This window comes from Colletes gigas, unplaced genomic scaffold, assembly GCF_013123115.1.
Source record: "Colletes gigas isolate AHSC1104 unplaced genomic scaffold, ASM1312311v1 Colletes_gigas_Sc00015, whole genome shotgun sequence".
Lineage (NCBI taxonomy): Eukaryota > Metazoa > Arthropoda > Insecta > Hymenoptera > Colletidae > Colletes > Colletes gigas.
Window position 1 is genome coordinate 5,174,185 of NW_025106644.1, and position 121,896 is coordinate 5,296,080.

At 40.5% G+C, this 121,896-nt stretch overlaps 3 protein-coding genes across 8 annotated transcripts; 2 read left to right on the top strand and 1 right to left on the bottom strand.

Moving 5' to 3' along the window:
- Positions 1-9,880: 9,880 nt before the first annotated feature.
- Positions 9,881-11,165, top strand: LOC122399962 (TM2 domain-containing protein almondex). Its single transcript, XM_043401079.1, has 5 exons — positions 9,881-10,237; positions 10,313-10,380; positions 10,443-10,586; positions 10,651-10,916; positions 10,990-11,165. Exons 1-5 carry the CDS (start codon positions 10,135-10,137, stop codon positions 11,123-11,125), a joined length of 717 nt encoding a protein of 238 aa, XP_043257014.1. The 5' UTR covers positions 9,881-10,134; the 3' UTR covers positions 11,126-11,165.
- A 313-nt stretch (positions 11,166-11,478) lies between these two features.
- On the top strand, positions 11,479-13,436 carry LOC122399944 (DNA methyltransferase 1-associated protein 1). Of its 2 annotated transcripts, none has more exons than XM_043401044.1 (5): positions 11,479-12,300; positions 12,367-12,721; positions 12,790-12,922; positions 13,002-13,156; positions 13,211-13,436. In XM_043401044.1, exons 1-5 carry the CDS (start codon positions 11,744-11,746, stop codon positions 13,313-13,315), a joined length of 1,305 nt encoding a protein of 434 aa, XP_043256979.1. In that variant the 5' UTR covers positions 11,479-11,743; the 3' UTR covers positions 13,316-13,436. The 2 variants fall into 2 exon arrangements, with proteins under 2 accessions (XP_043256979.1, XP_043256978.1); XM_043401043.1 differs by having other exon boundaries at positions 12,367-12,697; positions 12,781-12,922.
- A 12,752-nt stretch (positions 13,437-26,188) lies between these two features.
- LOC122399922 (sodium/potassium/calcium exchanger Nckx30C) lies at positions 26,189-121,684 on the bottom strand. Of its 5 annotated transcripts, none has more exons than XM_043401005.1 (7): positions 120,573-121,684; positions 109,121-109,144; positions 78,352-78,628; positions 52,823-53,091; positions 41,545-41,680; positions 37,412-37,664; positions 26,189-27,278 (listed from the first exon to the last, which is right to left on the bottom strand). In XM_043401005.1, the coding sequence occupies exons 1-7, from the start codon at positions 121,470-121,472 to the stop codon at positions 27,038-27,040; spliced, it is 2,100 nt and encodes a 699-aa protein (XP_043256940.1). In that variant the 5' UTR covers positions 121,473-121,684; the 3' UTR covers positions 26,189-27,037. The 5 variants fall into 5 exon arrangements, with proteins under 5 accessions (XP_043256940.1, XP_043256936.1, XP_043256937.1 ...); XM_043401001.1 differs by having other exon boundaries at positions 78,352-78,625; positions 120,573-121,551; XM_043401002.1 differs by having other exon boundaries at positions 78,367-78,628; positions 120,573-121,551.
- Between the last annotated feature and the right edge of the window lie 212 nt (positions 121,685-121,896).

Genomic DNA, 121,896 nt, shown 5'->3' on the forward strand with positions numbered 1-121,896 from the left:
AATTTTTCGTCGAATTTAAAAAATTTCTAATCATTCTAAAAAAAATACCGCGAGTTACAGGAGTCAATTACAATCATTTTTGTTCATTAAACATACTCTCGAAATCCTAGGCATATTCGAGAAAAAAAATTCATGATGATATCTGCTCAATATCATCATTTTCTTGGAGAAAATGAAAAATTAATCTATTTAAACAATTTCCAAGGAATAATAAAACGTTTCCAACGAAAATCCTCAAGGATTAACTTAAAAACTTAACGACCGAAGATCAATGACCGATGATGGTAAAAAATAGTAGTTTCTCGCGTAAAAATCGTCGGTTTTCGAACCCAGAATATCAAACGCGACCTAAATTTTCATCCCACTCGATGCGACGATCGAAACATCGTTTGCTTCACCTTCGTGGTAAAACTAAAACGAGGATAAAGATCGTGGAAAATTCGCGACGCGAAAGAGTAACTCAATATTCCCGATCAGCCTCCGTGGCTAGATAAAGGAAATTCACCGATACTGTTGCTTCCGTCGATCGATCGAAAAAAGTCGCCAAGAATTTAAATTACGCGCGAAAAGCTAGTTTCCGTTTTTCTTGATGGAACCGGGGAGGAGGGGGTGGTTAAAAATGGCGCGTCGTTGGCTACGATCGAAATGAATTTACTGTTTACCCGAGAGTTACACCGCGACGACGCTCCCGGGCTCCTCTTTATACGCGACGGAATATTCAACGGCGATGGCTTTCGCTTTAACAACTGCCGCCATTAAACTGCGCTACGCGCTGAAATGATTTGCGGCACGAGGAAATGGGCGAAGTTTCCAACGATGATACAAAACGACATAATATCATCCTACGGCTAAGTAAGAGTTAGCAAAAGTGAAATCTAGTGAAAAGTTCCATTATATCGAACCGTATAAGTCTCATTCAAGTTGCGTCACAAAGCTGGACAATATTCTTATTGCTGGGATATTCCAGGGAAAATTTTGTGGAAAAAAAACCCTCCACGGAACATTGGCGGAGGGGTGAGGAAAAATTATTATCGATCGCAGGTGGCAATTATAGTCATTTTTGGTCAATAGAGATACCCTCGAATTTCTAACCACTTTCGAGAAAAAAATTCGAAAAGATGTGAAACTTTTCGACGAAATTGAAAAATTTCAAATCGTTCTAGAGAAATTATTTTTGGATGCAGGAGTCAATTACAATCATTTTTGGCGAATAGACATACCCCCGAATTCCTACTCACTTTCGAGAAAAAAAATCCTAAAGTAGACAAAATTTTACGTCGAAATTAAAAAACTTCTAATCATTCTGAAAAAAAATGATTTCAGTTGCAGAGGCCAATTACAATTACTTTTGGTGAATAGACATACCCTCGAAATCTTACTCATTTTCGAGAAAAAAAATCCTTAAGTGGGCAAATTTTTCCTCGAAATTAAACAATTTCTGATCATACCAAAAAAAATATTGCGAGTTACGGGAGTCGATTACAATCATTTTTGGTCAATACACATATCCCCGAAATCCTACGCGCTTTCGAGAAAAAAATTAATTACTGGAAATGTCTGACCATACGTTGATATGTTTCCCTGAAATTTTTCGGCGAAAAACAATCTGTTCAAATCGTTTTGAAAAAATTATTTCCAGCTAGGGGGATCAATTACAAGCATTTTTGGTGAATAGACATACCTTCGAAATCCTACACAGTTTCTAGAAAAAAATTCGAGTAGGAGGAGAAATTTTACGAAATTAAAAATTTTTGAATCGTTTTGAAAAAATTACTTTTGGCTAGGGGGGTCAATTACAAGCATTTTTGGTGAATAGACGTACCTTCGAATTCCTACACAGTTTCTAGAAAAAAATTCGAGTAGGGGGAGAAATTATTCGAAATTAAAAATTTTTGAATCGTTTTGAAAAAATTATTTTTAGCTAGGGGGGTCAATTACGAGCATTTTTGGTGAATAGACGTACCTTCGAAATCCTACACAGTTTCTAGAAAAAAATTCGAGTAGGAGGAGAAATTATTCGAAATTAAAAATTTTTGAATCGTTTTGAAAAAATTATTTTTAGCTAGTGGGGCCAATTACGAGCATTTTTGGTGAATAGACATACTTTCGAAATCCTACACAGTTTCGAGAAAAAAATTCAGCACCGGCGGAGCTTTAAATGTTAATAACTTTTCAACAAAGCCTCCAACAACAAATTGATATTCTCGATTTTCGTCTTATTTCGGGCTCTAGAATCTCCCTTTAAAATTTTTCCGAGAATAGAATAGTATAGAGAATGGTGAAAAATTTAATCGAACCCTTACATTGTAAAAAAATTGTGAAATATCTAGTTTTATCATTTTAAATGAGTCTCGCCCTTAATTTACGAAATATTTAAATTTTCGAGACAGCCTACTATTTGTAATAAAATTAACGAAGGAGGGAATTTATCAGGAAATTACTCCAAGCCTCGAAAAGTCACGCATCTCGAAAGTTTCGGATTATCGAGGTCCGGAATGGACGTCGGGTGATCACGGAATCACGGTTCGATATTACGTGGCCGAGGGTGGTTGCCGTTTGAATAAATCGTAGCTTAAACCCGGTCCTTCGAGCCAGCTATATATGGCCGGTCTCGAAACCCGGAGAAGCCATTGCAATTCTCCGGCGGTAACTCTCGCTCAAAGCGTTTCTTAAAGAATCGTCGATACCAACATTTTCGAGAGCCCAACAATCCGCGGGAATTCAGCGTCCAAGGCACGGAAGCATCGAACGACGTTACTCCGACGAAAGCAAAAGGTTCGCCCACGAGTTTTTCCCCGCCAACGTCACCAACGTACGTCGATCTAAGATAATTTCAACGTCTCACCCACGCGAACGTGTTACGAAACGAAACGAAGCGGTCACGCAAGGGCAAAGATCGACGGAATGTCAGAGTTTAAAGAAAAAAAAAAAAAAACAACGGAGGATCGATAGATCGGGCACAGCGGCCGCTTTGAATTCTCCTTTGCGGTCCGTGGAAGGACCCGCGACCCCTAAATTGCATTTGAATAAAGCAATTTGTGCACGTGGCGTAATCCAATTCGGCCTCCTTGCTGGTTTTCGCTACGCGAAAGCACCGATAAATCAACCAGTTGCGTCGCGTATTGAGCACACACCCCCGCGATATCGCCATACGGGCTTAATTTACGTTCGTGGGATTCCCACCCCGGGGAAAAAGGACCGTGACAAACGCGTCCTTGGCTCGTCGGGAAATATGGAGGCTTGGAAACACTCGAAACTACCTGTTCGCGAAGTCGTTGATAGGATAGTACAAGAAATCACCTTCCCATTACCGAGCAAATAGCTAGAAGCAAACGTTTGTATGCAGAGCTGAAATAGCTTCGACTACACCCACGTAAACGTGCCCAGCGTGTATCGAATGTAATTTTTCTATCGAGAAATAAACGATATCAATTCGGATGAAAGTTGTTTCGTTATTTAGTCCCATTTTAATAGAATTATTTTTAAGTCAGATTTTTACTATTTATCGTGTTGTAATAGATTTTAATGGTTGCCGCGTATAGATTCGAGCGAGGTACGTTCTCAAATAATCCAACAGTATAGAACGAGCTATTCGAAATCGCGCGAAATCAATAAACGATTAACTCTTACGGTCCCTTCCGGTGGTGGACGTTGTACAAATTTCTCCCACGGGGGTTCCCCCTCGCCAAACAATCGAGAAATTCGTCTTCAAAGGGTTAATCGGTATTTTAATATAGCCTCCAGATGGAAATGGAATCATACTTTTATCGTTAAAAGATATGTTTCGCGACAAGTTCTTTAAAATTCAGGAAATGGACTTTTTCGTCGAAATTAACAAAATTTCGAATCGTTCTAAAAAAAATATGACCAATTGCTGGAGTCGATTATAATCATTTTTGGTGAATAGACATACCCTCGAATTTCTATCCATTTTCGAGAAAAAAATTCACTAAATGGACAAATTTTTCGTCGAAATTAAAATATTTCGAATCGTTCTAAAAAAAATATGACCAATTGCAGGAGTCGATTATAATCATTCTTGGTGAATAGACATACCCTCGAATTTCTATCCATTTTCGAGAAAAAAATTCGAAAAGGTGTGAAATTTTTCGACAAAATTAAAAAATTTCAAATCATTTTGGAAAAATTATTTTTGGTTGCTAGGGTTAATTGCAATTATTTTTTGTCAACAGACATACCCCCGAAATCCTATCCATTTTCGAGAAAAAAAATCCTTAAATGGACAAATTTTTCGTCGAAATTAAAATATTTCGTATCGTTCTAAAAAAAATATGACCAATTGCTGGAGTCGATTATAATCATTTTTGGTGAATAGACATACCCTCGAATTTCTATCCATTTTCGAGAAAAAAATTCGAAAAGGTGTGAAATTTTTCGACAAAATTAAAAAATTTCAAATCATTTTGGAAAAATTATTTTTGGTTGCTAGGGTCAATTGCAATTATTTTATGTGAATAGACATACCCCCGAAATCCTATCCATTTTCGAGAAAAAAATTCGGGAATGTGTGAAATTTTTCTACAAAATTAAAATATTTCGAATCGATCTAAAAAAAATATGACCAATTGCAGGAGTCGATTATAATCATTTTTGGTGAATAGACATACCCTCGAATTTCTATCCATTTTCGAGAAAAAAATTCGGGAATGTGTGAAATTTTTCTACAAAATTAAAATATTTCGAATCGTTCTAAAAAAAATATGGCCAATTGCAGGAGTCTATTACAATCATTTTTGGTGAACAGACATTTCTCCGATATCCTCCCCATTTCCGAGAAAAAAAATCCTTAAGTGGACAAATTTTTCGTCGAAATTAAAATATTTCGAATCGTTCTAAAAAAAATATGACCAATTGCAGGAGTCGATTACAATCAATTTTTGTGAATAGTCATACCCCCGAAATCCTATCCACTTCCGAGAAAAAAATTCACTAAATGGACAAATTTTTCGTCGAAATTAAAATATTTCGAATCGTTCTAAAAAAAATATGACCAATTGCAGGAGTCCATTACAATCATTTTTGGTGATTACACATATACCCGAAATCCTACGCACTTCCGAGAAAAAAATTCTTTACCGAAAATATACCGTGTGACCAGAAAGGTTTCTATAACTTTTTAACGAAGCCTCAATCGACAAATTACTATCCTTGATTTTCGTCTTATTTTGTGCCCTAGAATCTCCCATTAAATTTTTCCCCCGGTGGTCGGTCGGACACCCTATATATTAAAATCACCATATGTTTACATTCACGAGGTATTCGTAAAACAAATCGTCGCGGAAATAAATGCATTTGGTATAACGAGAACATGCCGAATGGACGAGTCGATTGTCACCGTTAGCTTGCAACAAATTGTCCCCGAAAACCGGTTGCTTTTGGTGGAGTAAAAAAAGTGGCCGTTTGGGGGGGACGATCGAGTAATTTGAATCTTGGCCTAATTTCGAACGGAGCAACACGTAACAAGACCATCTAAGAAAACAGCGAGGAGAAATCAATAAACCACCCCCCCTCCGGTCGTGCTGACAATCCAAAACCATAACGTCGTCCTTGGCGTGTATCGTCTATCATTGATCGCGAATGGATGCTCGGTTTTCCTTCTGGAGCGTGCGAGACGAGATATATCGCGGCGGTTTCCGTATTATCAGCAGCGGGCCATCGAGTTAGAAGAGACAGTAACGGCGCAATTAATCGGCAATCGCGTTCGATCGATCACGCATCCCCCGAAACCGTGACATCGATTACATCGCGGCCAGGACGAAAACGAAAAAGAGCGAATCGTTTTCCCATAGAGACGCAAAGAGCACGGGAAACGAAAGGACAGATCAAGGCGGGTGAGACAGCTATATATATATGTATATGTATATGCTATGGAGCAGCGCTAAACAAACACCCAACAGCCAAAACGATAAACATTCCAGTTTCGATGCGTCTACACATGTATATCGATTTATCGAGCATCGACCAATCTGAAGAAACGAACGTTTCACGATCTCGATTACCGATATTAAAACATATGTTATTCGATCGAGGGTCGACGCTATTTACTATATGGAAAATGTTTACGTCGTGGAAAATAGTTGTCAAGCGTAAAATTAAATTCAGTGAACATAGAATCCATGCTGGTGTCGGTTAGCCGTGAAATTACGTCGGAACAATTTTAAATAACGGATAATCGAGCTGATCCACGATGCACCGTGTGCAAACGATACGCGCTGTACAAGTAACGACAAGATGTACAAAGTATCCGAGAACATCTATTCGGCGGAACATCTAGAAAACACCAGATAAAGAGAAAGGAAAGAAAAGATAAATATATATGGTAAAGAAACAGTAAGAAGATAGAGAACAGAGAAAAAGAGAGAGAGAGAGAGAGAGAGAAAGAAAGAGAGAGAGAGACAGCCATCTCACCGCCCGCCACAGCTCAAAGCACTCACGAAATCTCACGTAAGGTAACCACGACAAAACGGGCCACCGTTGTCTTTACGTATGACAATATTTTATCTCTGCGCGGGGACAAAGTGTAGCTTTTCCGTGTTTTTATAACCTAAAAAAGCGATCGCACTGCTCCGTATGCGGACCGGTGAACGCCGTGGTGCCACCTGACAGACTCCGGGAAATTTGAGAAAACAGCATTTCCTTCGGCCCATGCGCGTCAACTTTAATCGAATTTTCGCGTTCCAGTGCCGAACACGCGAACCACCTTCGCCTCGTTACCGTGGCGCACGGCCCTGACCGTTTCAAGTTCGAATATTTTCCCTCCCGATCGACTCGCGCGCAATTCCCCGCACCACGATCACATTTTTTCCATCGAAACACGAAAATTCTCTATCGTTCGTTTTCGATGGATTTGGAACGATGCACCGATATTGCGAAAGGGTTCCCCTCGTTTTGAAAAACACACACGATTACGAAGCGTGCGACAAGCGGCGACGCTGCGACGCTGTGACGAAGCGGTGAATACGAAATTTATAACCATTGATGCGCCCGCGAGACACGTACCTCGCTTCTTTATTTCGATTCAAAGAAAAGCTTTGATAGCGTGCGAAAAAAGGTATGCTGAATTACCTCTTTTGTCGCGACGAGGGGATTTTCTTTCCTTTGTGCAAAAACAGGTTGAATAGATTAGCAGGACACCGAGCACTAAACGGTTGGGCGTTTAATGAGCCGTGACTGATTGCGCAACAACCACGACCCGCCATCTGCAGTCGCGTGACCGAACCAAAGCGATGCAATTCTGCACTTACCTACATCGTAGGTACATTATCCAATATGGTGATTGTAACGAATATCTTACGAGTGATCGAAACTAACCTAGCGAAGAAGCTCTATATTTATGATAATCTATACCAAGGGGATCGCAGCCATTTGCTAATATTATTTAATTATTAATTAATAATTGCATTACCCAACTAAGAGCGATACGATTATTAATTAAACGGTAAATAATATTACCCAGGTCTCACCACGTGTAGGTTGCTGCGACTGGAGACCCGAAGGGAGATAGATGGAATCAAAGTTCCATCGATCTCCCTTTTACATTCCTACAAGCTAGATTACTAAACCAGAGAGATAGAAGGTAGCAATGTTCCTTCGATCTTCTAGTTTAGTTGTGCCAAGTAATTGTTTCGTTTGAAAAGGGACGAAGGTAGATCGAGGGAGACGCGACGCGACGCGACACGACGCGATGTCGATCAGCAGTGATCGACGCAAGGGACGAGATACGCGACGCGAACCGAGTACCTGGTCAAAAGTGTCAGCTCCGTTGCCTCTTGGCAAGTCCGATCGAAGGGGAAGCGAATCGACGCACCCGGCACAGAGGTTCCCCATTTCTCCCACGCATCCCGTTGGGAGCCAACTGGACCCAACTCGAGATGTCTGATAGTGAGAGGGAGCGTGTGTCGGGGCTACCGCAGACAGGAACAGTCCCTGATCCCCTCTGCGGCCGAAGTACTCTTTCCTTTGGATCGTCTCGCCAGAGGACGGCAACTGGCCCTTCGGATCAGCTAAACGGCCGATCACTTGCTTTCTACATTAAAGCAGTGGTGATCGGAACGAGAAACGGGAGAACGGGTGCACGAGAGAAGCTAGTCGGTAAAGAATTACTTGGCACACACGCAGACGCATACATGGGAGTCGTCGATGCCTATATCTAGTTTGATTATACCAAGCAATTATTTTGTTTAAAAAGAGGGATGAAGCTAAATTATGGGAGACGCGACGCGACGCGACGCTGAACCGTACAGCGGACCTTTGGATCGAAGAAGCTAAGTTGATAATTGCTTGGTATCGCGGCCTTAAAAATAAATTTATCCCACGATGATGGAGGCCTGTAAGTAAGCTGAAACTAAAAATTTGCGATCAGTTAAACAATTAAATATAATGAATTGATAACACACAAAGCACTGAAATAAAATAAATGAGCCCAGAGAAACCAAGAATAAAATATGGGGACAAACAAGGAGCCAGAAGTAAAATATGTAAGGAATCCAGAGAAATGAAAACAAGGTGAAACCCCATAGATAGATTCAACCCCGGCAGATACTTGAATGTCGAAAAAGTAGTGAGAAATTGGAGATTGAGATATCACTCACCACTGTGTCGATAGTGGTCAGTGAATACAGATTTGTACATGCAATGTAGAATGTGCATCGAACAAACCAAACAAGGAACAAGAAGTAAAAGCAAGATGCAACCCCACATTCAAGCCCAACAGACGCTCGAAGGTCGAAAAAAGAAATTAGAAAGGAGAGATTCGGAACTCGCTACTGGTCACTAATGGTCAGTATTGATCACCAAAGTTGACCAATGCTCGCCCAGTGGTCAGCACTGGTCAGTAGCGGTGAGTAAAGATGGAGCGCGGAACCACGGGGTTCCGTCACGTCCGCCAACGCGGAGGAGAATGAGTGAGAGAGAGCTCGTCACCGGCAGTAGCCTCGGGCAGAAGAGTCGAAGGGGTGGGGAGGACCGTCCTTGGCGAGTTCACCAACCAATTAACGGTTAACCGTCTTCGACCGAAAAATAAACATTCTACGCAAAATGGCATTAAAAACAATTATTTATACAACCCACACTATCGAGCGTTATTTTAACTATTGCCTGATGTTAATTAATAATTGTTGCAAACAATAGGAATGAAAATATGGTAAAATTCGAGGTGACCGAAGGATTCTTCGAGTTTCTAACGAGAACCAAGGTCAGACATGTAAATCACATGTTCGTTCCTTCGACCAAACAATGAATATTCCACGCGAATATACAACACATGCTATAGAACATTATTTTAACTATTACCTGATGTTAATTAATAATTGTTGCAAACAATAGGTATGGAAATATGGAGAAATTCGAGGAGACTGAAAGTTTGTTTGAATTTCTTGTCGAGAACCAAGGTCGTACATCGCGTATTCGTTTCTTCGATCTTCTGTCCTCTATACGATACTTTTTTTTTGTATAAGTTTCCATCTTTCGGTTCTTATCAGTAAATTATACAGGATTCTAACAAAGGTACGTAAACTGTGTCACTAAAATCGCGAAACAATATGTTGCAACAGCCAACAAAACACACATGAATGCACACGAAGAGTAGTTCGTTCCGTACAGCGGTAGATGACGTGCCAAATATAATAGATCGAAAAATTGTTAGTTTCATTGAACTTTTTCATGTAATTGCTATGTAAGAACGTATTCAAACGGTAGAATAAAGATACTTAAATTAACAACATATCCTAAAAGAAAATTTGTCACGATATGTCGTATGCTCCTCACATCGAGGACAAGTTCGTGATATGTTTCTAGAAATTTGGATAACGTCAGAATTGCAAATGTGATTAGTCCAAGATCATTAGCTTCTATGGTCACGTTGTATTGTTTTGATTTAACTCGAATTTAACACTTAGTTGTTTTAGATTTATTTTCCAATTATATATACTTAATAGGTTATGCGAACGTGAAAGTGATTTCTAAATATCAAACATGTAAATTCGTGCGTTTTGTAAATTTTTTATCACGTTTGAAACGAATGAATCGGACCAAGGAAACTATGCCTTTCCATACATGAGTAATCAAACGATTATCGAATTTCCGTGTGCGTCAAGGACCAGTTCGATCGATTAAATGTTTTCCATAATGAACGTTGTGCGAATTAATTCGAGAAATGTAATTTTTATTCTACTGGCAATTTTGTCGACTACCGTGAGACAGGCTTCCATGGGTTACGGTAAATCATAGTTAACGTAAATTTAAGACTAATTGTTCCTTACTACTAAACGTTTGCTGTATAACTTGTTTGCAGATAGTATGATTAATTATGCATTGAAGGAAGCTAATGCAAATTCTACACCGGCATACAGTAGCAAAAAGGTGGCAAAAGAATTAGAATATTCTTTTAATAAGAAAAAATTGAATGATTTTATTGTTCGTAGGAGGAAACGACAAGGTTATGCCCGAGCGGTATCGCTTGTTCCGAGTTAAGCGCAGAATGTTTGAAGTGTAATTTAAATTCAAGTTGTATATATGGAACAGCATACATTGCCAACTGCTCCGTTTTAGAACACATCGATTGTGTCGTAAGTATTAGAATATTACACGATCTCTAAATGCCAGACAATAATCGACACATTGAAATTCAAGGGCGAGCAAACCTTCCAAAAAAAATATGTGTGCCGTTATTGTTATCAAACAGAACATTGGGAGCACGAATGTCACCAAAGGAATTCTTGCAGCTCGGTGGCATCACCTCAACAATATTATAGAACAAATTGTACGGTGAATAACGACATACTATGTCTGGGGAGACGGCAGTTTATGAAAAACTTACTGTGCAATTGGACCGTAGGATATCGTTGGTCCACCGCCTTAATTTTAAGCATTACTCTGGGAGGTTTCGGAGCTGACCGGTATATACATTTAACATAAAAAATCATTAACCGTACGGTGAGAATATTTTACTTTTACTGAAACAAATTGCAGATTCTATCTGGGTCATTGGCAAGAGGGGATCGGAAAACTGTTCAGTTTCGGAGGACTCGGTGTTTGGACACTGATCGACGTAATACTTATTTCTATGAGATATTTAGGTCCGGCGGATGGTTCATTGTACATTTAATTAGCATATAAAAATACGAGCATTTTATTTATTATCTATAAAAGAACTGAACTAATGTGATTTGTATATAAATGTGTTGAATGGTTCTCTATAAGTGTATCATTGTTAGGCTTATGCATTAACCTGAGATGTACAATCTCCTATAAATAAATAGGATTACTAATGCATTGTTGTTTAACCTAACAATTACACCTCACGTCCAATCTGATTTTGTATCGCAATATTATTATTCGCGTTATTTTATATTTCTGTCCTATTTGTAATCGGTAGAGCGTTACAGGTGGGGGGAATTCCCCTTACGTTGGCTGCACTGCCCCTCGATCAGTGCACTCCAATTTCTGACGTCACTGCATGTAAGCATACATGGCTGTTCACGAAGTCCGTAACCTGTCAATCGCATTAAAAGTTATTATTTAACAACTATGTGGTGAATAGAAGGAAAACGAATTTGTACAATATTCAGAACTTAACCTTTCCTTTACGTAACTACCACGTACTTTGTCGCACACACACACATACACGAAAATGCATTGGTCAAGCGTTGTTTTCCCGTGATACATAACCTCAAAGTAAAAACATTGAGACCACAGAGGAGGCAAAAGTTTGTTGCTTGACAGAATGGCAGACGTACGCGATATATTAGATATCGAAGTGCCGACTACCAGCGAGCTCACGAAGGAATCGATTATAGGCAGCGATAAAAAGAATCGAAAAAAATATGAGTACAAAGTACCGAAGAGGCCAGAAGGCATGCACCGTGAAGTGTTTGCATTGTTGTGCAAGGACAACAACGATGTACCACCGTTGTTCCCGACGGATACGGCTAAAGGGTACAAGCAGGTACGAGCCAAGCTTGGTATGAAAAAGGTTAGGCCGTGGAAATGGGCATCGTTCACTAATCCTGCTAGAACGGACGGCGCGTTCTTTCATCATTGGAGACGAGTCGCAGACGCAGGGAAGGAATATCCATTCGCCAAATTCAATAAAAAGGTTCCCATTCCTACGTATACAAACGCCGAATACGTTCAGCATTTGGTTACGAACGGCTGGACCAGAGCAGAGACCGATCATCTCTTCGATCTGTGTAGGAGATTCGATCTGAGGTTTATTATTATCAAGGATAGATGGGATAGAACAAAGTTCCCTGCAAGGACCGTGGAGGATTTAAAAGAAAGGCAAGTATACATTGTTTGTACGTTCGCTAATCCCCGTTACTTATAAAAATAACTACGAATGTTTAGGTATTACCAAGTGTGCGCCGCTTTAACAAAGGCAAAGTCTCACTCTGATAAGGTTTATATATTTGATGCAGAACACGAAAAACGTAGGAAAGAGCAATTAAAGAAGTTGTTCGAAAGAACGCCGGAGCAAGTAGAGGAAGAACAAATGCTACTGACAGAGTTAAGAAAAATTGAACAGAGGAAGAAGGAGAGAGACAGGAAGACGCAAGACTTGCAAAAATTGATAACAGCGGCCGATCATCAAGCAGACCCAAGAAAGAACGAAAGAAAACCGACGAAGAAGAGTGGAGCTGCTGCTAGAAATAGACCGAATAAAACGGATACTTCTCATGTAAGGAATTTCTATATAATAATAGTATAATCTTTGCGTAGTTAATGTTCATATTGATACGACGATACGAATGAAAATTTTAGACAGTGGAGTCAGCCGGAATTAAGTTTCCAGATTTTAAAAATAGCGGCGTTTCTCTACGTTCTCAGAGAATAAAGTTGCCGAGTAGTTTAGGTCAAAAGAAAATGAAGGGTATCGAGCAAATGCTCAATGAACTTCGTCTAGGTACGTGCAACTTCGATGCCCTATATTGCTCTATGTTGTTTCTTTTCAATTCGATATTAACGCGTTTTTATCTCTCTAGAATTGAACCCACCACCCACCGAGCAGATATGCCAGCAATTCAACGAACTAAGAAGCGATATCGTTTTACACTACGAACTGAGAAGCGCACTGTCGACGTGCGACTACGAGTTGCAATCGCTGAGGCATCAATACGAAGCTTTGGCTCCTGGAAAGGTAACTAAAAATCTGTTTGTTTGCGAAATATCGTTACCAATATTGAATTTTCAGACGTTAACGATACCGGCCGCGCTGTTGCCGAAAACCGAACCCGAGGTCAAAGCTGATATAATAGACGTGGTGGGTTCACCGAGCATGCCGACCATAACTCACTGATCAACGGAACAAATATAGTTCCGTACCGGTTGTAAATAATTTCCAGAACGTTGGCACGACGCTTCGCTCGCCTGTACAATTATTTTTTTTTTTTTACCTTGTACGGGACAATAAAAATAATTTAACGGATACAGTATCGTGTCACTATCTTACCAATCCTTTGAAAATGATTCGAACACGGTGGTGATTTACTTATATATCTGTGTATTTTATATTGTCGACAAAAAGTAACAATGTACGGTCAAACCGTATAATTTATCTACAACAATCTACAATAGATTACAATATGTTGTCTTGTTTTTTGTTGAGGGTCAGAGGGAGGCAGGGATATTAGAATAACGGTGGATCGGGTTAAGAGCGTGGAGGGAAAGATGGTCGATGCAGGCCTTTCTTCGTTCGTGCTCCGTTAATCGCGATACAGTTGACTGTTAATTCTATGTTAAATTACTCGGGTAGCCTCTAAGCCGTACTTGGTACGGAAATAATGCGTATATATATCTGCTTCTTAATGATCGATAACCCAACGCCCGACTTTTTCCCCATCTACGCCGTGCCGCGAGGACTCTCTCGATCCAAAGATTTAAGTGTAAGAAAAGAAAGAAAAACTGGGCACATCGTTGACCCGCATAACCGATGCATTTGTTCGCGGATCGTGCATCCTCTCGTCTCTCCGCACGTGCTGACACGACAGCTTTTATTTTCAGGACAATATAATACATTGTCACCCTTTACAATTTGAGAAACACTCCAGGGGGCGGGGGGGTAATAATTTAATGAATTATTATTTTAGGAACGTGACCCAATAACCAGCAACGACGCGTAACGTCTTCACACGCACACATCCGCACCCGGAAATTATTTTCGAGTTTAACATAATCGCGCGGGGGGGAGGGGATAAGGGAAATTTGAGGAGCTTCAAAAGTGACTTTAAAGGGACTTTTCAAAGGACTACGAGGGACGCATATTTTCAGAGCCATTTTCATCGTATAATACGAAAACTTTTTCGAGATCTCGATATAAAAGCTGACACAGTTTTCTCCCCCTCAAGTCGAATAGAATTTGGATCGAAACGACAGGAGGAGGACCTAATACGCGACAACAACGAGGCCAGGGGGTGTTGGGCGGGTAATCGGGGTGGATGATAAACGATCGGTCGCATCAGCACATCGCGATGTTTCCAGCCGAGTATCCTTCGACGACTCGTTGATCTTCGACGAGGGACGCACGATCGACTGGCACAGCAAATTTGGGGTTTGGCGGGGTGGAAAGAGGGAAACAAAAATCGAGCCACGTGTCTATATGTACATATACGCCACGCATGCATACATATACACACACACACACACACACACACACACACACACACCGGTGGTAACAATGATAATAATAATAACGACAATAATTAACACGGACAACGTTCAATGTACAAGAGTAAAGCGCGTAATCCGCCCGGAAGCGACACGACCCGTGGCATCGTTCATCACGCGTCCACGATCATTAATTTTCAAATTGCGTACAATAACAACAAGTCACGTTTTAAAATTCCGTCCTGATAATATTCGAACGCTCTCGGTGCAAATTTAAAATACAAACTTTCTCGATAATAAAAAAAAAAAAAAACATTCGGCGGAACGTTCTATGAGTCGTAGAGACTTTCATCGGGTGTTGAAATCAACCATCGTCCTCCGTTCGTTGTTTTGTTTAAATCATTTCACAGCAACGACGAACATATCGATTCGACGACGTTCGAGCGATCCTGCAACTGACCGGAGAAGAGGAATTTCTCTCGTTATTTTTTTTTTTCATTTTTCTGCGGGGTGAGGGGGAGGAGGGGGTGGAGGATTCGTTTAAAGTTACTTTTGCTGCGTTTTTTCTTCGTATAACATGTAACATGAGAAATCGTATCTTATTCGTTAAAGACATTCCCTACACAACACGGCTACGGTAATGCGTCATGGATATGTGCGCAAGTGCGTGTGAAGAAATGTAGGGAGAGAAGGGGGAGTACGTAGGCAGCTGGAGTGGGGGGGTACGGAGGGAGAAAAGGGGAAATGCACGGTGGAGGAGGAGGAGTGGAGGGTGAATTCGGGGCTGTCGAAGTGTGTCCGCACGTACGCGCGCGTACGCACGTGCGCACATAGGCACACGTTATTTTTTTATCATTTTTTTTTTTGTGGGTTTAAAGTTTATATGTATAGATTTTCTGTATATAATCGGTAATCATTGATCTTTTTCTTTTCTGTTGTTTGTTGGTTTGCTTCAAGTTAACTAGCTTCCTCGATTATTTATATATATACACATAAGTATATGTACAGTACATATATATGTGAATATATATATACTCCGCTATTACGTAATAGTAACATGTACGCTCGACAAGTGCGCTGACTCTCTTTTCTCTCTCTCTCTCTCATGCACACACGCTCAACCGTATATCTCTCTCTCTCTCTCCCTCACACACGCTTCAGCTTTGCCTATAGTTAATGTTCTACCTGTATTGTATATAACTACAACGCTATGGTAGACAACAACAAGTAATATTATCCTAAACTTGTTTCACCTGCTTTTTCTCTACGTCGTATTTCGTATATGCCGTAAAAATGTTGTATATAATGATATTAATATTGTAATATATTTTGTTTTATTGCACGCGGTTGTCCGCCGCGACCGCCGCGGTGAGTCGAACGAACTATCTCGTTTACGAGCAAAATAAAAACAAAAATAGAAGAAAATCTTTCACGATCGGCGGCCATCTTTGTCGGAACCCCCCCCCCCCAGTCGCTCGTTCGACACCGGGGCCCCGTCGCGGCAACGTTTTTCTTTTAACATCAGCTTGTTACGTTTTCAATTTTTTCGTTTTTTTTCCATTTTTGTATTCTTTTTGTCGTCGCGAGACTCCATCCGCTACGCTCGTTCTTTTTTTTCTCTCCCGCCCCTCCCCCCCCCAATTCTCGCGCTCGATCCTGACGATTCGTATTTCTTTTTTTTTTTTTTGTCCACTAGGTATAAGCCCAAAAAATCATCCTGCGTGAAGTGTGAATAACACGTGGTCGTTGGTGCAGCATTTTTTGTTCATTTTCGCCCCCCCCCCACCCCCCACCCACCCCCCCTCCCGGCCGAGGATCGTGGGCTCTAACCGGCGCGCGCCCGTACGAAATTGTATCTCCGTTCTTTTTTTTTTTTTGTCGTCCGCCCTTCGTTTCGTGGGTTTTTACTTTTTTTTTTCTTTTTTTCTTTTTCGTTTCTTTTTTTACTTGTGTCTATTCGTGATATACTTTTTGAGACAAAACGAAAAGCGTGGTCGTCCATCGAGAAGATCGATTTGCCGTTTAAACGTATCCGACGGTGTATCACAAATATCGTCAAATCGAACGCTTGCCGGGACCTCTCGTTGTTTTCCCGAGGAAATTGCACGCGCACGCTGCAATCCGTAGTAAAATTCAATAATATTTATAATTTCTTTATGTATATATGTATATGTACGTGCTATGCGGGATTCCTCGTCTAAATCGCATGTACCCTAAATATCCGCGAGAAACAGAATTCGGTCCTTGCGTGTCCATATTCAACCCTCTCGACATCACCTCTTCACTTCAAAGCAATTATTGCTAGTAAAAATCGTTCCCTTTTTTTTTCTTTTTAACATTGCACGCTTCGATCTCGAGGGGTACAAGCTCCGAAACAATTTTTTTCCCCAACCAAGCTACGAGGTAACGTCTGCGTGTTTTTGAGCTCTTCGCGATCACGTCGAAAAATTCCAAAAACTTTTTTTCTTTTTCTTTTAGAATAAAAACTCGTCTCCAAGCTCCAAGCGCAGAGGGGGGAGGAGGAGGAGGAGTGTGTGTGTGTGTGGGGGGGGGGCGGGGGTTTGTGCGTAACGGTTACTTTGTCGATCGCCAACAGGGGGGAGGGGGGGTAAAAAACAAACGTAAAACGCGTTTTGATGCGTTCGAAAAACACCGCGAGGAGGAGGGGGGGGGGGGGGGGTCGAGAGGGTTGCGTACAACGACAACGACGTGTATTCGATACGCACGAGCGAAAGAAAGCGTTTACCGTAATAAAATCATCCTATCCTTCTCTCACCACCGAACGTATACAACGTTAGAACCTTTACATATTTATATGCGCATTGTATGTATATAAGTATGTATATGTATAATATATGTATAATGGTTGTATTATTTATAAGATTCATCGTTTCTCCGTTCCCGATCAGGGTTCACCGGTAACCACACATTTTTTTTATTTCCTCTGCCTGGTAAGATCCGGATCTAATACGGTCGTATCCGATACTCGGATTCCCAACTACTTGCGGCGATGGACGGGGGTAAAACCCTATGTAACGCGACGAATTCAACAACGACAATCATAAAATATACATATGTGTGTGTGTACAGTGTCCGTATATATACGTGAAAAAAGAAGAACAAACGAGATCGCACGTATATATATGTAATATATATATATATATATGTGTGTGTATAAAGTGTAAGTGTCTTGTGTGTCCGTGTAACTAATCACAAGAGACATGGCGTACGCCGAAGATCGATAATTGCCTGGCCCACTGTGTGTCTTTCACGCGTCCCTATTCGTGCATCGATCTCGCGACCCCCGAAAAACAGTACGTATATATTATATACTCGTTTAATACGATATTTTAATATAATAATCTTTAATCATATAGAAACTCTGTAACGATCTTCTGTATCTCGTCGCAATATTTTCTCTTATTTTTTCAACTTCCCGTTAATCGTCGTCGGCCAAAAACCTAAATACCTTACGACCTTAAGTATCACTAATAATACCGCTAAGTGATCGATTTACTTCTTATTAATCGTCAACGTCTCTTTCTCTTTGATATGTGCGTTCGCGTCTTGTCGTTTGCCAAGAGAATGTACGGTTACTATATTTTTTTTTTTCTTTTCCTATTTATTTTCGTTTAAGCTTTTAAGCGGAATTTCTCCTCTCTCCTCCGTTTTCGTCTGTCCCAACGATTACGCGCGTACACGCACGCGACACGTCGATCGTCGCTGGATCGATCCGCTCTTATCTCACTCCGATCACAATATAAAACCCTACAGTGTTACATCTACGGATCAAATAATTCCAATGTTGCGAATAAAATGAAATCAAAGGGAATTTTCTATTTTACGAACGAACAAAGAGTTCTACGCCATTGCTGTCGACGCTGGTGCGCGTTGACGATCGTTCTCGCCGCGTGCATGCAGGCGCAACGCGAGGTTCGACTTACAAAAAAAACAATCGGCCCTTACGTAACGCGCGTTTATATAAAAATGATTCGCGAGCCGCTTCGAACCGGCCACGGCGACGATAAACCCCAAAACACTAAGTCTCAACGTCGAGAGTTCGATGGTCAGGATCGAAACTCGATGTCCCCATTAACGATGTTTATCCTAAAGTATTATAAAGTACAAATTACGAGCACGATAGCACCTCAGGAGCCTCGAACGTTTCGACCCTCGACTTATCACGCGACTAACCCCTCCCGTGCATGGTATCCCGGGGTTCTAATTTAAGCGGAGCATTTGCAACTCCATTTTGCTCTTGGATCCACCGAGTCTCCCGGTCCGGAGAGAAAATTTCGAGGCTCGAGTGGTCCCGATTCGTGGCTACGCCTGTGTTCTAAGGCAGATCTGCCCCCGCGACGGGGGGCTCGGGAGCAGAGATGGGCAAAATTCGTACAGATATCAACGATCACGATGATCAAATAACTTCCAATTGTGATTCACGCGTGCGTCGAGTAGAGTTTTGCCCAACTCTGGTCGCGGCGCGTTACACCTAAGTCGTCGACGAGCTTTCGTTCACGATAAATAATAATTGTCTAATTCCCCGTGCGCGGCCGTGGCCGGTTCGTCCCGCTGGCTGGTCGTCGCGACGTCGTTCGTCCGCGCCACGGTAACAAATGTGTTTGATTGATAAACGTTTTTAATCGAGGCTACTCTCACGCACGCAGGTACACAAAGACACTCGTCGACTCTCTCTCTCTCTCTATTGCTCGGCCGTGGTGCTGAAAACGCTAGATCGCAAAAAAGGGGGGCGCCCCGCCGCGTTTTCTTTCACCTTTGTTTTTTTCTCGTTAGAACGTTTTTTTTTGTTGATCGGTGATCGATACCTCGGGAAGATCGTATTGTGCATCATTCGCTACTTGCTTCTTCGTTACCGTTTTACAACTATTAAGAAACGCTACGGTCCCTATCGTCTACGACGCCTCGTCTAATGGTGTCTCTTCCACTTCCGGGTTCCTCCGTCTTCTCGCGAGTCGAACATCCGGGGAACGAGGCTCGTTTCCTTCTGAAGACACTTTTAACACAGTCTCTATAGTCACCTCACTCTCGCAGTCACGTAATCATCAACCTAGGTGTTCCAGGCTTCGACGTTCCCACGTGTGCAACACCTTTCCCTTCAAAATACACAATACAACCCTTAATTGGTATTTATCCTTACTAGAAATCCAAGTTGATTTCTAAAAATGTGTCGATCATAACTAGACTGCGGATCTTTATGCATTTAATTTTCAACAAACTACAGAATTCAGTTAATATGCAAGAATATAAGAAATACTTAAAACAAGGTACGAATTATTATATCTAGGGGTCGAGACAACCCTCTATAAAGCTCCAATTTCATTGATTTTGTTAACAAAAATATGAATTTGTATTAAGATCCGCAGTCCAATCATAACTCACGATATTGCTTGTACAAGAAATGCAAGAATATAAAAAATACTTAAAACAAGGTACGAATTATTATATCTAGGGGTCGAGACAACCGTCAACAAAGCTCCAATTTCATTGATTTTGTTAACAAAAATATGAATTTGCATGAAGATCCGCTGTCCAATCATAACTCACGATATTGCTTATACAAGAAATGCAAGAATATAAGAAATACTTAAAACAAGGTACGAATTATTATATCTAGGGGTCGAGACAACCCTCTACAAAGCTACAATTTCATTGATTTTGTTAACAAAAATATGAATTTGTATTAAGATCCGCAGTCCAATCATAACTCACGATATTGCTTGTACAAGAAATGCAAGAATATAAGAAATACTTAAAACAAGGTACGAATTATTATATCTAGGGGTCGAGACAACCGTCAACAAAGCTACAATTTCATTGATTTTGTTAACAAAAATATGAATTTGCATGAAGATCCGCTGTCCAATCATAGCTCACGATATTGCTTGTACAAGAAATGCAAGAATATAAGAAATACTTAAAACAAGGTACGAATTATTATATCTAGGGGTCGAGACAACCCTCTGCAAAGCTCCAATTTCATTGATTTTGTTAACAAAAATATGAATTTGTATTAAGATCCGCAGTCCAATCATAGCTCACGATATTGCTTGTACTTGCAGACATACATTCTTTGGAACGGAACCCAAAATATTAAAGAAAAGCCAGTGAGCCATCTCTGAGTCAACATGCTCACCTACTTCCATCATGGAGGCTCTCTTAACACTAGAAACGAAAGGACCTCGCTGTAAATAAATAAAATAGCAGCGTTTAAAGCAGCCGAAGTGTTAAAATTGTTGCACACGTGGGTACGTGGACTCCAGGTCCCGATTTAACAGCGCTGCCTCGCTTCTTGCGCAGCAAATCTGCGCCAGGGATACTTGCCAAGGCATCGCCTCCGCCACTGTTCAGGTTCCAGCTCGAAGGACCGTCGGACTCGAGTGGCTTGGCAGCTGTGCAATTAACCCTTCGAGCACCGCGTCACAAAACCTCGTTAACCTTCTATTTTCTCGCTCGCGGATCACACATTATAACAATAGAAGATCTATCTACTCTCTCAACAATCTTAAAAATAAATTTTCCAGTTTATCGAGTGAAACAATACGGTAGTAATCGCAGTATTGTTTTTGCAAAAAGCGAGGCAATGCAACGTCTTTGAATCCGAACCGAGAGCAGTTTCTTCTCGTCCCCCCTCTCCTTCTTTCACTCCTATTTGATTTCTCGCGCGTCCAGTGTGAGATTTCATTTTTTTTTTTTCTTTTTTTGGGTTTTCTCGTTTAGTAAAAAGCTAGGCCGCTGTTAGGCGTTCAGGCGGTTTCCGGATCACGCGACACACGTTGCTCGGTTTAATCTTTAGTCCCGTCGAGCAACAGTCGCTTCTCGAAACGTCCTCGCCGGTTTCGTGTGTCCCTTAAATTAATCGATATCACGTTAGAACTATCGTTACAACTACGCGTTTAAAACGTACTTTGAAACATTTTCTTTTATATAATTACAAGAATCCTGTCAACGTGTAATTAAAAATCTCCACCTTTCTCTCGCTAGTCTGTACAACGTATCGCTTTCTCTCCCGCTCTCTCGTACTGTTTCTCTTCGCGTGTACACGTAACAACGATGATAATGATAATAAATAACCGTACGCAATAATAATGACAACCGTAATAATAATTTAACATCGTTCTAGCGGTATCACCATAGCGTGTCATAGCGTGGCATCGAAAACACGAAAGAATCATGGCGAAAAAATAGCTTGGCGTGTGTCGAGACCTTCGACCAACGACTAGCGGTGGTCCTCGGTTCCTATAGCGTGGCTTTTTTTTCTGTTTTTTTTTTTTAATCCTAAGAGGAACGTCGCGCCTCGATTCGACTCTAAACGCGATTTACCATCGCAGGGGCGCGCGGGGGGGGTGCAAGCGTGATCGCTCGATTCGAACGTGGTCGACGTTCCTTCGCCAGGATGCGGTCCGTTAGTTTCTCTAGGAAGGTTCGATTTCTTTCGCATGCCTCTTACGTAGACTAGTATAGTAGAATAGTAGAGTTAATCGAGTGTTAAAAACCGAAACCCGACTGGTTCGACGACCGCAACCAAGATGGCCGGCAAACATCGAATACACGAGCTTCGTCGCGGTTTCTGCGATGCTTCCGTCACTTCGGACGATCGATTATCGAAACGAAACAGCTCTTAGACCCTGTACGGAACGCTTTCTCTTACTTTTCCTCTCTAGATTCTACCTAGGAACGGCAGTGGTAGCTCATTTTACAGTAACCGATTGAATTTTAACGAAAGATCCAATATGGCGGCGAGTGGAGGAACGTAACACGCGTCGTGGTTCTGATTAGGTACGCGAAGTCGATGCTACGAAGCTCAAAACAGCCGAGCCAATATGAAAAGTCGGGAACTGAACTTCTTGAGAGAAGGCACCTTGCACAACGGACAAACAAAGCTACCCCGAACAAAGAGCAGCCTACGTAACGGTGGGAAGGGGGGGAACCAAGTTCGTGTTGATGTTTACATCGTGTACGTAAACAAAGTCCCGGCGAACTTCTAATTACGCGTCTCGAAAGCGAGCCTTCCACCGGCGCCATATTGGTATCGTTTCGACGTCGAAACTAACGTAAATTTCTACCAAAGAACAGATTTTCGACGGAACGTTCGCGCGGAAATTTATTTCGAGGATCAACGGGGGGCGGTCGAAATTTTCAAAGGAACCCACAACCGAGCTCTATACGCATGTAAAATCGCCGAATCTCGCGACCCATTTTCCCCCAAGCCGCCGGAGCGATTTTAATCAAATTTTGACCGAGTACTCTGCTAATGGGGCTGAATAAATTGAATCTTCTTTTACAAACATCGTAGAAAAAGAGTGACATGCTTAATAAATCGTTCGAATATAGATGAACGATTTTTTTTTTTTGTTCCCCCCGGGGGATCCTGAGAAAACAGGTCGACGATTCGTTCGTTGGTCGATCGAAAGCTACTGAAACGAACTAAAAAACTATTTCTCGGTGTTCGTGGGGCTTGTTAAGCAACGGCGTGGACAGAAACATTGGAATCTGTTAAAGAATTTCGTAAGAATTGCATTTGAAACGCTGGAAATCCGGGAATACGAGCGGCCATCTTGTTTACGATCCGTGAAATCGACGAGTCCGTTCCGTTCGAGCTCCGTCGATCGGCCAGTACGCGTTTTCGTTTGCGACACGATGCAATTTCAAGGCAGAAACGGGACGTTTTCGATCGGATCGGAAAACTGCGAACGACATCTACTTCGAACGATTATTTCCAATAATCGACTGCCGGGGGATCGCTAGTTTAATTAAATGGAACGAAGAACACGGTGCTCGACTAAACGATAAAAAGTAATCATTCGCGGATAACGAGAGTTTCTTCGTGTATTAAAGCGTCATTACTGCAAAACGAGACTTATCTCGACAGAAAATTTTACGTAACGTCGATCGTCTCGATAACGCGATCATTTGGTTCTATTGAAAATTCCGGGGAATAGAGACCGGTTACTTGGATTTATTTCATCGAAAATACGATACGTATTCCACTAGGGTCCGTTCTCCTAACAGAGATTTACGTTTATCGACCGTGTGTCGCGTTTATTTATTTGTTAACGGGGTAAAGAATAAATCACGAATCTGCAACGTACATTGACAATTTTATTATAAAAATTGTGTGGTAAAAATGACTAGCAATTTATGGTTTGATATTGAAAAGAATATAAAATTTACACAATTTTATTGGAAAAAATTGTTTGGTAAAAGTAACTAGCAATTTATAGTTATTATTGATATCGAAAAGAATATAAGATTTACACAATTTTATTGGAAAAACTCGTTTGGTAAAAGTAACTAGCAATTTATAGTTATTATTAATATTGAAAAGAATATAAGATTTACACAATTTTATTGGAAAAATTGTTTGGTAAAAGTAACTAGCAATTTATGCTCATGATTGATATTGAAAAGAATGTAAAATTTACACAATTTAATTAAGAAAAGTCGTTTGGTAAAAGTAACTAGCAATTTATGCTTATGATTGATATTGAAAAGAATATAAGATTCACATAATTTAATTAAAAAAAATCGTTTGGTAAAAGTAACTAGCAATTTTCTGGTTTGATATTGAAAAGAATGTAAAATTTACACAATTTAATTAAGAAAAGTCGTTTGGTAAAAGTAACTAGCAATTTATGCTCATGATTGATATTGAAAAGAATGTAAAATTTACACAATTTAATTAAGAAAAGTCGTTTGGTAAAAGTAACTAGCAATTTATGCTCATGATTGATATTAAAAAGAATATAAGATTCACACAATTTAATTAAAAAAAGTCGTTTGGTAAAAGTAACTATCAATTTTCTGGTTTGATATTGAAAAGAATATAAGATTTAGATAGTTTTATTAGAAAAATTGTTTGGTAAAAGTAACTAGTAATTTATGCATATGATTGATATTGAAAAGAATGTAAGATTTACACAATTTCATTAAAAAATCGTTTGATAAAAGTAACTAGTAATTTATAGTTTCTTTTAATATTATAAAGAATGTAAGATTCACACAGTTTTATTAGAAATATTGTTTGGTAAAAACGACTAATAATTTATGCTTATGATTGATATTGAAAAGAATATAAGATTCACACAATTTAATTAAAAAAAGTCGTTTGATAAAAGTAACTAGCAATTTTCTGGTTTGATATTGAAAAGAATATAAGATTTAGATAGTTTTATTAGAAAAATTGTTTGGTAAAAGTAACTAGTAATTTATGCATATGATTGATATTGAAAAGAATGTAAGATTTACACAATTTCATTAAATAATCGTTTGTTAAAAGTAACTAGTAATTTATAGTGTCTTTTAATATTATAAAGAATGTAAGATTCACACAGTTTTATTAGAAATATTGTTTGGTAAAAACGACTAATAATTTATGCTTATGATTGATATTGAAAAGAATGTAAAATTTACACAATTTTATTAGAAAAAGTCATTTGCTAAAAATAACTAGCAATTTATAGATACTATTAATATTGAAAAGAATGTAAGATTTACACAATTTAATTAAAAAAAGTCATTTGCTAAAAGTAACTAGCAATTTATAGATACTATTAATATTGAAAAGAATGTAAGATTTACACAATTTAATTAAAAAAAGTCGTTTGGTAAAAGTAACTAGCAAATTATAGTTACTATTAATATTAAAAGAAAGTATAAAATTCACACAATTTAAATAAAAAAAGTCATTTGCTAAAACTAACCAGCAATTTATAGTTACTATTAATATCCAAAAAAAAATATAAAATTCACCGAATTGAATTGAAAAAAGTCGTTTGCTAAAACTAACTAGCCCCTTACAGTTACTGTTAATATAAAAAAGAACACAAAATTCACCGAATTTAATTAAAAAAAGTGATTTGCTAAAACTGACTAGCCCCTTACAGTTATCGTTAATATAAAAAAAAAACACAAAATTCACCGAATTTGATTAAAAAAAATCGTTCGATAAAGCCACCCAGCAACGTACGCTCGCGATTAATATAAAAAAGATCGTTCGAAGTAGCGTGGGTGGGTATCTATGTGGTGTTTTGGGTAGCGAATGGCCGTTCGACGGGCACGACAGAGTAAAGTCGCTAGTGTCTACGGTTTATAGGCGAAAAGAGTTGTTTTAGAGAGAGAAATCAGCGAGCGGTCGGGCCGGGGCCGTCCATCGTCCAACGAGAGCGTCTAAATTCGTGTTCGTTTCGGATGGGATCGTGCCAAGGTGCGTCGATCGCGATCGGGCGATCGGCTCGCCGAGTAAATCGCGGGGGCGACGAGCCGCGTATAATAATATATTTTACACGTTTATCTTAGCGAGACTCTGTGTTCCCGTCGCGAGACGATTATTTCATATTTTTTTTTTTCTTTTTTTTCTTTTTTTTTTGGCAGTTCGACTGACGCCTGCTCGGCGAGTCGCGGATCGAAGTCGAGAGAATATATGTATATATTATCGAGGAACTCGTTCTGGCCCTCGTTAGATCGGGGGCCCCTCCCCCTCCCTCCCCCCCCACCCCCCTGTATACGTTAACGAGGCGCGGTTCGATGGGGAAAAACGGCTCCTCGAGGTGGGGGTGGGGGTGAAACGCGGGTTTCGTGGTATCGTTTAAACGTTTATCGTGCCTCGAGCGCGCCGTTACGACGATCGATCTTGTCCGGATCCGAGAGACACTGGAGGCTAGGGGGTCATCGTCGATGGGAACGGTAGTAGTAGTTTCGTAGAAGAATAAGAAGAAGGTGAAGTAGAACAACAAGAATAGTAAGAAGAACAGGAGATTAAAACGAGTCGTGGGATCTCTCATTTTTTTTTTTTTCTCTTTCCCCCGAACCCTATATAGTTATACAAAGTGTGGTGTTAGTTCCTAATTTCCGCGCGATCGTTGGCACGATCGGCCGGACGCGCTCGCTGCGTCTAAAGATAAACCGGCGGGCCCGTTCCCCGAACAGGACAAACGTCACCGCGATAAATTTACTTAACGTGATGAGTATTTTGTTTCAGGTATTTCAAGGTTTATACAATATGTACACGTACTTTTTCGACTAGAAGAAAAAAAAAAAAAAACGTTTCTCTTTCGTTTCGTGTCCAACGGGTTGACCCGCGTGTGGTCGACGACGCCGCCTGCGTCGTACAAATTGATCGACGATCGAGGGGGGAGGTTTTTTTTTTTTTTGTTTTCTAAGGGACGTAGGGAAGGGACGGGTGCCGCCAACGGTTTTCGATAAGTTCTAGTCCCCCCCCCCCCCTCCCCCCCGGGAAGGCTGAGCCCGTGTTCCTATTTCCCTTCCTCCGGCGATCGATTCGAGGAGGACTCCGGGAAACTCGTCGACGACGATGACGATGACGAGATGACGAGACCCGTGTATGTGCGTCCCGCCAGGGACCCCTTGGTTCGCGCGTCCCCCCTTTCTCTCGTTCCTAGGCCGGACAGACCAGGAACTCGTACTCGAACATCAACGAGACAGCGACGAACACGAAGTACAGGAGGAACATCGTGAACCCGAGGCCCTTGTTCATCCGCCACTTGAAGCAGGCGATGCTCATGATCACGAACAACAGCATGCAGAACAGGATCGCTATGCTGCACACCATACCCACCGAGTTCACCTCGACGGGCTTCCCGTAGATCAGGCCGTACAGCAGCCAGGGTACCGGAAGCCTGCAACAGAGGAACATCAAATAATACGTTAGCAAGACTTTAATATCATCTTTTTGTCGACATTCTTCCACAGATTGAATTCACCCTTTGGAAATGGAGCTTCTTAGAGCATTTATACATTCTTCGACAAGTTGGTTGCACTTCGAAACATTAAAATCCTTCGATTTGTTCGGGAGTTATGATGTTTTAATGGCGCGCATGAAATTTCAGGGGGGTCAGATATCGTGTTCTCGGTAAGGAATTTTTTTCTCGAATACGGGTAGGATTTCGGGGGTATGTTTAATGAACAAAAATGATTTCAATTGACAACTGACAATATTTTTTTCAAAACGATTTGAAATTTTTTTTTTTTTCGTCGAAAAATTTCACAAGTTATCGAATTTTTTTCTGGAAATTGAGTAGGATTTTAGGGGTGTGCGTATTCACCAAAAATGATTGTTATTAACACCCCTAGCTAGCAATAATTTTTTTAGAACGATTTGAAACTTTTTTTTTTCAGCGAAAATTTCTGTACTTACGGAATTTTTTTCTCGAAACTGGGTACGAATTCGAGGATATGTCTAATGACCAAAAATGATCACAATTGACCCTCTTAGCTAAAACTAATTTTTTCAAAACGATTTGAAATTTTTTAATTTCGTCTAAAAATTTTACATTTTCACAAATTTTTTTCTCGAAAGTGGGTAGGATTTCGGGATTATGTCTATTCATCAAAAATGTTTGTAATTGACCCTTTTAACTAAATATAATTTTTTTAGTATGATTTGAAATTTTTGAATTTCTTCTAAAAATGTTACATTTTCACAAATTTTTTTCTCGAAACTGGGTAGGAATTCGAGGGTATGTCTATTCACCAAAAATGACTGTAATTAACCCTAGTAACCAGAAATAATTTTTTCAAAACGATTTAAAATTTCTCAATTTCGTCGCAAAAATTTAGGCACCTACCCCCTGTCGATTTTTCTTAAATTCGTTTTTCATTTTTAATCGGTTTGTTCGACGTGCTACAGAAAAGTTGTCTAATACTTTTTTATAGGTACCAATGGGCTCTACTTCAGAAAAAAGTTTCATTGAAATATATTCACTATTGTAGGAGTTATGGTTGTTTGAAAATTGAATTACTTTTATGGGGTTTTTCCCACATTACGGGGTTAAGGAACAACTTTTTCAAAATTTTTACAATCTCTACATATTCTTCACTAAAATACGCGTCGTTTGCTACTTTAAACATTAAAATCCTCCAATCCGTTCAGAAGTTATGATGTTTTAAAGATACTTATGAAATTTCAGGGGAATGAATCAACGGTATGGTCAGACAGTGTACTTTTGGTAAAGAATTTTTTTCTCGAAAATGGGTAGGATTTCGGGGGTACGTCTATTCACCAAAAATGTTTGCAATTGACCCTTCTAACTTAATATAATTTTTTGTCGTATGATTTGAAATTTTTGAATTTCTTCTAAAAATGTTACATTTTCACGAATTTTTTTCTCAAAAGTGGGCAGGATTTCGGGGATATGTCTATCCACCAAAAATGATTGTAATGGATCTCTGTAATTGAAAATAATTTTTCCAGAATAATATGAAATCATTTAGTTTTCCTCGCTTTACCTTTACATTAATATTAATAATTAATAACGTGAAAAACTTAGCTGGAAAGACACAGTCTTTGTTAATAATATCGAGATTAATTTGGTCGGACGATACCAAACAACGAGGAGAAGCAGCATGGTTGAATTTATGAATGCACGTGATAATTGGAGGGAATTTGCCTACTTTGTTCGGTATCGTTGCGACAGAATTCATGGGGCGAGACTAGGAGGTGCGACAACAACGTTTCGAGAGTAATTTTCTTTCCGTTCTTGGTAGCAACAATGTAAACAGCTACGTCCGCCAGCTGTGTAGCTTAATCCCTCCTCTAACTACATGCAAAAGGTAAACATTGTTAGTCGTTTTAAGTCACTGTGTAGGTTCGCGTAAAGACGTGTTTGAGTATCCTGTTACGCGAAAAATGGAACGCAATTTAGAGCGAAGGGTTTGCGATAAGCATTTCCGGTGAAATGCGCCGTTTACGAAAAATTGTCCCGCGAGTTTCACCGCCGTGTTTATTTGCCTTTTTCCAGCCCTCGAGAATCTTCGCGAGAAAAAAAAAAAAAAAACAATGTGCACGGTTAACAAAAAATTAATCTGGACAGCCAGAGTGTAGCTTTGCATTTAATCGTTATATTCGTAAATATTTTAACGAGGTTGCGAAGCGACTTTGCGAATTACAGTCGAGGAATTAGACTGGGTGATAATGGACCCGTCAAAGGAGCCCAATTTACCGCTATACGAGCTCGCGGGATAATAAATTCCGAACGGGGCTTAAAAAGCCGAGGTTTGAACAATGGAGAATATGTCCAACTTGTCTTACAGGCGCGTTGAAACAGATTTTAATGAGCAAGTACGGGGCCCCTGGAAATTATCTAGCTTTTAATTATCTTCCGCGTGGAAATGGCCGCGAGGTGTCGCCACTGCTCCTTTCGCAAAAACAATCGAACGAGCGTCAAATTTATTACAATAAAATGTATCCGACGGTACGAAATAAGAATTAAAATGCAAGTTTAGTCGTAAAATAAATCGTCCGATGTCTCGAGAACCGTTCGACGCGTGTAATTGTTTTTCTGGCTCGTTAGCGGGACCGTCTGTTCTTTTTGTTCGGAGCCTCGCGGCCATTTTCCTCCTCGTCCTTCGGTTTCCCTATATTCTAATTTACCCGGGTTGCATATTTATCGGCCGTGGGTTCGTTATCGTCCCATTTTTCCCGTGGTAATTCCACGGCCGAGGATTTATCGCCGCGGCCCGCCGAATACGAAGACGTTTAAATTAATCAACTCAATTAGCCTAATTACTTGCAAACGACTTGCGAGCCCCGGCGCAGCTTAATTTTTCTCGAGGTAACGGGCCGCGGGAGAATGTTTCACCGGGAGCATTTATTTCCAATAATTAATAAATCGGTCCCCATGTAAATAGAAATTACGAACCAACGTCTGTCGATTTACTTGCCTCGAAAGCTATCGAAAGTACTTCAAAGTATTTTTAAATAATTCAGAATTAAATAGGAGCAGTCGCTATGTCCGACCAATATTCGATATTTCTACTTGCAGCAGTGTTTTTTAAATGTTTGTTGGGTTACAGTGTCGTTTGTTTCCTGTAAATCTATAATACTATATTCAGAACTATCTAAAAAAAATACTAAATAGATTCTAAACCAATACAAATGCTCCCTGAAGCCAAATTCAAGTAGTATGAACGAATATTGGTCAGACGGTATGAATTTCAATGGATCAAAGACATTATGGTTGTTCCGTAGGAGAAATAGGATAGAAAATGTAGAATAAAATTTTTTCCTACGAGGCTCCATTCACGAGAAACTTCGATCTAATCGCTATGTCCGACCAATATTCGATATTTCTACTTGCAAAAGTGTTTTTCAACACTTACTGCGTTACAATGTTGCTCATTTCTCGTATTTCCACCTACTATACCTAGAACTAAGTGAAAAAAATACTAAATAAATTCTAGACCAGCAAGAATACTCCCTAATGCTAAATTCAAGTAGTAAGAACTAATATTGGTCAGACGCGCGAGCAAAGACGCTGTAAATCTAGCAATTTCTCTACAAATCTTCATCGTTGGTCTCACTACCAAGTAGGACACTAGAATTTAAACAAATTCGAAGAGTTAATCGATTGGAGATATTTCTAAATAATTCAGAATTAAATCAGAGTGCTTACGTAGACTACTCAGTGCTTTGATCGTTAATTAAAAGAATTATTTGGATGAGGTTCAGAGCAGAGAATAGTCAGAAAAGGGGGGAGAAGAATTGTTACTTGTCTTAATGTTTTGTCTATGACTTTGATTGGGATTATAAACAATAGAAATAGAATTTCAATGGATCAAAGACATTATGGTTGTTCCGTAGGAGAAATAGGATAGAAAATGTGGAATAAAATTTTTTTCTACGAGGCTCCATTCACGAGAAACTTCGATCTAATCGCTATGTCCGACCAATATTCGATATTTCTACTTGCAAAAGTGTTTTTCAACACTTACTGCGTTACAATGTTGCTCATTTCCCGTATTTCCACCTACTATACCTAGAACTAAGTGAAAAAAATACTAAATAAATTCTAGACCAGCAAGAATACTCCCTAATGCTAAATTCAAGTAGTAAGAACTAATATTGGTCAGACGCGCGAGCAAAGACGCAGTAAATCTAGCAATTTCTCTACAAATCTTCATCGTTGGTCTCACTACCAAGTAGGACACTAGAATTTAAACAAATTTAAAGAGTTAATCGAGTGAAAATATTATTTAAATAGTTTACAATTGAACTTGTTGCAGAACAAAGGTCGAATTTAATCAGAGTGGCTTTGTGGGTAATAAATATTTGAATTATTTTTTTTTTAGAGAGTTTGGAGGTATTGGGGGAGGGTTGCAGAGCTTCCTGGATCCAGGTTGGTGGGAATGGCGGGGAAAGCGGCGTGCCAGTGACTCTGTGCCAGAGGAGGGAAAGGATCTACGGGAACGCGTGGGCTCTGCGGCTCCCCTATGGATCATCGTTGGAAAATGAGTCGTTTCTGGCACGGTATTTCTGCTATTTCGCGCGCCAACGATATAATAATACAGGAACGACGGGGGAACGAACGGGTGTACGCCATTACGGTGAAATAGCGAGAATACTTGAATGGGCTGCCGCAACGACCAATTCCGCGCGTCTCCTCTTGGCTCCGACCAGATCGTCGCTGGAAATTCCAATTTATACGTTTCGCGGCCGTTCGGATCCTCGGGTTTCGTACAATAACCGGGCATCCGGTTCTCACCGACCCGATATTCGACGGTGTTATTCGGGTCGAGGGATGCTCGGGAATCTCAAAGATCTCCAAAAGATTTAATAGCCTTAAAGAATCTCCGAGGCTCGAAAACTTTCCAAAGTCCTCTGGGAAAGCCCCGGAGCCTCGGGACATTCGGAGCTTCTTAACTTAATCGCCTCGCATTTCAATGTGCTCCGCCACCCGAAGGATAATGGATATTTAAAACCACCCTTTCGATACGGTTCGATCGACAGTCCGCAAATTATTTATATCTACGAAACTGGCGTGCATTTTTCTTTGAAAAAATTCATGCGTCCAGGTTGGATATGTGCGAATAAATGCGCGAAGTTTCAATTTCATATCACGAATGGTTTTATAGTTATTAAATTCTGAAGCTGTTCTTATTTTAGCATGCTAGAACAACTCCATTAAAATCCTTCTCAATCTCTGAAGCTTGTATCTTCGAAACTATTAGGTATTTTTGTTTGAAAAAATTCATGTATCCCAGTGTAATATGTATAATTAAATGTGCAAAGTGTCAATTTGATATCTTGAATAGTTTTTCAGTTACAAAATTTCAAAAATAACCTTGTTCTTGCATGCTGGAATAACCCCTTAAAACTCACTCAATCTCTGAAGCTTGTATCTTCGAAACTATTAGGTATTATTGTTTGAAAAAATTCATGTATCCCAGTGTAATATGTATAATTAAATGTGCAAAGTGTCAATATGATATCTTGAATAGTTTTTCAGTTACAAAATTCCAAAGATAACCTTGTTCTTGCATGCTGGAATAACCCCTTAAAACCCACTCAATCTCTGAAGCTTGTATCTTGGTAACTATTAGGTATTTTTGTTTGAAAAAATTCATGTATCCCAGTGTAATATGTATAATTAAATGTGCAAAGTGTCAATTTGATATCTTGAATAGTTTTTCAGTTATAAAATTCCAAAGATAACCTTGTTCTTGCATGCTGGAATAACCCCTTAAAACCCACTCAATCTCTGAAGCTTGTATCTTGGTAACTATTAGGTATTTTTGTTTGAAAAAATTCATGTATCCCAGTGTAATATGTATAATTAAATGTGCAAAGTGTCAATTTGATATCTTGAATAGTTTTTCAGTTACAAAATTTCAAAAATAACCTTGTTCTTGCATGCTGGAATAACCCCTTAAAACTCACTCAATCTCTGAAGCTTGTATCTTCGAAACTATTAGGTATTATTGTTTGAAAAAATTCATGTATCCCAGTGTAATATGTATAATTAAATGTGCAAAGTGTCAATTTGATATCTTGAATAGTTTTTCAGTTACAAAATTTCAAAAATAACCTTGTTCTTGCATGCTGGAATAACCCCTTAAAACCCACTCAATCTCTGAAGCTTGTATCTTCGAAACTATTAGGTATTTTTGTTTGAAAAAATTCATGTATCCCAGTGTAATATGTATAATTAAATGTGCAAAGTGTCAATTTGATATCTTGAATAGTTTTTCAGTTACAAAATTCCAAAGATAACCTTGTTCTTGCATGCTGGAATAACCCCTTAAAACCCACTCAATCTCTGAAGCTTGTATCTTCGAAACTATTAGGTATTTTTGTTTGAAAAAATTCATGTATCCCAGTGTAATATGTATAATTAAATGTGCAAAGTGTCAATTTGATATCTTGAATAGTTTTTCAGTTACAAAATTTCAAAAATAACCTTGTTCTTGCATGCTGGAATAACCCCTTAAAACCCACTCAATCTCTGAAGCTTGTATCTTCGAAACTATAAGGTATTATTGTTTGAAAAAATTCATGTATCCCAGTGTAATATGTATAATTAAATGTGCAAAGTGTCAATTTGATATCTTGAATAGTTTTTCAGTTACAAAATTTCAAAAATAACCTTGTTCTTGCATGCTGGAATAACCCCTTAAAACCCACTCAATCTCTGAAGCTTGTATCTTCGAAACTATAAGGTATTATTGTTTGAAAAAATTCATGTATCCCAGTGTAATATGTATAATTAAATGTGCAAAGTGTCAATTTGATATCTTGAATAGTTTTTCAGTTACAAAATTTCAAAAATAACCTTGTTCTTGCATGCTGGAATAACCCCTTAAAACCCACTCAATCTCTGAAGCTTGTATCTTCGAAACTATTAGGTATTTTTGTTTGAAAAAATTCATGTATCTAGGTTGGATATGTGCAAATAAATGTGCGAAGTGTCAATTTGATATCTTGAATAGTTTTTCAGTTATAAAATTTCAAAAATGTCCTTCTTCTTGCATGCTAGAACAATCCCTAAAAATTTTCCTGGATGTCTGAAGCTTCCATCTTCGAATTGGGTATTTTTCCACGAAAAAATTCGTGAGCCTGAGCATGTCAGATGTAAAAATAAGGGAATCCGTAGATAAAGATTGGAATCTTGGGGGAACCCTAGGTTGGGGCTGGTGGTTGACAGGAACGACGAAACGATTGATTTAGGCAACCCCGACTGTATCTATATTATCCAATTAAATACATTGTGGTCGGCGTACACGTTTCCGATATTTCCAATAGGGAACGATAGGGAATCTGTCCGGGAGGCCGTTTCTTTAGCCCCTTTCAAGAAGTAATCGTTCCCCGACGTTCGAGCAATTTCCGTTCGCCGAAGACACCACCCTCCCCCTCTTTCCGCGCGCGATCGATCGTAAAGCCTTAAGGAAACTTTGCGTGTTATCCGACACACGAAAGGAAAAGTCTCGGCGATACCGCCCCTGCTGCGTCAAGATTCCATCCAGAAATGTACACACGACGACCATTTCTCTTCGCTTTTAGGTTTTCATTCGCGTTAGAGAACGATCGCGCCCCCTCTGTTTCACCTTGTCTATAACTTATGGCCCTTTCCACGGTTACCAATAACTCTTTCGTAATATACCCAGACGTCCTTCTGGCTAAATACTTCCTAGCAAGGATCAGAATCTAATCTTCTTGTGCGTAATAGAGAAGAAAATTTACTTAAATTCTTGATATTACCAGGTATCGATAATGAGTTTAAATAAGAAATACCAAGGGGAGTAAAATTGTTCTTTTCTGCCTTGATAGTCTGTATCACTACCCTTAGAAATGTCTAATTTTGTTTCTTAAATGCTCGAGAAGCTACGAACGTAAGAAAAGAGATTGTTTATTTTGGGGGGGCGGGTCTTGCTGAGAGCACGTGGCCACGAGATCGTTGGTAGACTAATTTTTTACGGAGCCCTCGCGATGATCCCTTCAAGCCCCGGTGCGTCGCGTAACGAGGCGAATTCCCGATTTCTGTGAAATAATTGTCAGCGTGTAGAGGACCGGCGAGAATCAGCCGAGCATGTTTCCCGGCGAGATGAGTGGCGACTAACGAGAGATTCCACCGGCTCAAAGTGACGTAATCTTATTACTCGCGCCTTAACCGCCCCTCGGAATAATAGCACCCCCCCCCCCCCCAAACGATCTCCGGAACTCGACTATAACCGTAAATTTACCTAATTGTCTATGGGGCGGGGAACGAATCTGCTAAAATCTACGATCTTTCATCCCTCGAAAAAACATCGAGCTCCCCAAAAATAGATTTTTGACCATCTTCTACCTAGAAATTACTAGAAATTTCTCTGACTGCTGTTCATTTTAAATAAATAAATATTTCTTTAAATAGCGTGATAACAATAATAACCTCGAGGGATGAAAATTTAAAATGGGGTGAATATTGCAAATATATCCAAATGGAAATATTTGGTGAGAAATAGATTAGCAATGAACGCGTATTAATATGAATTTTCAGTGTTCAGGGGCGTCCATCAGGATTGTTTGAGGGAAACGTTTAAAGCGCCGTCGAATCGATATGGGGGAAGAGAGGCTTTCCTTAAACGTATCTCGTTTCGTGTGCATTAGCGACAGGCTCGGAGAAGCACGTATACGGCCGGCAGATTATGTGTCTCGCGTGAAAATTGCTATAACCGATGCCCTCGATAACCGCGACGCGATGGCCACTTATAAACGGAGCCGCGTAAATCCATACGCGACCTACATCGGACTGCGGGGGAAAAACAAATACCGATGAATTAGTCTCGTACGGGACCGAGGGACACGCTCCTCGCTTTTATTCTCGGGATTGGCCCGCCAAAAGGAGCCACCGTGTCGTTTTCTTTCATCCATTTGCGCCTCCACGCTGCAATTATTCCACAAAGCTTTCGAAACGGCCGCCATTTTCGTCAGGGGGCTTCGGTTCTCTATTTATCCTGCAATTATTTTAATCACTAGAGGCTCAAAAATATATCTTTTTACAATAAATAATAACAGAGACTCGATTGAAGCGAGCATGAATGAATTTGGTGGGGAATTTCTGTACCCCATTTTGTTTTCTCCTGGCACCAAATTTCTCGACGCCATTTTGGTCTCAATTATTTTCGATAGGTTAACCTAGAAAATAACAGCCAGTTATTCTTCGACACATCCCTTTTTCCACCATTTTATAATATATAATTATTACTAGAGGCTCAAAAATATATCTTTTTGCAATAAATAATAACAGAGACTCGATTGAAGCGAGCATGAATGAATTTGTTGGGGAATTTCTGTACCCCATTTTGTTTTCTCCTGGCACCAAATTTCTCGACGCCATTTTGGTCTCAATTATTTTCGATAGGTTAACCTAGAAAATAACAGCCAGTTATTCTTCGACACATCCCTTTTTCCACCATTTTATAATATATAATAATTAGACTACGGATATTTATGCATTTATGGGAAATTTAGATTGTGAAAAAACTATAGAATGCATTTAATATGGAAAAATATAACAGAAACTGAAGTAAGATAAGAATTATTGTATTTAGGGGTTGAAAGAACCCTCTACGAAGCTGTTATTTTATTAATTTTATTAATAAATATATGAATTTGCATAAAAATCCGCAGTCTAATAATAATCCATGTGCAATCGAAGGTACTTGTGTAGTTGAAGAAAATTCCTAACGAATTTCACATTTCTAAGAAACTTTTGGAGGCTTCTTACACTGGTACCTATAATGGCTGTAATAATTAATATTTTCATACGAAATTTTTCTAAGAAGTGGTCCAAGGAATACACTTTTGAGAACACCGAACACCTATCAGAAAAAGTTTCATAGTTACGTCGAAAAAATACTTCGAAAGCTGCCTTTATTTCAGCCGTGACAGTGGAAGATCGAGGAAACTTTAGGGATTATCCTGTATACTATTATGGAATGATTGATATAGAATATGGTTTGTGCTGAATATCCGCGTGTGCGCGAAGGATCTTACCCAACTGTGACGTCGAAAATGTTGCTGCCCACGGAGCTCGACACGGCCATGTCGCCGAATCCTTTTCGCGCGACGATCACGCTGGTGATCAGGTCCGGGATGCTGGTGCCAGCGGCGAGGAACGTCAGGCCCATCACTTCCGGCGGTATGCGAACAGTGTCGCCGGCCACGTTCGCCCACCAGACCATCAGGTACGAGTACGCCGCTATCCAGAAGATCGACCCGATGAACGTCACCGCGAAGAGCTTCTTCCCTAAAAAGCAGACACGTTTGGGTCTCAGCGATCCTCGAGTCTCCTTTGTCAGAACGAAGGGATTCCCTCACGATTGGATTATCCCCGTCTCAATTCCAACCCCCCTCTCATCGGGGAAGATTCGATCACCTCGAACCGAAAACGGTCCTACCGAAATTCTCACCTTGATCCCCCATTCTACGGTCAGACATTTGCCGAGGAATTTTTCGTTTCACCAAAACGTACGAAAAGTGAAACCGAATAACACCAGGACAAAATCAATTTTCCCTTTGGCGCAACGAACTTTGCATAACGCAACGTATTTATAGATGGAAATGGGTCACCCTGTAGATAGGTCGCGGCTACTGTAGGTGTTATCGAGCCTCGCCACTGCCTGAAACCGGAAGAAACCCCGGAAATAAGTTCTCCTTTGACCGTCGCGACGACGGAGGATCCGTATTTAAAATATTTACAACCGCCATCTTTGGCCCGCGACAAATTCCAAGTGGAAATCGAGTGAACGCTGTCTCTGACCAATTTAGCTCCCGCGCGACTTTCCCTCTACGAATCTAACATCCAAATGATTGGGTTCTGTTCGAGAAAGCATCGCTGGACTCGTATCCGCGTCCCCTTTTCGCTGGTTCGAGCGGAAACCTATCCGGATTGCCTCCCCTTTGACGGTTCGATGTTCGTAGCGAGTAGAAAGGGTCGATCATATATCAGACCGGCCGCGTATCGAGCCCCACCACGCCCAAAAGACTTTCTATCGCGATAATCTAATTCCACGGGACGACTATACGCGATTAGATTCGACCGTCCGTGACCAGGACTCCGCTGTTCCGTGGATATTAAAATTATTGGGTTTCGTTCGACGGGGATACCTCCTCCATTCGATTGGGTACTCGTCCTCTGAAGTATTAAAATTTTTATACGTATCCACCAGGTGCTCTGGTCGTTAATTAAAAGAATTATTTCGTGTTCGTAGCGGAGAATAGTCAGAAAAGGGTTGTTATTTGTCTTAAAGTTCTGAAGATGACTTTGATCGGGATTGTGAAGAATAAAAATAGAATTTTGGTGGATTAAATACATTGTGGTTGCTCTATAGGGGAAATAGGATAGAAAATGTAGAATAAAATTTTTCCGTACGAGGCTCTATTCGCGAGAAACTTCGACCTAAACAGTATGTCCGACCAATACTCGATATTTCTACTTGCAAAAAGAGTTTTTTAACGTCTATTGCGTTACAGTGTCGTTTTTTTTGCTGTAAATCTATACTACTATATTTAGAACTGTCTAAACAAAATACTAAATAAATTCTAAACCAACATAAATGCTTCCTGAAGCCAAATTCAAGTAGTAAGAACAAATATTGGTCAGACGCTGACTTTGATTGGGATTATAACCAATATAAATAGAATTCCAATGGATTGAAGACATTATGGTTGTTCTGTAGGGGAAATAGGATAGAAAATGTGGAATAAAATTTTTCCCTACGAGGCTCTATTCACGAGAAACTTCGACCTAAACAGTATGTCCGACCAATACTCGATATTTCTACTTGAAAAAAGAGTTTTTTTAACGTCTATTGCGTTACAATGCTGCTCATTCCCTATATCTCTACCTACTATACTCAGAACTATCTAAAAAGAATACTAAATAACTTCTAAACCAACATAAATGCTTCCTGAAGCCAAATTCAAGTGGTAAGAACGAATATTGGTCAGACGTCCGAGTAAAGTCGCAGTAAACAACGGAATTTCTCAACGAATCCTTGTCGATCATCTCCATACCAAGTAATTGAACGAAAATAAATATTACCGCAAGCTTTTGATTCATTTTTTTTTTTTTTTAAATGCAAAGTCAGAGTCGCGAGAATATTCCCGTTTGTTCGAAGGCGACTCCGAACGAAGTTTGTTCAGCGGGCGCGACTAAACTGTACCGACTATTTCGTGGCGCGGTTCCGCGGAAGCGTGGCGGAAATTTTTGCCAGCGGAGCGCGTCGAACAGGCAGTCGCAGCAATTTTCCGTAACAATGAAAAGCGACGGCGTCGGGGCCGTTGAATGGCTGGCTGCGCGAGGCAGGCGACAATCAGTCGTCGATTCGAAATTAGCGTGTCAATATCATCTTTCGTCGGCTGGCATTGTGCTCCGTTGAAATACAGGCCGTTAATAGGCCGCGATAATGCGCCCCGTTACTGATTGATAGCGCCCCCCCCCCCACCCCCCAGGGAAAAGGTTTTGAATAACAGACCCGGCGGTCGTCCAGCGTCGATCTTAAGGGACGAGACAATTTTTTTACAGCACAGGGGCCTCCATGAAACTTTTCACCACTCTCCAATTATATTCTTCAACGTTTCGAGAGTGCAAATAGTTTTTTTCCCGTTAAATTTAATCGATTTTGATTTCTCGTCGGATCAGTGGTTGATATTTCTACTTAAAAAGAAGGTGTGGCGCTTCTCAAGTGTTTTTCGACCGAATATTATTAAACTTGAAGGGGTAAATGATAATAATATTAGCGAATTAAATTGGCTGTATTGATTTCGGAGACCTTGTCCGACCGGTGGTTGATATTTCTACTTAAAAAGAAGGTGTGGCGCTTCTCAATTGTTTCTCGACTGAATATTTTTTAATTTGGAGGGGTAAACGATAGTAACATTAGCAAATAAAATTGATTGTATTGATTTGGAAGACCTTGTCCGATCAGTGGTTGACATTTCTACTTAAAAAGAAGGTCTAACACTTCTTAACTATTCCTCGACTGAATATTTTTTAATTTGAAGGGGGAAATAATAATATTACCGAATAATAATTGCCTCTGCATCAATTTTGAAGACCCCGTCCGACCAATGGTTGATATTTCTACTTAAAACGATGATCTAACACTCTCCAACTGTACTGAGCGTTGTGTGAACTAAAATCGTCCTTAGAAAATGGAAAATTATCGAAGCCACACACCTCTGAACACAAAAAAAAGAAGTGATGCTTGCAATAGACTTCTAATTTAATTACGAGATAAATATAGTTTAAATAATTATTGCTATGCTGTAAAAAAATCGTCAAATATTACTTCTTATATGTTACTTTTACCCGTTGGGGGCTCGTTCAATCGTGTGTTCCAACTAAATTACTAACTTAATCAATATATTAACAGATGGGGGTCGATTATGAACGATTATTTAAATTGCCAGCTCTCCGTGGACCTTTTTAATCTTTTGATAGAATTCAGGGACCCACCAGAGTCGAAATAAACCAGTGTTTGGAAAAAATTGAGCGAATGGAATGTTCAGTTGGAAGAGGATCGCGCCACGAATAAGCGGAAGAAGAGAAAATGAGGTCTGAGGTAGATTGCATATCGATCTACCATTTTCAACCCTAATTCGCGGATGGTCCGTCGCGAACAGTCGATCGTCCGCAAAGATTACGGTTCCATATTCAAATTGTTTCGCCGGTGGACCAGCAGACCGTAGAAATTCGAGAGTTCTACACGGTGTCGTGTAATTTGTACGAGGCTGGGGATTAGTAGAGATCGCGGTCGTTCCGAGGGGATGCGGAAAATTGCCGATTTTGATTATTGTCCTCCAAACATTTACCATGTAATCTCTTGTCAAAATATTGCGAGCATAAACGGAATAATTGCGTTGGTGGAAAGGTTGCCAGTTTCTCGAACGAATGGGAAAGGGCACGCGTGGGCGGCGTAACTCAAAATACAACGGAATTTTCTGGCCAGGCCACGACGAAGCAGTCGGTCACGAGGACAAGCCGTGACGGTGGATAACTTCGAAAGGTCAGCCACGAGTTCCGGTTACACTTCAGACCGAATCACCCGAACGAAACTTTCTTCCAGGGTGAAATTGCACGTTTCGCGAGAGATATAAATTAGTTTTTATTCCTCGTTTCTTACCCCTCGGTGTCCTCGTGTCTGGTAAGGTCAGCCACAGAGGGAAAAGGATGGGCGCTACCAAAATGTAAGATAGTCTTTTCCTGGGACTGCTGGGCCAGCCCATGTTCAACGCCTCCGGAGGTTCATCCTCCTCTCCCTGAAACAATAAACACACTCACGTGAAGACACAGTCCCCCCCCGGAAAAGGGTTCTAATCCTACAGGGATGATAGCACTCGAGTTTACGAAATTTCTACAGCGACACTGCACGTATTTTGTAACTTAATGATACAGAAAATGTTTGCAGGCCTTAAAGTTAGCACGTAACCCGGAAGTCACATCCCGACAGGATTAGAGTTAAAGCCCTTCGTTTCAGGGAATTTCGGGCGAGGAAAATGCTCTGCTTCTCGTATCATCCGCGTAGATTTACGGTTTTCGCGACGAAAGTTTACCAACGCCGAACAATGTTATTAAAAATCCCGAAATAATCGAGCTCATTTTTTCAGGGATTAAGCACTTTTTTTTTGCACTTGGGGGTAGTTTTGTTCATTTTTTTAAATCGGTGACTTCCTCCTTTCATTTCCCATTCTAAATATAAAATTATGGAAGTCACAACACTTTGTTTACTATGTTCTGCAAGGCGTAAAATGACGAATTGTAAGCTCCAAAAATTAAAATTAATATTCGTGCAAAAATATTAGAATTCCATATAATTTTTTAAATGTATATTTAATTTTGTTTAAATTTCTTCGCGCAAGGAAAGGCCACGAAAAAGAATAGATTTGTTTAAGGAATACCTCGTCGATAGTAAAAGTGTGCTGATTTTAATAAACAAAAGTCAAGAACAAGTGAGTAGCCTCATGGATGGTGAAACTTGCGACGCCATTGTACACGGTAAAGGGTGAACATTTCATCACCAAAAAATTTCTACGCAATCTACAAATACCAACGAATACGTGTACCTAATTTTTAAGAAGAAGATTGAACAATTTTCCAGCGAAAAAAATTCGAAATCATGGATGATGAACCTCATGGATGGTGAAACTTGCGACGCCATTGTACACGGTAAAGGGTGAACATTTCATCACCAAAAAATTTCTACGCAATCTACAAATACCAACGAATACGTGTACCTAATTTTTAAGAAGAAGATTGAACAATTTTCCAGCGAAAAAAATTCGAAATCATGGATGATGAACCTCATGGATGGTGAAACTTGCGACGCCATTGTACACGGTAAAGGGTGAACATTTCATCACCAAAAAATTTCTACGCAATCTACAAATACCAACGAATACGTGTACCTAATTTTTAAGAAGAAGATTGAACAATTTTCCAGCGAAAAAAATTCGAAATCATGGATGATGAACCTCATGGATGGTGAAACTTGCGACGCCATTGTACACGGTAAAGGGTGAACATTTCATCACCAAAAAATTTCTACGCAATCTACAAATACCAACGAATACGTGTACCTAATTTTTAAGAAGAAGATTGAACAATTTTCCAGCGAAAAAAATTCGAAATCATGGATGATGAACCTCATGGATGGTGAAACTTGCGACGCCATTGTACACGGTAAAGGGTGAACATTTCATCACCAAAAAATTTCTACGCAATCTACAAATACCAACGAATACGTGTACCTAATTTTTAAGAAGAAGATTGAACAATTTTCCAGCGAAAAAAATTCGAAATCATGGATGACGAACCTCATGGATGGTGAAACTTGCGACGCCATTGTACACGGTAAAGGGTGAACATTTCATCACCAAAAAATTTCTACGCAATCTACAAATACCAACGAATACGTGTACCTAATTTTTAAGAAGAAGATTGAACAATTTTCCAGCGAAAAAAATTCGAAATCGAGATGTGGACACGGTTTGGAGATAGACTCGGGTGACTCTTTCTAATTAACACGTCCCCTTAATCCGCCCGGACGGAATTAAGCTCGGGGCGAGTTTTATCATCCGCGATACACCCGGGCCGGTCGTTTATTGTTTGGAAAATACAATAAAGGCACCGTTGGAAGCGCGGGGGTTGGAAAAACCGCGGGTCGCAAAGGCGCGGAGGCGAGCTCTTGTTCATCCTCGGCTAACCGCGGCACAATGGCCCCGTAGGTGTTTGAATCTTCCAGCTGGAAATCGTTTCGTCGGTATAATTGCCGCGTAACACAAGACCGCGGTGCACACCGATAATTTCGTTGCACGTTTCCCACCGCCAGTCCGACCAGAAATCGGCTTTTCCACTCGCGGACCCCCAGACGACTTCCCTGACGAAACACCGGGTCTGTTTAGAAAATCCACGCCCCCCCCCCTCCCCACGTGCCTGTAAATCACTCCAGACGTAATCCACCGCGTCTAGTCGTTTAATTCAGCGGTTCTCAAAGGGGAACCATGAATTTAAGGGGTTTGACATTATATGGATCGGACGGAAAATGAATATTTGAATTTTTTGATGGATCGAGAGGTAATCGGTGATTCTAATTTCACTCTACAAACGAGAGTAAGTCTACAAAGTGATACGAGGCTAGTTAAATCGAATAATTAGCGAGAAATACCATAAATTAATTGGCTGGAAGCTGCAATGTGTGAAATGGCGAATTGTTAATATTTTATCACCAAAAAATTTGTATAGAATCTAGAAATAGCAATGAATATGTGTACCTAAGTTTGAAGAATATGATTGTACAATTTTCCTGCCAAAAAATTCGAGATCCAAGGATAATTGATATTAGAATTTTCAGATAGATTAATTGATAATTAATGACTCTAATTTATGTTTGTTTAACAAAGAAAGTGTGTAGAATTAATATTTGAACATTTATACAATGTTTGATTTAGGGGAATTTACTTGAGGAACCGCCGGGAAGTGTTAGACCTTCTTTTAAAGTAGAAATATCAACCACTGGTCAGACGTGGTCATCGAAATTCATGCAGAGGCAATTTTATTCGCTAATATTACTATTTGCCCCTTAGAATTTACAAATATTCAATCGAAGAACACTTTGGGAAGTTTTAATCCCATTTTTAAGTAGAAATATCAACCACTGGTCAGACGAGGACTTCGAAACATTTATTATTTCATCCAAAGTCGATAAAACGTAACGAAAAAAAACTATTGGCACCTTGAAATATTAAAGAATACATGTGGAAACTTTCTGCTGTAAAAAAATTTGTGAATTATCACTTCTCGTTTTACCTTCAAGAGGTTAGGAATTATATGGGTCGATCAGAAAATTAATATTACAATATTCGGAGGGATTAATCGACAATCATTGATTCTAATTTCATTCTGCATACGATAACAAGTCTACAAAGTGATACGAGTCACGTTAAATTGAACAATTACCGGTAAATATCATAAATAAATAGGAGGAAGTAGCGGCGACAACGATAAAACATTCGACTACGAATCTCGATGACCCCAGTTCGATCCCAGGTGTCCGCACAATGGTTTTTTTCGTCGATATACCGTAATAAGAATTTAAATTGTTTCCGGTATCACGGTCCTGGGCTTGCCATGGGTTCGCACTCTGGGGACAAACCCGGGGAATAATAACCCCCGGATGGTGTTATGTTCGGTTTCGATCGAATCAGGGGATTCCGATGGCGTTTCCAGAGCGGCGTACAAACAGGAAGGATGTATTATAGATTGGGATCTCGAAGACAAGAAGAGAGAGTAGGATCGATCGAGAAATGGCGACCTTGGGGGTCCCCCCGTGCTAGAAAACGCGGAACTCGGGCGGAAAAGCCATCGGCTGGTGACTTTGCTTCGATTATCCGAGGGTTAAAAGAGGGACTGAAATAGGCAATGTGCAGTGCACCGACGCCGGGTGTAGCCAGAATTGACCCAGATTCGCGATGCATTCAAAATGAAAAGGCCTTCTCACTCATTTAGGACAAAGAGGTTCGAGAATCCCGCGCGAACCAGCTCACCCAGCTAATATCGCCCAAAAGCTTTCTACCCGTTAATTCTTCGAGGGGGGAGGAAAATCGAATCATCGATTCCCGAAAAAATCCCCCACCGTTTCGAGGAATCGATTCTCTCGAGACGACCGTGAAAGTGGAACGCACTCTCTTTCTAGGGAATTTCGAGGAAGAGGAAGAAGTTCCAGAAACAGAGAAGACTATTCACAAAAGATATTAAGGCGAGAGCTCTTAGATCTGACCAACTTTCACGTCGAACGATTCAAAAACGAAAGTCCTGTCCCGGGGAAAAAGCCACTCTTCGCGATTGCCTTGTTTTCAGGCCGACCGCTGTAGAAAACGACCCAATTTCCAAACGTCCTGCCATTATTGCTGAGTGTACGCGACAGGTCGCGATCGAGGCACAAATGAAACCACGATTCCTATAAATCGCCAACTGTAAAATATTTTTTTACGACGCGGACCGATCGTTCGCGAAAGTTCACTTTGAAACAGTATTAACCCCTAACCGTGACGTACATAAAAGACCGTAAAATATCTAAAATTTGCCACATTTTCTTGGCGCATTTGGAAAGGGGAAAACCGCGAGGGAAAATACATTTTCGAAACTGTAAACTCGTTTGGACGAAACTGGAAAAGCTTAAAAAGTATTATCGGTACGGTTCGAATATCAGCGATCATAAATCCCGTCTATGAAAGAATTTCGCGAAAAAATAAAATTGGACGATCCGGCTACGGATGATTTTTCACTGTATTATTCATCGACGGGACTTTGTGCGCGAACATTTCCCAACGAAACTCAATTACGGATGTTATAGCGCCAATAATAAATTGATTCGAAGGGATCGACCGTTTCGAGGGTCTGGGGGAAATATATTCGCCAAAAAAAGTGTCGTTACTGTTTCGAGAAACCATTCGAGGATGTACGGGATTAAGAGTTATTTTTTCCAAGCTTTTATTTCATTTCTCTGTACTTTAATGGCGACTGCGTGTCTGGAAAAATATATTTTCGAATTATTATTATTATTATTAGTCATTTTCGAATTATATCGTGATGTTATGATTTCGAAAACCCCTTTGAGAACGTTTCGATTTTCTACAGTATTAATTATTATTTTTTGCAAGCTTCAATTATATTTTCCTGAATTTTAATGTTACGTTTTCTGAACATCATAAATAATATATTCTCCAATTATATCGTGTCGTTATGATTTTGAAAATCCATTCGAGAACACTTTGATTTTCTACAGTATTAATTATTATTTTTTGCAAGCTTCAATTATATTTTCCTGAATTTTAATGTTACGTTTTCTGAACTTCATAAATAATATATTCTCCAATTATATCGTGTCGTTATGATTTTGAAAATCCATTCGAGAACACATTGATTTTCTACAGTATTAATTATTATTTTTTGTGAGTTTTAATGGGAGAAAATGGCGGTTTCTGAAGAGTGTTTCGACCCGTTTCGCGAACGATACGTCCTCACTCGTGATCGATGAAGCAACACGCGGCCTTCCAATGCCAAAAGGTTTCCCACCCTTGGCATAGACTCTTCCTATAGGTCAGTTAAACGGGGAACTATCGAACGATCGACGCTCGCGACCCAACGAAGTCCGTACGAAGTCTATATTTTTTTTATTATCAAGCCTGGTCTTGAATAATACAACGAAACCGACCTTCCACGTATTTAATCAAATTACGGCCTCATCGTTCGTGTTTCGAACCGTCGTCGTTCACGATCGGATCCATAAATCACGCCGGGACGTGGACGCCAAAGTTTTCCCGGCGTTGTCGGAATTTTTCAATTCCGTGCATCCGTTTTGAACTTTGATCGTTCCATGTTTACGATTTCCAATTTTATGCACGCTCTCGCTTTATCTGCGTTTCTTGGAACTTTCCCAATTCTCGACCGTTAAAAGATTCACCATCCTCTTCGCGGTGTGACCCAAGAAAAATCTAAAAAAAAACGATAAATTGCAATGAGAATCGAAAGAAATTTGTGGTTTGGTTGCTTAAGGTTGAGTTTCTTTTCGTTTATCCGGCGGTGCGAGGAAAAGTTTAGGTGAATAGTTTGTCAGGGGTGGGCTGTCCCGGGAAATAAGGCGTTCCACGGCTCATTTTTCGAGCCATCGTTACGATTTCGAGACGAATTTCAGATAACCGGGCGACAACTGCTCGTCCAATACAGAATCGTAGAATTCTATTTCACAAGCAATAAAAATACCCACCAACCTCGAAGAGAACAAAATTCCCCAGATTATTTTTGCATCCCCCTCGAAGAGACGAAAACATTCCAAGCACGAGTTGCAACGCTAATACTGTGAAAGTTGTGGCTGGGGAAATCGATGATCCATAATTGACACCGTGCTATCCGACAACGAGTGTACTGATTCCGGAATGGCCCGCGGGGGAAACGAGATCAGAAGAGGGAGGGGGGGTCCCCCGGGGGCTTCGCGACGGGAAACGAATTCAAATTACGGGGAGACCCGTGCAAGAAATGATTTTGATTCATGAAATGAAATGAGTGTGACTCGGGGGGGGGGGTTGCTAGGGGGGCCATTGTTGCAACGAGTCCCCCCGTCCACGCTCGAAATTCACGCCGACGTTTTCGCCGGCATTGCGGCTAACGGAGTTCGGGAGTTGGCGGCTGCCACTAACTATAATACGTTCGCACGCCACTCACGGACTGTCGATACCGAAATACTTAGGGTCTCGGGGCTTTCAGGAGTCGAGGTCGACCCCTGGATCGAAGGGGGAAACCCACTTCGACGAATTGAGAAAAAATAGAAATGTTTTCGATGCTTCCGGGGAGGGGGGTTTTAAGAATGACCTAGAATATCGAAGTAAAATTGGGCAAAAATGACGAAGTTAGAGAAGATCGAGTACATGTGAACAATGTAATATGAGTGAAGCTTGAAACTAACTGCTCTTTTAATGTTTCTGCTGTGGTAAAGGTTTGATAAATTTGTTTGGGAGTTTGTGAACCTCTCCTGAGTCACACCAGATTTTTTAACGCCATTTTTTTAGGGGTTTTTCAATTATTTTCAACGTTAACCTAGAAAATGTTAACATTTTTCTACACGTCTTATTAGGGTATTTATTTTCAGCCATCATGGTGGTAATCCAGGTGATCTAGTTGAAAAAAGTCGTTTCCGAATGTTTGGAGCCTTGAAACTCCGTCCGCCAAGCTCAGAGATCGAAATCCGTAATGATGGCGGCGCTAGACATTTCAATGGGTCGTTTCAGGCTGTTTTTTAATGGTTATTTTTTAGTTTGTTTCATTGGAAGACTACCTCGAGCCTGGATCCAACGTACAGATCGATGTTTCTTTGGTATTCTGGCTTGGTGGTAGCCATGTAGCGTATTATTTATCGTGATACCTGCATTGCTAGATATTCTAACCTTTTGCGGTCCAACTGCGCCTCCCTGGCACCGACAATGTCTGCTGTTGTGGTCCTATCATGCCTCGGAGGCGCGTCGTAGTTTAGATTAACGTTATCTGGAGGTTAGGGTAATTGCACAGTAGTATTACTTCTGACGAAATACTGTGTCGCTTCTACGAGCTCCACGCAAGGCTTTCCACCATTTTTATTTGAAATTTTAAGTCTAAAAATTACCACCATTCCTCTGACAATTTTAATACATATTAAAATAATTTTTATAGCATCCATAATACTTCTGTTGACTCCCAGGCATCCGATCCTTTCAAGATGGCAGTTTTGTGCCAGTAATTAAAAAATGGCTCCTCAAAGACGAGGTCTATGCAAGACTTTCCACCATTTTTATATGAAACTTTAAGTCTAAAAATTACCACCATTCCTCTGACAATTTTAATATATATTAAAATAATTTTTATAGCATCCATAATACTTCTGTTGACTCTCAAGCATCTAATTTTTCCAAGATGGCAGTTTTGTGCCAGTACATACGACTTCTTGAACCCGGTAGTTAAAAAATGGCTCCTCAAAGATTCACAATATACTATACCCACATTAAAATAATTTTTATAGCATCCATAATACTTCTGTTGACTCTCAGGCATTTCAAGATGGCGGTTTTGTGCCAGTACATACAACTTTCTGGCCTCGGTAATTAAAAAATGGTTCCTCAAAGACGAGGTCCCAGGCTTTCCACCATTTTTATATGAAATTTTATGTCTAAAAATTACCACCATTCCTCTGACAATTTTAATACATATTAAAATAATTTTTATAGCATCCATAATACTTCTGTTGACTCCCAGGCATCCGATCCTTTCAAGATGGCAGTTTTGTGCCAGTAATTAAAAAATGGCTCCTCAAAGACGAGGTCCATGCAAGGCTTTCCACCATTTTTATATGAAATTTTAAGTCTAAAAATTACCACCATTCCTACGACAATTTTAATATATATTAAAATAATTTTTATAGCATCCATAATACTTCTGTTGACTCTCAAGCATCTAATTTTTCCAAGATGGCAGTTTTGTGCCAGTACATACGACTTCTTGAACCCGGTAGTTAAAAAATGGCTCCTCAAAGATTCACAATATACTCTACCCACATTAAAATAATTTTTATAGCATCCATAATACTTCTGTTGACTCTCAGGCATTTCAAGATGGCGGTTTTGTGCCAGTACATACAACTTTCTGGCCTCGGTAATTAAAAAATGGCTCCTCAAAGACCTATAATCCATTCCTCCAAGTAAATAGTTGCACTATCCTCTGCTAGATTTTCATTTCAACTTGAATCTCTTATAGAGAACGGATGGAGGATCGTCGTGAAGGGCGCCAAGGTCCCTAAGCGTGGCCCTGAAATAGACGACAAAGGGTTAAGGGTAAGCATCGGTGGAATCAATATTGTTTGACGTAACCGACATTCGATGACCTTGAATGACCTTTCCCTGGCCGCGGGGGGAGGCGACGTCGCCAGGAATCGAAGTCACAGAGATCCCTTATCGCGTTCTAACCTCGCGGAGGTGATTGCGTTTGCGCAATCTACGCCACACACACACACAGAGACACAGTGAAACCCGAAAGGTGCATAGTGTTCTTTGAACCATTACGCCGTGTCGACACTCGTCTGGTTATCCGTAAGCAGTACTCTAAGCGCGTTTCTACTTGACCTTTCGCAGCTGAAAAGCTCTAACTCCGCGGGAGTTCCCCGGGCAGTGTTCGCTCGGGGCGTCTGATTAGAGGCCTTCAGAGATTTATCAGCCAGAAACGTGGAACACTTGGACGTTACACTTCCTTTCAGACTCTACTCGACCGTAGTAAATAAAAGGAACATAGCAGAAAGATAAATTCTGTAGATTCTTCCATCTTCGAGGCAATTACAAGCATTGCAAGTCAATTTATGCACCAACTATATTAAAATAACGAATCAAATTAAGAATTTCGTGATCAAGATGGCTAATGGTTAACGAGTGCGGTGAAAGTTACTTTTTATAAAATAAATATCGTCGGAGAAGCTTCGTAAACAGGACTGGGGAATTCGATCGTGTCAGACTTTAAAAAAACTATTAATAGGACAGAGCGAAATGTCGTTTGTTAATTTTGTTATCCACAGTTTCCATAAAGGGTGGATCGTGACTGGGTAGGGCCGAGGGCACAAAAACAATAAAACAAAAAGTTCACATAAACATGTTCCCCGTTTCACCTTGTTCCCGAGTTATAGCCATTTTTGTGCTCCAGTAATATGCAGTTGGTTACCTTCGCAGGAAGTGCTCGAAATAGCCACCTTTGACCCATATACATGCGAACTTCGTGTCACGGAGTTTCTCAATCTTTCGAATATTCCGGGCATTTCGTCGAATCAACTAATCTGCTCCCCCCCTCCCCCCGAGTGTCACCGAAAATAAAAATCCAACGAACCCTCGAGCGAAGAGCAAATCTTAATCTCAATGTGAATTGATCTGTTCACCATTTCCACTTCGATCGACTCGATCTGAGGTTTGTGCATTGCAAACGCAACCCTAATTGACGACACAAACGAGGAAATGTTAAATTTCTCTGGAGAGATAGGACAATTTTAATATTCCCTCGAATGGCATTACAAAAATTGAATTTAAGTAGACAGTTCTGTCAGAATTAATTCTTGTAGCGAAGTGAAATTGTATTGAATACAGAGCAGTGCCACTCAGAAATAAATAAACGAATAAATTTAAAACAAATATTCGACTGGATTAGATTTCTTATGGTAGCCAACTCGTCGAATAATAGTCAAGAAACATTTCAGTGTTGAATGATTGTTTTCTGGAGACCTCCAAATCTGAGTAGTCTGAACAATGCTTGATATTTCTACTTACGTTGATGGAGAAGGTGGTATTCGTTCGTTAGAAACTTGTAATTAATTGGGGAATTGTGAGAGGCAGGATATATAGTCCATTATGGACGTTGGAGACCTCCGAAACGTGAGTGGTCCGACCAATGCTTGATATTTCTACTTAGACTGATGGAAAAGTGAGATTTATTTCTTTAAAAATTGTTGTAATTGAGTGCAGAAGATTGTAAGAGCTACGAAATATTGGTAATAACACTCCGTTATGGATATTTAAGACCTTCAAATTTAAGTAGTCTGACCAATGCTCGATATTACTACTTGTATTTATGTTAAAGGGGGATTTATTTATTTCTATCTGTTGTAATTAATCAGGGAGACTGTGAGAGCTATAAGAAATGAGTAATATTACCCCATTATGTACATTTAAGGCACCCAAACGTGAGAAGTCTGACCAATGCTTGATATTACTACTTGCTTCGATATTAAAGTGGGATTTATTTATTTTTATCTGTTGTAATTAATCAGTATGTGCAAGATCTACTAAAAATGAGTAACTCCACTCCATTATGTATGTTTAATCCATAAAGTTTGGATGTAAGGATCACCTAAAACGTGAGTAGTCTGACCAATGCTTGATATTACTACTTGTATTTATGTTAAAGGGGGATTTATTTATTTCTATCTGTTGTAATTAATCAGGGAGACTGTGAGAGCTATAAGAAATGAGTAATATTACCCCATTATGTACATTTAAGGCACCCAAACGTGAGAAGTCTGACCAATGCTTGATATTACTACTTGCTTCGATATTAAAGTGGGATTTATTTATTTTTATCTGTTGTAATTAATCAGTACGTGCAAGATCTACTAAAAATGAGTAACTCCACTCCATTATGAATTTCTAAGGTCTTCAAAGGTGAGAAGTCTGACCAGTGCTAGATATTTCTACTTGCATTAAGACTAAAGGGGGATTTATCTGAGGTTTGGATGATTGTTTTCTGGAGAGAATGGGAGGCCGGGAGTACCAATAGGACCGCAATAATGGGGGATGACGAATGTGTGGAGGGGGGTGAAGAAGGCATTCGTCGTATTTGGAAATTACCGATTCGAGGCCGGCGTCGAGACCAGCGGCTATGCCACCGTTGGGAAGTTCTTGGATGCCGGCGGTGGTGCCAGCGGTGGTCGTCGTCGTGGTGGTGGTCGTTGTGCCCTGTGAACCCTGCTGCAGCTGCAGAGTGGTCTCTTTCGATGCTGCACCGGAGTATTGGGCGGCGGTCGACGTCGCGGCGCCGTTGTGCGGCCTGGTGGCGTCCAACAGCGCCTTCAGCGAGGCTATCGCGTGCAGCTGCGTCGCTTTCTCGTCCACTTTGCCTGAACAGTATCAGAGTTTGCGGGTTAATGAGATCGAGTTACCAACTACCATCCTCGATACGCTACACTACCTACTCCTACCCCTCGATCGACCTCGATCGAGGCGTCCTGGGCGTTCAGGTCTCCGGGGCCATTACTATCACAACTTCTGCCACCCTCTCGACTCGAATCACACCTTTCTTGCATTTGATAATGTCACTTTTCACTCCCAAGTTACTCCAAACAACTCTGCTTATCGAATCTAGAGTTCTGAACTTAACGCTATTGCTCTCTTTGCTTGGAGCGAACAAATTTTCCTATAAAAATTCTTACAAAAATATTCAGAAAACAAATCTATACTATCTCGTGGCCTTACAAAGAACAAATTTACAAGGGATTGAATAAACGATTCCAGAGACCTTCGAAGCCCAGGACGACTAACTACGGACTACGAGCGTCAGAGGGCGGACTCGAGGAGGCCTCGAAATCGCAAAGATCGTCCCGATCGCGTCCCTCGGTCGAGCGACAGAGGACGCTGGGAAGCTGTAAATGCGCAAGACCGGCCGTCGTTCCATTAAAACATGCATCCAAGATCGGGCCAAAGCTGCGACTGCGAAATAATTATGAGCGAGAGTCGTCCAACGCCAAAAGCCTCCATCGCGCGTTCTAGATTCTACGCCGCGGCCGATTGCCTCGAACCAGGTTACGTAACGATTACCATTTCATCGGGTCCCGTTTTTTTAACCGATTTCTACTAACTACCACCTCACCCACACCTTCAAACCGTCTTCGGTGTCGTTTAACGCTTCTCGAAACTTTCGGGCGCTTTCCGCGGAAAGTTTCGAGATGCTCGGAGTGACTTTCGCAGCCTGTTTCGGTCGGTCGACGTTTCCGGGGCGACGGGAACTTTCGTTGTCTTAAATAATACAGTTCCCCCCCTTTGGTAACTGGTACGAATGGAAATACGGTTATTCCGGGGGAGAATATGAATCGAAAGCGTGGAGCAAAGTTATCCCGTCCTGGGGACCACCCCTCCCCGGTTTCCGGATTACGGTCCGACAGGGCTGACCAACGCTTGATATTTCTACTTAGGTTGATGGAGAAGGTGGTACTCGTTCGTTAGAAACTTGTAATTAATTGGGGAATTGTAAGAGGCAGGAAATCTAGTCCGTTATGGACGTTGGAGACCTCCAACACGTGAGTGGTCCGACCAATGCTTGATATTTCTACTTAGACTGATGGTAAAGTGAGATTTATTCCTTTGAAATTGTTGTAATTGAGTGTAGGAGATTGCAAGAGATACGAAATATGGGTAATAATACTTCATTATGGATATTTAAGACCTCCGAATTTGAGTAGTCTGACCAATTCTCGATATTACTACTTGTATTTATGTTAAAGGGAGATTTATTTATTATTATCTGTTGTAATTAATCAGGGAGACTGTGAAAGCTATAAGAAATGAGTAATATTACCCCATTATGTACATTTAAGGCACTCAAACGTGAGAAGTCTGGCCAATGCTTGATATTACTACTTGCTTCGATATTAAAGTGAGATTTATTTATTTTTATCTGTTGTAATTAATCAGTACGTGTAAGATCTATCAAGAATGAGTAATTCCACTCAATTATGTATGTTTAATCCATAAAGTTTGGATGTAAATAGCTCCAAAACGTGACTAGTCTGACTATTGCTCGATATTTCTACTTACACCACAGTTGATGCCAGTAATTATTTATTTTGACCGATTCTAACTAATAGTGAGCCCCCATTTATGAATTCTATACATAAGAAATTGATAATTACCATAAAATAAGTAAGTCCCGACCACATTTGGTGTTTAATGTTTACAGTGTGTGTCAGATCCCATCTTTTGAACGTCACCGGTGATATATCGTGCGTAATGCTCGCTCTCCGGAAGCTCTGCGACAACGGTGTCAACAAACGATCCATTTACGAGGAACGGATGAGACTTCGGAGCCGTTTATCGGCCGCGTAACAGGTTTAACTATTGCGATCGGCGGCCAATTGGATCACCAGAGTCGAATGTCGCATTATGCGCGTACAGATCGCCGAGCAAATCTTGTTTTAGAAAATTACGGCAAGCCGATTAGCCCCGACAGGCCTGGATCCCCTCAGTCGATGTCGGGAATGTTCTCCACGTTGTAAGAATCCATATATGTATACAATTTGTTTCCTACTAAAATGTACCAATAAAATCAATCGAAACTAACCCACGAGGTATGTTCTCTTTCGAATTCACCAACCTTTTCAGAGGTAAATAATCACCCGTGCAACCATCGAAGTCTCCGTTAAGCAATTTTTTTCCATCCTCCTGTGGAACAAAGTTACGGCCTCGTTACTAAAATCACCCCCCGTTCGTTTCAACGGACCAACCAATAATTTTAACGAATCCCCGCGACCGTTGTTTACCGTCCTCGCGGCTGGAAAGGCGAATAAAGTTTGCTCACCGTAAAAATAAAGAGAGCGGCGTAACCGCGGCTCCAATTTTTCACCCGGGCGAGAAAATGCACGCCTATTTATGCGTCCGGCGTTTCCTGACGAGGCGTGCGGCCTCAAGAGCCGTTGCTATCTCCGCAAATACCGAGTCCACAGGTAACTACACCGCCCCTCCCCCCCCCCTCCCGCCCTCCGGCGGGAACTAATTTCGCGTCGGTGATTTTCTTTCCCCCTTCCGGAGATGGCCTTAATTAATAGCGGATAGAGGGAAGCGAATCCGAGCCCGTGAATCAACCGAGATTTCCGTTTCGTTATCGTTACCAGCGGTAATTTTCAAGAAAATTCACCCCCCAACCCACCGGAGGCGTCTCAACCGCCGCCATCTTGGAGAACGAAACCGGGAAACTGGAGCCTCCGCTTTGACCACTCCTTTTACAATTATTTTAATTCAAACATTTCCAATCGTCTCCCCCTTTCTGTTATGGTTATTAAATTTCGGTATTTTTTATTTATGAATTATGCAATCGTTCTGAAATGAAGATTAAAAATAGAGGGTAGGTATGTAGAACTGGCGTTCGAATGTTTACGCAATGTTGGATTTAGAAATGTTGCGTGGAGGAACAGTTGGAGGGTGTTGAGTCTTCTTTTTAAGTAGAAATATCAACCATTGGTCGGACAGAGGTCTTCCAAATTAATGCAGAGGCAATTTTATTTGGTAATATTATTATTTGACCCTTGGAATTTAGAAATATTCAATTTAGGAACAGTTGGGACGAGTTGTACTGTGTTTATTAAATTCTGATATTTTTTTTATTTATAAATATAGTACTAATTCTGAAATGAAGAATAAAAATAGATGAACCTATGTAGAACTAATATTTGAATGTTTATGCAATGTTGGATTTTAGAAATATTCTGTGGAGAAACAGTTGGAGAGTGTTCGATCATCTTTTTAAGTAGAAATATCAACCATTTGTCAGACAGAGGTCTTCAAAATTAATACAGAGCCAATTTTATCAGCTAATATTACTATTTGCGCCTTGGAATTATGCAGAATTGAGTCGAGGAACAGTTGGGAATAGTGGGGAAGTGTTGGAGCTTCTTTTTAAGTAGAAATATCAATCACTAGTCAGCCAAGATCTTCAAAATTAACAAAGAATCAATTTTATTCACTAATAATATTATTTGCCTCTTAAAGTTTAAAAATATTCAATGGAAAAGCAATTTAGGAAGTGTTAATCTTGTTTTTAAGTAGAAATATCAATGATTGGTCGGCCAAAGTCTTCAAAATTAATACAGAGCCAATTTTATCAGCTAATATTACTATTTGCGCCTTGGAATTATGCAGAATTGAGTCGAGGAACAGTTGGGAATAGCGGGGAAGTGTTGGATCTTCTTTTTAAGTAGAAATATCAACCACTAGTCAGCCAAGATCATCAAAATTAATACAGGATCAATTTTATTAACTAATAATATTATTTGCCTCTTAGAGTTTAGAAATATTCAATGGAAAAGCAATTTAGGAAGTGTTAATCTTGTTTTTAAGTAGAAATATCAATGATTGGTCTGCCAAAGTCTTCAAAATTAATACAGAGCCAATTTTATTAGCAAATATTATTACTTGCCCTCTGAAATTTATAAATATTCAATCAAGGAACAATTGAAAGGAGTTCTACTATGTCTATTAAATTCTAATATTTCTTATTTAGAAATAAAATAATCATTCTGATATAAAGAATAAAAATAAGGCATTTATCTTGAATTTGACGTGGCAGGTACGAAAGGGAAAGGGTGATGATCTGGCTCGATAACGTCGTTGCTCCCGTACAGAAATGACTATCATTCTCTCCCTAATCGAACGGAATTACTTTTTGCTTCGTTCGGATCCCAGCAAATGGGAAACAACGAAACGCCGCGAACGCAACGCTAAAGTCGCGTGAGGTCGCTGGAAGTCGTAAATCAAGCCCGGCTATAGCATCCGAATGAGCGTCGTAATGACGTTGATCGAATGACGTACAACTACGATTATTAATTCACGACCTTGAATAACCTTGAACGTTCTCCAACAGCTATTTAGCGAATCTCGTCGAATTCGACCAGCCGGTCGTGCGCTAAGGGCAAACGAACGAGCTATCTCGTTAAAAGAGAACTCCGTTCTAAGAACCGATCCACAGCGAAACTTTCTCCACGACTTTTGTATCGGCTGTTTTCGTAAAAGGGGCCATCATTAGCAAACTTTACCGTATCAGAAAACAAAGATCCTCGACACTAAAATGTTGTTCGATTGTCCCCGCTGTGTGTGTGTGTGTGTGTGTGTGCGGTGGGGTGACAGAACAAGTTCAGACACTATACATTAAAATCTAGATATTTTCTACCATTTTGATCTGGGGGCCTCCCACGATTGGTTACAGTAATTTGCAAGTAAGAAGTACCTCGAGCAAATCAACGAAAAGATTTCTGTAACGTGTAGGCAGTGATCTTCCACGAGCATTATTAATTCAAGAGACGCGTGGAGAAAGGAGGCACCCGGGACAGAAACGCGGCATCGTTTGAATAAGTAATGAGAATTACCCGTATTTCAAAGGGAAACGCGTAACCGCTGTGCAAATTACCATTATCGTGTTCCGAAAGGGACAAATATTTTCTCACCACGCCGACCAACTTCCGACGCTTTGCCCCCCCCCCGGCGCATCTTTTCCAGGGTGGATTCAACCTTGGAGAACTGCCATGGCGGGTAAGACACTCGAAATTCGCTGGTAACCGCGACTCGACTCAACTTCCCACCGATCCTCTACTTATTCCCGCGATAGTAGGTCAAAGAGGGGGACTCGACGAGGCGGGAAAGAATGGCGAGAAGAACACTGAAACTCCGCGGGGACGCGATACGCAAGTATTCGTCTAGCCGGAGGCCACCTCGTTTCCTATTTATCTCGTTTCGCGTCCGTGTGTCTCCGCGTTATATATATATATATATTTTTTTAATATACACGGTGTCTCGTTACGCGAACGAACGACCAACTTGAACAACGACGCCGGATGGGGGACAAAAACCTTGGAAAAACGATGCAAAAACTACTGCCCTCTCTCCTCGGTTGCAGCCATATTTCTGTGCCCGTGCTTTTAATTCTCTATGTCTTTTATTTGAATGACAAAAGCTGGATCGAACCACCATTATTTCTTTCAAAATTACTTCCTTTTAATAATATTCACGATATTATGGAAAGCTTCGCCGCGAAATGGATTTGAAATTTTCTAAATCGGAAGTGAAATTTTGTGTATAATTGGTATTCCAGCGTTTGTTTAACGGCGGGGATATGTAGAAGTAATATTTCCATATTTATAGAATGTTCGATTTACAAATATTCGGTGGAGGAACAGTTAGGTCTTTGTTTTACGTAGAAATATCAACCATTGGTCAGGCTGGGTGTTCCAAATTAAAGTGGCCAATTGTATTCATGAATATTATTATCGTTTGATTCTTAAAATTTAGAAATATTCAGTGAAGTAACAGTTGGAAACAACTAAATCTCCTTTTTAAGTAGAAATATCAACCATTGGTCAGGCAGGGTCTTCCAAATTAATGTAACCAATTGTATTCATGAATATTATTATTGTTCGATCCTTAGAATTGAGAAATATTCAGTGGAGGACCACTTGGAAAGTGTTGGGGCATCTTTTTAAGTAGAAATATCAACCATTGGTCGGACGAGGTCTTCGAAATTAATGTAGAGTCAATTTTACTGGTTAATATTATTGTTGATCCCTTGGAATTGAGAAGTATTCAATTTAGGAACAGTTGGGAAGTGTTGGAGCGTCTTTTTAATTAGAAATATCAACCTATGGTCAGACTAGGTCTTCCAAATTAATATAGGTAACTTTATTCATTAATAATATTATTATTTGCCCGTTGGAATTTAGATATATTCAGTCGAGGAACAGTTGGGAAGTGTTAAGTCTCCTTTTTAAGTAGAAATATCAACCTCAGGTCAAATTAGGTCTCCCAAATTAATATACCCAACTACATTCGGTAATAATATTATTATTTGCCCCTTAGAATTTAGAAATATTCAATCTGGGAACAGTTAGATACACCTATACCTCTTTTTTAAGTAGAAATATCAACCATTAGTCAGACAGGGCATGCCAAGTTAATACAACCAAGTTTATTAACTAATAATATTATTATTTATCCCTTAGAATTTAGAAATATTCAATTTAGGAACAGTTGGGAAGCGATGAGTCTCCTTTTTAAGTAGAAATATCAACCTCAGGTCAGACTAGGTCTCCCAAATTAATATACCCAACTACATTCGGTAATAATATTATTATTTGCCCCTTAGAATTTAGAAATATTCAATCTAGGAACAGTTAGATACACCTATACCTCTTTTTTAAGTAGAAATATCAACCCCTGGTCGGGCAAGGCCTCCCAAGTTAATACAGCGAATTTCATTGGCTCTTATTATCATTATCCGAACGAAACAGCGAGAAACTAATTTTCTCCGGGCGGAAATTCTCGGTCGGCGAACTGTAAAGGGCGTTCCGGCCCCCTCGAACCGGCCATTAGTAAACCGAAACCGTAAAAAAGTAGTACACGTGTAATATTTTCTAACCGCGGAGTTTACCGCGGCCCTGAATAGGGAAAGATCTCGCCCGGGGGATGTTCCCTTGTTAAAGTACGCTAGGGGCACATGCATTAAGAACTTCGTTAATGAGCGGTTCGTGCGGGACTCGCGGTCAATCTTTCCGCGAAAATGGACGCGTGAAATATTGCAACGTCCCCCCGGAGGGGGGTGGTGGTGATCCACGCGTCTCTTCGCCCTTTTACGCGTGCAGGTAAAGAAAATGGCGGTCCATAGAGGAAGAGTAAGACCGTAATTCGGGCGATTAGCCGCGACCAATCGCGGGCCCGCGTTCCTATAACGCGCCAGGTCAAAGAGAAAAGAACCCCCCCCCACACACACACACGTTGTGAGTGGCCTTCGTTCTCGAAGCACGGGAAAACGAGGCGAGAAAAGAAAGGCGAAGAGCCGAGGGCGAGAAGTCGGACCGCGATGAAAGTATCGACCCTCGAGCCGCCTCGAGCGAGATAGAAACGCGTAAAGAGAGTCCTCTCGCGGGGGGGAGGGGGCGAGGGGGACGAGGGACGAGAGAAAGGAAACGGGCCACCGAGGCGGGCGTGTTAAGCCGTTAAGCTTCGGTAATTTTTACTCTTTGTTGTTTGTTTCCTGCTCTCGCCGCGAAAGGAACGTCTATTTAATTACTAACGGAACCTCGACGCCGTTCGCTGTCCGTGACCCGTATACGGGCCACAGCCGCACGCTTTTGGATACGGTGTCGCGGGACCGGACAGTGAACGGGTTGACCAAGGTCCCAAGAATGGCCAACCGTTGTTTTCGACAAGTTCGCTTTGTTTCTTGGCTATTGAAAACTACCCACAATTCGCCATCTTGTTTTTAGAGCTAAATATTTCAGTTTTCGTGCTTTGAGGGGGGAGACTAATGTAAAATGGTACAAGGTGGAGCGATATTTTACGATTTTTTTACTTTATAAGGGTTCGATGAATCTTTTTGGAATATTCTATGTGTATTTATTAACATTTCAAGACGATGCAGCTAATTTTATTATTGTTTGTCCCTTGGAATTGAGAAATATTCACTCTGGAAGCAGTTGGGACTAGTTGGATTGTCTTTTTAAGTAGAAATATCAACCATTGGTCAGACAAGGTCTTCAAAATTAATACAAAGCCAATTTTACTCGCTAATAATATTATGTGCCCCTTACAGTTTAGAAATATTCAATGCTAGAGCAATTCGAGAAGTGTTAACCTTCTTTTTAAGTAGAAATATCAACCATTGGTCAGGCATGGTCTCCCAAAATGAATAGAACCAACTTTATTCGCTGATATTAGACTGCACGGCAATCAACGTCGTCGAAAAACCATTTATTATCTCCTCGAAAACTCGATAAAACGTACCGAGGAATGAAAATATTCCTACCTCGAGACTGTGAGGAATATAAAATGATTTTGAATTGGTACGAGGGGGGGGGGAACCGGAGACAATTAATTTGGCGATCGAGGAGGATCGCGGGAGCGAAATGGGAACGACAGTGTGGCGTTATTCGACGACGTGAATTTCGAAGGAAGAAACGAAAGAGGCTCGAGCGGATCAAGTGGAATAAGCCCCGTGCAGGTCGGCCCAAGTGTCACCCATTAACCTACAAAGCCCGATCGGGCTCTGTTTATTCGGCGGGCATGCTCCGGTTTTGCGAACGATTAAAACGAGCCGCGTCGGTGTCCTTCGGAATCGGAGTTGTTAAGGGAGGAACGGGAGAGAGCTTTTCAGCCGCGACGAGCAACCTGAGGCTGGAAAGAAAACACGCACTCGCGGAACGATGGAAACAGGCCACCTTAACGTCGTCCATCTTTCAACCGGGAACCGAGGATCGATTCGGTGATATATTTACTTCCGAACTCCCCTCGACGCTCGCTTATTGTATTTAAAAAAAATTAGAACGCGGCTTTAAAACGCGTCGAAATGAAATTTGGAAAAATATTTAATATTTCAGATAATATAGGTTAATATTTAAGCTTTCGTTTCTGTGAGATATTTGAATATCTTTTATCTATGTTATATTAATTGCAAAATATCTTTTACTTCCAAAAATCAAAAAATAATTCCAAAAAATATGCATTAATATTTGAGCTTCTGATTTTAGCGAGAAATTTTTATATTTTCTGTCTATTTTGTATTGATTACAAAATATAATTTACTTCCAAAAGTTAGTCAAATATGCCACAGAATAAAATAACGTGCATTAATAATTAAGCTTCTGATTTTAGTGAGAAATTTTTATATTTTCTATTCGTTACATTAATTAAAAAAATATAATTTAAGGATCCTCGAGAGGTCTAAAAGCTCTCCTAGAATTGTATTATATCATTTTACTAAGTTTTACACGCAAAAATAATTGTTTCCACCCCGAATAAACGAACAATAATATTTAATAGAAATCGTTGACGAATCGAGGTATTTTAATAATTGTTAATTCGTGGGATTTCTCGCATGTTGCAGTGGAGTTTTCCCTCCTGTATAGTGGGCAAAGGACATCGGGCGGGGCGATCGTTAGGAACGTAGATATAGATCGACGCGTCCTTCGCGCGGTCGTAAAAACCGCCTCGTTAATAGAGCAAATATTTTTGTGTCGGGGAGGGGGGGCGATAGGTCGCGACGAAAGGTTAGGAAAGACGAGTAAAACCCCGCTAGGCGGGGGTGGTTTTTACGAACTCGAGCAATCCCGTGTTCGGGGGGTGGGAGGACAATTTCATCCCGGGGGCCGAGCAACAATTTCATTTCGCTCTTTATTTTCCGCGCGAGGATACCCGTGTAACACGGTTACACGTCGAGGGGTGATGAAAGTTGCCTGGAAATACGAAATATTTCCCAGGCGATGCTTCGTTGAACGCGCAATCGTCGAAACGGGAGCGGGAAATGGCGCTCCTGGGTCACCGCGGACCCGGGTTAAATTCGTATCAGGGATAATGGAGTTCCCAGCATCTTCCGACGGTCGTTTAGCGAATTATCCGAGAGATTGAGCCTCGACTTCGAGTGTCGTTTCAACCGTTTCTCATTCCCGGACCACTCGGGGAAACGAACTATCGCGACTGCAATTACCTCTCGTTACGAATATTCAAATTGGAGGGGAAAAAAGCAACTTTCCCGGGCGACCCAATTCTTCAGAGGTTTCAGAATGTTTGTTCGAACAGGTTCGAAGTTTCGGTACTTTTACATCCAAGTCTTTTGGAGTTTATATTTCACTATTTTATATAAAAAAAATTGAGTAAAATATGAGATTTAAGTATCTTTTGCATGGACAAACTTCTTCAAACAGCTTCAAACCAAAATTGCAAGACTTATATTGGACTGTTTCCTATCAGAGTTTTCAATTATGAAACTATTCCTACTATAAGATTAAAATGCCTCTTATGTAGACAAACTTGGACAAACTTCATCAAACCAAAATTGGAAGACTTATATTTCACTATTTTATATAAAAAAAATTGAGTAAAATATGAGATTTAAGTAACTTTTGCATGGACAAACTTCTTCAAACACCTTCAAACAAAAATTGCAAGACTTATATTGCACTGTTTCCTATCAGAGTTTTCAATTAAGAAACTATTCCTACTATAAGATTAAAATAGCTTTTGTATAGACAAACTTCTTCAAACAAAAATTGGAAGACTTATATTTCACTATTTCATATAAAAAATCTGAGCAAAATATGAGATTTAAGTATCTTTTGCACTGATAAACTTCTTCAAACAAAAATTACAAGATACATTTCACCATTTCCTATCAAGAAGCTACTCTTAATGCAAGATTAAAGTAACTTTTTCATAAACAAATAGGATCAAACTACTTCAAACTTCTTGAAACAAAAATTACAAAATATATTTCACCATTTCCTATCAAGATTCTGCTTCTAATGTAAGATTAATGTAACTTTTGCATAGAGAAACTAGTTCAAACTTGTTCAAACAAGTACAAGAAGCAGATAAACTTCTTCAAACTTGTTCAAACAAAAATTACAAGATATATTTTACCATTTCCTATCAAGAAACTGCTTCCAATGTAAGATTAAAGTACCTTTTGCACAGACAAATAGGGCCAAACATCTTCAAACAAGTACAAGAAGCAGATAAACTTCTTCAAACTTGTTCAAACAAAAATTACAAGATATATTTCGCTATTTCCTGTCAAGAAACTACTCCCAACGCAAGATTAAAGTACCTTTTGTATAGACAAACCAGTTCAAACTTGTTGAAACAAGTACAAGAAATGTGTCCACTGTTACTTTAATTCCTACGATGGAATTTGTCGTTTGCTCGTTTTCTGTGTGTATTTTCTGGCGTTCCTGTGTACTTTTTCCGTATAATATTGTTGGTTGTTCGGTCGGGGAAGCGCGTGAAACTGGTCGACGAGGACACAATGGCGCGGAACCCGCCTCGGGGAAGGCGCGGATGAAACGTAACGGGCGGCCACGGGGGTCGAAAAATAGCGCAACATCGAGTGTCGGGGACGGGTGGATCGATATCGTTCGACCCGAGCCCTTTTCGGTGGTGTCGGATTCCCGCGAGGGGTCTTGCGTGTAAACGATTAGACGCGGGTGCCAGGTAATTCCAATGCAAAAGCCGCGGTGATTGATTACTTCGCGCTCGCCTCGGCCTGTCGAGCGAAGGTCGCCGTAGTTCCCTCGATGCTTCTTGTTGATTCTCGGGGTTCCCCATTAAACGGTGTGGCCTGTCGTTTCGACTGGCGAAAGAAAAACACACACCGCGAACAAACGGGCAGCAGCTTTGCGAAAAATACCAACGAGCTGTTTCGCAAAGGGTTTTTTTCCCCCCGAACGAACGGGGCGCGAGCAGATCGCGCAAAGGGAGCTGACATTTAGGACAAACTTCGACTGTTCCCTCTGCAAATATGACCCCGAAGGCTGGGGCAAACTGGGCGCCGGGAATTAAGCAAAAGTACGGTGAGCTTCGAGATGCAAAGACCAGGAATTAAAGCAGAGCAATTTGTTAATATCATCAACGAGACGATGTGAAATCGGAATTTTCGATAAAACTTTCTATATAGCAAACGTCACGGGGGATTTCGATTGGCCTTCCGTCACAATACCGGGGGGGGGCTAGTACCTCAAGTTATTAAAAAAACCTAGCGAACTGGCGCATCCCACCGTTCATTATAAATAACACGTTCGATTGGTACGATTCGACGAGTGACGCACGCGCTGTACAGGGTGTCCAAGGATTCTATTCAAAAAGGTACTCATCATAAGATTAACGATGTTAATTTTATTTGCATTGGCTTTCGGTGCTCAAGTGATGACCCATAGCTAGGTCACGGGACAGCCAAACGAAATTAGCTAGTATCTACCAATGATGTGGTATGAAGTGTTTGTGTGCTTCGTTTTAAGTGGATCTATCGATCTCAGGTCGGACCAGGTCTCCCAAATTGATATGGCCAACTTTATTCAGGAACGATATTACTGTTTGTATCGTGGAATTTAGAAGCATACAGTGGAGGAACAGTTGGATGTTATTTTTAAGTGGAAATATCAACCATTGGTCAGACCAGGACTACCAAATTAATGCAGAGGCAATTTTATTCGCTAATATTATTGTTTGCCCATTGAAATTTAGAAATATTTAATCAGGGATCAGTTTGAGAACAGTTGGGTAGTGTTGGATCCGCTTTTTAAGTAGAAATATCAACCATTGGTCAGACCAGGACTACCAAATTAATGTAGAGGCAATTTTATTCACTAATATTACTATTTATCCCTTAGAATTTACAAATATTCAATCCAAGAACACTTTGGGAAAGTGTTGATCTTCTTTTTCAGTGGAGATATCAACCATTGGTCAGACCAGGTCTTCCAAATTAAGGCAGAAGCAATTTTATTCGCTAATATTATTGTTTGTCCATTGAAATTTAGAAATATTTAATCAGGGATCAGTTTGAGAACAGTTGGGTAGTGTTGGATCCGCTTTTTAAGTAGAAATATCAACCATTGGTCAGAGTAGGACTACCAAATTAAGGCAGAGGCAATTTTATTCCCTAATATTACTATTTATCCCTTAGAATTTACAAATATTCAATCCAAGAACACTTTGGGAAAGTGTTGATCTCCTTTTTCAGTGGAGATATCAACCATTGGTCAGACCAGGCCTTCCAAATTAAGGCAGAGGCAATTTTATTCGCTAATATTATTGTTTGCCCATTGAAATTTAGAAATATTTAATCGGGGATCAGTTTGAGAACAGTTGGGTAGTGTTGGATCCTCTTTTTAAGTAGAAATATCAACCATTGGTCAGACCAGGACTACCAAATTAATGTAGAGGCAATTTTATTCCCTAATACTACTATTTATCCCTTAGAATTTACAAATATTCAATCCAGGAACACTTTGGGAAAGTGTTGATCTCCTTTTTCAGTGGAGATATCAACCATTGGTCAGACCAGGTCCTAAAAATCAATGCATTATTATCATTTACTCCTCGAAATTTCGACACATGTACAAATCACACGTAATTTGAGATGCCGAACAACGACTACGGGACGAATATTTGAGTGTTCGATAGGAAATGAATTTCTAGGGGGCGAAAGGAGACCCAAGATGGTGGAATTCCGAGTATCCCGGTGGCTAGGGTCTCGTCGTGGATATTATCTCGTGTGTCTGGTGCAAGGTGATGTCTCGATGACGTTAAAGGCCCGGAGTTAAAGGAAGGGAAAAGGAAGGCGAGCCCCAAGTGTGGATTCGCTAGTTACTATCGATCGAAACGCGGCGGTTTCTAGGTCAGGGTCTCGATACATGCTCGCCACTCACCGCTACTCGTGGATATGTGCTCAAAACGCGTCCCGCAAATTCATTCGAAACCGACCACACGACCCCCCCCCCCCCACCGCTTCGTTCCCACAAAACGAGCGGAGCCTCCTGGCTTCCATTTTCGCCCTGTTTCGCCAACGTCGCCGGAGAATCGACCGGAAGGGAAGATAGGAACGCGGACCGGAACAATAAAAATAGGTGCCACTCTCTCTCTGTCATACATTTTCGAAATCCTCCATTGAACATTTGCCACGCAATCGAGACCAACGACGCGAGATCCAGAAGATGAAACGTGCGAATATCGAGGTAATCGCGTTAATCGCGTGGACCCGAGGTCAAAATGGATTTCATTAAGCTATCTACACGTCGATTCGGTGGTCGACTGATTCCACGTTCCCTGAACACTTGTTCGCGATTTAATCCGATACGTAACGATAAGAATATTTAAATTTCAGAATGGCCGGAACACGGAAGACGATTATTTCCCCAAAGAATCGGAGCAGCTTCCATCGAAGGTTTGCCTGCGGAAATTCGACCCGCTGTTTGACCAACGAAATGAAACATGGAAATTTTTGCAAACGTTTGCGCCCGAAATTCCAATTACCATCCGGCGGGAATCGAGCACGTTTTAAGTTTCGGTTTTCGAACCGTCCGATCCCCCCAATTCGGCTCCCAACGAATTAATAAAAAAAATCGCGAAAGTCTCAGGAAACATTCGACGTAGATTTCGCGGAGCGACTCGAGTGTTCTCGGTGTTTAAAAAATGGATGGGGTATCGAGACCCGGTTAAACGGCGAAACGGGACCCATCCAGGATACCCGCGAAAGAGTTGTCTAATTGATGATCGTCCTTTTCTTTCCATTCGCGCGTGACTTGACCCATTTATACAACCGAGTCCGGTACACGGTACGTGCACAGCCCCGAAATCAATTTCAACGTCGAGATTACCGAGTTACCTTCTGGATTAAGATTCCTATCGATCACGCCACCGTGATCGCCCGGCGCCCCCCCCCCACGGCTGGGTTGACAAAACGCTCGTCGGGACACTTGTACAAATTTCACGACGATCCGTCCCGTCCGGCATTTTATTATCGAGCTAACTGGCGAACTGCAACCAACGCTCGAGGATTCAGGGGTGTGTGTGTGTGTGTACGTACTCGACCTTTAGAAACCGACCTACCGATCGTGTCACGCTGATAATAGAAAATTCATAACGTGTAACATCAAACGTTCTCCGAGGGGAGGGACTCGTGTAAAATGGTGAAACAAGAAGCGATGTTTGATCATTTTTTTACAACTGTAAGGGTTCGATGAAACTTTTCAATACTTTCCACATATATTCTTCGACATTTCGGGATGTAAATAATCTTTATTTACGATTTATCCCGTTGCGACTTTGGATGAAATAATAAGTGGTTATTCCTTATGTGCGGTCTGGCATTTTTTCCTTTGATCTGGAATAAAGAATCGAACGTTTTTTCTATAGCAGTACTACGCGTTGTACGAATTAAGATTCTTCGTAATAATAATTATTTAAACTGTGTTCGTCGTGTACATAAATTGGAGGATTATTGCAAGAAACATTTTTTTGTATTCGGAGATGTGTATTTTTGAAAATTTTGCATTTTTTTTTAAGGAGGATTTTAACCGATACTATGTGTGGAACTATCACGAACGAAAGGTCGTTAGATTTTTTATTCCAGATCAAAGGAAAAGAAATGCTAGACCGCACATAACGATTAACATTCAACGTAACGATAAAAAAAATATTTGTATCTTGAAATTTTCTAAATTGGAAGTGAAATTCTAAATATAATTGATATTCCTACGTTCGTTCAACGATGGAGATACGTAGAACTAATATTTGAATATTTATACAATGTTCGATTTACAAATATTCAGCGGAGGAACAGATAGGTCTTTGTTTTAAGTCGAAATATCAACCGTTGGTCAGGCTCGGTGTTCTAAATTAAAGTAGCCAATTGTATTCATGAATATTATTATCGTTTGATTCTTAAAATTTAGAAATATTCAGTGAAGTAACAGTTGGAAACAACTATATCTCCTTTTTAAGTAGAAATATCAACCATTGGTCAGGCAGGGTCATCCAAATTAATGTAACCAATTGTATTCATGAATATTATTATTGTTCGATCCGTAGAATTGAGAAATATTCAGTGGAGGACCACTTGGAAAGTGTTGGAGCATCTTTTTAAGTAGAAATATCAACCATTGGTCGGACGAGGTCTTCGAAATTAATGTAGAGTCAATTTTACTGGTTAATATTATTGTTTGTCCCTTGGAATTGAGAAATATTCAATTTAGGAACAGTTGGGAAGTGTTGGAGCATCTTTTTAATTAGAAATATTAACCTATGGTCAGACTAGGTCTTCCAAATTAATATAGGTAACTTTATTCATTAATAATATTATTATTTGCCCGTTGGAATTTAGATATATTCAGTCGAGGAACAGTTGGGAAGTGTTAAGTCTACTTTTTAAGTAGAAATATCAACCTCAGGTCAGACTAGGTCTCCCAAATTAATATAACCAACTACATTCGGTAATAATATTATTATTTACCCCTTAGAATTTAGAAATATTCAATCTGGGAACAGTTAGATACACCTGTACCTCCTTTTTAAGTAGAAATATCAACCCCTGGTCGGGCATGGTCTTCAAAATTAATACAACCAAGTTTACTAACTAATAATATTATTATTTATCCCTTAGAATTTAGGAATATTCAATTTAGGAACAGTTGGGAAGTGATGAGTCTCCTTTTTAAGTAGAAATATCAACCTCAGGTCGGACTAGGTCTCCCAAATTAATATACCCAACTACATTCGGTAATAATATTATTATTTGCCCCTTAGAATTTAGAAATATTCAATCTGGGAACAGTTTGATACACCTATACCTCTTTTTTAAGTAGAAATATCAACCATTAGTCAGACGAGGTCATCGAAATTAATATAGAGCCAATTTTACTGGTTAATATTATTGTTTGACCCTTGGAATTGAGAAATATTCAGTCGAAGAACAGTTGGGAAGAGTTGGATCTTCTTTTCAAGTAGAAATATCAACCATTAGTCAGACGAGGACATCGAAATTAATATAGAGCCAATTTTACACGCTGATATTATAATTTGCCCGTTGGAATTTGGAAATATTGAGTCGAGGAACAGTTGGGAATAGTGGGGAAGTGTTGAGTCTTCTTTTCAAATAGAAATATCAACCATTAGTCAGACGAGGTCATCGAAATTAATATAGAGCCAACTTTACTGGTTAATATTATTGTTTGACCCTTGGAATTGAGAAATATTCAGTCGAAGAACAGTTGGGAAGAGTTGGATCTTCTTTTCAAGTAGAAATATCAACCATTAGTCAGACGAGGTCATCGAAATTAATATAGAGCCAATTTTACACGCTAATATTATAATTTACCCGTTGGAATTTAGAAATATTGAGTCGAGGAACAGTTGGGAATAGTGAGGAAGTGTTGAGTCTTCTTTTCAAGTAGAAATATCAACCATTAGTCAGACGAGGTCATCGAAATTAATATAGAGCCAACTTTACTGGTTAATATTATTGTTTGACCCTTGGAATTGAGAAATATTCAGTCGAAGAACAGTTGGGAAGAGTTGGATCTTCTTTTCAAGTAGAAATATCAACCATTAGTCAGACGAGGTCATCGAAATTAATATAGAGCCAATTTTACACGCTAATATTATAATTTACCCGTTGGAATTTAGAAATATTGAGTCGAGGAACAGTTGGGAATAGTGAGGAAGTGTTGAGTCTTCTTTTCAAGTAGAAATATCAACCATTAGTCAGACGAGGTCATCGAAATTAATATATAGCCAATTTTACACGCTAATATTATAATTTGCCCGTTGGAATTTAGAAATATTGAGTCGAGGAACAGTTGGGAATAGTGAGGAAGTGTTGAGTCTTCTTTTCAAGTAGAAATATCAACCATTAGTCAGACGAGGTCATCGAAATTAATATAGAGCCAACTTTACTGGTTAATATTATTGTTTGACCCTTGGAATTGAGAAATATTCAGTCGAAGAACACTTTGGGAAGTTTCAATCCCCTTTTTAAGTAGAAATATCAACCACTGATCAGACGAGGTCATCGAAATTAATATAGCCAACGTTATTCACTAATAATGCTCTTATTAACTTGTTGAAATTAGAAAATATTCAGGGTAAGAACAGTTAAAAACAACTATACCACCTTTTTAATTACCAATTTAATAACCAATCTTTTTGCTGATATTATTATTATTTGAATAACGTGCAATTAAGAACGATCCATTTTCGGACGGTGGAAACTGGCTGAGATTATTGCAGATGTTAAGAGAATGTTCACGAAGCTAACAAGAGTCTAAAACAACTATCGAAGTAAACCTTGGGCGCGTAAAGTACCTTGGAACAATTTATCCACTAGTTGCGCAAGATTAAGCCGACGTGTGACGCGTAGATTATTGCAATTTACATGAAACAGGTGGGCTGAGGAGGCTCGCGAAATGCACACGCTATCGTTTCCGCGAGAACCGGAAATCGTCAGGCTACACAATGGGACAAAATCCGAAAAAACGTGTAATTACCAACGATTAAACTGCACGTTCGAGTCTTCGATTATGTTCGTTTGCAATACATTCGTCCAAAACAATCTGTTATGTTTCTTTCGATGCACGATCGAAACCATGGGGACATTCTCACATCTAAGGACTCCAAATTCATTCGAAAATTAAATATAATAGTAAACAAAGAAGCTACTTTTTAGAGGAAAACAAATTAATGAATTTCAGATTTAAACTTTGGGACATTCTCACATCCAAGGACTCTAAATTCATTCCAAAATTCATTATAATAGTAAATTATCTACTTTTTATAAAAAAAAAAAAAAACAAATTAATGACATTCAGATTTGAGTACTCCCATAAAACCTCGAGATCGCGGTTGTGGTTTGTGATAAACAATTTCTAATCAGAAGCGATCGTGTCTGGTACGAGACGTTTTGCTAAACTGTTTGCGTACGAGGTTCGATAACTTCTTTGACGGAAGATTAACGAGTCAATCTTATGCAAATTTCCCGGGTGATCCGTTGAGCGAGTTATTGGAAGTTCCCATTAGATGTAACGTCGCGCGTGGTACGAACATAATGGTGAACCGTCCTATTTCAACCGAGTAACCAGTCGGCTCTTGAACAAACGATTTTGTAACGGATGGATAGGCAGCGCGTATTGTTCGCTACGCTCGTCGGGATTCGAATCCGTTGGATTTTTATTTCCACCACCACGCACCACCGCGAGATACTTGAAAACATTTGTTCGCTCAAGACCCCGTTGCCAGCGTTGAAATACTTCGGCGTATAAAACAAGGCTGACGCGGACCGGGATCCGACAAAAGCCTCGAATTTTTTCGAAATTAAAACAAAAAAACACCGCACAATGATCGCGACTGTGCATTCATAAAATTAATGCTCCGCGGAATGGTTACAAAATTCCCGTGAGTAAACTAAGGTAAATATAGGAAAATACCACCAATTGCTCCAACCCTTTGCAATTTCGTGATTTCTAAAAAAATAAATAAAATTTTCTAGATTCAATCTCTGTTACCATGAATGGGACTCGAATTGAGTTAATTAATATTGGTGATATTTGCATTCTTTTTCCCCGCCCAAATATCGATCGAAGAATCGAGAAACCTAAGGTAAATAGTGTAAATCGTTTTAATTAGAACTGGTGATATTTGTGTATTTCCTGTGTGGATAACGATCGATGGATCGAGTGGTAAAATCTGACCCAAGTTTGAGGAAGACAGGAGGGTCAAAAGACCAATTACCGCGGGTCGAGATCGTTCCCTGCAGAAATTACAATTCCAATCTATCCCGCGAGCAATCGAGGCCGATTCTTGGATAGAGGGGAAAAGGTTATCGTTTATCGGCCCCATCTTTCGTTATTAGTGCCAGGTCCGCTGGCAAACAGCGGCAGACCTTCCACCAGCCGATGAAAAATAACGTTCCGGGACGGGGGGTTTTCTACGACGAGGCCGCGGGTCGATCTATAAATACGTAAAGGACAGCGCGGTAAAGAGAGCGAGAGCGTGGAAACAACCACACGTACTCGCATTTATTTTACCCGCTCGCTGTCGAATCGTATCGCCCGGGTTTGTTAATCTGATCGACCCGATCGCCGCCGCGATGCTACCGACGCCGCGCGCGCGCCAAGGTTAGGCGACAGAAAAACACTCCAAACTACGAAATAGCGAAACAGTTCTTAAACTTTCGCGACCCCCTTTCGCGACGCGAAATTATTAACGAGCCCACCGGTTATGAAATCTATAGATAGCATGAAATATGAATTCGTCCTCAGCGGCGACCAAGCGGCCATTTCGCGAACTAAGGCGCAGTCGATGGACGAGGAATTTGTATTTTGGAACGCATTGTTCATTGGACAGTTTGATTATTCACGAGGAATAACCACTTTTGTGGGTCTACAAGTAGTATGTACTGTTATTAATCAGACGCGGCAGTGTGTACATTTATTTGGGAATCTTCCACTTTGAATTGAGCAGTAGAATGTTTAGGAACAAATTGGAAGTTGGGTAGTTCGATTTTTTGGGAATAGAATCACTTTTGTGGATCTCCAAGTAGAGTATACTGTTATTAGTCGGACATGACAGTGTGTACTTTTATTTGGGAATTTTCCACTTCGAAGAATTGGGTGGTAGAACTTTGGGAACAAATTGGAAGTTGGTTAGTCTGATCATTTAGGAATAGAACCACTTTTGTGGATCTCTAAGTAGATTATACTAATATTAGTCAAACATGACAGTTCCTTTTCTTTGGGAATGCTCCGCTTTGTAAAAATTCAGTGCTGGCATTTTGGGAAATAATTCGAAGTATAATAGTTTAATTATTTAGAAGCAGAATAGCTTTCGTGGGTCTTTAAGTAGAATATATTAATATTAATCAGACCCAGTGCATACTTATCTTTGTGAATTTCCCACTTTGGGGAATCGGGTGGTAGAATTTCGGGAGAAAATTACAGAAAATGGAGGGGCCATGCGGTGAGATTGGTTCCAGGTAAGGTCGACAGGATTAGCAATGCAGGAAAAGTGGAGCAGCTGGAGAATCGACTCCTTTCCACATCCTATTCCTACACATTTCACGTAACCTAGAAAATTATTAACAATTTACATAATAAAACAATCCTCATCCCCTATCACACCTCAAAGAAATTAATACAGATTACATTGAGGCTACCATAGTATTTTCAATTAACTTCGAGATGCATCTACGCCACACGTTCCACACGTCTGATTACAGCTCGACTCGTTCTACCGAGTTTTTATGGTCTACTCAGGCTATGTGATAAGATTGCCTCCTGATAAGATTGTTCACAGGATTAGCAATACGGGGAAAGTGGAACAGCTGGGAAATCTGATCCTTTTCACATCCCATTCCAACACTTTCCATTAAACCTAAAAAAATTATTATTTAAATAATAAAACAATTCTCTTTCTTTATTCATCCCTTCAAACAGTTAATAAAGATTATTTTGAGGCTCTGACGGTATTCTCAATTAATTTTTACGCCTTTATGCCACGTGTCTGACTACATCTTGACCCTTTCTACTGTGCCAGGTGACTTTCACATAGAAAATTGCTGTTAAATTAAATATTACAAAATTCTCTTCGTTCATCTCCCCTTAAAAGGACTCATAAAGATTATTTTGAGGCTTCAATAGTATTTCCAATTAATTTTGACGCCTTTATGCCACGCGTCTGACTACATCTTGACATGTTCTACCGAGTCAAGTGACTTTCACGTTTTCACATGGAAAATTACTGTAACTCTTCGTTCATCTCCCCCTAAAAGAACTCATAAAGGTTACTTCGAGGCTCTAGGAGTATTTTCAATCAATTTTGACGCCTCTATGGCACGCGTATGACTACATCCTGACCCGTTCTACTGAACCAAATGACTCACATAGAAAATTGCTGTTAAATTAAATAATACAAAATTCTCATCGTTCATCTCCCCCTAAAGGAACTTATAAAGGTTACTTTGAGGCTCCAACAGTATTTTTAATTAATTTTGATACCTTTATGCCACGTGTCTGACTACATCTTGACCCTTTCTACTGTGCCAAGTGACTTTCACATAGAAAATTGCTGTTAAATTAAATATTACAAAATTCTCTTCGTTCATCTCCCCTTAAAAGGACTCATAAAGATTATTTTGAGGCTCCAATAGTATTTCCAATTAATTTTGACGCCTTTATGCCACGCGTCTGACTACATCTTGACATGTTCTACTGAGTCAAGTGACTTTCACGTTTTCTATACAAAATTACTGTAACTCTTCGTTCATCTCCCCCTAAAAGAACTCATAAAGGTATCATCGAGGCTCTAAGAGTATTTTCAATCAATTTTGACGCCTCTATGGCACGCGTATGACTACATCCTGACCCGTTCTACTGAACCAAATGACTCACATAGAAAATTGCTGTTAAATTAAATAATACAAAATTCTCATCGTTCATCTCCCCCTAAAGGAACTTATAAAGGTTACTTTGAGGCTCCAACAGTATTTTTAATTAATTTTGATACCTTTATGCCACGTGTCTGACTACATCTTGACCCTTTCTACTGTGCCAAGTGACTTTCACATAGAAAATTGCTGTTAAATTAAATATTACAAAATTCTCTTCGTTCATCTCCCCTTAAAAGGACTCATAAAGATTATTTTGAGGCTCCAATAGTATTTCCAATTAATTTTGACGCCTTTATGCCACGCGTCTGACTACATCTTGACATGTTCTACTGAGTCAAGTGACTTTCACGTTTTCACATACAAAATTACTGTAACTCTTCGTTCATCCCCCCCTAAAAGAACTCATAAAGGTTACTTCGAGGCTCTAAGAGTATTTTCAATCAATTTTGACGCCTCTATGGCACGCGTCTGACTACATCCTGACGCGTTCTACTGGAGTTTCTACGTTCTACGCAGGTCGAGCGAGAGAAACCGGGTGGCAGCGTTGTACGCAGGCAGCCAGGCACAACATTGCACGACATTGAACTTCTGGCTCGTTATCGTCGAGTGCCTCGCAACGTTTAATTACTTCGTCGGACGCAACGAGCACACGCGCAGCGATCGGTCATGCAAGAAAACCCAACGCAGGCTAGACGAGCAACAACGCCAATCTCCGGGCACGTTTCCCCCAAATAAAACCGTGCAACCCACGCGGCGCAGAGATTCTCCGAAAATACGGAACACATCGGACTGTTCGTCCGAGGCCGACACCGGGGAATCCATACGCGACGTTAATTGGGTTATGATCCAAGGCCCTTCGAATGCACGCCAATCTCGATCGGAATTTTAACTTGGACTATTGGCGGGGGCTCTGGTTTGGGGGAAACTGCTCCTCAACGAATCTATCTTCTCTACTCCACGCTAGATTTACGGGGAACTTGACAATCCAACATTTTTTACTTGAATTTCGTTTTGAATACCTTTCGAGTACAATTTTTATGTAGTCTTCAAAATGGCGGGTTTGTGTCCGTAAATTTAGCGTTATCATTGTCTCGAATATTCCTATACAGGGGGGATGTTGAAAATCCACGTTGTGAGAACGAAGGCAGAAGTGACCAAACAAGACAGAAAAATGTAGTTTCTAACATTGATATCGAAGTGTACTTTACCATTACGTTTGCGAATTGAATCTGATAAGCTTAAAGGACCATGTTTGTACAGAATGTAGACGAGAGCAAGGGGTTTCTTCTGCCCCGTGTCGCGGTTTTTCAAAATCCGCCCGTACAGAGGTTCCCCGAGCCACGGATCCAAGGTTTCGCGGCCGTGCAGAAACGTTCGCCGTCGATGAAGAGAGAAATGGCTCGAGATCCCAGGGAGGCCTTGATAAGCGTCCCCCCTGTCGCGTCTCTACATTTAAAAGCACTTTAACCGACGGAGCTTTCGGAAGTTTTGCGGTTCCACGCGGACACGGGACCGACCGGAAGCGGGGGGAAATATCGGTCGTGCCAAGAAAGTTGCACGCGATCGAGCCAAAATCGTTTGGGAGCATCGGATCCTCCGCGGTTCTCGCGACTTTCTTAAAGACGATCCTCGACTTCTGACTGTCTACGAGCTTCGTGTACACCCAAGTCTCTGGTGTAATAAACCAGTGGTTGTTTTCAAGGATTCTTTCGGAGCTTCGATGGTTAAATTTCCCCCGGAAGCGAACGCGAGACCATGGCCCGTGCAATTAGTACGGTGATCCTTCGTTGTAAAATCGAAAATCAGCTCCACCGGTTTAGAGATTGCAAAACTCGTATAAAAACATTGTTTCGCGTTTATTTCGACCAACCAAATTTTTCGATCCTCAGAAAACGAGACCTCTATTTTCATTAAAAGTGCTTCGAATATTTCCTTTTTTTACGATCACGAACGTTATTATTTCGAAATAATTTCCTGCCGGAACAGAGAGGCTGTGAAATTAAGTGGTCGAAATGGACGCAAAGGAAATGTTTGCCCGTATTTTCGGCCGCTAATAAATCTTTTTAGCTTCTGTGTGTTGCGGCTGTCACAGCGACACGGCGTTTCGGGGGCTGTTTTTACCCGACAGCCGGCGGCCATTCGTTCTGGTCGAAGAAATATAAACACCCGGTGGAGATGATTCGATTTTTTTTCAATTCCGTGCTACGATGCTATCTATAACGTGTCGACTGCCATGACGATCATCGATGACCTAAGCTCACGTTCATCGTGAATCCGCCCAGGGCCGTATATAGACGATGGCTATACTCTAGTTCTATGTCTCTTTCGTTAATTAATAGAAATGCAATATTATTCCAACGATTTATCTTTACCGGATTCATCGTTCACTCCTACGATTTTAAGCCTTGGATCAGCAAGTTTGAACTAACATTTACTTAATATTTATCAATGCAATTATTCGAGAATTTAATTCACTATTTTTGTTAAATATTTTCAAAGAAAATTGATTTCCAATTGGTAAAAATTTAGTGAAATAATTGAGATTGGGAGCCCCACTTGGGGGGGGGGGGGTTAAATAATTGTACACTGGAGGGGGAAAAAACGGTGGATAGTCTCGAAAGTCACCCCCTAAATAAACAAACATATTGCTCGAGCGATGAAAAGCTTGTGATCCAAATAAGAGCACCATTGACAACCATGATGGCGACTCTGTGACCCTGTGAGGTCTTCGATTCACACGATTGAAAGATTAGGGCAGTCGACGCGTTGCACGAAGGGTTACCGTACTGGTTTAAAAAAAAAAAAATAGAAAATAAATAGAGCTACATTGCTATAAAGACTACGAACTAAGAGCGTGCTGTCGGCGCTAAAGCAAAGCAGCAAGCGAGAGTGATAGAGTGTGGAGTTGGTATACCGGCGCGGGACTGACCGTCGTGGAGCGGATCGATCGTGTGCATCATAAGCTGTAGCAGTCCGTGCCTGAACTTGGCGTGGCTCTCCCTGGAATGAGACGGGGGGCCACCGTGGGCTCCCTGCTCGCAGCCCTGTCCGGCTGCACCGCCCCCGCCGCTGCTGCTTCCGCCCCTGCTGCTGCACCCTGCCTCTCCGCCCGCCGGTATCCCGCTGCTTCCGCATGCACCCGACACGCCACCCACGCTCGTCTCGCTACTGTTCGTCGCGTTCGGATGCTGCTGGAACACACACGTCATTTCGTCTCTCAATACATCGATCATCACGTTCCGCCCCTTTACACGGGCTTGGGGGGGGCCCCCCAAAAAAACCCCCAGCAAGTCTGGGACCACCATTTCTTAATACATTTATCAGAAATTCGAGGTCTCGAAACAATCCAATATGCAAAAATATGAGGAATACTTAAAATACTGGATTGTTGTATTTAGGGGTTGAAACGACCCTTATAAAACTCCTATTTATGTGATGGAATTGAAATAATTGTCGATTCAATTCGACTGTCGACGATACTCGTAACATGCCCGAGCAAAATCGTCTTGTACTACTTGGAGAACCAATTTCGATTCATTTGATGCACGTGTTCGTTATATTTTTATTAAATCTACGCTTATTTACGCTATTTTTACGCGATGGATTAAGATAACATCGAATTTAAGTCGATTATCGACGATATTCGTAACATGTCCGAGCAAAATCGTCTTGTACTACTTGGAGAACCAATTTCGATTCATTTGATGCACGTGTTCGTTATATTTTTATTAAATCTACGCTTATTTACGCTATTTTTACGCGATGGATTAAGATAACATCGAATTTAAGTCGATTATCGGCGATATTCGTAACATGTCCGAGCAAAATCGTTCCGCACTACTTGAAAAATGAATTCCGATGAGTATCGCTTCGAAATAGGATCCATCGAAGCATCGATCATGTTTTTGTTACATCTGTGCTTATTCTCTATCCTTTTACACTTGGTTTACGGTGGTAGAATACAAATAATTCATCAGAATTCGTTCATCGAGTAGTGCAACAACGATTTTGGTCGGACATATCACTACTATCCTTGAAAATCAAATTAAATTCGACGCTACGTTAATTCTGCTATGTAAAGATACTATAAAAAGGCAGAGAATAAGTGCAGATACAATAAAAATACGACTGATACTTCGATATGGGGTCAGAATATAATTCTCAAGTAGTGCAAACACGATTTTGGTCGGGCATACGATCGAATTCGATTGGGCATTATTTTTACAATACTAAATTTCGTGTACAAAGGTGGTCCCAGGCTTCCTCTATCGCTTATTCAATTTTTAATAAAAAAATTCACTTTACATACAATATTAAAAAATATTTTTACGCTATTTAAATGGACTTCGCGCTAGCTACTTGTTTGAAACTGGAAACTGCTATTTGTCTACTGTGTGCACCTGAAAAGGAGGCGATTCTTCGTTGACAAATAAATAATTCAATATTGTAACTTTCTTTAGATCATCGGAACAAATGGTATGAGATACAAGACAATGTTTATTTACTTTTCCAACGTTCCCTTTAGGGAGCAATACCCAGTTTTATTTATGTCTGTGAATTATTTCCCATAGGACGGAGAAAGGAAACTTGAAAATCGACCATGGAGATCCTTTGCATTCAAAATTCCTGGTCATCACCGATAAAAAGTCACCCCTGACCTTGATCCATTTAACATCCACGTGAACGATCCAAGGTTTCGACCTACAACAAGTTCCTTCCACGTACCAACAAAGGAAATCTCGACGATTCTCGCGACTCACGATCCCATCTTGCCAGATTTAATCACCGGTGCATTGAAAACAAAATGTCCCCTCGCGAGAGGCCCCCTTGTAATACTTCCTCGTTAATAAACCTTGAATCCGAACACTATTCTAGACTTCGCCGTGCTATAAATACGCACCAGCGACGAAACGTTCCTTTTCTAATCAAAAGCCAGTACCTAATCGTCCAAGAGCCAGCACGGAAGGTGCCTCGACACCCCTTGTGGTATTCTATGATTGCCCAGTGACGGTGTTAATGAAATTAAACGCGTTAAGCGTGTGTATTACGCTTGGAAGTAACCAGTGTCAACAGGGGCGGTGTCACGAGATCGCGTTATTTGCGTCCTAACGCTCGATCGCGGATACAACGATCGAACCCACTCGTAATGTTGCGTCACCGTGGAACAAACGACGAGGAAGAGAGAGACCCGGGTCTCATCCGCTATGCATGAAACGTGGTGGCCCGCCCACGACGACCAGAGAGAGAGCTTCCCTACTTTTCAGGTCGTTTCCGGATAGTCGAGCAACAGCTTTGCTCACGGATCACCGTATCTCTTTGCTCGAATGCATCAAGGCTGGACCCCCTTTTGTTCGTTTAGATGCAGATGAATCGGTCTCCGAGAGCGCCGGAAACAATGAGCGAGCAATGAAACGATTCCATTCGACCTACGCCATTTTGGTAGCCGGCGATCACCAGCGCCCAATCACACGAGTTAAAATTCTTAGTAATCCACCACTCTCGAACACCTCTCATTCACAGTTGCAGAAATGATCAAATGTGATCTTTAAACGAGACAACATTCACAGTTCCAATTAATTTTACTTCGAGAAAGGACAATTTATTTAACACTTTTCTTAACAATTTTATTTTACATTCCTAATTGAACTGTGAATAATTTCGTTATTTTTTTCTTTACCTTTGCACCCCGTTTGATAAAACGAAATTTTTCCGTGTTAAAAACAGGGGGAAAGGGGGGTGACAGACGAGAGTGGATGAGAATGGACGATCTTGAGTGGCAAAAATTTGTACGCAACGTGTGCATCAACCGAAGTTTCCGGGGGTTGTTACGACCCCCTGGCGATGCTGGCCGGCTGTTTACGAATTCGCGACGGGGTTTTCCACGGCGCGTGCTCGCTTCATCATTTGCATAGAATCGTCTGGATGAGCGTGGCCCCGGGGGTCGAGTGCACGAGATAACGACGAGCGGCGTGCTCGATGCATAAGCTTGATGGCGCGCTACGTAATTCCGGAATGTCGGAGAGTGCATCCTGCCGCGTTTTCCAATTACGCTTTCCGTTCCGGCTGCTATTGTTCGAAACAGCCTCGCGAACTTTTACCCGCGAAATCTAATCGAGGTGAAACCAAAGCCGAACGATGCTTCCTCGCTCAAATCGATATTTTTTGTCGGGGGCCCGAAATCCTTCAGAGTTTACCAAATACTCTGGACATTTAACTACGATTGGGTTGGTAAAGTCTGCGTTGAAAGAAACTCCAAATTTCCACTCTAATGTCTTCGAAAATGATAAACAATGTTTCATGAATTTTAATTTCTAATTATGTATTTTTTATGGAGTCAATGGATGCAATTGGCCATTCTGAGTATAAAAGTAGTGTACCATTTACGGAGAAATATCGCTGGTTTAGAAGATATTTGAATTTTAAGATTCTCTGGTAATGGCGTCTTTTAATAGCACCCCCTAGAATATTGTAATTAAAATATCTTCCAAACTAGTGATTTCTAGCGATAAATGGCTCAGTACTTTTGTGTAGGGAATATCAAACTGTACCGATTTACGTATTAAAAAATAAACCAAAGTGAAAATGTCCCCCAAAATCGTACAACTTAAAGGAAACTCGAATAACTTCGCGGATGATAAACAATGTTTCCTGAATTTTTTATAGAGTCAATAGATGCAATTGGCCATTCTGAGTATAAAAGTAGTGTACCATTTACGGAGAAATATCGCTGGTTTAGAAGATATTTGAATTTTAAGATTCTCTGGTAATGGCGTCTTTTAATAGCACCCCCTAGAATATTGTAATTAAAATATCTTCCATACTAGTGATTTCTAGCGATAAATGGCTCAGTACTTTTGTGTAGGGAATATCAAACTGTACCGATTTACGTATTAAAAAATAAACCAAAGTGAAAATGTCCCCCAAAATCGTACAACTTAAAGGAAACTCGAATAACTTCGCGGATGATAAACAATGTTTCCTGAATTTTTTATAGAGTCAATAGATGCAATTGGCCATTCTGAGTATAAAAGTAGTGTACCATTTACGGAGAAATATCGCTGGTTTAGAAGATATTTGAATTTTAAGATTCTCTGGTAATGGCGTCTTTTAATAGCACCCCCTAGAATATTGTAATTAAAATATCTTCCAAACTAGTGATTTCTAGCGATAAATGGCTCAGTACTTTTGTGTAGGGAATATCAAACTGTACCGATTTACGTATTAAAAAATAAACCAAAGTGAAAATGTCCCCCAAAATCGTACAACTTAAAGGAAACTCGAATAACTTCGCGGATGATAAACAATGTTTCCTGAATTTTTTATAGAGTCAATAGATGCAATTGGCCATTCTGAGTATAAAAGTAGTGTACCATTTACGGAGAAATATCGCTGGTTTAGAAGATATTCGAATTTTAAGATTCTCTGGTAATGGCGTCTTTTAATAGCACCCCCTAGAATATTGTAATTAAAATATCTTCCATACTAGTGATTTCTAGCGATAAATGGCTCAGTACTTTTGTGTAGGGAATATCAAACTGTACCGATTTACGTATTAAAAAATAAACCAAAGTGAAAATGTCCCCCAAAATCGTACAACTTAAAGGAAACTCGAATAACTTCGCGGATGATAAACAATGTTTCCTGAATTTTTTATAGAGTCAATAGATGCAATTGGCCATTCTGAGTATAAAAGTAGTGTACCATTTACGGAGAAATATCGCTGGTTTAGAAGATATTTGAATTTTAAGATTCTCTGGTAATGGCGTCTTTTAATAGCACCCCCTAGAATATTGTAATTAAAATATCTTCCAAACTAGTGATTTCTAGCGATAAATGGCTCAGTACTTTTGTGTAGGGAATATCAAACTGTACCGATTTACGTATTAAAAAATAAACCAAAGTGAAAATGTCCCCCAAAATCGTACAACTTAAAGGAAACTCGAATAACTTCGCGGATGATAAACAATGTTTCCTGAATTTTTTATAGAGTCAATAGATGCAATTGGCCATTCTGAGTATAAAAGTAGTGTATCATTTACGGAGAAATATCGCTGGTTTAGAAGATATTCGAATTTTAAGATTCTCTGGTAATGGCGTCTTTTAATAGCACCCCCTAGAATATTGTAATTAAAATATCTTCCATACTAGTGATTTCTAGCGATAAATGGCTCAGTACTTTTGTGTAGGGAATATCAAACTGTACCGATTTACGTATTAAAAAATAAACCAAAGTGAAAATGTCCCCCAAAATCGTACAACTTAAAGGAAACTCGAATAACTTCGCGGATGATAAACAATGTTTCCTGAATTTTTTATAGAGTCAATAGATGCAATTGGCCATTCTGAGTATAAAAGTAGTGTACCATTTACGGAGAAATATCGCTGGTTTAGAAGATATTTGAATTTTAAGATTCTCTGGTAATGGCGTCTTTTAATAGCACCCCCTAGAATATTGTAATTAAAATATCTTCCATACTAGTGATTTCTAGCGATAAATGGCTCAGTACTTTTGTGTAGGGAATATCAAACTGTACCGATTTACGTATTAAAAAATAAACCAAAGTGAAAATGTCCCCCAAAATCGTACAACTTAAAGGAAACTCGAATAACTTCGCGGATGATAAACAATGTTTCCTGAATTTTTTATAGAGTCAATAGATGCAATTGGCCATTCTGAGTATAAAAGTAGTGTACCATTTACGGAGAAATATCGCTGGTTTAGAAGATATTTGAATTTTAAGATTCTCTGGTAATGGCGTCTTTTAATAGCACCCCCTAGAATATTGTAATTAAAATATCTTCCAAACTAGTGATTTCTAGCGATAAATGGCTCAGTACTTTTGTGTAGGGAATATCAAACTGTACCGATTTACGTATTAAAAAATAAACCAAAGTGAAAATGTCCCCCAAAATCGTACAACTTAAAGGAAACTCGAATAACTTCGCGGATGATAAACAATGTTTCCTGAATTTTTTATAGAGTCAATAGATGCAATTGGCCATTCTGAGTATAAAAGTAGTGTACCATTTACGGAGAAATATCGCTGGTTTAGAAGATATTTGAATTTTAAGATTCTCTGGTAATGGCGTCTTTTAATAGCACCCCCTAGAATATTGTAATTAAAATATCTTCCATACTAGTGATTTCTAGCGATAAATGGCTCAGTACTTTTGTGTAGGGAATATCAAACTGTACCGATTTACGTATTAAAAAATAAACCAAAGTGAAAATGTCCCCCAAAACCGTCCAACTAAATTTGCAACTCGATACCAAGAGACTGGGAGACTGGAAAGTCCATTCAAGCGTCGATAAAGGTCACAAATAGCCTAATCGAATGCACGAACGGGTCCTATCGTTTCTCTGCAGACCGTGTCACGTTAAAAATTGTTTTTTTAATTCTCTGTTATCGTCCGTTGAATTGCCAGTGCCGCGAAAGCGATTGCAAAACGCCGAGGAGCCATCCGATTCATATTGGGGCAATTTCCAGGCCCCCGAGGTGTCCTATAATTTACGTAAAATCCAGTATAAGTCCGTTGTTAGCGAAAACGGCCGTCGTAAATATAGTTCCCCCGGGCGAAGTTTGACGCTTGTCGATAGAAGACTAAAGTTAGACCCGGCTGGCGACGGAAAGGAAACCCGTCGGTCGTAAATTTTAACGCGTCGTCGTGCCGGAAGTTCCATTTAAGCGACGTCGAATATGCTTAAGGAAACTCCCCGTTGATGAACGACCGCTCGAATCGTGTTTCTTTGCATCCCGACGGAAAACACCGAGAGCCACCGAGTCGAACGTCGATCGAGAAACGAAACGCTCGGAGATTTTACATATTTACAAATCGTTGTTACGCGTCGACGGACTCGAATGAGAATTAAACCGTTACATAAATAACGTGGCGATCTGGACGCGTGTCGCGCAACGTTACACGATAATCCGGATGGAAATCGTGGCGCGTTTATTTAAAATAACCCTCAGAGAAATATAAAAAAGATTCGCGAGTATTGTTATTAAAAATGAACGAGAGCCTGAAGGGGTTCGAGAATGATCGTTTTAAGCTATCCGTGGACGATAGGGACAGAGTGGGGGCTGCAAAGGGTGTATTTCGATTTGGTCACGAGCTTCCATAAACGTGTATGCGTATTGTGACGCCATTGTGCCACGCTCGGCGAGATAACGACCTTTCTATCGGGTCAGCCAAATCTCCTTTATGCCCCCGGAAGGTGGAAACGGTGCGCAAGGGAGGGGGGGGGGCAGGATTTCGAGGCAACATTGTTCCAAAACGAGGTAATCGAGTACAAGGGTGTATCGATCCCGATTATTTGTCGAACAAACAGGATCGAATCTGATTCGCTCGAGTCGGTTCTTCGGGGGGGCAAATAGGATACGTCCGAACGACAACATTTGCCGTGCTCAAGGTGCTTCCGCCGGAAACGGAACACGCCTTGATCATCCCACTTTGATTCCAAGTGAATTTCTGACTTTCGTGTAAAATCGTTATTTTCGCGGAATATTGCGCACGTTATTTACCAGAGAATTCGTCATCGACGCGTTAATTGCGGAAACAAATAAATAAATAGCATTTCCAGCGTCGTGTCGGACACGAATCGCAAATAAAAAGCGACGGTGGCATAAATATCGAAACGTTTTCGCGCTTAAACGGAATAATAACCCGATTCGATGCAGTTATTTTATCGGGGGCCCACCCTGTATATTTTAATGACGGTATTTGTGTCCCCGAAAGATGCGACTCGTTTGAAAATCAATAAGCGTCGAGTTTGCCACGGCCACGGAACCGCGCGACTGAAATATTCAATTCTCTTTCGACGAATGATTTCTTCTTTAGTTCGCGATCGCTGCCCGATAACACTGACGTTAATGCGAAAATCCATTATCGCGTATCGCGCTTGGAAATTAACCCCTTCGCGGATCAAATTCGCTCTATCGAATACGAACAACTGAAAACCGGGGCCATTTTCTCGTTTTTTTATTACAGTATCCGATCGTTTTATGGTAATTCTGTACTTGGTAATACACTTTCGAAATTCTGCGTCAAACTGGCGTCAACACGTCGAATAAACTAATAATAATAGTTTTATGTTTATAGGTATACGCGACAGAATTTTTATTAAATTTATAGTTATTTACACTATATTTACGTGATAGAATTAAAATAATAAGTAATTTAAGTCGATTATTAACGAAACTTATAACATGACCGACCGAAATCGTCTCGCGCTACTTGGAGAACCAATTATGATTCATTTGGTGCATGTATTCGTCATATTTCTATTAAATCTATACTTATTTACACTATTTTTATGCGATAGATTAAAATAATATCGAATTTAAGTCGATTGTCGACGATAGTCATAACATGTCCGACCAAAATCGTTTTGCGCTACTTGAAAAATAAATTTCGATGGATATCGCGTCGAAACAGGATCCGTCGAAGCATCGATCATATTTCTCTTACATCTGTGCTTATTCTCTATCCTTCTACACTAGGTTTACATAGTGGAATAAAAATAATTCATCAGAATTCATTCAGCAAGTAGTGCAACACGATTTTGGTCGGACATATTACTCTTTTCCTTGATAATCGAACTAAATTAGGAATTATTTTAATTCTACTATGTAAATATAGTGTAAAAAGGCAGAGAATAAGTGCAGATACAATAAAAAGATGACCGATACTTCGTTATGGGCCAGAATTTATTTTCCAAGTAGTACAAACACGATTTTGGTCAGACATATCACTACTATCCTCGATAATCGAATTAAATTCAACACTACGTTAATTCTACTATGTAAACATAGTGTGGAAAGTCAGAGAATAAGTGCAGATACAATAAAAAGATGACTGATACTTCGTTATGGGCCAGAATTTATTTTCCAAGTAGTGCAAACACGATTTTAGTCAGACATATCACTACTATCCTCGATAATCGAATTAAATTCAACACTACGTTAATTCTACTATGTAAACATAGTGTGGAAAGTCAGAGAATAAGTGCAGATACAATAAAAAGATGACCGATACTTCGTTATGGGCCAGAATTTATTTTCCAAGTAGTACAACACGATTTCGGTCAGACATATCACTACTATCCTCGATAATCGAATTAAATTCAACACTACGTTAATTCTACTATGTAAACATAGTGTGGAAAGTCAGAGAATAAGTGCAGATACAATAAAAAGATGACTGATACTTCGTTATGGGCCAGAATTTATTTTCCAAGTAGTGCAAACACGATTTTAGTCAGACATATCACTACTATCCTCGATAATCGAATTAAATTCAACACTACGTTAATTCTACTATGTAAACATAGTGTGGAAAGTCAGAGAATAAGTGCAGATACAATAAAAAGATGACTGATACTTCGTTATGGGCCAGAATTTATTTTCCAAGTAGTACAACACGATTTCGGTCAGACATATCACTACTATCCTCGATAATCGAATTAAATTCAACACTACGTTAATTCTACTATGTAAACATAGTGTGGAAAGTCAGAGAATAAGTGCAGATACAATAAAAAGATGACTGATACTTCGTTATGGGCCAGAATTTATTTTCCAAGTAGTGCAAACACGATTTTAGTCAGACATATCACTACTATCCTCGATAATCGAATTAAATTGGACACTACGTTAATTCTACTATGTAAACATAGTGTAAAAAGTCAGAGAATAAGTGCAGATACAATAAAAAGATGACTGATACTTCGTTATGGGCCAGAATTTATTTTCCAAGTAGTAGAACACGATTTTGGTCAGACATATCACTACTATCCTCGATAATCGAATTAAATTCAACACTACGTTAATTCTACTATGTAAACATAGTGTAAAAAGTCAGAGAATAAGTGCAGATACAATAAAAAGATGACTGATACTTCGTTATGGGCCAGAATTTATTTTCCAAGTAGTACAAACACGATTTTGGTCGAACATACAATCGAATTTAATTGGGCATTATTTTAATAATAACAAGAGGTAAATTTCGTGTAAAAAGGGTGGTCCCAAGCTTCCTCTATCACTTATCCACGGTAATTTCTAGTAGAAAATTCTCTTTACATAGAATATTAAAAAATATTTCAACGGTATTTAAGTGGACCTGACACTAGCTGCTTGTTCGATGAAAAATATTAATATTTGTGAAAGTTTAATAGATCTCTTTCTAAATTGTGCGCTAAAGGGGCGTTTGCCCTTCGAATAAACTAATACTAACGATTGCAACAGAATTTTTATTACGAAATAATGTAAGAATAATTGAAAAGCTTGTCCGAAGTGTCTTTTAAAATATCAACCGTCCCGAATAAAATTGTTTAAAACTGTTGAGCTTACGGGGTGGTATAAATAGGAGGAAAAACATTAATATTTCGTTTGTGAAAGTACGGTAGGTCGTCTGGAAACGACGTATCTCGCCGGGGGAGCGGAGATTTTCGTTTCGAGACGAGAATCCGAGGACGCTTCGACGCGTCGCGAATTTTGCAACTCGCGCGGGATACGGAATTATTAAATAAACCGTGAGTTGCCGGGGCTCGCGGACCAGGAATTATTCAACGATTTCCAGCGGGACTGAAACTCGTAACTTTCGTAATCATAACGGTAGAGGGGGATAGGGGGTCGAAAGACGAGAGGAAAAAGCTTCGTTTCCACGAAGGCGTTCTTTACGCAAAAAAAAAGCCTGCACTCGACGACGAGCAAGTTCTGTTGATTTATCAAGAATCTCGTTGCGTCTGAGAGCGCCGGGCGTTTACTCGACGGGGTCTTTTTCTCCGTGCCTCGCTCTCCGGAACACCCCTAATTCGCCCGGGAAAAAGGAGAAATTGTTTAAAGCTCGCCAAACAACGATTTCCTCGCTCCCCGTTCGGCGGCTTCGATCGCTTCGACGCTCTGAATAAAAGAGCAACCCTTTCTCTGCGCCTGAATTATTCCACGCGGAGAAACGGAATCCTCGCCCGGGGGGGGGGAGGGGGGGGGTGAAATGGTAAAATGGACGAAAATATTACACATCGAAGGAATACTCGAATCTACCGTATTTTCCAATAATAATAGCTACTTTCCACAATGAAGATAACCGACATTATAAATGGAACGAAGGGTTGACATATTTCCATAACACTGTACACTGGCCAAAATAATCTCGACGTTGCAATTATATTCACGTATCGGGGCGCCCTCGCGGAAGCGACGAAAAACAAAAGGGAAATAATTACCATCCGACCCCGACGAACTCGCCCCGTTTCACGAAGGGGTGGTGTTTGGTAGTTTCGATCCCCCGGATTTCTGGCACGCGATCAACGGTGTCTCGTCGTCCCCGCGAAAGAATTTTAATATCGCGTCCGACCGATCGGACAAAGGATCCGCCCGAAAGGGTGTTCGAGGAGTCCTGGGAAAGTGGAAACCGTCTCGACGGGCTCTCGTGCCAAACGGAGGAGACGTCCTTCGATTTCCGCTGACTGTTACTCCCCTCCCGGCGATATTTGCTCCCGTTGTTAAAAACTGCACGAGCCACGGGACAGGTTAAAGGACGCCCCGGGGGAGGGGGGGATTGTGGCTCGAGTCCCCCGGAAGGCTCGAAGCCGTCTGGTTTAGGCACTTCCGGGGGAATCGTCGCCAAAAAACTGCCAGGGACTAGCTCTAACATCCCACCCCCACCCTCAAACTTGCATTATTTCCGCGTCTGCGGAATATGATACCCCCACCCGGATAAGTGATCCTTATCGAGCCACCCGGATAAGGCGTTCTCGGTATTGATAGCTCTTTTCTGAACGTCGAACGCAGATGGAATTGCAATTATCGGACACACTGCGTCTAAAAAGTTACGAAACCGAGCTCTTTGGGACCATTTTTTTTAAAAAATCCTCAAAAATTGCCCACAATTGACATCGAAGAGTTCTATTTGAATTTATCACCCATACGTGGATGAAGTCAGTATGTTGAAAGAATTTTGCAATGATGGGTGGTTCGATGGTCGAAATAATTTGTGAGAGTTGCACGTTTCGTGTATCAAATATTGGTCCAACAACCCCCAACAGATTCCTAGTTAAATATTCCCATGAAATTATTTTTTAATGCATAAATTGACAACGTTCGACATTCCCTACACAAAAGTACTGAGCCATTTATCGCGTGAAATCACTAGTTTAGAAGATATTTTGATTACAATATTCCAGGGAGTAGCATTATAAGACGCCATTACTAAAGAATCTTAAAATTCGAATATCTTCTAAACCACTGATATTTCTCCATAAGTGGTACAATACTTTTACGCTCAGAATGGCCAATTGCATCTATTGGCTCCATAAAAACTACACAATTAGAAATAAAAATTCGAGAAACATTATCATCCAAAACAGTCAAAGGGACTCCATTGATAGTTAATAAAAATACCTAATAAACATTGTAAAAAATTCACTCGACCAGACATTTGCAATTCTCTGCACAAAACTGGGCGAACGCTAATTTCCATTGCATCGCATATTTCCTCGTCGAATCTATCGTTCTAATTACAATTTTAAAATACAATTCTCGATGTCGCGATAGGGTAGAACTTGGAGGAGAAAATTCATTAATTGGTCCCCCCCGCGTTGTTCCGCGTCGTTTCACGCAAGAACACAGCCCCCTCCCCCGCGATTCTCGTTATCCTTGTACTTTATCGCGATCGTTATATCCGCTGCAGATTCCCGCGCGAGGAGAAGTTCCGATCGAGGGGATCCAGCGTCTTTCCTCCGCTTCTGGGTCGTAAATTCCCCGGAGAGCATTTGTCAGGGTGGTATCGACGGTACTCGCCGAAAACGCGCGCGGTAATAATAAATAGAGCGGAATAATATTCGACGTGACGATTCCGCGGATGTTGTGTCGCGAAAGGAAGAAAAGAATATTTTGTGCGTTTCTGGCCTTTTACCGGGAAACTAAAAACGGCAAATTGGCGTTCTTAATTGCGAATTGCCCCGGGGGTCGTAGAAAACGATCCAGAGGGGGGGGGGCTCGCGTGTTCGGTCGAGCGCACGGAAGCTAAGCAGCTTACTCGAACCGGCTGACAAATTTATACGAGTTGGCTCGATTCTTGCACCCACGTGCTCCCCACCTACGAATAATTTAATTACTGGCGAAAGACTGTCGCGGGGAATCCCGTAAATCGACAGCTGCGATCTACGAAAATTGTTCATCGTTTCCTCGATATTGAACTCTAGAATCGATCGGATCGCTACATTTTTACGGTAATTAATATTCAGACGCAAGTTTAAATAAAAATTCCAGAGGCTCGGCGGCGATCCATGGATCGGCCTTTTATAAATATTTCTCGCTCGAATATTGGGCAATCTATGTAACATACATATGTATCACGTGGATATTATAGGACTTTATAGTTGTTTGCTCTTCGATATTCAATGGATCGAGCGAAACAAGTGTATTTCTTTCTTCTGTAGATTTGAAAACAAACGAATAAAACCAGAAAGAAATACAGAAAAGCAAATAATCGCAAATAAATTAAAATTAATTCTCGTGTTGCAGTTAAGCGGGTGCCTCTCACGATGTATTCTTTCCCCCCGACCTTTCCTGCGTATTTCCTCCTGGAAAATTAATTTCTCGAAGACGATCGATCACCCGTGGGGGAAGTTCGTATTGCAGTTAACCGGGTGCTCGAGTAACTCTTGAATATACGTCGACTGAAGTTTAGACGAACACCCCCTAAGCTCGGTTTTACGACGTTCGGGAGCATATTCTGGCGCTCACGTGTCCCGCTTGGAGCCCTGACCTTACCCTACATTCGAGAGAAAAAAAGAAGGGTGGAAAAAAAAAGAAGAAAACTGCAAGCTCGCGCCCGCCACCGAAGAAAAGAATAACGGCGGGGAGGGGGGTGCCTGCAAATGAGTCGGGACGAGTTCCAGCGAGATCTCTGCACAATTAATGATGACTGCGCGCGGTGGGCGGGGCGTACGAAAGTGGCTCCAAACTCTCGCGGAGACAAGAAATAAAAGACAACTTTTTCAATTTACACACACACACACACACACAGAGAGAGAGAGTGGGTGACTTTTGTCCCCGGTTCGCAGTTAAAGATTCTCTCGAAACTTTCCCCCATCGATTATCGTACGTGTGTAAAGACTATGAAAGTTGATGGCCATCCTTGAAATGCAGTCTTAACCCTGGGAATACTATAGTACCGCGTTCCCCGACCGGGTTTTCGTTTAAGCTATTCATAAGCGACGCTTTACTCTTTTTGGTAACCTTCCGGCAGGGAAAAAGCTACGCTCTGGCAGGTGATGATGGTTTCGTGTTTATGCTACGATATTTATTAATAATTCATGCCCCGGTATTAGCTATCCCTCCGCCTGGTATAACGGTTCTTTAGCGCAGTGTTGACGAAATTATGTAGAAGTGGAGTAAGGTTAAGTGGACACACGATGCCACGGTACAACGTCGTAGTTTTCAATTAAATATACACAGTTACGATTGATTAATACTGGTATTAAAATACACCAATAATTGCGAGAAGAGCTGTAACGTGGTTACTAAAAAATTTGGAACGCGATCCACAATTTTTCGTGGGGCTAGGATCGAAGAAAGGGGTGGAAAAAAACAATTACCGTCGTTGTGAATTTTCAATTAAATATCCTCGGTTACGATTGATTAATACTGGTATCAAAATACACCAATAATTGCGAGAAGAGCTGTAACGTGGTTACTAAAAAATTTGGAACGCGATCCACAATTTTTCGTGGGGCTAGGATCGAAGAAAGGGGTGGAAAAAAAAACAGTTACTGTCTTAAAATACACTATACTGTTAAAATACACTGGTAATTGCGAGAAGAGCTGTAATATAGTGACTAAAAAATTTGGAGCGTGATCCAGAGTTTTTCGTGGCAGAGAAAACAAGATGGACGGTGTTTTGCGTGGATTGATCTAATAGGACAACGATTCCATCGCGAAAGAAGGTGAGGAGGAATGGACAAGAGACAGCAGGTAGATGAAGAAGCGCTTAATGGCCTGTTATCGGTAAGAGCATTATAGTTAATTATACGCGAAGTCGGCCATTCATTAGGTGGCAGGAAGAGTCGGGACAAGGAGAGGGTGGAACAGGGAGGCGGAGAACACTGTGTGCTCCGTGCCAAGTAATGGAAATATAGCCCTCTGCCGACGATGCCATAATTTTCATCCCTCTATTCGTCGCCGGAGCGTATTTAATAAAAAGTTTCTCCCGCGGCTGGGCCAATTACCCGCGGACAACTGATTGATCTAAACGCCCCGCTGGGACCATGTTCCCCCACAAACTACAAAATTTTTTACATGAAATAGAAACTCTCGCCCCTCGAACACATTTAAATTTTTCACTCGAAATAACTATTTCCAACCCCTCGAGGAAATATAAATTTTAGCGATTTTGGGACCCTGGAATCCTGGTTTGCAAACTCCAAAATTTTCTGCTCAAAATAGAAAGTTTGATACCCACTGCAACCCCTTAAGTAAATTAAAATTTTACTGGTTTCTGGATCCTAGATCCCTGGTTTGCAAACTCCAAAATTACTGACTCGAACTGCCAATGTTCCGAAGTAAATTTAAGTTCCAGCAATTTCTAAAAGAATTGCGTGACAGATGGGGCATTGAAAAGAATTAAAACACTAAAATTCGGTTGAGAAAGCAACCCAAACTCCGGTAAGAGCAGAAGAAAATTTCGAATCGAGTTTTCCTCGCGAGGAGCCAGAGGGAACTCGATCGACGTCTTTCCGGCCGACAAAGGCGTAAACTTTCCGCCGGTAAATATCCCCGAGCGTGAAGCTTCCGCCCCCCTGGACCAGTTTATGAGTCCACAAAATTTCGAAACGGGCTTTCGGAATTGTTTTCGAAGTTTGTTCCCTCGGTGGCGTCGTCCTTGGGCGAGAAATGGCCGACGACAATCGAGCAGAGGCCCGCCATTGTTCGAGCGCGACGAAGAAGCGTCTTCCTACGAATTTCGTCTCTTGAAATATTGCCAAGCTACGATAAACGCCCACGCCTACGCCGTTCAATGGCGTTGCCTCCCTCTTTGAGAAGAAAAAAAAAAAGAAGAAAATATCGTACGAACGCGTCCCGAGAATGGCCGTTTTATTTGCCCCCGACTCGACGTATCCTTTTTAGCTCGTCGCTCGTGTTTGCACGGCGACGACAATGCGATACACACACTCGCCCTAACTTTGCTCCAGATCCCCTTGTTTCGCGTCCCTATTCGATTTCCCTTCGCCTCGACGACGGGAATTTCGGCAGAAAACTGCCGGAATGGGACTTCCGGTTCTCCGAGACGCGCTCTAAGAACTTTCGTTCGAAATTTCGAATCACCGTGTTCCGGAAATTTGTGGATCGAAGCAATGGCGATTTAAGGGATGATATCGACCCTTTAACAGTTTTAGTAACGAAGTATAATTGTATTTGATTTATAGCAAACTGTATTCAAATCGAATCGTGTCAAACGGTGTACAATTTAATTTATATCAAATTCTGTTTAACTCAAATCATATTAAACTGTATACAATTTCGCTCATATCATATTGTATTCAACGCTAATCATATCAAACTGTATACAATTTAATCCAAATCAAACTGTATACAATTTAACTAAAATCAAACTGTAACTCAACTAAGATCACATCAAACTGTATACAATTGCACTCAAATCAAACTGTATACAATAACTGAACTCATATCAAACTGTATACAAAACTGAACTCATATTAAACTGTATACAATAATTTAACTCATATTAAACTGTATACAATTGCACTCAAATCAAACTGTATACAATAACTGAACTCATATCAAACTGTATACAAAACTGAACTCATATTAAACTGTATACAATAATTTAACTCATATTAAACTGTATACAATTGCACTCAAATCAAACTGTATACAATAATTGAACTCGTATCAAACTGTATATAATAACTGAACTCATATCAACCTGTATACAATAATTTAACTCATATCAAACTGTATACAATTGCACTCGAATCCAACTGTATAGAATAATTGAATTCCTATCAAACTGTATACAATAATTGAACTCATATCAAACTGCATACAATTTACCTCAAATCAAACTGTATACAATAACTGAACTCATATCAAACTGTATACAAAACTGAACTCATATTAAACTGTATACAATAATTTAACTCATATTAAACTGTATACAATTGCACTCAAATCAAACTGTATACAATAATTGAACTCGTATCAAACTGTATATAATAACTGAACTCATATCAACCTGTATACAATAATTTAACTCATATCAAACTGTATACAATTGCACTCAAATCCAACTGTATATAATAATTGAATTCCTATCAAACTGTATACAATAATTGAACTCATATCAAACTGCATACAATTTACCTCAAATCAAACTGTATACAATAACTGAACTCATATCAAACTGTATACAAAACTGAACTCATATTAAACTGTATACAATAATTTAACTCATATTAAACTGTATACAATTGCACTCAAATCAAACTGTATACAAAACTGAACTCATATTAAACTGTATACAATAATTTAACTCATATCAAACTGTATACAATTGCACTCAAATCCAACTGTATAGAATAATCGAATTCCTATCAAACTGTATAGAATAATTGAACTCATGTCAAACTGTATACAATTTAACTCAAATCAAACTGTATACAATAACTGAACTCATATCAAACTGTATACAAAACTGAACTCATATTAAACTGTATACAATAATTTAACTCATATTAAACTGTATACAATTGCACTCAAATCAAACTGTATACAATAACTGAACTCATATCAAACTGTATACAAAACTGAACTCATATTAAACTGTATACAATAATTTAACTCATATCAAACTGTATACAATAATTTAACTCATATTAAACTGTATACAAAATTGAACTGAAATCAAACTGTATACAATTCCATAAGAAAATCCAGTTCCTTGGAAACTTTTTTCCACAAAGTTACCATCGAGAAGGAGACAGTTTGAAAGGCCAGAGTGGATAATTACCAACGTAGATGGAAAGAATGTAACATTACGAGCAAGATTGCATTCTACAAAATGTTATCAACGATGTAAAGTTTAAATTAGCGAAGTAATCGGTGGAAATAGAAGAATTGGATGCGTGGCGATGGCAGATGTCGGCGTATGACACGGCCACGAGTGTATTCGATGCTGTCTACCGGACCCTTTGTTTCGAAGGTGAGATTGACGTAATTGAACGAACATGCCACTCGAAATATTTCACTCTCGACGGCAAGTGGGTCAGACAATAAAAAATACGCCACATTCAACGACCTGGCGCGGGCAGGGATCGATTAAATGCGGCGGCGAAAAAAATGTGCAATTCTTTTATGATCGTTAAAAAGCGCCGCCGAGAATAACCGATCGGAGAATCTTCGACGCGCGTCGAAATATCGTTGGATCGTCCCCCGGGGGATCTCTTTATATATCCATCCATCACGATCAATTTGTTAACCAGTTTTTTACGAAAATAAACACGCGAAAGTGCCATTAAAACGCGTCTCCCTTAACTTTCTAACTTCGCCCATAAATCTGCAAATCCTCTTAATATTTGTCAAACGACGATGGACCATAATCCATCAGCTTATTCAGCCGGTTCGCTTCGAAAATCTTCTCGACGAATCATAGCGAAAATGCTTTTAGATCGTTCCACGCATAATGCAGGGCTGTTTTTTTTTCGGGGTGGTGCGAACGCGTCTTCTTCGACGATTAAGTACACTTCCTTCCTTTTTTCCACCCATTTGCAACCCCTTTGCATATTTATCAAAACCACCGTGAGCCCGTACGATCCATCATGTTCAGTTTCTTATCCACCTACTCGGATCACAATTCGGTTTTATGCGACCGGAACTTTGCTATGTGACATCGCCAGAATCCTGGGGCCAGCGTCACTGGTTACATAAATTTCCCCTACGCCAATTTGGAGCAAGAGTATTATTTTTGAAGAAATTCGGGATCTTGAAACTCGGAATTAACTTCCCTTTATGTCAAATTTTCTTTCAGAGATTACGGTGAAGACCTTCGAAATTAATATTTCTCTCGCGAGATGAACAACTCTGTGAATTTCCACAATTTTCTAGGCGAATAATGCATGGTTATCCGGAAGAATCGTTCAGTTTCTTCCGGATGAGAGGATCCCCCGGGGCGCCGTTTGCAGGAATGGCGTAAAGTGGTCCCCCAGGTGGGTCCAGTGGACGCCAATGAATCGAAAAGGCTCGAGAGGCTCTTCCTGCCATGAATGGCACCGGCTGCCAAATATTAAAGCATCGAGTGCACCGTGTGTGTGTGTGTGTGTGTGTGTGTGTGTGTGTGTGTGCATTAGCGTGGATCAAGCCTGGCACGCGGTCAGACTACTCGGGGGGAATATATTCGTAAATAAATGATCGAAACGGCTTACCACCGGCTTCGATTCACTACCTTCGTCTCGCTTTGACCGCTGACGCGCACAGGACGCGCCCACGAGTTGCTCTAACCTCTATTTCCCCCCCCCCTCCCCCCCCCTCCCCCCCGTTTCAAGGTACCGCGTCGATTGTTCCTGCCCTAGCATATTCAACGACCGCTCTATACCCTGTCCCGTCGATATCTCCCTGCAGGATCACGTCAAATATTTATTACAAATACGTGGTTTCAGAGGGGACCGTTTTACAAAATCCAACCACCTGCATTTTTCTACCCAAAGCACAAACAATTTTTATCCGCACTTTTCAATTCCCAAAAAGGACAATCTCAAATGTATTTTTTATCTTGATTGTGGTAATAATAATTCTCTATTTGACGAGTTGATCCCCCCCCAAAAAAAATATTAATACAGAGTTAATTTCTTTTAAAAAATGGTGTTTCTTGGCAAAATTCAATGCAAATAAATTTTAACAAAACCCTATATCTCTCCTTTCCTCTTATCAGTAATAATAATAATTCTCTATTTGACGAGTTGATCCCCCCCGTCCCTCCAATTAATCCAGAGTTAATTTCTTTTAAAAAATGGAGTTTTCTCTTGCCAAAATTCCATTCAAATAAATTTTAACAAAACCCTATATCTCTTCTTTTCTATTATCAGTAATATTAATAATTCTCCATTTGACGAGTTGATCCCCCCAAAAAAATATTAATACAGAGTTAATTTCTTTTAAAAACTGGTGTTTCTTGGCAAAATTCAATGCTAATAAATTTTAACAAAACCCTATATCTCTCCTTTCCTCTTATCAGTAATAATAATAATTCTCTATTTGACGAGTTGATCCCCCCCGCCCCTCCAATTAATCCAGAGTTAATTTCTTTTAAAAAATGGAGTTTTTCTCTTGCCAAAATTCCATCCAAATAAATTTTAACAAACCCCTGTATCTCTTTTCCGAACAAAAGGGACGAATTTACCCCTAACAAGTGTTTACAGTCCCCCCTAATTCCATTTCTCCACGAGTTAAAATTATAACCACGATATTTCTTACGCGACAGGTGCAACACACAAAACGTCGATTCTCGATTCATTTTGCGTGGGCGTCGACGCGGTTGGTACGCCTATTGTGGCGCCTCGTTCGTGCAGAAATCCTGTTGGACGCGTTTTACATCCCCCAGTACGACCGGTATGCAAAAAAGTTGTAAATCGTTGCGTCGGTCGATCGAACAACGAAAAAAAAAAAAGAAAGAGGAAAAAGTTACGGTCGTTTCGGATGCAGCTTCTGTCGATGCCGATGGTGGGAACGAGTCGTACGATAATTCAAACTTTTCTTTCACAAAGCGTTAATATTGCGGTTCGCGTGGCCGTCGACACGAGAAACAACGGAACGCGTAGGGTGTACAAATGATATTGACTGTCAGAAACATGCATTCCTGAGGGACACTCGTGGGCGACGCGATCAGATTTCTTCTCAATCAATGCCGGTCGTACGCATTCTAATTAAACGACACTGTCGTTTCGCTGGCGTTTGTTCTCGACAACGATTCTTCGAAATTACATTTTCTGTGGGTGAAATATTTCATTCTTGTCGCAGAAGAGCAGAAGATTTGTTTAAAAAATAAATTTCTTTCGTCTATACACACCGAGCGAGCGAAATAAAATTGTAACGCTCGATGTAAATTACAATTTCCGCGGCTTGTTAAAATTGTTCTTATCCACGGAACGTGTCGAGCGGCTCGTTGGGAACATCTTATCGATTCTGTGCACGGTTCGCTCGATACACGATAACTCGTACTGTCGCGCCAGAAAACTAAAACAAAGCATCGAGTTTCGTCGAAAAATTAAAGATAGAAGCTTTCGGCGTGGCCATTAACGAACTGTCGTCGCTCGAGCGACTCCGACAGAAACCGGAGGCTGTCGGAAACGAGCGGTATCGAGCGCTGCCAAAAGGAGAATTTAAAAGGAACCGGACTGGCGAATTGAACTCGAGAAAGGTCCGTTTGAATTTCGATTCTCCGTGTCGAGAACAGAAGGATAAGAGCCTGCGAAAAGGAAGGGCACCGGAAACCGATGCTTTTTGGGTCGTCGTCGATTACGATTCCCCATTTACTAATAACAGGAAACCGCTGTAACGAATTAAAAAAATCGAAATTTTCAATATCTCAAGCTTTGAAAATAACCCCGAAAAATATTAAAATAAAATTCGCAAAAATGACAAAAAAAAATTCTTGAAAACTGTCTTCGAGCTCTGAAATCGGCTATCGGGACGCGATTACGCAACTATCCCCGCCGACCTACTTCCCCCGATCTCTGGAAAATCATTCGCCGTAACTTTTCGCCGACTAGAACGCTCGACAAAGGACAACTGCGCGCTTGGATTCCCGGGGCGAAATCTTATCGAGACCTTTCCGCGGATAAGATTCGTCTTTCGAGTCTCCACGAGAGCAATTCCACCAACGATTCACGGTAGGACCTCCCACGGTACACTCACCTCCGCTCCTGTTCATACACGGTAACAGTAATTCGGCCATTAAGTGAAAAGAAACCAACTCTCTACGTTTATTTTTATCGCGATTCTATTTACGGAAGTAATTTCTAATTCTCAATTTATACCAGTTTTAAAAACAACTCAATTTATGAGAAACGGGCACTATTTCATTTGTAATAAATTATATTTATATCGGAGAAATTCAAATGGAAGTTTGTCTTCATCCGCCATTTTGGTGCACATGTAAAAAAAGACGGTATTTCCAGTCTAGTTTCAAAAACAATTGATAAGAAACCAGCTCTGTTTCGCTCATAACAAATCACCTTTGTAATATACAAATTCGCGTGAAAGTATGTCTTCGTCCGCCATTTTGGTGCACATATAAATGCCACAATATTCCCAGTCTAGTATCAAAAACAATTCATAAGAAACAGGCTCTATTTCAACCATAACAAATCACCATTACGATATACAAATTTCAGTAAAAAATATGCCTTCATCCGCCATTTTGGTGCACATTTAAAAGACCAGCTATTCCCAATCTATTTTAAAAAACAACTCAATCGAAAAGAAACAAGCTCTGTTTCGCTCATAACAAATCACCTTTGTAATATACAAATTCGCGTGAAAGTATGTCTTCGTCCGCCATTTTGGTGCACATATAAAAGCCACAATATTCCCAGTCTAGTATCAAAAACAATTCATAAGAAACAGGCTCTGTTTCACCCATAACAAATCACCATTACGATATACAAATTTCAGTAAAAATATGCCTTCATCCGCCATTTTGGTGCACATCTAAAAGACCAGCTACTCCCAATCTATTTTAAAAAACAACTCAATCGATAAGAAACAAGCTCTGTTTCGCACATAACAAATCACCTTTATAATATACAAATTCGAGTGAAAGTATAACTTCGTCCGCCATTTTGGTGCACATATAAATGCCACAATATTCCCAGTCTAGTATCAAAAACAATTCATAAGAAACAGGCTCTGTTTCACCCATAACAAATCACCATTGCGATATACAAATTTCAAGTAAAAATATGCCTTCATCCGCCATTTTGGTGCACATCTAAAAGACCAGCTATTCCCAATCTATTTTAAAAAACAACTCAATTGAAAAGAAACAAGCTCTGTTTCGCTCATAACAAATCACCTTTGTAATATACAAATTCGAGTGAAAGTATGTCTTCGTCCGCCATTTTGGTGCACATATAAAAGCCACAATATTCCCAGTCTAGTATCAAAAACAATTCATAAGAAACAGGCTCTGTTTCACCCATAACAAATCACCATTGCGATATACAAATTTCAGTAAAAATATGCCTTCATCCGCCATTTTGGTGCACATCTAAAAGACCAGCTACTCCCAATCTATTTTAAAAAACAACTCAATCGATAAGAAACAAGCTCTGTTTCGCACATAACAAATCACCTTTATAATATACAAATTCGAGTGAAAGTATGTCTTCGGCCGCCATTTTGGTGCACATATAAAAGCCACAATATTCCCAGTCTAGTATCAAAAACAATTCATAAGAAACAGGCTCTCTTTCACCCATAACAAATCACCATTACGATATACAAATTTCAAGTAAAAATATGCCTTCATCCGCCATTTTGGTGCACATCTAAAAGACCAGCTATTCCCAATCTATTTTAAAAAACAACTCAATTGAAAAGAAACAAGCTCTGTTTCGCTCATAACAAATCACCTTTGTAATATACAAATTCGAGTGAAAGTATGTCTTCGTCCGCCATTTTGGTGCACATATAAAAGCCACAATATTCCCAGTCTAGTATCAAAAACAATTCATAAGAAACAGGCTCTCTTTCACCCATAACAAATCACCATTACGATATACAAATTTCAAGTAAAAATATGCCTTCATCCGCCATTTTGGTGCACATCTAAAAGACCAGCTATTCCCAATCTATTTTAAAAAACAACTCAATCGATAAGAAACAAGCTCTGTTTCGCACATAACAAATCACCTTTATAATATACAAATTCGAGTGAAAGTATAACTTCGTCCGCCATTTTGGTGCACATATAAATGCCACAATATTCCCAGTCTAGTATCAAAAACAATTCATAAGAAACAGGCTCTGTTTCACCCATAACAAATCACCATTGCGATATACAAATTTCAAGTAAAAATATGCCTTCATCCGCCATTTTGGTGCACATCTAAAAGACCAGCTACTCCCAATCTATTTTAAAAAACAACTCAATCGATAAGAAACAAGCTCTGTTTCGCACATAACAAATCACCTTTATAATATACAAATTCGAGTGAAAGTATAACTTCGTCCGCCATTTTGGTGCACATATAAATGCCACAATATTCCCAGTCTAGTATCAAAAACAATTCATAAGAAACAGGCTCTGTTTCACCCATAACAAATCACCATTGCGATATACAAATTTCAAGTAAAAATATGCCTTCATCCGCCATTTTGGTGCACATCTAAAAGACCAGCTATTCCCAATCTATTTTAAAAAACAACTCAATTGAAAAGAAACAAGCTCTGTTTCGCTCATAACAAATCACCTTTGTAATATACAAATTCGAGTGAAAGTATGTCTTCGTCCGCCATTTTGGTGCACATATAAAAGCCACAATATTCCCAGTCTAGTATCAAAAACAATTCATAAGAAACAGGCTCTGTTTCACCCATAACAAATCACCATTGCGATATACAAATTTCAGTAAAAATATGCCTTCATCCGCCATTTTGGTGCACATCTAAAAGACCAGCTACTCCCAATCTATTTTAAAAAACAACTCAATCGATAAGAAACAAGCTCTGTTTCGCACATAACAAATCACCTTTATAATATACAAATTCGAGTGAAAGTATGCCTTCATCCGCCATTTTGGTGCACATCTAAAATATCCAATATTCCCATACGTGAAATTACCTCTTATTACCTATAAAATAAGGCACGTAATTTTTCAGAGATCAGAGTAAGCGTTCTCTTTTTGTTCGCCCGTTTTCGAGGATCGATACGCGCATCGAGAATCGATCTGTCGAGCACAGACGCGATTCATCGACCCGGGGATTCGATTATCCGCGCGATTGGATTTTCCGCGGCGTCTGACGGGAGTAAATTTCTTGGTTAGCGAGATGAGCCCGCATCGACCGTAGTTTGCGACGATTCGACGACGTTGAGGTTCGCGGGAACGTATTACGCCGCGAGTAATTTCCAGCTCTGATGTCTGGATCGTTAAAGTCCAATGTCAGCCGGGAGGATTAGTGGTCTGGTTGCGTTGGTCCATCTTACTTTCTCGGTAATCTTCGCCTCGTCGCGCGTAATTTCGAGATTCGCGTGAGAAAAAAAAGATTGGACTCTGGGTGACATTGCCGGGCCCATTGGACCAGACAATTTGGTCGTCGATTTTAGTCGAAATGTACCGGGGATCGTGGAATAAAGATTTAAAACGTCGAGTCGCGATCCCGAGCAAAAACTAAATTCCGTATGATGGATTTATGGACTTCCGCCGTCGCTCTGAAAGCAATCCGTACTACCCTGCAATATCACGCGAAAAACTCCACAAATCCACGTTTGATATCATCATTATTGTCGAATCAGTTCTCTCTGAAAAAGCGCGCCATTGCTTCGGGAGAGGCGATAGTCGAACGGGGCAAAATCTATACCAGTGTTTCTCAAACTTCCCTCCTCGACTACACGTCCACGATTCGATACGTTATTTACCAAAACAATGCCCAAAAATATTAAGTAAAACTATATTTGTTCGAATTTAGAAATGTTAATGTCGGTGTTTTTATTCGCGTGGACGGACTATGAAAAATTACACACGCTTCGAGCGCGCCTGTCTTTTTTCATCGAACCCCTTCGGTTAATATATTTATTCCATGAATATTTCATTGCGAAAAAAATGTGTTCTCCGAGTATGGAAATTTCGTAAGAGCTGTTACCAACGCAGTTCGAGGGAAAAATTCATAAATGCCAATAGTTTTAGTGCCCTTCGGTTTGAGAAACATCGGTCCACCCCGAGTAGAACCATAATTTTATAATAACAGAGCAACAACACAAAAATTGTAATGTTTATCGAAATTATACCGCGTGTAAATCGATGCACAGAGTTTAATGCGCGTACTTTTGCAGTCGTTTTAAAACGAACAAGAAGCAAAGTGACTAATAGCGTGCAATATTTTCCAGAACAACCTAATTCGTTCCCCTTAACCCGGGAATCATGTTTCCAAGCTCCCAGGCTATAAATTCCTCTTAACCCGGAACTGATCTTTCCACTTTGCACTGAACGTTGCTAATATGGAGGACGATCCACATAGTTTGTCCACTTCTGTTCCCGTTATTACTTTCGCTGTGATCAAACTGAGCTATGTTACGCGTTAAATTATTACCAAACTCGACGAGAAACTATCAGAATATCCAGAACAAAATGAATCACGTTCGATATCAACTAACTCTCGATCGAAACATCATTTTTTAGGTCTCAGAGATGTGTAAATATTCAAATAAACACACCGATACCTGCTGGTATCATTGAATTTTGCCACCATTTCAAACAACTTTCTCATCGTGCCTTCTGTACATTATTTAATTTTAATAATTAATCACGAAGTACCACGATCATAACACTGGATTTCTAGAATCCTTAGACCCCAAGGATGACGTTCCATGAATAATAAAGGTTGCAAACCAACGCAAAAGACCATTTTTCAACATCCCCGTCCGAACTTCCGGTGAATCACTGCCCTTCGGTACATAATTCAGTTTCAATATTTAATTACGAAATATCACAAGCATAAAGGTGGATTTTTACAATCCTCGGACCTCAAGAATGACGTTCCATGAATAATAAAGGTTGCAAACCAACGCAAAAGACCATTTTTCAACATCCCCGTCCGAACTTCCGGTGAATCACTGCCCTTCGGTACATAATTCAGTTTCAATATTTAATTACGAAATATCACAAGCATAAAGGTGGATTTTTACAATCCTCGGACCTCAAGAATGACGTTCCATGAATAATAAAGGTTGCAAACCAACGCAAAAGACCATTTTTCAACATCCCCGTCCGAACTTCCGGTGAATCACTGCCCTTCTGTACATAATTCAGTTTCGATATTTAATTACGAAATATCACAAGCATAAAGGTGGATTTTTACAATCCTCGGACCTCAAGAATGACGTTCCATGAATAATAAAGGTTGCAAACCAACGCAAAAGACCATTTTTCATCATCCCCGTCCGAACTTCCGGTGAATCACTGCCCTTCTGTACATAATTCAGTTTCGATGTTTAATTACGAAATATCACAAGCATAAAGGTGGATTTTTACAATCCTCGGACCTCAAGAATGACGTTCCATGAATAATAAAGGTTGCAAACCAACGCGAAAGACCATTTATCGACATCCTCCGGCGAATCGAATGCGCGTCGAGCGATCTACGGCGCAGCCACGACGTTAAAAACGAACGGAACGAAGTGGGTTCGATCAGTTGGCACTCACAGCCGTTTTGTACATACCCGGGGATCCCCAAAGTGGTTTCGATTCGTTCGTACATACCGGGGATGCATGTTGTTATCGAACCGCGCTCTCAAGCCCCGCCGGTATATTTCTCTCTTTCTTTTCTGGTGCGGAGAAGCGAAACGTTGCGTGTGTGTGTGTGTGTGTAAGTGTGTGTGTGTACGTGTCTACGTATCTATTATGCGGAAACGGGGTTGAGGGTGCGGATAAACGATTCTTTTTTGTCGCAGCTGCCACTTCTCATGCGCGGGAGCGACTTGGCTGCACCGGTGCATCCTGAACGAAAAGGGTGCTTGATGAGAGAGCGAGATAGATCAGAGCTGCAACGGCTAAAGTCGAAGGTGACAATGAGGGCGCGGCCGAGAATCGCGGGGGGCGGGACTCGAGAGCTCCCCCTCCCCCCCCCTCGACGTTGTACCCTTGAATATTTATACCTTTCTGCCATTCGACTTTTCCTCCCTCTGCTTCTGCCCGTTAATTCCATGCTTCGAATCCCTTGGACCATGTTACTCGACTCAAATATTTTCTATCAGGCCCCTGGCTCCGTACCCTTTCAGAACACTGTTATGCACCGTTGCAGTTAACAGGGTACTAAAGTTTAAGCCGGTATTATGCAACTGGCTGACAAGTCGGTATAATCGCTAAAGAGGGTGAATTCAACCCTTTACACCCCCACGTGACACGACATTTTGTTCAAAGATTTTTTCATCGAATTTGCCCAGAAATGTTTTCAACGAAGAATCGCGTTCTTTCCATTGTTGCAACGTGGTCCAGCCTGCAAAAGAACGGTAATTAAAGCTAAAAATACGTGATTCTAAAACGGAAGAAAGATCGTACTGGTATTGGTAAGTGAAGAAAGATCGATAGAAGAGCAAGCAGCGTGAGAATAAAACGGTTAAGCCCAGCGCGAATCACCGGTGGATCATCTGCCAACGGGGGGGCAAAGCTATGAGCCACCGGGTGCCGCTTAACGTGTTAAACCGCAGGGCTAAGTTGGACATCGGTATCTGGCCGCGACTGCTTACAAAACATGCCCGAACGATCCTCCGAAAGGACGGGGGATTACGTCCTCCCGGGAACCACGAAATAATCTACGACGCGAGGCGATCCAAAAAGTCACGATAAAAATACCATTTAATAAAATTATTCTCATGCTAGGAGAAACGTTACGATTGTAAATTAGTCGAACATGGATCCCTTTGGAGATCCACGATAAAATGGGGGGGGGGATTTTGATATTGAGGGTTTTTTAGAGACTAATTTATAATTGTAATGGTGTTCGAAGGGTTCTAAAACTATGGAGGCTCTATCGGAGGTTTCGAACGTCTAACTTTGTATCTACGAATGGTGGAGAAATCGTGCGTTGGTCGAAGATCGTTTGACAATGGAATATTTTGGAACGTCTCGCGGTCAGTGCTGCAGACGAGCAAGTACAATCGATCAAAGGCGCACCACGCGGCAAAATGTCGATATGTTACAGTGAAACACCGAAATCTGGAGAATGTCGACTTTCACCGGTGAATGCCAACATTCACATAGTCGCTTAGTGTATGCCCGAAATATTTGCTAAACACCCTTATTTCTGACTTACACCGGTAAATGTTGACATTCACCATGCACTAATGGTGAGTGATGAACATGTTGGAGATTTATATTTTCTTCTCCGTAATTCAGTCGCTATAAAACGTCACAAGGGTGAGGTAACTTTTTCGCCTCTCTTTCTGAAAGGATCTAACCCAGACCTAACCCAGACCTAACCCAGACCTAACCCAGACCTAACTCAGACCTAACCCAGACCTAACCCAGACCTAACCCAGACCTAATACAGACCTAACCCAGACCTAACTCAGACCTAACCCAGACCTAACCCAGACCTAACTCAGATCTAACTCAGACCTAACCCAGACCTAACCCAGACCTAACCCAGACCTAACTCAGATCTAACTCAGATCTAATCCAGACCTAACCCAGACCTAACCGAGACATAACCCAGACCTAACCCAGACCTAACCCAGACCCTAGATCTGGGTTAGGTCTGGGTTAGGTCTGGGTTAGGTCTGGATTAAATCTGGGTTAGGTCTGGGTTAGGTCTGGGTTAGGTCTGGGTTAGGTTTGGGTTAGGTCTGGGTTAGGTCTGGGTTAGGTCTGGGTTAGGTCTGGGTTAGGTCTGGGTTAGGTCTGGAATAAGTCTGAATTAAGTCTGGGTTAGGTCTGGGTTAGGTCTGTATTAGGTCTGTATTAGGTCTGGGTTAGGTCTGGGTTAGGTCTGGGTTAGGTCTGGGTTAGGTCTGGGTTAGGTCTGGAATAAGTCTGAATTAAGTCTGGGTTAGGTCTGGGTTAGGTCTGGGTTAGAAAAAGATCACGATTTACTGCAGTATCCATTTAGTATAAATTAGGGTATCGGAAAAGAAATTAAGAAAACGTTGCTCGCGTTATCAAAGCTTGCATAAGACTGACAAAGCTGATTGACTCCGAGCAGAACAAAGGATTTGGCGGGAGAGAGCCAGTCGCTTGTTTTTTGACTCTTCTGTTTTGGACCCCCACCAGAGCATATCTGTGATTGTCGACACACACCGGAGAGGGTCCGAATGTACAACAATGTAATGAAATATTCGATCTTTCACCGACGTATTTCGTATCTGTTGACATTCATCGGTGAAAGTTGACAGTCTCCAATTTCGGTCATTCACGGTAACAGATACACAGAGTCATGCACGCGTTTGTGTATTGGTTGCTAAAGCCACTTGGACCTGTCGTTCGAAGCCCGTTTGACAAACTAAAGAGAAACGATCGACATCCGAAACTTCTTTATTAAAACATTCTTCTACGATACTTGTTCAATTTTTCTGTGGACTCTGACAGAGTTGACAATATTTCAAACTTCCCCAAACCTAGTGTTAAGAAACATTTGTACACGTTGGTTCCTCTTTCGTTTGATCAACCCCTTAACGCTGATATTTCTCGGGTCAACCAACAATGATCAGTTTTCTTTGTTGGATTTGTTTTTGTCGATTACAATGTTGTATCTAGCGTACAGTTTTAAGGAAAAGAAATATAATTTTTCAAAGCGGTCGGACTCGGGCGTGAACGTTAAGGGGTTAATTGCAATTAAGTTTCAGATAAGATATCGAATTGATGTGGAGGTTTAGCAACCAACGGTGTAAAGAACGCGGAAACACAGAAACGCCGGAAGAAAGAAAAAAAGAGATAGGGGCATGCGACTCACCAATGCCTGGGCGGCGCTCTGGTGCTGCAAGCAAGAAACACCCAGTTACAAAATCACAGTAACGACAATCGAGTAGTTGTATCGTTGATGGTTTTCGTGATTTCGCTAAGGCGGCGGCACAATCACACGTATACAGATGCAGTGCTCGCGGTGAAAGCGTTCTTACACATCGATCAACACTGTGCACATCGAGATCGCGCCGGGCGAGTTCGACGCGCCATCGCGAATCGCGATCGAGGGTCACCAAAAATCATTCGAACGCTCTACAAATCCAATCTACAATTTTTATCGATCGAACGAAAGAACCTTGTAAAGAGATTGGAACACGGTTTGAACATGTTCGATGCTGTTCGAAACATTCTTTTCCTTAGATATTGCTATCCAAAGTTTTGAAAGAAACTCTGTATGGATGATTTCGAGTGCGCGGTATCAAAGAAATGGCGACCATTCGATCGTCGCGATGGCGTCGATCCCTCGAGCGCGTTTCCGGTACGTTTTCCTCGCGACAAGTTGCAAGCTGGAGGAGAAAGCTGAAGGATTATTGTGTCTCCGTGGCGATTAGAGTTTGTACGATGATCGGGTGCTGTGGTAATTAAAACAAACGCGCGGCTCGACATTGCAAAAACGAACTTTCGCTCCAAAACGATCGAATCCACCCTTTTCCCCGGAACGATTACTTGAACAATTGTATTTTTGCTTCCGGAAAGTTCGGGAAACCTTCTCTGATCGAGCGGGGGCGGGGAAAGTTTATCGATAAAGGGTCTAATAAAACGACTGTTCTCGGGGTGTTTGGAAATGGAATTGAAGCAGTTCGATCGGAAAATATTCGAAACATTCGAACGTTTGAAACGACGCGTTTCGCTGCTCGAAGTTTTCCTTAACGAGAACGGAGAATTCCTTAATTGCGTGTTTCCTGGGAGTTTGCGCGGGGTGCATACAGTTCTAGCAACGATCCGCCATTTTTGTAGCAAGTTGGAAACAAAGCGAGTACACTTCGACTGATTAAAAAATAATAATTCGTCAAGCTCTTTAAAGCCTTCGATTTTTCTGTTTTCGTTGGAAATCCCCGGCTCGAGTATCGATTGCGTGTGGTGACCAATTCGTCGTTCGACGGAGTCGCGAATGTAACGTTTAGGGCCCAGCGAGCCAAGGAATTACGATTGTCTGTGAAATCTTCGAAGGTTTCGAGAGCCTGGAGAATATTCGTGAGAAAATTAACTCTCTTTCCCCCGGGGGGGATGGGAGGGGGAGGGGAATTCATTTTAGAAACTTCCTTGATCCTCGACGGGGTCTCAAGGCACACGCCCCGGAACGCTGTGGAAACTTTCGGGGCAAAGGGGTGGTTTTGCCCTTCGAACAAAAAATATTCCCCCCATTTCTGGACACAAACTTCCCTGGTAGCATCCTGAAACTTTTCTGATCGCATAACTCATCGAGTACTCCCCCAGGTGGCTGTCGACGGAGTCATATTTTCCGTACATGCAAATCCTCCAAGTGTTACGAAGAAATTAAAGATCGAAAGGCTCCCAAATCCCAGACCATAAAATTAAAGAATTTAATGAGACGAATAGATTGCCAGAACCGGAAGTGATTGAATTTAATTAAAACCCTCCGCGTATCGAGTCGATTTCGTGATCGTCGGAGCACGTGAGTCCAGTGTGTTCGCGTGATATCGCGGTGACCATTGCCCCCCCGGACGGACTCTGCCGGTTAATTACGTAATTAACAGCCCACGATTTTCACGTGAAACGTTTCGGGGCGGATCTTGGTTTGGCGGCAACTCGAGCGTGTGGCTACTGATCGGCCCGGGTTACGTTTTATGTGGCGCAACCAGGGGGAAACCTAAAGGTCCGGCTGGGCTTCGACGGAATATTTATTATATTTTTTCAAATTTATGCTTTGTCGAGTATCGTTCGAAAATTGTCAGAGAGAGAGAGAGAGAGAGGGGGGGAATAAGACTGGTGGGGGGGTTTTGAGAGCCTCTGTGTCGTCTCGCGAGGGATGCTTTTGGTTCGCATCGATGCATGAATTAGAGCTCGACTGAGACCTGTTTGAATCGATAAAGATCCTACAGAGACTACTATATGAGGAAGTGAGCTGCTTTTAATTTTTTAACAGTATATATCGGGAGATTCGACCCACTGTATACCGATAATCATCCGGAGAAAAAGGAAAGAAAAGGAAAACGAATATATTGATATAAATTTCATTATTGGACTGCAGATGTTTACGCAAATTCATAGTTTTATTAATGGAAGTGATGAAAAGCCTTGTATTCGTGCGGTGGAATAAAAATAATTCCCAAATTTAATTCGATTATCAAGGATAGTAATTTTATATAATTTTCATGCATTATTTTTATTCCATCAAGAAAAACTAGTGTAAAAGAACAGAGAATGAGCAGAGATTCCATAGAAATATGATCGATGCTTTGACAGATCCTATTTCAAAGCGATATGCATCAGAATTTATTTTTTTAAGTAGTGCAAAACGATTTTGGTCGGACATATTGCAAGGATCGTTGATAAACGAATTAAATTGGGTATTATTGTGATTCTATCATGTAGAAATAGTGTAAAAGCATAGACAATAAGTGCAGATTTAATAAAAAGATGACTGATACATCGATATGGGTCAAAATTTCGTTTCCAAGTAGTATAAAACGATTTTGGTCGGACATGTTGAGAATATCATTGATAATCGATTTAAATTGTGTGTTATTTTAATCCTATCGTGTAGAAATAGTGTAAAAGCATAGAGAATAAGTGCAGATTTAATTAAAAGATGATTGATACTCCGATATGGATCAGAATTTGTTTCTCCAAGTAGTGCAAAACGATTTTGGTCGGACATATTGCAAGGATCGTTGATAAACGAATTAAATCGGGTATTATTGTGATTCTATCATGTAGAAATAGTGTAAAAGCATAGAGAATAAGTGCAGATTTAATAAAAAGATGACTGATACATCGATATGGGTCAAAATTTCGTTTCCAAGTAGTATAAAACGATTTTGGTCGGACATGTTGAGAATATCATTGATAATCGATTTAAATTGAGTGTTATTTTAATCCTATCGTGTAGAAATAGTGTAAAAGCATAGAGAATAAGTGCAGATTTAATTAAAAGATGATTGATACTCCGATATGGATCAGAATTTGTTTCTCCAAGTAGTGCAAAACGATTTTGGTCGGACATATTGCAAGGATCGTTGATAAACGAATTAAATCGGGTATTATTGTGATTCTATCATGTAGAAATAGTGTAAAAGCATAGAGAATAAGTGCAGATTTAATAAAAAGATGACTGATACATCGATATGGGTCAAAATTTCGTTTCCAAGTAGTATAAAACGATTTTGGTCGGACATGTTGAGAATATCATTGATAATCGATTTAAATTGAGTGTTATTTTAATCCTATCATGTAGAAATAGTGTAAAAGCATAGAGAATAAGTGCAGATTTAATAAAAACATGACTAATACTTCCATATGGGTCAGAATTTATTCTCCAAGTAGTGCAAATCGATTTTGATCAGACATATCACTACTACCCTTAATAATCAAATTAAATTGGGCTTCATTAATTTTACCACATAAACCTAGTGTAAACGGGGGCATCGTAAAGGGTTGTTACAACCCCCGAAATACAAAAAATTTTTATATCATTGGATATCGAGTACATTCTATAGTTTTTTTTTTTTGAGAACAAAATGCACAAACATTTGCAGTCCAATAGTGTGCTAGAATTCCTGTTGTTTCCGGGGCCTAGGCCCTTTGACGGAGCAATCGAAACTGACAGTGGGGCGCGAAATCTAATTCCCTTATCGACACTGATTAGCGATCGTCGAAAACAGGACACCGGCGCGCTAATGACCGCATAATTGCGCGCGGATAGAGCCGATCCGGAATTTCCGCCCGCGTGTACGCGTTTCGATTGAATATCGTGACGAAGACAGTGTTTGTCTTTCCATTTCGCGTCAGCTTTTTCTTCGTTTACGTCTCGTTCGCGACTGTTTCAGCCGGAAAATTAACGCGCCGAGCCATTAACCCAGCGCGTCGGAAGCAATCGAAAGATTAAAGGTCCCCCGTTCACGCGGAGTGTCGAGTGTTAAAATCCTCGGATTTCCAGTGGGGGTGGCGCGACGCGCAAGAAGCTTCGCGCAAGAAAAGAAATCAGAAACGGGGGACAGAGGGGGGGAAAAAAAAGAGAAGAAGATAGCTCTGCGCCCGGTCTGGTCATCTTTTCCCTCTTTTCCACCGTTTCCATCTTTTCCGTCTGGCGAAATCTTGCTCTCTTCGGGGAAGCTACGGCATTGCAGTGTGCCAGAGGCCCTCCACCCATCCTCGAATCGATTCGACGGTGGCCCTTCCGCGCTTAACCTCGACGCGACGATATACAACCGGTCGTGCACAATCCCACTCCGTCCTTATTGTTGCGTTCCATAAAATTGTAACTCACGCCCATCGGATGCACGCTCCGCCGCCGGGATCCCCCTAACCCGAACCGATTCGACTCGCTTACGATTGTCTTTCGAGCGAAACTGGATCGTTATTGAAACCCTGCACGCGATCTCCGACCTCGGAAAGACCATCAGATCTTGTTCGTTACGGGGAGAAAATAGTTTTCTCAACTCCTAACCGGGTATAATGCACTCTCTATCATTTTGGCCATTATAAATCTCAAAGTTTTACGAAAATATAATAAATACTGATTTCTTTTACGTTTTCGAGTGTTCTCAAGGACCAAACTCCCATTCTTCGAGAACACAATGTCGCGTCCAAGCTTCTTCCCATGCAATCAGATCGCGAGAAAAGTGTATCGACCATGTAATAATATATGTAGTCTTCCCGACGATGGAACAGAAATTCTCGCTGCTCGTGGAACCATAATCGCGCCAGGGAAAATATTATACGAAGCGTTGTATTACGAGCCCGTCTCACCTTCGCCGATTCAACGTGCACGAAACGATAACAACGACGCCGTAATATCGATTACGGCCGATCACGTTCGCGTCCTCTGATCGAGGATCGTTCTTTAACGTTGCATAACCATGAGATTCTCTGGATCGCGTCTGCACCGCTAAGTGAAATGTTTACGGCTGCAACCTACCCTAATCTAACCATTATTGTCTCGTTAGATTGCTGGCCTGCCTCAGCATTCGCGTCTGCGCGCCAAAATCATTCAAAAGTTTGCAACAAGATCTATGCTGAGAGTAATATCTTCGGTAAAGAATTTTTTTCTCGAAACTGGGTAGGATTACGGGGGTATGCCTATTCACCAAAAATGACTGTAATTGACCCTAGTAATCAAAAATAATTTTTTTTAAACGATTTGAAATTTTTTATTTTTGATAAAAAATTGGCCCCCTACTCGAATCTTTTTCTCGAAACTGGGTAAGAATTCGGGGGTATGCCTATTCACCAAAAATGACTGCAATTGACCCTAGTAATCAAAAATAATTTTTTTAAAACGATTTGAAATTTTTTATTTTTGATAAAAAATTGGCCCCCTACTCGAATTTTTTTCTCGAAACTGGGTAGGAATTCGGGGATATGCCTATTCACCACAAATGACTGTAATTGTCCCTAGTAATCAAAAATAATTTTTGTAAAACGATTTGAAATTTTGTAATTTTGTCGAAAAATTTGCCCCCTACTCGAATTTTTTTCTCGAAACTGGGTAAGAATTCGGTGGTATGTCTATTCACCAAAAGTGACTATAATTGACCCTAGTAACTAGAAATAATTTTTTTAAAATGATTTGATAATTTTTTTTTTTGGCCGAAAAATTTAAGGGGAACAACTCAACGGATGGTCAGACATTTTTAGTAATGAATTTTTTTCTCGAAAGTGAGCAGGATTACGGGTATATGTCTATTCACCGAAAATGATTCTAATTAACCACTGCAACCAAAAATAATTTTTTTAGAACGATTTGAAATTTTTCAATTTCGCCGAAATATTTGTACCCCTGTTCGAATTTTTTTCTCGAAAGTGGGTAGGATTTCGAGGGTATGTCAATTCACCAAAAATGATTGTAATCGACCCTCGGGCTCGATAATAATTTTTTCAGAATGATTTGATATTTTTTTTTCCGCCCGAAAAATTTACGGGAACGCCCCCTGTCGATTTTCCTTCAGAAATCGTTTCTCATTTTTAATAAATTTGCTTGACGCTGTACGGAAATTTTGTTTAATACTTTTTTGTAGGTACCCATGAGCACTACTTCACAAAAAAATTTCAATGAAATCCGTTCACTATTATAAGAGTTATGATCGTTTGAAAATTGAATCGCTTTTATGGAGTTTTTCTCGCTTTAAGGGGTTAAGGACGATCTTTTCGAATATATTTGGAATCTGTACATATTCTCCGCTAAAATACGCGTTATTTGCCTTTTTAAACATTGAAATCCTTCGATCCGTTCAAAAGTTATGATGTTTTAAAGATACGCATGTACTTTCGAGGGGATATTTCTGGCCAGAAATTATATTTTCGGTTAGGAATTTTTTTCTCGAAACTGAGTAGGATTTCGAGACTATGCATAATCACCAAAAATGATTGTAACTGCCCCCTGCAACCAAAAATAATTTTTTCAAAACGATTTGAAATTTTTCAATTTCGCCCAAAAATTTCACCACATATTCGAATTTTTTTCTCGAAACTGAGTAGGATTTCGATATTATATATAATCACCAAAAATGATTGTAACTGACCCCAGCAACCAAAAATAATTTTTTCAAAACGATTTGATATTTTTCAATTTCGCCCAAAAATTTGACCACATATTTGAATTTTTTTCTCGAAACTGAGTAGGATTTCGATATTATACATAATCACCAAAAATTATTGAAATTGACCCCTGCAACCAAAAATAATTTTTTCAAAACGATTTGATATTTTTCAATTTCGCCCAAAAATTTCACCACATGTTCGAATTTTTTTCTCGAAACTGAGTAGGATTTCGAGACTATGCATAATCACCAAAAATGATTGAAATTGACCCCTGCAACCAAAAATAATTTTTTCAAAACGATTTGAAATATTCAGATTTCCCTCACTTTTCCTTTACTTTATTATCAACAATTAGCGTTGAATTTAAAATTGTATCGTTACAGTAGGAAAATATGTACAGTTACCTGTATTCGCGCACTATAATAGTGCTCCACAATAATTGGAAAAAGCACCTTGTTGCTCGCAAACTGATTATGGATAAATAAAAGAACTTTGTACCGTAATAATCGCAGTCCTTTATACGCGAGTGTGCCCAAATAATTCGCCCCCCAATCACGGGGGCCACTTCGAGCGTCATTCGTTCAATTATGCTTCGAATTTATGATTCGATCAGCGGGAACGTAAACGCGAATAAATCAAATTGGCCGAATTGAATTTTCCAAGGACGGTGGAATTTTGATTCGTCCGGCGAACCGATCGATTACGCCAGACGCGCGAAAAAGCTGATCAAAATCGTCTCGAAACGATTCAAAAAAATCTATTCTCAAACGAGACGTATTTAATTCACAGAGAACTAAATAACGCGTATGATTTTAAAATTGTACACGTGGCGAGGTAAATTGTTCGACGAGGGCGAAAATAAAAAAAAAAAAAATAAATATAACCGGTTCGTTTTAATTAAAACCAATGAAGTGGGAAAATAATGGGCTCGATATGTTTGCTCTTATCGCCGCGTTTCGACCACTTGGCCGCGATTCTCTTCAGGCAATAACCTTTTTGAAATTGAACAGCGCATGTGTTAGCGAAGAAACGCAGTTATACGCGGTGCTAATATGCGAAAAAATTGAGTCTCTTTCGAGGAAACAACCCTTAATTAACGCGAGAGAAACCGTAACGTTATCGATACGGGACCAACTATGGGGGAAAAAATAAATAAATACGTAACAATTCTGACATTATTCTAACCCGCGAAATCGGAAATATATCGGTGCGATTGCGTGCGCGTTTGTCACCGATCAAAGTGATTAAACAGATAATTATCTATCGAAATGCCGAGGATTAAACGTATCTATAATTATATCAACTAGGTCAGAATTAACGGAAGTAGGTCGAACGCTGCAGTTTTGTTAAGAGGAGGCGGTTAATTAGGAAATAATTGGAATATTTTTCCTAACAGAAAGTTTCGAGAACGGGAACGGGGGCCCCCTCGAGAACTATTTTATTAAACACCAGCGACTCGAGTGTTTCGACGTTTCCCGAAACAGCCTAAAGTAAATAAATAAGAAATCTTCCCGGAGACCGTTCGTAACGTTCTCCCCGTTTTATTTTCTCCTCGAGGCCCCGTCGATTGATCGGTCGTAAGAACTCGGGGATGCCAACCAACCCCCTCCGGAGAAATCGAGCCTTCTATTTATCGTCGGCGATAAAGCGTTCGTGTCTCGTTTCGCGAAAAAGAACAGCGTGACGACGATAAAAAAAATACACCGGTCGGAATTACATGCGATGGTTTACGTTTCCGCGTGGGGCCGCAGAGATGCGTTCCTTCGCGTAAAATTGGGGACAGCCGGCGCTAATCTGACCGTACGCGAACCGCCGTGCCACTTTTTCGCGACCCGATTGTCTATGGACGCGGAAGATGACCCGGAAAATAGAGAGAAACGTCGACGAGGAGCAGGGAGATAACGGCAGATTGCTAGCAGCACGGTTACACAACGTTAAAGAGCGAATCTCGGTTACGGGCTGTCGATGCAATCGGCGGGGATCGCCCGGGGGAAAAAAAGTAAATCGAAACTGCGAAGGAAATTGAGATAAAACCGAGACAACCGACGGTTCAGCATCTTTTTAAACATTAACCGCTTTCGAGGGCCCGTAAACATCACTTTCGGGCGCCATTTTCACGTTTGGAACATGGAAAGTGTGCCCGCAAAAGGGAATTTGTAAAAATAACGAGCTTGCGTTTGCAGGGAACAATACTCTCCAGCTTTCTCTGGGAATTTTAAGAGGCTGCTCTGGGAAAGACTCTTGAGAATATTCTGAGGCTTTAGTTTGAAATTTGGAACAACTATCGATTGCCTAAAGATGCAAAGATTCGAGCATATTTGTAAAAATAACGAGCTTGCATTAAATGAGTATTTTTGGATTTTTTTTCACCGAGGAACACTCTTGAGAATGTTCTGAGGCTTTAGTTTGAAATTTGGAACAACTATCGATTGCCTAAAGATGCAAAGATTCGAGCATATTTGTAAAAATAACGAGCTTGCATTAAATGAGTATTTTTCGACTTTTTTTCACCGAGGAACACTCTTGAGAATGTTCTGAGGCTTTAGTTTGAAATTTGGAACAACGATCGATTGCCTAAAGATGCAAAGATTATACTATAAACTTTGATCTCTGCACGGGTGTCCTCGAAAAATGTAATTAGAAACCTGGACGAGAAATCTAATTTAAAAAGCCATTTCACCGGCCAACAGTGCCAAAGAATGACACTCGATTTTCCGAAAAAAGATCCCCTTTGTACGTCTACGAGGCAAATTGTTTCGTCCGGGGCCATTTAAGAAATAATTGATTGTTGGAAATACGCGAGACGGGCGCGCGTTTTATTAAAATTCAATTTAATGGGCCCCCTCTACGTGCACGAATCGTCGACGACGAGAAACCAAGCGCAGTTCGAACGAAATTCGCGTACCCAAGCATTTCGAAAAGGGAAGAGGAACAAAGTGTCGAGGAGCAGGAAAATTTTAAATATATTTCCTAATTATTCTCGCGTCCCGGAGCACCCTGTAACGGCCCGCCGCGAGATTAAATCGTTCCGTCCATGGACACCCCCGCCCACCACCCTCAGGAAAAAAGAAAGAACGAGATATGAAACGAAATGAACGTCGTTTCTCGTTTTTGTCGCGATTCCCTCGCTGGAGGAGCGTTCCACCGATTCGAAATCGACTGTGGCGGTGTTCTAATTAACCGAGTCGCGATTTCTGCTTCGAATTCGCGCAGATCGACCTTCGTGGGACAGGAAGGCCTCGAGAATCCTGTTGTATTTAAACAAATTACCAAATAGACCCACAAATTGCAGACCTAGGCTAAACCTGACTCCTTTAGAGGGACTATTTTTGTATAGCTCCCAGAATTTTCATTATTTTTGAGTGAAAAAAATACTGTATACTCTTGAAACATTGGTGAATATATGTCCTAAATCTCAATCCAAAGCAATCTATAGTTATCTTTAAAAAAATTACCAAAGAGGCCCATTGTAGGCTTAGACTAAACCCCCTTAGAGAGACTAGATTTGATGATTTATAGCTCCCAGAATTTTCATTATTTTTAGGTGAAAAAAATACTGTATACTCTTGAAACATTGGTGAATATATGTCCTAAATCTCAATCCAAAGCAATCTATAGTTATCTTTAAAAAAATTACCAAAGAGGCCCATTGTAGGCTTAGACTAAACCCCCTTAGAGAGACTAGATTTGATGATTTATAGCTCCCAGAATTTTCATTATTTTTAGGTGAAAAAAATACTGTATACTCTTGAAACATTGGTGAATATATGTCCTAAATCTCAATCCAAAGCAATCTATAGTTATCTTTAAAAAAATTACCAAAGAGGCCCATTGTAGGCTTAGACTAAACCCCCTTAGAGAGAGTATATTTGATGATTTATAGCTCCCAGAATTTTCATTATTTTTAGGTGAAAAAAATACTGTATACTCTTGAAATATTCATGAATATATGTCCTAAATCTCAATCCAAAGCAATCTATAGTTATCTTTAAAAAAATTACCAAAGAGGCCCATTGTAGGCTTAGACTAAACCCCCTTAGAGAGACTATATTTGATGATTTATAGCTCCCAGAATTTTCACTATTTCTAGGTGAAAAAAATACTGTATACTCTTGAAATATTCATGAATATATGTCCTAAATCTCAATCCAAAGCAATCTATAATTATCCTTTAAAAAATTGCCAAAGAGGCCCATTATAGGCTTAGACCAAACTCCCTTAGAGAGAGTATATTTGATGATTTATAGCTCCCAGAATTTTCATTATTTTTAGGTGAAAAAAATACTGTATACTCTTGAAATATTGATGAATATATGTCCTAAATCTCAATCCAAAGCAATCTATAGTTATCTTTAAAAAAAATTACCAAAGACAGCCATTGTAGGCCTATAGCAAACAACCCCCTCAGTGACCAAACAATAAATTGTATAAATTTAGAAAATTGACCCCGGTAGAAGGGTTAAGTAGAGAGGCTAACCACGTTGTGGATGTCGTTGGATAAAAAAGCAATGGTGCTCGATGAACGTGGGGAGGTTCGATCGTTTGGAGTCGAGAGAAAACACCGCCCCCGCGAGCGGCCGTGCGAGTAGGCGAAGTCAGGCGAGTTAAATAGCCGCGAAACGTCGCGTATAGATCGGATGTTGCGTAAGGATGTAAAATGTGTGGGAGGTGATGGGTGGTGGGGGGGGATTGATTGAAGGTGGTTGTAACGTACATACCGAGGGCATCAGCTGATCGGTGGACCTGACCCGGGTCACCTTGTTTCTGTAGATGATCCTCTTGGCGAACTTCTCCATCGGTTGGTTCCACTTCATGAAGCTGACGTACGCCAAATAGAATCCGAATAGCACGAGCGCCTCGTACCAGTGAATAAAATTATCGCGGAAGAAGTAGATCAGCGTGATCAGGCTGAGGCTGTAAAAGGAGCAGTCGCGGAAGAGCGGCCACCATGTGAGCGATAGGACCGTACGCGAGAATATAGCGCACATGCCGATCACGAAGAGGATATTGAAGACGGCCGAGCCGACGATGGTGCCGATACCAACGTCGTCGAACGACACGAACACGCCGATTATCGATGTGAACAGTTCGGGCGCGGAGCCGCCGGCAGCCATGAAGGTAGCACCCGCGACGTCGTCGGCGATCTCGAGTTTCTCGATGATCACGTCCAACGACGGGACGAAGAACTCGTCGCAAACGATCGCCAGTGCGACGAACATGTACACGACACCGATTACGTGAAGTATCACAGCACCGCGACGCCGTTCCTGTATGGTGAACAGATCTTCCGGGAACAGCGGTGCCTTCTCCTCGGTCATGTTGCCGCCGACCTTCTTGTGATGGTGATGATGAATGGTGGCGTTGTAGCCGTCGTCCCCGTCCGTCTCGTATTCATTGTTGTTGTTGTTGTTCGCGAGGGTGCCGTTCGCGGTGTAAACGGACCAGGGCGTAGGTGTGGTGCTGGTCTGCGGCACGTTCGGATTGTTCGGTGCTGGCCTGTGCCCCATGGAGGGCGCGGGACCGATCGCTAGGGCCAGTAGGGCCAACGTCACGGCCGCGACCGCCAATCGGCGCCTCCTCCTCCAGCATGTACGCCGTTCGCCGCCTGTCACGATCATCGTCGTCGTCGGTGTTGCTGGTGTATCGCACCCTCGAGGACGTTCGCCGTCGTTAGCGAGTCCTCCGTCCTCCTCCTCCTTCTCCTTCGTCTTCTTCTTCTCCGTCCACCTCCTCCCCCTCCTCCACCTCTCCCTCTTCTTCTCTGGCCTCCACCGCCACCACCTCCGCCTCCTCCACCACCTCCTTCTGCGTGTCGTATCGTGTCGCGGCGCGGAGGTACCCTACTAAGGCTGGGTCATGTTGGAGCACCGAGGAGCTGCTCTCGCATGCTCCTCCGCCTTCGATCACACTCCCTCTTTCTCGCAAACGTCTCTCCTCTCTACGTACTACGAATATCCACCGAAAACACTGGTATATATCGTCCGCGTACTACGATCGTCTACTGTACTACCGTAACTAACGTCCGGCCCCGAAGAGTATCAC

Excerpts from the sequence above, each read along its gene's own strand:
- LOC122399962 (XM_043401079.1), top strand. The coding sequence starts at position 10,135 with ATGTTTTCCATAATGAACGTTGTGCGAATTAATTCGAGAAATGTAATT. Across the intron at positions 10,587-10,650 it reads TAGAACACATCGATTGTGTC|GGCGAGCAAACCTTCCAAAA; the intron begins GTAAGTATTAGA and ends TTGAAATTCAAG. Across the intron at positions 10,917-10,989 it reads GGAGGTTTCGGAGCTGACCG|ATTCTATCTGGGTCATTGGC; the intron begins GTATATACATTT and ends AACAAATTGCAG.
- LOC122399944 (XM_043401044.1), top strand. The coding sequence starts at position 11,744 with ATGGCAGACGTACGCGATATATTAGATATCGAAGTGCCGACTACCAGC. Across the intron at positions 12,722-12,789 it reads GGAATTTCTATATAATAATA|TCAGCCGGAATTAAGTTTCC; the intron begins GTATAATCTTTG and ends TAGACAGTGGAG. Across the intron at positions 13,157-13,210 it reads AAGCTTTGGCTCCTGGAAAG|ACGTTAACGATACCGGCCGC; the intron begins GTAACTAAAAAT and ends TTGAATTTTCAG.
- LOC122399922 (XM_043401005.1), bottom strand. The coding sequence starts at position 121,472 with ATGATCGTGACAGGCGGCGAACGGCGTACATGCTGGAGGAGGAGGCGC. Across the intron at positions 109,145-120,572 it reads CCGATCAGCTGATGCCCTCG|CACCAGAGCGCCGCCCAGGC; the intron begins GTATGTACGTTA and ends TCTTGCTTGCAG. Across the intron at positions 41,681-52,822 it reads TCGACGCCGGCCTCGAATCG|GGAGAGGAGGATGAACCTCC; the intron begins GTAATTTCCAAA and ends TTATTGTTTCAG.